This window comes from Archocentrus centrarchus, chromosome 5 (assembly GCF_007364275.1).
Source record: "Archocentrus centrarchus isolate MPI-CPG fArcCen1 chromosome 5, fArcCen1, whole genome shotgun sequence".
Taxonomy (NCBI): domain Eukaryota; kingdom Metazoa; phylum Chordata; class Actinopteri; order Cichliformes; family Cichlidae; genus Archocentrus; species Archocentrus centrarchus.
In genome coordinates, this window is record NC_044350.1 from 24,371,488 (window position 1) to 24,492,120 (window position 120,633).

Sequence of the window (120,633 nt, forward strand, 5' to 3'; positions counted from 1 at the left end):
TAATAACTCACGTCAACCATGATAATCAACAACACAGTTAATCTGAGTTATTATATTCTCACAAAAGCACACTTGAGAATGTTTGCATGCTAACTTGTGTAACAGCAGGGGACGCTACAGAGTAAAACACGCAGGACTGCACTGAATGGTTTATGGAGCAAGAAGCAATAAACTAAACCCTCACGTATCCCAACCATCCAAATCAACAGACAGTGCTCAATTCAACAGACAGTGCTCAATTCAATTCAGTGCAATTTTATTTATATAGCACCAAGTCACAACAAACAGTCACCTCAAGATGCTTTGTATTGTAAGTAAAGACCCTACAATACAGAGAAAACCCAACAGTCAAAACAACCCCCTATGAGCAAGCACTTGGCGACAGTGGGAAGGAAAAAGTCCCTTTTAACAGGAAGAAACCTCTGGTAGAACCAGGCTCAGGGAGGGGCAGTTATCTGCCATGACTGGTTGGGACTGAGGGAAGAGAGACAGGACAAAAGACATGCTGTGGAAGAGAGCCAGAGATTAATAATAATTAATGATTAAATACAGAGTGAAGTATAAATAGAGTAAATAAGGTGAATCAAAAGAAACAGTGCATTATGGGAACCCCCTAGCAGCCTAGACCTATAGCAGCATAACTAAGGGATGGTTCAGGGTCACCAGCCCCAACTATGAGCTAGATCAAAAAGGAAAGTTTTAAGCCTAATCTTAAAAATAGAGAGGGTGTCTGTCTCCCGAATCCAAGCTGGAAGCTGGTTCCACAGAAGAGGGGCCTGAAAGCTCAGGTTGAGCGGTTTGGAGGCAAAGTTAGAGAGGCAAGGCTGAGATAGTTTGGACATGTGCAGAGGACGGATAGTAGATATACTGGACAAAGGATGTTGAAGATGGAGCTGCCAGGCAGGTGCAAAAGAGGAAGACCACAGAGAATGTACATGGATGTAGTGAAGAAGGACACCCAGAGGGTTGGTGTGACAGAAAATGATGCAAAGGACCCCTAAAGGGAGCAGCCGACAGAGGAGAAGCTCAAAAGGCAAAACAGACACTGCAGGTCGCGCATTTTTGTCCTTGAAGATGTTTCTCTCATTGATAGATAGAAACTCCCAGATATTTAACACCCTCCGAACAACTCCTCTAGGGGTTAAATACTCTCCATCAGTTATTTCAGAACTGAAGAAGCCTCCAGGATAAGAGGTGAAACTGCTTCATGAACTAAAAAGAAGTCCAGTTGCCTTCTTTTCAACTACTCAAGACATTGTGTATTTTAAGTACAACTAGAGGTCTTGGTGATTACAAACGTTTTTCCTTTCACAGTTATTTTGGCTGATGTTCCTGCCAGGATATGTTTTTCTACTCTCGTCCTGGTTTCTGCTTCTCCACAGTTTCATTATAGGTAAATAAAGAGATGTTTTGAGATCCGTGGTTTAGTTTTTGTCCTGACAGGCTGTGTAAGTTTTCACAAGTGGGTGTCTTTCTAAATTATATCCAGTCACTTCACACTTCCACAAGTGAAATCCAGTCAAATTCTAGACCAATCTAAAGGATAATGACAGCAAAGAAGATGCACATGACCACAAAAGGGTCTCGGCACAGTAAATTGGATAGTGCATTAGAAATTTACATATAAATTTTTTTTTTCTTTATCAGCTTTGTAGTTCAACATTACTTTATACCTTGCTGGGCAAAACTGTAAATCTACAGAACAGTGACAAGTGAAATTGTCGTGTCCGGCTCTGTTTTTAATATAAATGGACACATGCATAAGTAATATCGAAACCTTGAGTTACTACCTTGAACTGTTTTTCTTTCAACTGGGATGGGATCATTAATGAGGGTCAGGATCAGCGCTCACCCCCAACTCACGTTCTCGCGGTATTACCTTCAAGGTTTATTGACAAGGTAATTAGCCAGATGGGACCCCAGTAGTAGCAGGGCTGAAAGGTATCACGGTTTCAAGGCTTTCCCGTGTGAAAAGCTACTGCTCTTTCCTACTTTTACAAACCGATCTACCAGTGGACACTAAACAACAACAAGCCTGCAAAAAGGTAGGATATTGTATTATGAATGCATAGTCTGGTGCATAGCCTGATTGATTCCTCCGATGCTGGTAATATCCCTCCTGTCCAGTTTGAATGATATTGCGTGCAAATGTCACATTGGCATCGATCTAGACTGCAGCTGGTTAGCGATGCAAATTTTGTCTTAATTACTGGACAATGAGTCATTAAGCCTAAAACATTTAAATCGGTAAATGTAATCGGGGAATATTTGCTGCGATGTTAGTTTAACGTAGAATCACCGGGTGGCGCTGCGTGTCAGTCATTTAACCAAGCTGCTCTACAGCGTATTACCAGTTTAGCAGGCACATTGGCAAGTCTTTATTTCAGCCTAATGAAATCGATAAACATTGATTTGGAGTGTGGGAGTCCACAGAGAGGGTGGTGTAGGGTTTCTCCTGTAAAGGGTCCTAAGAAGTCGACGGCCACGGTCCATCCATTTCATATTCCGGCTCTGAAACCCGGTGTTTTTGCTCAAGGGGGAGGTAAGGGGTATTTTTTTTTTTTGTCCTGGGGTGACTGAGCTGAAAGATCTTTTAAGAATTTTAGACAGAAAAAAAAAAAAAACATACAAAAAAAAACCCGGCATAGACGATTAAACACTCAAATGGTTTCTGAACAGCTAAATGGACAAACTTGTAATAGGAACTTTAGTACTCACAATTGCAAATATAATGTATTTAACAAACATAACATGGCAGTAAAAAAAAAAAATGTACACCTTTCTGTCAATGCTACATAAGTCGATTAATTTTATACAGGTGTTAGGACCAGTGTTGGGGTCCAAAAAAGTAATGTATTGCATATTACTCATTACTTGTTAGAGAAAGTGATTTTTTTTTTTTACACTACTCGTTACATTACATTTGCATTATTCCACATGAAGCGCTTTGTCACTTAATTACCAGTTAACAATATAAACCTTAGGCTGCACAGGACACACATACAGTGTTTCTTTTAGTTTTTACGGATGAACACAAAACCAAAAACAAAATGCAAAGTTGAAAATCAGCCAAAATCAGACTTCAAAGCAATTGCCACAATTCTACTTTAGAAACATGAACGTGTAAAAAATGGAGGCCAACTCTGACTGCTCATCACTGCCTTTGTTACCTGTTGAAGTTCAGGGTCTGGCTGCTGGGCTGGGGTCTGCACACACTCAGCTACGACATCACTCTGGGTTCTTGGCCAACTTTGTTTCAGCATGCTGACTGTGCAGATGTTTGCAAAGAACCAAAGTTGTGTTAGCAGTATAATGCACTTTACCATTGCACTCTTGTCCTTTTATGCAGTGAAAATGAAAGTAATGCCCATATCTCTACTTCTCAAAAATTATTGACTGCATCACCACTTTCCTCCTCCCAGCACACAAACTGAAATCAGCCAATTGGAGCATAAGGTTCCAGGAAGAAAAAAGTATATTTGACACCCCCCCCCCCCCCCTTTTTTTTTATCTGCCTGTTATGCTGAAGAATCTTTGTAACACAAGTGATGACGTTATTGTAACTGTAATGTAACTACTGAATTTAGTATAGTAATGGAAAGCATTACCGGGTTACTGAAAAATGTAATGTGATTACAAATACATGTTATTTTTGAATGCATTACATGCAACACTGGTTAGAACTCCCGGTAAAATCTACAGGCATGTCCGTGCACTCCATATAATTGTAAAAAACAGGATGACAGTTCCTCATTTATTCCTCCCTTATACACTGTTTGCAGATGACATATTTTCCATTCCCTGTCACCACCTCTTTTTAATGGCCCAACTTCAGTACCCATGAACTGCACATCATCCAGCTGACTGAAAATATCTGGCCCTCATCATGATATTTGATATTACTCGTGTTCAGAAATTCAAATTCTCAACTTCCTCTTATTCTTCCCAGCAAAAACAACATCCACAAGGGTGCTTTAATGAAAATATCGCAATTGTGGTCCTACATGTGATTCTACCACTTTAATTTTTTATTTATTTATTTATTTTACCTGTGTGGGTGTGATAAATGATGCCCTTTAATTGGGGAATTACAGTTCATACAGTTCAAACAAGGAAAATTTCCCAGAGGGAAATTGTCCTCAGAACTGCAAATCCTTCTTATCTGCAACAGCTGACTATAAGGCAAACTCTTCTTTAAGGGGTGTGAATGATAACTTTTATAATGTAAAAATTTGTTCCTAAAGCAGGCTGATGGGAAGAAAAACAAAAATGTGATTTGCAGTTCTGAGGAGGAGTTGGAGAAACAAGCTGATGCTTTGTGTTCTCGTTTTCATCTTACTCAAAGGAGACATTCAGCTGTTTTAGCTTCTACTGAAAAAATTTGTTTTCCAATAAGTTTTTTCAGTTTAGATGAAAAGCAAATGTTTACAGTTGTTTCTTTCTAACCTGTGAAGATTTAAGCATTGTCTTGTTTCTATTCGTGCTGCCAGGTTTACTGAGTATAATTGGTGCATTATTACTTTTAGACTTTGGAGCTCCTAAACAGTAGTACCATGGAACGGACACCACTGATAAAAATAGCCTAACTGGTACGCCATTCTACAAAATGGATTTTGTCTGCCAGTTTTGCAGTGTAGCATTACCCCCATCTTAGTTTCATGGACCTCTTTTCTTCAGCTGAATTAATGATTCTTAATACAGCTAATAAATGAATCAGTCAAATGGGTAATTAGCATACCCTGTGAACCTATGTTTGGAAACAATACTTATACCTCTTTCTGTATTGAATTGTATTGAATTAATTAGGCAAATGTAAGACTGTTTTATCTTTAACAAGTTACAAGCACTGAACAAAGCTAGAGGTGAACTTAATTCAAGATGTATTACTGTTATCATGTTGACCCACGACGATGAAGATTGTAGCTATGTACATACACACACAAACAAGTAACTAACAAAAAATTAAACCTAAATGTGACAAAGCATTAATTGCACACTTCAAAAATAAAAAAAAAAACCAAACAAATAAAATAAACAGAAGGAAAAGAATTATACAAATAAGTGTCTTATTAGTCTTTTTTTCAGTTTGGTCACATTTCACAAAACAGCCAGCATGAGGTAGAATTGGTGAACTAGGATCTCTCAATCATTGAGTCAGTTGCTTTCACAAAGTGTTTTTGTTCAGTCTAATGCAATTCTCAACTTCTGAACTATAAGGAAACGAAAAGAAACAATAAAAACAAAGTTTTTATTATTTTCGTTGTGCAAATGTACAAGTACATTGTGCAATGACAATAAAGGTTTGTTTCATCCATTTCATTTCATCATTTCATTTCATTTTCATTTTCATTTCAAAGTGACAAACTGATTTGAAAATAAAATAAAAACAAAAATTAAAGTAAAAGCTAAAAAAAAATGCAAAACTATAAGAACTCTGATGTAAAATACAAAGAAAATGTGCAACACAATCATAACAAAACAATGGCCCTAGGAATGAAGATTAATAGCTTGAAGAAAAGCTGATTAACAGTACAACATTACAGTACAAAAAGTGTGTGTCTTGAGCCCCCCCCCCCCTTTATTTTTTTTGCTTGGAAAACGGGTAATAAGTACCACAGTTTACTGAAACATGCAACAGTCACAGACAAGCAGGATATAAGTCAAAACAGAGTTTGTCCAATTCTGATGGGATTGAAAGTCAATATTTGGTGTGACCACTTTTATTCTTCAACACAGTCTGAACCCTCTTAGACAGGCTTTCTTTTAATTCAATTCAATTCAATTCAATTTTATTTATATAGCGCCAAATCACAACAAACTGTCGCCTCAAGGCGCTTTGTATTGTGGGTAAAGACCCTACAATAATACAGAGAAAACCCAACAGTCAAAACGACCCCCTATGAGCAAGCACTTGGCGACAGTGGAAAGGAAAAACTCCCTTTTAACAGGAAGAAACCTCCAGCAGAACCAGGCTCAGGGAGGGGCAGTCATCTGCCGCGACCGGTTGGGCTGAGGGGAGAGAAAGACATGCTGTGGAAGAGAGCCAGAGATTAATATCAATTAATGATTAAATGCAGAGTGGAGTATAAACAAAGTAAATAAGGTGAATGAGAAACAGTGCATTATGTGAACCCCCCAGCAGACTAGGCCTATAGCAGCATAACTAAGGGATGGTTCAGGGTCACCTGATCCAGCCCTAACTATAAGCTTTATCATAAAGGAAAGTTTTAAGCCTAATCTTAAAAATAGAGAGGGTGTCTGTCTCCCGAATCCAAGCTGGAAGCTGGTTCCACAGAAGAGGCGCCTGAAAGCTGAAGGCTCTGCCTCCCATTCTACTCTTAAGTATCCTAGGAACCACAAGTAAGCCAGCAGTCTGAGAGCGAAGTGCTCTGTTGGGGTGATATGGTACTATGAGGTCTTTGAGATAAGATGGTGCCTGATTATTCAAGACCTTGTATGTGAGGAGAAGAATTTTCAATTCTATTCTAGATTTAACAGGGAGCCAATGAAGAGAAGCCAATACGGGAGAAAACTGCTCTCTCTTTCTAGTCCCTGTCAGTACTCTAGCTGCAACATTTTGGATCAGCTGAAGGCTTTTCAGGAAGCTTTTAGGACAGCTTGATAATAATGAATTACAATAATCCAGCCTAGAAGTAATAAATGCATGAATGAGCTTTTCAGCATCACTCTGAGAAAGGATGTTTCTAATTTTAGAAATATTGCGCAAATGCAAAAAAGCGGTCCTACATATTTGTTTAATATGTGCATTGAAGGACATATCCTGGTCAAAAATGACTCCAAGATTTCTCACAGTGTTACTGGAGGCCAAAGTAATGCCATCCAGAGTAAGTATCTGGTTAGACACCATGTTTCTAAGATTTGTGGGGCCGAGAACAAGAATTTCAGTTTTATCTGAATTTAGAAGCAGGAAATTAGAGGTCATCCAGGCCTTAATATCTTTAAGACATTCCTGCAGTTTAACTAATTGATGTGTGTCATCTGGCTTCATTGATAGGTAAAGCTGAGTATCATCTGCATAACAATGAAAATTGATGCAGTGCTTTCTAATAATACTGCCTAAGGGAAGCATGTATAATGTAAATAAAATTGGTCCTAGCACAGAACCCTGTGGAACTCCATAATTAACCTTAGTGTGTGAAGAAGACTCCCCATTTACATGAGCAAATTGGAGTCTATGAGATAAATATGATTCAAACCACTGCAGTGCAGTACCTTTAATACCTATAGCAAGCTCTAATCTCTGTAATAAAATGTTATGGTCAACAGTATCAAAAGCTGCACTGAGGTCCAACAGGACAAGAACAGAGATGAGTCCACTGTCAGAGGCTCTAAGAAGATCATTTGTAACCTTCACTAATGCTGTTTCTGTACTGTGATGAATTCTGAAACCTGACTGAAACTCTTCAAATAAACTGTTCCTCTGCAGATGATCAGTTAGCTGTTTTACAACTACTCTTTCAAGAATCTTTGAGAGAAAAGGAAGGTTGGAGATTGGCCTATAATTAGCTAAGACAGCTGGGTCAAGTGATGGCTTTTTAAGTAGAGGTTTAATTACAGCCACCTAGAAGGTCTGTGGTACATAGCCAACTAATAAAGACTGATTGATCATTTTTAAGATTGAAGCATCAATAATTGGAAAGACTTCTTTGAACAGTCTAGTAGGAATGGGATCTAACAAACATGTTGCTGGTTTGGAGGAAGTAACTATTGAAGTTAACTCTGAAAGATCAACTGGAGATCAACTGGAGCAAAAGAGTCAAAACAAATACCAGCAGTACTGAAAGCAGCCGAACATGAAGAATAATCTTTGAGATGGTTATGAATAATTTTTTCTCTAATGTCTAAAATTTTATTTGTAAAGAAATCCATGAAGTCACTACTAGTTAATTTGAAAGGAATACTCGGCTCTACAGAGCTCTGACTCTTTGTCAGCCTGGCTACAGTGCTGAAAAGAAACCTGGGGTTTTTCTTATTTTCTTCAATTAATGATGAATAGTAAGATGTCCTAGCTTTACGGAGGGCTTTTTTATAGAGCAACAAACTCTTTTTCCAGGCTAAATGAGCATCTTCTAATTTAGTGAGACGCCATTCCCTCTCAAGCTTTCGGGTTATCTGCTTTAAGCTGTGCGTTTGTGAATTATACCACGGAGTCAGGCACTTCTGATTTGAAGCTTTCCTTTTCAGAGGAGCCACAGTATCCAAAGTTATACGCAGTGAGGATGTAAAACTATTGACGAGATAATCGACCTCACTGGGAGCAGAGTTTAGGTAGCTGCTCTGCACTGTGTTGGCACATGGCACTGAAGAGCATAACAATGAAGGAATTAGATCTTTAAACTTAGTTACAGCACTTTCAGAAAGACTTCTACTGTAATAAAACTTATTCCCCACTGCTGTGTAATCCATTAAAGTAAATGTAAATGTTACTAAGAAATGATCAGACAGGAGGGGGCTTTCAGGGAATACTGTTAGGTCTTCAGTTTCTATGCCATATGTTAGGACAAGATCCAGAGTATGATTAAAGTGGTGGGTGGGCTCCTTTACATTTTGAGAGAAGCCAATTGAATCTAACAATAGATTAAATGCAGTGTTGAGGCTGTCATTCTCAGCATCTGCATGGATGTTAAAATCACCCACTATAATTATTTTATCTGAACTGAGCACTAAATCAGATAAAAAGTCTGAGAAATCAGACAGAAACTCTGCGTAAGGACCAGGTGGATGATAGATAATAACAAATAAAACATGTTTTTGATTTTCCCAATTAGGATGGACAAGACTAAGAGTCAGGCTTTCAAAAGAATGAAAACTTTGTCTGGGTCTTTGATTAATTAATAAGCTGGAATTGAAGATTGCAGCTAATCCTCCTCCTCGACCTGTGCTTCGAGCATTCTGACAGTTACTGTGACTCGGGGGTGTTGATTCATTTAAACTAACATATTCATCCTGCTGTAACCAGGTTTCTGTAAGGCAGAATAAATCAATACGTTGATCAATTATTAAATCATTTACTAATAGGGACTTGGAAGAGAGAGACCTAATGTTTAACAATCCACATTTAATTGTTTTATTTTTTGGTGCAGTTGATGAAGCTGTATTATTTATTGTTTTTGAATTTTTATGCTTAAATAGCTTTTTGCTGATTTTAGCTTTGGTGTTTGGTGGTCTGGGAGCAGGCACCGACTCTATGGGGATGGGGTGTGGGGGGGATGGCAGGAGGAGAGAAGCGGCAGAGAGGCATGTAAGACTGCAACTCTGCTTCCTGGTCTCAACCCTGGGTAGTCAGTTTTTAGGAGGGTTAATAAATTTGGCCAGATTTCTAGAAATGAGAGCTGCTCCATCCAAAGTGGGATGGATGCCGTCTCTCCTAACAAGACCAGGTTTTCCCCAGAAACTTTGCCAATTATCTATGAAGCCCACGTCATTTTTTGGACACCACTCAGACAGCCAGCGATTCAAGGAGAACATGCGGCTAAACATGTCGCTCCTGGTCTGATTGGGGAGGGGCCCAGAGAAAACTACAGAGTCCGACATCGTTTTTGCAAAGTTACACACCGAGTCAATATTAATTTTAGTGACCTCCGATTGGCGTAACCGGGTGTCATTACTGCCGACGTGAATAACGATCTTACCAAATCTACGATTAGCCTTAGCCAGCAGTTTCAAATTTCCATGAATGTCGCCTGCTCTGGCCCCTGGAAGACATTTGACTATGGTCGCCGGTGTCTCTAGCTTCACGTTTCTCAAAACAGAGTCACCAATAACCAGAGTTTGTTCCTCGGCGGGTGTGTCGCCGAGTGGAGAAAAACGGGTAGAGACGTGAACAGGTTGGTGGTGTACCCGGGGCTTCTGCTTAGGACTACGCTTCCTCCTCACCGTCACCCAGCTGGCCTGTTTTCCCTGCTGCTCGGGATCTGCTGGGGGGGAGCTAACGGCGGCTAAGCTACCATGGTCCGCACCCGCTACAGGGGCCTGGCTAGATGTAGGATTTTCCAGGGTGCGGAGCCGAGTCTCCAGTTCAGAAAGCCTGGCCTCCAGAGCTACAAACAGACTACATTTATTACAAGTACCGTTACTGCTAAAGGAGGCCGAGGAGTAACTAAACATGTGACACCCAGAGCAGGAAAGTGCAGGAGAGACAGGAGAAGAAGCCATGCTGGTAGTGAGTCGGCTAAGGGCTAAGCTACTAGCTGAGCTAAGCTAGCGAATTTCTAAAAACAAATAAAGTGAGTAATGTGAATACAGGTGATTCAGCAAAGAGTATGCTATTTAAAGTAGGTGAAGATTACACTAAAATATGTTATTATCCAGATAAATCGAGTTATACAGATATAACAGCTAACAGACAGCAAAACACTGTGCTCCGAAACAGGAACAGGAAGTGATACAATACCGCAGTGAGAGCCAACACCAAGTGACAGCGCCACCTATGGTCTCAATGGTCTTAATGTCTTTAGGTAGTCTTCAGGAATAGTTCTCCAGGGCTTGTGCAGGACATTCAAAGTTCTTTGGCGGTTGGCTGTTTTGTTCTCTTCTCTGTGAAGATGATCCCACACTGTTTCAAAAATTTTGAGGTCCAGGCTCCGGGGAGGCCAATCCCTGACCAATAGTGTTTTTCCATTCAGCTTTTTACTGTGTGTTCAGGATCCTTGTCGTGTTGATAAATGAAGCTACTGCCAATCACACATTTTCCAGATAGTATTGTACAGTAGACCAAAATCTAAGGGTACTTCTGTGTTCATATTTCCATCAATTTTGAAAAAGATCCCCAACACCACTGGCTGAATTGCAGCCCCAAACCATGACAGAGCCTCCAACGTGTTTTGCAGATGGCTGTAGACACTTATTTTCATTCCTGTTCTTGTGTAATTTGGCGTACTCCAGCCATTTCTCCTTATTTTTCTTCCTTAACCCTTTATTGGGTGAGGAACCATATTTGGTAACTTAAATAGAAATAAAGATTGGCCTCCCCATGACTCACATAAGTAATGGTGTAACAGGCCCCGTTACAGAGGGCGTGAAGACAGATTACACTCGTGTAAAACAGGAGAAATAATGAGCAGAAGAAACGTGACAACATATTTGTGTGGGTCACAATGACATGGAGCATTTCAAACTTGAGTGTTCTTCCAGAGTTCTTCCAGAAATTGGATTTTTTGCCCCTACCTACCCTCACACTTGTGGTCATAACATCGAAACTAATAATGGTAAGTTGATGAAACCCATGCATTATATAGTTCAACAGTTGTGCTAAATGTTGATATAGGTGTTGTTTGTGTTGGGTTTTGAGAAATTAGTAAAATTTGTGGCATAAAAATCACTATACAGTGATCCAGTGAGAAATGTAATTCATTTATAGACATTTTCAGGCTAGAAATATATTGATTTTGTTTGTTTTATGACTTTATACCAGTTTTTTATTATACTTAAATTGCGTATATTGATGTTTATTTTTACTGTGACTCTTATTACTGCTAAAATTAATTTAGTAATTAAATATTTGGAATTTATTTAGCTTTGACTGAATTAAGTATAATAAAGTAATTATAAGTGCTATTTTTTACTTGTTATATATATATATATATATATATATATATATATATATATATATATATATATATATATATATATACAATTTCTAAGTCAATATATTTTGTTTTCAGTAGATCTACACTTCACTGTTACTGTTGGCCTTCAAAGCTGACTGGGTATTGACTCAAAAATGTACTTGCTTTTCTTTTGCAGCTGTCTACTCTTTTATGGAAGCCAGCCCATCAAGTACCATGCCATAGAATAGCACAACCTGTATTAGGGCATATACACATGTTCAGTTCAGTGAATTGACTTAAATCTTTGAAGAAAAGTGTAAATGTTTAGCCACATTATCATATCACATCAGTATTACATGTCACTTCCAGCAGCTTCACCAAGTACTGTAAAGCAGTTGTCTGTCACTAAACAGGTCTTCACTTTGATATGTGTGTCGTATTTATGAAAACTGCCAGTGTGAATCAAGAAAAATGTTCATGAATAAATGTTCTTTTAAATTTGTATGTATTTTTCCTATAGTTTTTATATATATAAACTTTTTGGGAAAATGTATACCCTAAACGGACGATGAGCCAAATATGGTAACAAAAATTAAAAATTTTGGAAAAAGTCCCACAAGTAAAATCTGTAATATCCTCCAGTAACACTCTAGGGTTGAAATTTTGAATTTCCATGCATTTCAGTTAGTGTCCTATAAGGCTTAAGAATTGCTTCTTGACAGCCACCCTTCCACTCAGACCATTACTGATGAGGCTTCAGTGAACAATAGTTGGATCGACTGAAGGGCCAGATGCATCTCTCAGGTCAGACCTTTCCTGGATTTTTCGGATTTCTTAAGGACATAATTCTCAGATAGTAATCATCTGCTGTAAGTAGTATTTTTTTTTTAGGGCTGTCATGTCTTCGTTTGTCTCCACTTGTCCAGTTTCCTCAAATTTTGCACACCATACCAAGATATGCCAAGTTTTCTGGCATATCACACAACTCTTTGGAATCACCATTGTTGGGCAAATATACCATAAACCTGTCAAACTATGTTATCTTTAACATTTCTCATACACAACAAACTGTGTCTTTGTGACAGGCTGCTAGTAACTAAGTGCCTAAAGATACAATTTAAACTTGGTTCTTTGATAGGTTATCTGTTATGTGTGGATAAAACAGTGTTCCTCACTTGACATAGGTACCTCTCAATGCTTGAATGATTTGTAATAAGTGGCTTAGCAAACAAACAAAAAAATTTCCTTTTAAAATGGTCAGGTACAAGAACTGGACTGTAAATGAATGAAAAAGCGACCAATGTCCAAAGATAAACTTTTGTTGAAGACCACTTTAATAATCACAAGAAAGCCTGGCTCCTTTGGAAGCTAACTATAAAGAAATGAGGGGCAGCACAAGACTTTTGCACAGTGCTGTACTTGTATCAAAATTAATTTTTGAATAAAACTTTTGCAAGAAAGCCTTTGTTCCATCATGTTACATGTGTAGAGTTTTTTTTTTTTTTTAAGAAGTTATTTAAAATAGATTTTCAGGTGTGTTAAAATCTCTTAAACATTGTGAGAAGAAAAAAATACTATTTTTGGACCATTCACTACTCATGTCCACACTGAGGCCATAAATTTGAGGTGGATATGGGTTTTTTTGTTTGTTTGTTTGTTTTTCAGTTATGAACAATGTGAAAATCACAGGGAATCTCTGACAGAAAATTAAAAACAAAAAGGGGGGAAATTGAGTTTCTGTGTCTTGATTTCTGCCTGGGACACAGCAGCCTAAAAACTAAATGAGTCATGGTCACAAGAAAACTGAAATAAACAAGCCTCACCATCATTTTTTTCTTAGCCAACCTCCTTACATTGCTGACCACCCTGCTTTCCCGTTCCCTATTGGCTTGTCTCAAACCATGAGATCCAGTTGTGGGTGGTGACCCAGAAAACGTCACACTGCCTGTGATCTTCGCTGCTGCTTCCAGCTTTACATGCAGCAATGATGGTAAATGAACCTGTGCTGGCTTTCCTTAAAAGGAAGCGCAAAGCCGCATTCAATCAAAGGTCAATTATTTGCTATACAGCAAGTGGGCGTCACATCCCCCTGTGCTGTAACACCGCAGTGGATGATGTGATCAGCAGAAAATGTGATGTTTTGGCTGGGGTTGTTAAAAAATCGAACAGAAGAAGAGAAAGGGGTCTTCTGTGGGTGTTTTAATTGACATTTCTACAAAGTACATTTTTAATACTGTTATTTAAGCACACACATTTTAAACTAAACATTTCCTTACTGACTAAAGTAGTGGATTAAGGCTAATCCAAACAACTCAATATTGGTTATATTAAAGATTAAAATCACAATATTAAATGCATTAATTGTATGAACTCACATTCACATGTTTATGTTTCACATTGTGCACTTGAGAAAATGTATATCTGTTTAATATTGCTATTTAATATTTATGCATTATTGTCCAGCACCCTGAAAGACAAAGTTCATTAACATAAGCTTCATATAATGAGGTACACTCTGACTCCCCTGCAGCCAAAAACAAGAAGAAGAAAAAAAACCCCTTAAAAATAAACCAGCATAAAATCATCAACATAATTATTAACAGTCCCCCTGTAACAGCTGGTGAGCTGCTAAACTCCCAGGGGTATTTGGGAAGTGTAGTTAATCCAATGATAATCTTGAGCATGGTTTACACATATTATCACTTTAATTGCTACGTGTGCTGTGCAATTATACCATCACCAATTACATGGCTATAGTTTACTTGCCTGTCTAAGCAGTTAGTTCCCTGTAATAGATGTGCTTTATCAACACATGCAAGTAGAGCCAGCAAAACGTATACTAATGGAGTTTTCATTCACATAATGAAATAATTATATGCTCAGAAATAGAGAGATAACGCTGATCCATCATGTATATTAGCAACGTAAGTCAGGGTAAAACCGGAGATTCTAAGATAAGAAGAGACTGAGGATTGAAAGTGATGATGGTTAATGAACGTGTGTGTGTGTGTGTGTGTGTGTGTGTGTGTGTGTGTGTGTGTGTGTGTGTGTGTGTGTGTGTGTGTGTGTGTGTGTGTGTGTGTGTACACGTATGTCCAACCATTAGAATGCAGAGTGTGTTCTCCGGTGTGAGTCACCCTCGCTCCCTCTTCCCTCCCGTCCACCCACCCACCCACCTCACACCATCACCACCAGCAGCATCTAACTGCAGTCACCGCCCAAAATTACGCCTCTGACTTCACAGTGGCCAACTGAGGATTCTGTTTCTACGGCAACATGCTCCAGATTCCTCCCCCTCTCATCTCTAGCACCCCTCCTTCCAATCTTCTAACCCCCCTACCCTACCCCACCCCACCCTTCCCAGCACAGACCACGTGACTTTCAGGAAGGCTTCTCCAACCTCCCCTTTATTGTTATTAACCCTCTCCTGACTGGGCCAGTGCCAGAGGCTCTCAGCAGCAGGCTGGCTGGCTGGCTGGCTGCCTCCTTGCTTCTCAGTGGTTTCAAAGGGAAATCTGACATATCTCTAATCTCCCTGGAAGATCAAAGCATTGCTTGAGCTAAATGTTGGATTAGCATATTTTAGAACCTAACTGAATGAGTCACTGTGTTTCCATAGTTGTGCAAGACACCTCCTAAACCTATGTACAATAGTGGTCTCTGAGTTTAAAGAAGCTGTACTGTATATTTATATGAATGTGTCAATCCTTCTACACTGCAGACTATCTGACCATCATCAAACAGCAAGTTAGCACCTAACTAGCAAATATAGTGAAGCATGAAGCTGTTAAAAAGCCAAGAATTTCACACAAAGTTGGTGGAGACCAAAAGAGAGGGAATATTAGACTGAGATGATTCAGGTGGCCACGTGACTGCAGCAGGAATGTCAGTATTGCTGGATGTGTTCGCTGTATAAACTTAATGACTAGGGGTGTTGCGATCAGTGTTGTAGCAAGTTACTGTAATAACATTATGCTGTTCTGTCACACAGTAATCTAAAGCAATCTAATTTAGTAGTATTAATCAAACTTGTGTTACTTAAATTCTTCAGATATCTGCACGACCTGCAGATAGAAAGTCAAACGTTTTTACTGCACACTTGCTACAATCAGCTGACTTCAGTTTGTGTAGAGGGAGGGGAAGAATGATAAAGCAATCTGCAACTTTTGAGGAGTGTAAGTCAGAATGTTACTTTCATTTTTATTTGCACAAAGTGTTCCCAGGCCGCAAGCAACTACCCACTGCTGCTAACATGACATTGATGCTGCTTTCCATTTGAAGTGGGATGTCAGAAATACTGAGTTCTGAGTCACAATTTACTGTTTTTAACTTTCAACTTAAAATGAAATCTGATGACTTTTCCTAAAGTGACTGAGAGCTAGCTGAGATTAAAAGAAGGTTTGGAGAGTCATAAGATTATGAAGGCACCTGAGCTGCCATTTTAGTAATTGTAGGAAATGCGTGCAAGTCCCACACATGCATGGTTTCCTTGCTTTCCTTGCTTATTGCAAACTACTTGTTGACACAAAGTAGTTTGCAATAAGCAATTTTTTTATTGTTTAAGTGTTAATAAATGTCGCAGTATTAATATTAATAATTATAAATGGTAGTTTATATATTTTATAATATAACAGTGAGGACAGTTATTTAATGGTTGTAAAGCTTCTTCCAAATTGGAAGGGATTCCCTCCTCAGGCATTGGACCTTAAATCTGATCGCTTAGGCTCCAGTTGCCTATGTAACCCTCTAATGTATTTACTACCAAGTCATGTGTCAATCATTGGCGTCCTGCAGTGTCATTGGTAGTCGCTTCAATAGCTTGCCTGGAAAAGTTGGTCACACCCGCTTCACAAATACTTATTTTGCTCGTAGTCATTGAATGTCATGCCATTTACTTTCTACATCACTGCCAATCACTTCCAGTCTGGATGTAGAATGATGGTTATACGTGGTTATACAATAAATCCCAACAGTTCCAAAATGTTTTTGCAATTTTCACTTCCAATAAAAGATACAGTAAAAATCACCTAAGTTGGATTCAAATGGCCCATGGAATTTCATCCGACTTGTAAATAATCCGTCTTATGTGTAAGTCAGGTAAAATCTGATTCTTTGGGGTCTAATCGAATTTCGCTGCAATGGCTTTCTGCTTCATACATGGAATTGCTTCCGCAAATTTTATAATCTCATGTTTTTGCTCCTAAGTGCGAGCTTGTAGCTTACGCTTGACTCCTGTGCTTGCCATGATTGTCTCCGGTGAAATTAACTGATTTGCTCAGGGCAGCCAATCCAGACATCGCGTGACTGTATAGACACTCAAGCGATACCCGGGTGTTGTTAGTGTATGTAGTTGTACATGAACGAGCCAATGCATGGAGTTTGCGTAGATAGTAGATATTGGAATTGGGCATGGCGGCAGCTGAGGAGGGCTTTAGCGCTAAACTGATCTGACTTTTGTGATCACACTTAATTGGAAATGAATTACAATGAGCTCAGATTTTTCATCCGAGGTAGGCGAAAATCTGACTTGTATGATCCGATTTAGGTGATGATTTCCTAATTAACATTAGGAAAAAGTGGGACCTGCAGAAGCCATCTGATTAGAGCAAAAATCTGAAAAATTTGTGTGACTGCGACTTAGGCGATGTCTGCTGTTTATAAATAATTATAGCGGTTATGTTTTCATGTCTTAGGTAAAACAGGATATGATATTGTGTGACAGAAGATGACTGAAGATGTTTTTTCTCCAAGAAATAAGTGTTGTAAAACATTTGTTTAAAAAAAAAAACTCTCAAACATCAGTTAAGGTGTGATCATTCATTTGTTAATGTCATAAGGTTTTTAGACATTATAAATAGATCTGTAGTTCAAAGATTGGTATAGACAGTTATGAAAGCTGGCCCTGACCATGCTGTGAAGGCATGAAATATGAACAGTATGTAAGCATTTAGATATGTCAGATGTGTCAAACTAAGTCAAAACTGTGTGAAAAAGGATCCCTCCCAGGTGGTCACAATCAACACATTAATTAATGGTGCTCTTTGTTTCCTAGATGTGTAAATAAGTAACTGCTTGCTTGTCATATATTAGTTTACAATGTTTTTGTCCTCCCTCTGAAGATGTTGTACAGCAATGTGGGTGAGTTCAACTTATAAAAGGCATCAAACAAGCATTGTTTGTAGAGTTTTGAAATGGAAAGAAGAGCCATGGCATCCGGCAGTGATCTCACCTGAATATTGCCTCATTGGCACAACTGTCTCCTCAGCATCCCATTAGGAGACACGTTGGGTTGCGTAGGTGTGTGTTTGTGTGCGCACGTCCGAGCACGCGCATGTGTGAATGGATGGACTTCATGAATGAAAACTGTTTTTCCTGAGCTGCAGACAGGAGGTGAGATCATCTTGTTGAAATGGAGACTCCCCCCACCCACTTGCAACACCCTCCCTTACCCCACCCATCAATACTTGTTGGTGCCAATCTTAATGAATCCCATCGGCAGATAATATGGATGAAGCAAATTGTACTGACAACCTGATTAATGACAGTGTTGTTTAATATCAAGCTCCCCCAACAAGCAGGAAGACACTGCTGTGCACATTGGCACAGGTGGATGTACGAACAAAAATACAGACTCACGCCTTTCTTCTTTCATTAGAAAGCTCCAAAAATGTCTGCTCGTCTGCTGTTGGCTTCCAGTCAACATGATGATGAAGCAAAGTGTGAATATCAACTTTGCTTCGTATGCTCAACTAAGGAATAGATTTGAATGAGCTTTAATGATTGGCCACCTATTCAGCTGTGTGTAAGTGAACATGACAATGACTAACACAAGGACCTCTCGATGAGGATCCATAAATAGCCTCTCAAATAAACCAGAAGCCACCCTCCCCCCTCATTCTCTAGTCTACATCCAACCACACACACACATGCGCGCACACACACACACACTCGCATACCCTTCCACCTTCTTCCTAACCAGACTTGGACAATCTGTGTCCACTTGGCACCAGGCCTCAAACAACATACTGTATATTCAGTGACAGAGACATGTATGCGCACATGCACACACATGACATTCCTCTTGACATTCTTCACTGCAGGACTCTGTTAATTCCCTCCTACAGATTATGATACATGTTGCCAAACAATGCTGCATTTTTACATCAGCTTTTTGGATGGATGCCACAGTGCATTTGTTGTGCAATCAGGCTTTGCAAGTTTGATTTTCATGTTTATATATATATATGGATTAAAAGACTACATTTTGAGGATAACATTTGACAGGTGACCTAAATTCAAAATCTATTGTGTAATAATTTTAAAAGTAAATGGGATCCCCATTGAGTGTCTTTCTTAAAAGCTTTCACTGTGTCGAATGAAGGCTTGTATCTAAAAGAAGTGATACCCCGCAGCATTAATTCTGTTCTTGTTTCTGATGGCGTTACCACAACAGAAGCAGAAGCTGCGATGCTGGACATCAGAGGCAGCAGTGTTGATCCTTAGAGGCCTGAACATCACTGACGAGGGGCCTTCCTGCAACTACAAGCTCCAATGAATAAATCATGAAGAAAGTTTTAAGGAAAAGATTGAAATAGAAAAAAAAAGAGCATGTGCTTCTCTATTCAGACCGCCTTAAGACACAGTAAGAAGAGGAATTGTAGATGGGAATAGCATAAAATAGCAAGACTGATTAAAGCTGCTGACTTTTTTTTCCCCCTTTGGAAGCGCACAGTTTCTTCTTCATGTGATATTAAAACCAAAATGAAACATTCATAAACCACTTTTTGGCAAGGGTGTTTTGAATGTTCATTTGGGAGAGTAAGCTATGAGGTAATGCATCAAATTTTAAAATTAGGCATTAATGATTTTACTGTCAAAATAATGCAATTAAATATTAAAAGTACTGCAAAGGATAATTTAGTCTCAGACAGTGTCTGACTGTGATGTTTATTAAATTGTTAATAGACCCAGTATTAGTTTGCTATTGCTTTTGGTCCCCTTTCATGGACAGAATTACAAAAGAACTCTTGTTTTCAGTCTGTTTCTTTATTACAAAGTGTATTGCAAGCTTTAAAAACAAAAAAAAAGGGAAGATTTCTCATTTTCAATTGGCAAGACTTCAGGTAGGCACAGACTGAGAATGACTCAAAGATGAATAAATGAAAACAGAAGCAATCAGCTCAGATTCCATGAGGGGCATCAAACTGAGCCAACACAGTGATCTTTTTTCATCATGATTTCATAAAGCATTCATTTCCAGGAGGAGAAAGTGGAGAATACTCATGTTTGTGTGTGTTTCTCAGGTTTGCCATGGGTTGTCTATGCAGTAGTTAGGATTCCCCCTACTGTAGCAAGCAACACGATGAGGTCATCATAATGGATTTAAGCCCAGGATGGGCTTAATCTGGGAGATAAGAGCTGGATTTGGATTTAGCACTCAAAAGGGTCAAGTAGCTACCACCATTTACACTCTCAGTAAAGACAAAGCTCAGACATGGCATCCCCAGCTGTTTCGCTGTCCTTTGTGCCAGCCAAATAGTTTGACTCTAGTTTGAGTTCCTCCACTATTTACACTAATTTCTTTCTTATTCTTATTCTAGGAACAGTTTGGCAGCAAAACATAGACAAACACATATGGACTCAAAGTCTTCATCAGGGTCTCTCCTTTCTGTGTGCTTAATAGGCTATTTTTGTTTAAAATGCATTTGTTGCATCCTGGATCTTGTTTGTATGACTATTGGGGGTGTTGAAGAAGCATATTCAATTTCAGTTCAATTCAATTTAACTTTTATTTATATAGCACCAAGCAAACAAACTGTCACTTCAAGGTGCTTTATATTGCTTTATTTTAGGTAAAGACCAAACAACGATTACATGTGTGACCTGTACTCTGCAACAAAATTAATTTAAGGTAAAGAGTTAAGGCAAAGACAGGGATCTGATAATGTTGGGGTTCCTCAAACACAAAACTCAGTTTTGTGTTTAAAAAAAAAAAAAAAAGACTTGTTTAAATTAGATATTTTATTTCATTCAGGTTAATTAAAGTCTCTCAGGGAAACAAATGACGCAGGGGGACAGTCCCATTTAGGTTCTACATGTGCTGCCCCTCTCTTCCTGTCTCACAGAAATGGGTCAGTAGAGATTGGAGACGATAATAATAATAAAAAGCCTGCCGTCCTTCCTTCATGTCCCTTCTGTGGCAGACGGAGTCCACAGATTATGCACCAATTACTCTGCACTGTGCAGAGGGCGTTAATAGGTTTTGAGCGGATTTACATGGTGCTGTCCAGTCAAATACTGCATGCTTTGGGAATGACATCATTTTGGTCACCTCACACACCGGCTGACCCTCCTCCCTGCTCTAAAGAGTAGCCTCACTCAAGCCCGTGTACCTGCGGTTGTCCCGTGTCTCACCGGACTCCACTCGTCACTCCCGATTTGTCCTCTGATAGGAGGACCTCGGCGCTGCCTCCCTCCCACCCAGCCTCGCTCCTCTCTCCTCTTCGGTCGTGTTTACTACAGCCCTATAAATTCCTGAGGGTGCGCATATCGCATCCTCAGAGGGGAATGGAAAAGGAGGAGGTGTAGAGTCAAGAAAACAAACCAGTCAAGGAAGAATATAGCCACATCTTCATTTTCTGTTCATTTAGAATTAACGCAGGAGAAAACCAGACCTCCGCAGAGCCATCCGATAGGAAACCGCACTGGAGGTAGAGAAGGGTAATCGCGGATGCTCAATACACGGACAGAAAAGACGAAAAAAAAAATCTAAAGAGGAATAAGCTTTTGCAGTCATCAGTGATGGACTCCGGCTATCGGCGCTGAGGTAGGAATTGTCAAATTAGCTTCTTTCGATCGAGGTGATGGGCAGGTGGGCGCGAGAAAGCAGGTGGTCTTTGCGTAAAATAACAAATCATATCCTTATTTTGTTTTGTTTTTTTTTTAATGTCAAGTGCCGTCGTGTGTTTGACTGTAACTTCAGCGCTGTCAGTAATGGTCCACCGATGGTCGTAGGTGCCAGGAGAGGCAATGAAACGCCTCCACACATCCACAATGCACTGGCCTGTAACAGAGCATAGCCTGCTCCTGCAGCTCCAGCAGCTGATACCTCCAAACGGAGCAGGACTATTAGGAGGCAGGATCAGTCGGACGTGACTGATGTGTACACCAGATGTGTCTTAGTGGTTGGCTTTCTCCTAGTGCAGAAAATTATAATGAGGATGATTTTTCCAGACTTAAGGGTTTGTGGTTAGTTTCTTGGATAATGAAATCTCCGGGCTGTCTGTCTTGTTTCGGAGTGTCTGGTTAATGTAAGGATAGGGAATGGATAGATACAGCTAGTGTAAGTTGGCTAATAGCTCACACATTACTTTTAGTGGGAGCTGTCACAGTAGCCTAATGGTAATTCACTCAATTTTCTTCAAATTGACCTTCAAGTTGACAGACGAAAATGTATGAAGTGCATCTCATAATGACTGAATGATCTGGAAACTGATGAAATCTGAGCTTGGGATTCAAACAAAAGTGGGCTATACTGTTCAGCAGCAGCAGCCACAATATTTTCTCTGGTGTCAGTGTGGTTTTTAATGTATTTATTGTCTCATCTACTCCAAAATTGTGTATTCTATATTGCTGACATTGTATTTGCTGTTTCTTGCATATTGTGCTTCTATGGGGTCTTTATAAAGAACTTGAACAACAATATGATAATGCTGGTGCTGTGAAGAATTTTAACGTGCATTCTTATTTTGCTGAACATGTAAATCCTTTTCGCTGCTTGCCTGTCAGAGGAGTGGCTCACTTCAAGAGGCTCTGACAAGAAATAATGTATTTTCATTCTCCACTGAGCGCGCATACGCTGCTGTCCTTGGAGAAATGTAAAGCTTTGAAGAAGCCTTCAGAATGCTCTCATTATTCTGTAATCTTATGCGTTTTAATATCACTCAATGTAGGATGTAAATAAACAGCTGTGGCACCATTGGGCCCATAGAGCACCAGTTTGTTAATCCTGCCAAACTAAAAGCAATGCTGTGCATGTAATCCGTAACATGTATTCTGTAACAGTGTGATGCCTAACAATGTCAATTTACTCTAAGAAAGGGGGGGGTTGGCCTCTTTGTTTTCTGTGCAGTCCACTGAAAATTTTCTCAGCTTTTGCCTCATATCCTGAACCCTGTTTCCCATTTTAGTATTTTATATCTACAGATATCATCATTAGTTTGATAGCAGTCCCCTGACTACATGCTACCTGAGTGATGTCCCGCCTTCACCTACACCTACCAGATTATGAAACTGATTGCAACTCGCGTTTGTGAGAAATGCAGAAAAAAGGATTTTTATATTATATATTTATCTTTTATTCTGATGATCAACTCCGTCTTTTTCTTTTGGTGTCTAGTATCTGTGGAGGAGAACAAAAACTTTGAAATGCAGTTTGGTGACATTGATGAGAGGCTCAGAGCCTTGCCTGCTTTCACTAACTCTTTAGAGCTACACTGGACACACTTGTGTACATGACAACTTACTGTTTTCCTTAAAATGGAGCTAAAGATGACTACACTCACCTGCAGAATCAACAATTAGCAACACCATTCAGAAAGAGTTATTTTAACCTTGATTTCATTCAGAATATTTGATTAAAAACCACTTTTATTTTCCTCTCTGTATGGTCTCTTCAAGACTCCCAGTTCTTCAGTCATTCTGATGACCACAGTCACTCATGGCCCTCATTCATGAACCTCGTGCCCCATCACCCTCTCTTTCCGGCTTCAACACTCCGCTCTCCGATCCTCCTTCCTTTCGCCGCCTCGATGCTGAAACACCCTGCACCCCAGAAATGGACCTGACCCCAACCCAGTGTGTCCTTCGTAACGTCCTCTCCATAGACACCGGAGGAGCTGTGGAGCCGGGAGGCGGAGGAGGAGAGGGACAAACTGCCGGACACAACCAGACACCCTGCGAGGAACAACAGGAGCACTTTGCCAACAGTGTCCTGAAACTCCATGAGCATGATGGCAGTCCTGGAAGGACGGAGGGAGAGGGACAGGATACGGACAGCAGTGCGGTCAGGAGCCAGGCGGATGATGCCAGGTTACAGTGCCAGTCTACAGGAGGGGGAGGAGGGTTTCTGGAGGGTTTGTTTGGGTGTCTGCGGCCTGTCTGGACAATGATTGGAAAAGCCTACTCCACAGAGCACAAGCATGACCTGGACGGTAAGTCGAACCATCAGATTTGTTTCAGTGTAAATGAATGAACACACAAATACATCTATACACTCACTTTTAGTTTTCAAATAAAAAAGCAACCCCTAGCGCCCAATTAAATTTAATGTGGAGCTTTGATATGCTAATTAAATGATCTTATCTCCCAGTTTAATTACATTAAACAGACAGTAGGTAAATGACTCCCGCAAAGGCCATGTTGTAAACAAACCCTTTCCTGACATGAACGAGCTGCAGCTAGGGAAGGAGACTCTATCAAAGCTGCAGAGGGCTTATTTTCCCCTGATACCCCCCCCAATCTTTTTTTCCTGCTCATGCCCACCTCCCACTACCACCCATCCCCAGTGAAACTAGCTCCCTGTGACGCTGTGTTGTTTATGTCTGCAGCCACTACAATAGCGCAGGGCTCCCCTGAGACTCCTCTGCCAAATCTGCCTCATGAATTATGTAAAGCCATGCTCTGACCCTGTGCCTCTCATCTCTATTAACACAAACCTGACACACGTGTACACACATATAAGGATGAACGTTTGCACACATAAACACATCCACAAATAGAAACATTTCACATCTACTGCTGACATAAACACAAGGTGCCAAAAACAAAACTTGATAAAATAAATAGAACATCAGATACCAGGCAGGAAGGTGGCAGTTTTACACTTCTCCTTGTCTTTATTGCCTCCTGATATTTTATCATCCATTTGACATCCACATCTCCCCTCTCCTCCCCTCCTTTTTCCATCCCTCATTGTCTCCCTTCCTCTCCTTTTCATCCCGTGCTGTTATCACTCCCAGCCCATCTGCACCTCGCTGCTCCCCTCCTCTGCGCCATCACAGGGAGTCTCACACACACACTGATGAGAGCAAAACGGATATTATTAAAGTGAAATAAATGGAGGCTATGCAACTGAATACCTGGCCACCATATAACAACACCAATTTTTTAAGTATTGACTGGAAGGAACAATATATATTTGTCAAAAGCTGAAAAATATCTGCTCCTTTATTGATTCTAAAGGACTGAACATATCTGGTAATGTGCTACAGTTCCTCATATTTTTTTTTCTTTTTTTTCAAATCAAACAAAGCAGACATGTGGAGATTGTGGCATATCAGATGTGGCTTCATGTCTTTATTGTGGAAAATTTGAGGGGCTCATTAGAGACTGAGCCCACAATCAATCACTGGAGAGCATTAATCATTTATTTCATCCTTATTAATATGATAAATGTGTCTGAATCTTCTTTCCCCGGGTTAAAAACAGCAGCAGAGTAGGCTGTATATCTTCTCTCTATTAACAGTCTGTCTTCAGCCACATGGACCCCTGCTGACCGGTGGGGAATCCCCCTCCCCTCTTTTCTCTTTACACACACGAGTACTGTCCCACCACCTCTCTGTTCGCCACACATCCGCTTTAAGACTCTCAAATTCCCTCCCTCTTCCAGCCCCCTCCTGAGCGTTGGACCCCTGTTTTGCGTCAGCCCCACAATGGCACTAAGCAGGATTTAGGAGGCTGAGGGAGAATTAACCGCAGGAGATTAGAGCTCTATGTCTGTCTGCCTGCACACTCCAGTCTTAGGTTAAGGTGAGGTTCAACAGCAGAACAAGATATCAACTGGGGATTCCTTTTTGAGGTTTTACTCTAACAGGTTTAGCCTTGCTAGCAGGTTTAGGTTTATATTCAGTCTTTTTGATATTTTGTGCTGTTTTGTGTTTGCGAGCTGTACTATGCCTTTAATGCCTTAATGAGGCATTAAAGGCATTAAAAGTACTCCCACCAATATGGTGATGTTGATAGACAGAAAGTTTGGGGATCCCCAGTGTCATGAGGATTTATCTCAGTTCAGTAGTTTCTCAGTTCAGTAGTTGCTGATATTTTAAAGTAACTTGAACAAATAGCACAAGGGGCCTAATCTGCTGCTTACCAAAAGTCTTGTAGCCTGGTAGCTAGCAGGTGTCTGTTTTTTTTTTGTTTGTGTGTTTGTTTTGTGATGATGAAAAATCAGCCTGAAACAACACTTTTCATATATCATTTGCAACATAATTTCATCATTTAACATGACAAAATGATCTGTAGTCAGTAGAGGTTAATGAAACCATTCTTTTGTTTTCCATCCATCTTTTTTTTTTCCTGCCTTCAGAGGAGTGGGAAGTTCCGTTCGAGGAGATATCGGACCTACAGTGGGTGGGCAGCGGAGCCCAGGGCGCCGTCTTCCTCGGTAAACTGCACGGGCAGGAAGTGGCTGTGAAGAAAGTGCGTAACATAAAAGAAACAGACATCAAGCACCTGCGGAAGCTCAAACATCCAAACATCATCACCTTCAAGTAAGCAGAAATGATCACTTGGCTTATTAGATAATGGTAATACAGAGGCTATCAGTAATGTTGATAGCATTGTTTGAATAATTTTCAGTTGGAAGGACTTTCTTTAAGGGAACGTTTTATGTGTGTAATTAAGAAAGGCAATCTTGATTGAACATTCGGGCATTTTGGTTTTAATTTTGATACAAATTTGTGAACTCATCTGGTTGTAACATTTTTGAACTTTCACATTTTGTACTTTCTCAGAGGTATCTGTACCCAGGCTCCATGTTATTGTATCATCATGGAGTACTGCGCCCAGGGACAGCTGTACGAGGTGCTGAGAGCGGGCAGGAAGATCACTCCATCCCTGCTCATGGACTGGGCCATGGGTATCGCTGGGGGCATGAACTATCTTCACCTCCACAAAATCATCCACAGAGACCTCAAGTCACCCAAGTGAGTTTTATACTTCCTTTGTTTCATTTATTTCTCTGTAGTTTTGTGATTCAAAAGGAAATGACAGGTGTCAGAGTAAACGGGTCAGTAAAAAGTTACATTTAAAGTTAAATCCAGTGCAGGGTCTTTCTCCTTTACAGTCATTATAAATAACCCACAAACCAGATTCATCCTGTGATGCTTACCGTGTAGCCCAAACCACAGTGTCACAACCGCTGCTTCAGATAATTACAATTAGCAGCTATGATTGTTGCACAAATTAATAATTGTGAAAGACCCTAAGTGCCACACCATTGGTCAGGGCTTGACAAAACATCAAGTCTTAATGTGTTTTATCACTGACTGATCCAGTAAACTGTTTTTCATGCAGATAAATTTAAACTCGATGAATATGATGTGTCTTTCCAGCATGCTGATCACCTATGATGATGCAGTGAAGATCTCTGATTTTGGCACGTCTAAGGAGCTCAATGACAAGAGCACTAAGATGTCCTTTGCTGGCACTGTAGCCTGGATGGCACCTGAGGTCATACGCAATGAACCTGTCTCAGAGAAGGTGGATATTTGGTAGGTGGCATAACCCCTTTGAACTGTCCCTTTGCAGTGTTGAAATTTTACCATAAGATCTTTTTCTTATCTGTCACCAGATCAACACAGAATCTCATTAGTTGCAGCGTACTGTGGCACAGAGTGAGCCTAGCCAATCTATTCGGCATGCAGAATATCTTATTACATGAAACTCTATAGGGTCTCTGCCATTTCTGATGGGTTGTCCTATGTTAAGCACTGATTTTTTTTTTTTTTCCCTCCACGTTCTCTGCCTCTCTCTTTCTCCTATACTATATTCCTCCATCAGTCTTCCTCTGTGTCCTGAAAGGAACGCTGGCTAATTTAATAATTGATTTGCCAGATGCTGCAGTGCTCAGGAGAGGCTGGAATAACCTTCCGAGCCTATGGATGGTTTGGCCCAGAGCCAGCAGTGCATTAGCAGAGAAGTGAAAATAGGATTAAAAAGCTTTTGATGTAGAAGCAAAGCGAAACATGGGTGTGTACTGCACAGTTTTGTTTAAATTTATGTAAATCACTTGGTAGTACTCCTTATCACAAAAAAGAGTGTCGGTGGAGAAGAGGCCGTTGTTAAGCATTGTCATGTGTTGTACATATTCAATTTAGTAATGACATAAACACACTGAAGGTGGTACCATGATACAAATTAACAAGAAACAAATAAAGCTTTTTAACTCAGTTCATTTCATTGTATGTAGCAACAAAATTAAATTCTTAATTTCCAAATCAGCAACTGTATAATATGTTGTTAGTCATAAATGTGTGAACAAAGATAAGCAAATATGCAATAATTAAAAAGAACTTTTAACGCAACCCTAGGTTTGATTAAATTAATAGAATTCAGACTGATTTTTTTTTCTACAGAGCTTTCAAATTCTTGGTGATTTTAAGTGATGCGTTTTCTATGACCTTTAGGGAAATTAAGACATTTTTTAACCCTGTGTTTAGAAGAATTTTGCACAGGCAGTTCAAGGAATTCAAAAGCCAACAGGAGGAATTTTTTTTAAATACAAAAAAATTTTTTTTTGTTTGTTTGTTTTCATCCAATAACAAACAGATGTATTTACTGAATGTTTTTAAAATTGCTCACAAGGTGTGCAACCCCAGACTCTTTATTTTATTTTATTTTTTTAATGGAAATTGGCAGAACAGATGTGGAGTGTTGTTAAATTACTTAACCAATAAAATGGAATAGTTTTAATCTTTCTTCAAAAATTATTTCTAAGCCAAGGGGAGAAAACATGTAGTGCTTTAGAATCTTTGGAGTCTTGAACATAGATATGGAAGGACTAATTTTGAAACACATCATCATACACCCATGTAGTCTTACAAGGGATGCTATTGGCACCTTGGATATTGTACATGGTCTCTATCGCAACCCAGAGAATCACCACCAACAGATTTTTCTTAGTTACCTTCCCCATGGACCTGCTCTCTTCTTCTAATAGCAAACTGAAACAGTGAACTGTGGTGGAACAAAATTAGCATGTTCTCTATTGTTGTGATAAATATATATTTATTAGGCATGTAACATAAATTGACATAACACCCACAATATTAGTAAAACATAAAATCACTAGCAGCTGGAAACATAATTATTATGCCTCTACCAGTTTTATTATTTGAATCATTAACAAGATTAAAAAATTCCCCACTCGGAGTTTGGAGCTGGGAGCTTGAGGGTCCTGCGCAGTATCTTAGCTGTTCCCAGGACTGCGCTATTCTGGACAGAGATCCCCGATGTTTTTTGATTGAGCCACGTCCCTGCTCATCTTGGCTGCTATGATGCCTGACAGGAGTTTCCATGTTGTGCTCAGGCAGGTTATTGGCCAGTAGTTGGATGGGACCGGTCCCTTCTGGCGATCCTTGGGGATCAGGACTGTCCAGCCTTTGGTCAGCCATTCCGGGTGTATCTTAGTCTTTAGCAGCTGGTTCATTTACGCTGCCAGGTCCCCATGGAGTGCAGTCAACTTCTTAAGCCAGTAGGTGTGAATCATGTCAGGGCCTGGTGCTGTCCAATTCTTCATACGTGAGACACTTTCCTGGATCTTTCTGCTCTGGCATTCATCATACCAGTTGGTACCCAATCTTGGCGTGTGGGAATGATGATTACACCCCCACCCCCATATTTAAGTTCCTTTTAAATATAAATCAGCAAAGCTTCCCACAAGTCACTGGGATTAAAAACCTTTTACATAAAGTATCCATCAGTTAATGCTGCTGGGATATCTAAAAAAAAAAATTTCTTTTTTACAGAAAGTTCAAAGTGTGACATTTCTGTCCTGCTACCTTTCATCTGCCAACTTCACATCTTTATCCATGTGTCTGAAAGAAAATGTGCCACATGTCTCTGCAGGTCATTTGGTGTGGTGCTGTGGGAGATGTTGACAGGAGAGGTGCCCTACAAAGATGTGGACTCCTCCGCCATCATCTGGGGAGTGGGCAACAACAGTCTGCAGCTGCCTGTGCCAGACAGCTGTCCAGAGAGCTTCAAACTGCTCCTGAGGCAATGCTGGTGAGCAGACGTGAATGGAGGAGAAATCAGAGGGATGAAAATGAATGAAATGTTTTTAGAAAAAATATTTTTTAAGAAGGTGGAAAGAGCAAATGTTATACAAGGAAGGGGAAAGAAAAATCTAAAAATGAGAGCTAATACGAGCATTTATTTAAACTGTTTATAGGAACTGCAAGCCCAGAAACAGACCTTCATTTCGACAGATTCTCCTGCATCTGGACATTGCCTCAGCAGATATATTATCTACCCCACAAGAAACTTACTTTAAGTCTCAGGTAAGTGTCCTTTGTCCTTTTACACAAACCCGCTTTTAGACAAGTGTTCCATTTTGATTAACTTCAGACAACAAGCTGCAAAAAAACTTCTAAAAAAAAAAAAATTCTAACCGTAATAGAAAATACTCACATGATTTGTCTAACTTAGTTTTAAGATTCATTTTAGCTTCAACAGAACAAGGACTGTGGATTTGCTTCCCATCGCTTGCATTTTTTTTTAATAGTCAGTATTTACATGTGTATTGTTATAAGATAGACCTAAGGAAATATGAACGAGACCACAGAAATGAGACTTTTTGTTTTCCATTATTTGTCAGAGCCAGTTTACACAATACATACCCAGTATAATTCAGACATTGTATAACAGTTAATATAATTGTGAAAACCATCAAGTTTTCCTTTTCAAACAAATAAATATTAAGCATATGAGCTCTGTATGTCTGTTAGAAATTACCAACAGCATCCAGAATCACTGATACTCATTTTTCTGTGAAGCCACTGCAATTTGTTTCCATTGTGCTGCGTAACTACAGACAGGGCAGAGTGTGCAGCTGCACCCAGTCCCTTGGCCTCTTGGGAAAACTAATAATACCTGTCCTCTCATTCACAACATATTATTGTGAGTTCCTTGATCGTTGAATCAGGACTCACATGTAACAAGGAACAAAGAGAAAATGTTTTTTTGCTGCCTCCATCATATGAAAGTGTAATGCAGTAGGTCTACCTCTGACTGCATGGGGGATGGAAACACATGACAAATATGTTAGACCACTGCAAACCTAACTGGATAAAGGATGGGAGAAACAGAAATGCATAATTGTGTGGAAGATATGTTGTTGCTTTGCTGTGCAGATCCATTTATAACTCAAGCATGTATAATTATGAGACACACTTGTGCACACATACTCAGACAAATAAGATTTTATTTCCTCTTTTATAGTAATCCACTGCTTCTCCCTCTGGTTATATTTCATGGTGCAAAACGTAAACCTCTTTCATTCTCAGCACTTATCCTTGAGCCTTTATTTCTCCCTGTCCCCCTTCCCCCCCTGCAGCCCTCCCCAGTTTCTCTCCTCTCTGCCCCATAATGGATTTTTCTTGTGACGTTAGAAAGAAGTATTTGCTGCTGGAGTGTATTGATTGGTTTAATGGTAGAGAGCAGAGAGAAAAGAGAGAGGAAAAAGAGGGGACTGGAGACAGAAGAGTGTGCAGAGAGTCCATTAGCTTAATAAGAAGAGCATCCTTCATGCACAGACATACACACACATACACATGCATGTACACACACACACTCATAAATCTGACTTTCCTTGTCCCTTGATATGACAGGTATCAGATAACAGCTGTCATGCTGCAGTGTGTACAAAAAAAATGCACGCACTGCAGTTTTGTTTTTTTTGGGTACCGCTTCATGTCATGTCAATTCATGTTCAGTTTTGCTGCATAAGTACTGATTATCATCTGGCAGCCTAATGGGTTTTGTCTCAGTGAAACCTACATTAGTCACTGTGCAAATTGTGAGCTTTTTTTTTTTTTTGTAGATCAAGGTGCAATGAAGTTTATTCGTAGCACTGGAATCATTTGTCATTAAACTAATTTTAATGACTCATAAACTCAAGTCATACAGAATTAGTGGACAAAATTAATAGACAACTCAGTGGAAACAGGAACTGTTTCATTTTCCAAGTGTACAAATCTAATAAACACAAGGTTTTTAAAAAAAAGACAACAGCAAAAAAAAAATCTTAAAATTTGTGTGTAATGAAGCGAGTATCTGTTTGGTCTCCATAAACAACTACAGAGGGAAAACTATCAGATCAGTGTCCCCACTAATCAGATTTTTTTTTTTTATTTGCATTATCTTCTAGTGTAGGCTACTAATTTCTGATTTATATAGTTGACTTTACTACAAAAGGTGGCTCTGACTTTTTTGAATTACTGCACATGCATGTAGATTGCATAATTAATAGTAATTGCAACATTTTATCTGTTTGATGATGTTTTTATATCCAACATTAATAAACATTTCATTTGCATTCATACTTGTTCTGAGGGTTATTTGATGTTTTATGTGACCCACCAGGCGGAGTGGAGAGATGAGGTGAGACATCACTTTGAGAAGATTAAGTCTGAGGGCACCTGTCTTCATAGACTGGATGAGGAGCTGATCAAACGACGCAGGGAAGAACTGAGGTAAGATGTACAGAAAACAGACTACAGCACCAAAGACCATGAATTATTCAGCTTTAATGCAAAAAAAAGTATCAGTATTAATTTATGTTTGGCAGTATAGCTCTGCCCTGTGACCTCTCCGCCATTGCGTATAAACACGTGGAAAGCTGGAGGCAGGCAGAGCAGTAGCAACAGAACAGAGCAAACTTTACTGACAACAGATATGCCTTTAAGTCAGAAACAGCATGAAAAGGAAGAGCAGGGATGGAGGGGGGTTGTAAAGTAAAGTAGCTTGCAGAAGTGTAAAAACTGTGGGGAAGCTTAAATAACACACCTTACATGAGATTTGGCAATTGAATGTGGACATGAACTAATGCTATTGCAGATTTATGTGACCATTCATCCTGTATTTAAGGTAAATGGAAGTTGTACAATCACTGCAAAAATGCTGAAAGCAAAACACTTTCAGTACTAAACATCTTCAATGTTCAAAAATAAAAATGTTCATTAATGGAAAATAGAAGGCAAATACAAAATGTGTAGTGCAGATAATATACTTTAATTGATTTCATAATCAGTAATTGATGTCATTGTGGTAGGTGTAGTAAATAAATATCAGTGTTTGCATATTTATAACCTTCTCCCTACTTTCTTCTCCTTGCAGACATGCACTGGACATCCGAGAGCACTATGAAAGGAAACTGGAGAGAGCCAATAATCTCTACATGGAGCTCAATGCTATCATGCTGCAGCTGGAGATCAAAGAGAAGGAGCTGCTCAAGTAAGAAGACAAACTGCATTGGTCTTGGATTTTTTTTTTTTCTTCAAAGTAATATGAGCTGGTTTTAAATAAATGAGACCGAGGGCATTATATTGCTATCAAGTGAAAATTAACCCAACTGTAAAACTAAGAAATTGATGACTTCAGTTATTCAAATTCCCTAAAAGCTTTTTATCCATCAATATCAGTAAATTAATGAAATAAAAGAGCATGGAAAAGTTCATCTGAAATGTGAAGTAAATGGCCATTATATGTAGTCATACAAGGCCACCGCATGTAACAGACGGCTCTCTTATGTTCAATATCCACTAACATCCATTATGGGTATTGACTTTTGTGTTTAAACATTAGGAGGGAGCAGTCACTGGACAAGAAGTACCCAGGCTGCTTCAAGCACCACAGTTCCAGACAGTCAGCCTCCTCCAATTCCATGGAGAAACTCATGAAGAAACGCAATGTACCTCAGAAACTGCCCTCACACAGCAAGAGGTGAGACAGCAAAGATGTCTTATTCTGCAGTTTATATAGATAAGAATGTATCAGAAAGTATCCCTCTGTCCTTGTCCTTTCCAGGCCAGACTTACTAAAGTCAGAGGTCATCCTCCCTAAACTGGACTCATCCATGACCCAGGTCACAATCCCCAACAAGGGCTCCACCTCCCCAGGCCGCTCACGCCGAGGAAAACCCCGCTACAGAAAGGCTGGTAAAGGCAGCAGTGGAGACTTGGCTCAGCTGAAAGCCACTCTGTCCTCATCTTTAGCAATGATCAATGCAACCTCATCTGTTCCCAGCAAGCACCGTCTAGACCCCAGTGCAGCCCTCAGGGGCTTACAGCATGACCTTCTCATCAAAAAGATGTCCTCCTCCAGCCCTGATCTTATTTCTACCACTCTGGAGGTTGAGGGACGAAGAAAAGGGCAGGTGAGATCAGGACTGGACAGAGTGGGTAGTCAGAGCGCCTCAGCTGGGCTGGAAGAGAGTAGAAGGACTGATGGGCCAGAGGAGGGGCCTGACGTGGGGGTGGGGGCTGATGACTTAGCAGAAACGCCTCCACGCAGCGATACACCGAGCGAAGATGCAGCATCTATTCCTTTTTCCAGCAGCCCCGACTCCCCTTGTGGCAGAGGAGCAGCTGCGGGCAGGGCATCTGCACTCGGGAACACTCGTGTCACCCATGAAGGTGAGGAGAAGGAGGAAGGGACAGTGATTACACGCTCACCCAGAAGTCAACGCCTTACACCTTCAGCACTGCTCTACAGGGCAGCAGTTACACGCAGTCAGGTGAGATTTTAATGGCATGTTATAATGTGCCCCAACTTCACAAAATCATTTTGACTTTTGCATAAAGGGAAGCAAATAGAAGGGTTTCTTAATATACCATTCAAAATTGTAATTATAGAGGTTTTGCCCCATTGAGCTGTAATGTCTCCCTTTACTTGCCTCCATATGTGCTTACCAGACACTTTGTTTGGTACACCTTGTTAATACCAGGTTGGGCCTCCTTTTGGGTCCTGTGCACTGAATATTTATCAGTCGAGGTTGTTGCGCGTTCAAATGTCTGTTTTGTGTGTCTTGGTTAAAAAGCTTAGGCCATTAAGTTGAGTGATGGCAGGATGGAACCTTTCTTATCAGACATCTTGGCTCAATTAAGTCTAATTAGTGCACATTGAAAAATACTTAGAGATACCTAGAGATCATTTTCTCCACAGAGACGTGGTGTGTCATCAGAGGAAGAGGAAGGAGAAGTGGACAGTGAAGTGGAGCTGCCCAGGAGACGGTATTTACTGCATTTGCGCATCCTTAAACTGTTTATATGTTGATTAAACAAACACTAAAGCAGAGTTAAAAATTTTAAAGCCTTCGAAAGTCACTTTGCTTGGTTAGACCTGCAGATTGTTTGGGTGTGTTTAAGCTCGTCCGCTCTGTCATCTCATTAATTCCCCCAGCATAGCTGCCCAGGTTCACCCTGAGCAGAGGGTTAATCAGGCACATTCAGGCATAACTGAAAACACCTGTCCTGTGTCCCAATTTGTTATTACTAGCAACACAAGAAATCAGCATACCCTTGAAGTTTAAACAGGGAACATAATACACACTTTGACTGTGACTTTTTTATTGTCTTTATGGAATTTAATCACAGCTATTGATTTGACACAAACCTTGATATAACCTTAACCATACATTCATTTTCATAACACTGCTTTATGTGTATGTGTCATCCTTCAGCTATATTCTTTATCTTTGAGGTACTTGAAAATTTTCATGAATATGTATATTTTTATATTGTATACCCATTCAGGAGACATGTGAGCATCACCAAATGCCAGTCCCTGTCGACCTTTAGCTCAGAGAACTTGTCCGTTTCGGATGGTGAGGAGGGGAACACCACTGACCATTCCCACAGCGGCACACCTGACGTGGTGAGCACCAACACCGACGAACGTTTGGACGACAAGAGCGATGACCTGCTGTCTCAGGGCTCAGAGATTCCTGCTGACCCATCTGACCCCACCCAACTGGGCTCCGATGGGCTGTCTGAAAAGGAAGCGATTCTGCAACAAGTCAAGACGCAGCTTGCTTCAAATGACCCTAATTACGAGGTAGGGAAGAAAGAGTAGATGAGTAGAAATGTAGCATAGAGAAATGCACATATTGCTGACAAACGGACGATACCCTTCAAGAATCTGTTCATTTTCTAACTCCTTCCGATTCCTGCTTTTTCTCCAAACCAGGGCCTGTATGATGACTCAGACTGTGACAGTGCAGAACTGGACCATTCATGCACTGCAGACCCCAGTCAACCTCCAACCAACTGGTGAAAACCTGACACCTCAACCCATTCAACCACCTGCAGACCTGACCTCTCAGTACCTCTTTCACTCTCACAGACCTTAGAAACTCTGAGTTGTTATCAGGGACATTACAGGGAGGCAGGAAATTGAACCCTGTGTTCTCAATAACCAGATATCCTGGTTTGGGAAAAAAAAAAGTCCCATTTCATTTAGAGATAAATGCATCACAGGGATGTGAAAGTGAATTCGGGCGCTATCCGAGCTGACAGAGCGGCAGCACCCTTTGTTCTCTCCAGATCAGTTTGGCAAAAACACATCAAATGACACCTCAGCAACAAAAGCCTCAGTCAAAGAGGCCGTCAGCTCAACTGTCTACTGTCATACTTCATGTCCGTTTTCTAATTTTATCTTATAATTTCACATTGTGTCATATGAAAAAAATGATCATGAAATTGTATAATGGTTTAAGTGTCAAGTTTACTGGGGACAGCCAGTGTTGTTCATTGCACTTATATAATGAAATCTGATTTTTTTTTTCCTTAAAACCTTATGCACTATTTATTAGAAAGAAAACAATGTTTACATCTTTTTGTGTTGTTTACATTTTTATTTATGATCATGTCATGGATTGTGTCATGGATTTTCTACTTCTGTTTTAGTGTACATGTATGATGTAAAATGATGTAAAAGGAACAAATTTTTAAGATGTGAGATTGTATAATTTAAGGTGCTGATGTTTCCAGTTAGGTGGAACTATTTTATTTGAATTTCTCTCTAAAGCTCTTAGTAGTAGAATGTACTGTAGCTGCTGTTCTTGTCTGAGCATCAAAACAGGAAGAGGTGGAACAAACGTGAACAAAGAAAAAGCAATATGTCTGCTCTGGTATCAAGGCCATGTTCATTTAGGGCAGATGAGCTTTTTTTTTTTTTTTAAAAAAACAAAAAAAACTTAGTATTGCAGTGTTTACTGTATTAAAATGCAATGCCATTTTTAAATTCCTCTTGAAATCTTTTTGGGCTGTTTTATAGCATTAAAAAAGCATGCTAGTTAAAAGGTATGGACAGCCTATTGAAGTCAAGACATAACTGTGGCTCAAATCGAAGTGAAATATCAATCTTTAGAGAAACAAATGCAACATGAGGTGTGTAGAAATTTAAGGACTGAAGGCACATGAATGACAGGGACATGAACCACCAAAACAGATCCCATAGTATGGTAGTGTAGGACAAAAAAAATTATTTGAAATTCTATCATTTTAGAAGCTGAAAATCATTTATTCAAACACCTTTTTGTGTCTAGTATTAATAAATTAAACCAGAGAACAATTAACTTGTTTATGTCTGGCAAAAATATTAAACCACAAGGTAATTTACCTTTCTAAATCTGAATATCTTTGACCCAGGCGCTGTTTTTAACGCCTACTCAATTTAGCCACTTACGCTACATAATTAATCATGGTCACTTAAGAGTTCATCATTGTCCTCTCTAGCTGAAAACTTGGCCAGCTGATGGTCATTTTTCACTCTAAGGGCTGCATCATACCAAACAGTAGGATACCTAAAACCCTGGCTTGTGCCCCTTGACAAATGTCCTTAATGTGCACGTGCCTCAATCTGACCATATAACAGCACATTACACCTTATTCCATAAACCCACTTATCAGGTCACACTCTATAAGCTAGAAAAAGGCAGCTTATTTTGTTCATCTTTAAAAAAAAAAAATAAAAAAAAAATCAGGTGTTACCTTTTGCAGTTTATATTTGTAGACAGATTTTACAGATTGTGCCCCCAAGGTTTAAAGCTAGAAATCCTACTGCAGGATAAAATGTTGCCAAAAAGCAAAACTACTGCCCTCTACTGTCTCAATCATGGAGGTACTCGTGTTTCCCATGATGCTCAGTGAAAGCAACCCTGTCCCTGAGTTTAAATGTCAGCTTTTTATACTGTATTATTGTAAGTACAATAACTGTATCATATTTAAATATTAAATGCTGTTAAAATAAATTCAAACTTGTAAACTGAGCTTGTGGTTTCACTGTGCTTTAGATGGTGAAAAAACTCAAGAGGATTTGTGGTTTAAGCATTTCACATCTTTATTTCTGTATTTTTTTTTTAAACAATGTGGCACCCAGGTCTACAGTCTCAAAGAGAGAGAGAGAAAAAAAAAAGAAACGTGCACAAAAGTTTTTTCCTTTCCTGCAAATAAAAAATAAATTCTTGACTTGAGCAGAGCAAAGAGCAGGAAACTAGTGTTAACTCACAACCCTCTCTACTTCCAGAGCATCAATGATTTCAGTTCTTAGCCTCATTACAATTAACAAATCAGAGTCCAGGAGTTTATCCCCCTCCCCCTTACTTTGGTAGTTAAAAAAAAATATTTCTTCCATTTAAAACAAATATTTCAACTTTTGTTTAGTATATATATCAGTCTTTACAAAAAAAAATTAAAATAAAAAAAAAAAAAAAAAATAGCGAGGACAACCCTCTGCTTCCAAACCCTTGATCCGAACCCAGATCCCAAAAACCTCCCATCCCAGCAAAAATATCAACACATGATCTCAGGACCAGGAGCGGGAAAGTATAGGAATGACATGTAAAGGGAAGAAAAGTGACATGCGTAGTCATACACATTTTAAATTATCTGGATAAATTCATCTGAGTGTTAGAACATTTACCAAATAACCAAATATAATCAGTGACAGTGCATGTACAGCTACGTGTTCTCATCAATGGCACAAGTGTAATCCATGTTACAAGCACTTCAATTGAAAAGGTGACAAACGTGGGGAAGGGGGGGGGGGGTGCTATGTATATTTAAAGCAAGTAAGTACAGGTATTAAATGGACAGACTGACAGGTGGAACTCAGAGAGGGAGGGGGGCTATATAAACACAATAAAACAGTCACTCTATTCTTATTTTTGATACTTTTTTATTTTTCCTTTTTTGTCTTTTCCTTTTTAAAGAAAAAAAAAAGCTGACTGTACAGAACTAAATCTATGTCTATTCAGAGTTTTTCAACTCTATTCCTCTGTGATGGCAACGAAAGAAATGGAAAGAGAGCGAGAAATTCATCAAGAAAAGAAAAATGCCTAAACAACAAATCATTAAAACCTCCAACTCGACTCAAAAAGGGAATTTAAAACCTAATTGTTTTTGCTTTGTCTGACTAAAACCAAAACAAAGAAAATAAATAATGAACTCGGCGAATCAAATCAGTGGTGGTTGACATGATTTTTTTTTTTAAATGAGGAAGAGGCTGTGTAATATATAAACTCTTAACTTGGATAGTTGCATTGACTGCTTTATCATAGCCGATGATATAAAAGTGAGATTTAGTGCAGATGCAGTGTCTTATCAGTTGGCTGTCAGTCCTGTGGCCTCAGAGGAAAGCCTGGAGAAACAGACAGAGACACCCAGAGAGTAGGGAGGGAGAGAGTAAGGCATGCAATCAGACAGACAAGATAAACAACAATATCATTATGTACATTTATATATTACTATAATAAATCATCTGGATTCATTTACCAGGAAAATTATAGAAAAAGAAATTTAGATGTCCAGTTTGAACACCTGTCGCCAATGAGATTTTCTCTTAACCAACAGCTGATCAAAACTTATTGGTTTGGAAATTAAGCAGTCAAGAATCGATCAAGAGTTAGGTGAGATGATTCACTTTTGGTACCACTTGATACCACCTTTGTAGGTAAATGAAGCTCAGCACAGCATGAGCAAGCAGCAAGCCTGACTCTACAAAGAAGGGCTACAAATAGCAATTTGTTTCATTTCCTTGGTAACAGACAACAGTGAAGTATATAAAGTACAATATCCCAAAACCCAATGTGATATATCCTGATGTCTAAACCTGTGTAAACACATAACTGCATATGAATATGTAGAATTAGTACTGGATGCTTTTTAGTTTCTGCTTATTATCCAAGTTTTATTGGCCAATTCAAGTCTGCATAGGCTTTGGGTAAACGCATGTAAACACTGCATATGGAGAGAAAAAGGACTGCATTTCCCCAAATGCAATCTCAATTGGCAAATCACTGGCTACAGTGTGACAATTATTTTTATTTATTTATTTTTTTAATATATCTGCATTTGTAAACAATTACAGGCACACAGAACTGGAAGTGCTGAACCGGATATCTTATCTGCCATCTGGATATTGTGGCTAGACCGGAAGCCCTGAACAATTTGTGGCTGCCCCTGAACACCAAGTCTGCAGACTAGCCAGTGAGATCTAAGATTGCCTAATGTCTTATTTTTCTAACAAAATCCCAAAGCTACCCTGTTTACAGTTTGGTTTGAGCCTTCTTTCTGCTGCTCCCTTTCAAGGTTTCCACAGTGGATCATCTGCTTCCATCTCCAAACCACACATCATAGCAGGTCTCACTACCATCTTGTAAATTTCCCCTTTCACTCTTGCTGCCATCATTCTGTCACAAATCACCCATGACACTCATCTTCACCTACTTCACCCTGCTTGCACCCTCTTCTTCACCTCTCTTGTTCACTGTCCATTGGTTTGGATAGTTGACCACAAGTATTTAAACTCATCCACCTTCACTACCTCTACTCCTTACACCTCTCCCCCTCTCATTCACACGCACGCATTTCCTCTTCTCTCCAGAGCACAACTCCACTTCTCCAGGCTCTCTTACACCTGCTCCATACTCTCCCAATATATCGTAATGTCATTTGCAAATGTGACAGTTATGAAACTTGAGTACAAGTACAAAACTAACATCATCTTTCAGAGAATGTTCTTTCTTAAAATAAACTAATGAACCAACTATAACAGCTCAAGTCCAAACATTATCTTTAGAGTCAGGCTTGCCGTGTCTACCCATTTTTATGGTAAGATAGTCTAAGGAACTCAGGGCTCATACAACATAATATGAGAGTGCTAGAAATCTTCTCATCCAACTCTTTGCAAGCAGGTGAATACATATTCCCTAAAAGACCAAATTATTCCTTTCATGATTTGCTAAATAAGCTGCTTTACGCTAAAGCAGACGGGTGCTTTTGTATTTGTACCAACATGACAAAAGGATGATTTGGTGGCTTTGATACCTGAGGGCACTTTGAATTTAAGTAATTTCTTACATAAGCAAATAATAATAATAATAATAATAATAATAATAATAATAATAAAAGTCATCATGATGCACTCCATTACAACAGCTAACAATAATCACTTAAAATTCACTACAAGAAAACTATTCTCATAAATACAATGTGACATCTTAAAGAGAGCCGCTACCTGAGCAGAGCTTACACAAAGAGAAATGCTTCAATAAATCAGTGAAATAATTCCCTGTCCATGCTAAATTCAAAATTGTTTAAAAATATAATGCACTCAACATGTCATTTCTTTAGCAGACAAGTGAAGTCAAGCTACAGATTATCTATCTTATAAATATGGCGTCAACCATCTTTCTGGCTTTGTAACAATGGGCTGTTCAGTAGTAAGCGTGGCATGGCACAGCCAGATACAAAAGCAAGTGCAGGTACCGACAATAGCGATCATTGTCAGTACTTCAGTAGTAGATGACTTATGTTTCCTCGGTTAGTAAGGGGAGAGCCTTCGCCTTTTAGACTTGGAGCCCAGGTCTGAGGCAATTTTGGGCTCAGTGGGAATTGGGTGTGCAGGGTTACTGGCCCCGCTGACAACATGGAGGGCCAGGAGAGGGAGGGGCTTGAGACTGAGGAGACTTGACACACAGGCAGGAGAGCTGGGGAGCAGGGAATCGGTGGAGGAGGTAGAGGAGGAGGAAGAAGAGGAGGGAGGAGGAGGCGGCCCTGGAGCCAACAAGGACAGAGGGATGGAGGCTGTGGGGGGCACCACACAGGAGGAAGAGGAGGAGGAGGAAGAAGAGAAGGAGGAGGTAGCAGCAGAGGAGGTGGTGGTGGTGGTAGTAGTAGTAGTGGTGGTAGTAGTAGTAGTAGAGGTGGAGGGAGGGCACAGGCTGGTCTGTTCAGGGTTCAAGGAGGAGGAGGGAGGAGGTTTAGAGGACTCTACACTGTAGAAAGAGAGACAAGGAGAGAGGGACAACACAGTCGGGATGGGTCACAGGGCAGGCTGGTGAGCAATGGGTGGGGGTGGGGGGATAGGGGCAGGAGGAGGGATGGGGTAGGGTGTAGGGGGAAAATCACTCAGGGATGTGACCAAAACACAAGACAAAAAGCATCAGTTAAAAATCAACAAGGAAAAAAAAACCCAAAAATCACACCTCTAGCGGTGGGTCAGTGTGGGAGTAAAGGACAGGGAGGAAAAAAAAAAGAAAAAGCAAATCAACACAAATGCAGACTAACAGAGAGCTAGCAAACACCAAAGTGATGATTAGCAGGAGTTAAAGAAAATCCAGTAATCATTACAATCAATCATCTGCACACAAATCCAAACAGTAAGAACTGATGCGGTGAGCAGTCAAGTTATCTGCGTGACATCAAGTAAATAAAGCTTTTCACTTCCTGAATTTTGCTTTGTGAAATGAAACATGAAAAAAGATTAAATTTAAAAAGAAAATCTTTCAGACCAGCTCAAGTGATTTGAATGTGTTTACTTTTTACCCACTACAACTTGGAGTAAACTCTCCCAGTGCAGACAAATAATTTGACTTAAAGTGAAACTAAATCTAAACGTGACACACTAAAGCCCATGAGTGTATTAACAACCTGTTTGGAGTTAAAGTACTTTTCTATATTATCTCACCTGGCATTGATGAGGTACTCTGCCAGACTAATGCTGGCAGGCGAGCCTGTGATGGTAACCTGGCGGTCAGTCGATCCATCCACTGGATTTGCAATCTTGATCTGGGCACCTGACATTTGCCTGATCTCATTGATCTTGGCTCCCTGGCGACCAATGATGCACCCAATAAGCTAGAAGGGCAGAAAAGTTAAGAGATAAGAGATGCATGACTAATGGAAAATTTGTGTTTCACCTGATTTAGCCTCTATGACTGTCTTCTAAGAAGTTACTTCTATGTATGAAAAATGTGTGTGAACATAGAAAGCAAGTAATTGTAAGCAGTGTTCAAGGTCATGAGATACTGTGCGCGTCATTGTTATCAGGCAGGTGCCTACATGGCGCGAGAAGAAAACTCCCCACAGCCGGAATAGACAAAGATCGTATCCACACGGGCATGTACTTCTAAACCAGGGCCATCTAACTCTCTGAAACAGCATGATTAATGAGAAGAAACAACTCCACAGACATAGCACTGTGCCCCACTAATTTTGTGGAATTATAATCTGTAATAAATTCAGTCACTAAGGACAGCCCATAATTCAATAAGCTTTAAAATCACCTTCAGCAGCAATAGCTTGAGACAATTGATTTCTGTATGGCTTTATCGGTCTCACATCATTGTGGAGGAATTTTGGCCCACTCTGTATAATGTTGCTTCAGTTGTTTGTGGGCACTGACTTATGCACAGCTATCTTAAGTTCCTGCTAAAGCATTTCATTTGGGTTGAGGTCTGAACTTTGACTGGGCCATTGCAACATCTTGATTCTTTTCTTTTTCTAGCCTTTCTGTTTCAGATTTGCTGCCATGCTTGGGAGCATTGTCCTGTTAGCTGTCGGACAGATTGCCTCACATTTGACTCTAGAATCCTTTAGTATACAGACAAGTTTGTGATCAACTCAGTGACTGCAAAAAGGAAAACCCAAATCACCTCTCCACCGTGCTTGACACTTGATATGCGGAGTTTGCTGTGTTTGGTTTTCACCAAACATGGCACTGTGTGTTATGGCCAGATAATTCCACTTTGGCCTTGTCTGGCAAACAGATATTGATCCAGAAGTCTTGTGATCTGTTCAGATGCAAATTTGCCAACATAAGCCATGCTTCCTTGTCCTTTTTGTTCAGAAGAGGTTTTCTCCTGGTAACCCTCCCAAACAAGCCATACTTTGTCTTTATCTGATTGTACTGTCATAAACTCTAATGTTTAACATGCTAACTGGGGCCTGTAGGGTCTCTTGGGCTTTTTGCAGTTTCTCTGAGCATTGCACATTCTGGCTCTGGAGTGAATTTGCTGGGACATAAAGCCCTAGGAAGGTTGTGGTATTGTGTTGACATATACCTGAATGCTACAGACCAGCAAACTGCCAAAATGTCTGCTTTTATAAAAGGTGTTTCCACTTGCCCATGATCAATTATTCAAGTACATTTGATTATCAGCACCTGGCTGCCACTCACCCTCTTAACTTTTTAATATGGAATCTGTCTTCAGCAACACAACATATTTCAAATATCCCGCTGTTTGTGGACTTCTGGCAACAATTTCCAATAGGACAAACGGTCGCATAATTACAGTAATTCAAAGTATGTTTGATCAGATGTCTCAGCAGTGATACACTCGGTGTTTAAGGATTCATTCTCATAGAAGCAGTAAGGGTATTTTTCACAGAACTGCATAGTCTCCTGTGAAAATGTTTTTTTCATATGACTGTAATTTTTAAGATCCTTTCTATCCAAAAGTTTGCATTTACAGCATTCAGTAGTGACACATTGGCAGGATGGGTCAAAAAGTGGACATGCAGATTTCTGATCCACTACAAGTGGGTATCATATGCACGATCTCCTGCACAAACTACTCAGGAAACTCCACCGCATAAAAATGAGCTTGAAGTGGGCCATTTACTGCTGGCTGCTACATTTGAAAAATAACTGTGAAAATGACTGCAACCAGACTTTTACAGTTTTCAGAGCCAACCGATGCTACTTCAACTGACAAATCACATGGAGTTTATCCTGTGTTATTACTACTGGTGTTTGAGATAAAACTGAGTTCTTGAAGGACTTACATCATTTGGAATGGTCATCTCATGGGAACTGGTTTGAGCAGAAGCATCCATCCCTGACAAAGAAAATGAGAAAGTGCCTTAAACAAGCATGAAAGCCAATTATTACTGTATCAGAAGAGAAAGTACTTAAGATAAATAAGGTATGAAGATCAGCAGAAAAGTTGGGATGATTTTTTTTTAAGCCGCATATGAATTTGCAGTGAACTGATTGATTGGCTAATAATATAACGTTATTGACACAATGCACTCACACTGACTTTATTTCAACCGATCCCAAGACCGCAGTCATTTGTTTCAGCACAAAATGAGTTATCTACCATTTCTGTCTGTATTCAAAAAACACAAACACATACACAGGGGTTTCCATATTTCAGCTACTTTTCTACAGACATGTGAGAAATGCCCTTAGCAGACTGAGCGTGTCATCACAACCAACAACAGCTGTCATTACATCTAGTTCAGCAGTACATGCTGTGTGGATGTGGTTGGTTGGTTTGTTTTTCTTCTTTTTTTGTTTATGATTTCCCTTCTGGATTTTTGTGTTTGGTCTGTAAACCTGGGAATTTTTGAGCCTGAGCAGTTAAAATGTTGCATTCAAAGCCCATGGGCTTTGCTCTGCTGCATACCAGTGAATCCCTGGTTGCTTGGTGCAATGGGAAACGGGCTCTGCTGCATAGCCAGCTGGTGAAGCTTGGTGAGCTGTGGAGAGATAGCAGCAGAGGAAGACTGTGAGAGTGAGAGAGGAGGCAGGGAGAGAAATGAAGGAAATGGAAAACACAGGAAGAGGGGGAAAAACAGAACAAGAATCACAATCAGTACAGACAGCTACATGAAGATTACAAAAAGATTTCACACAAATAACTCAATTTTGTGATGTGAGGACCTCTTATCCTTTCATAAAGCTACTACATAGCGCACGGTGTCTGATCATGTGTTTCATGGCTTGTCTATGTAGGGTACCGCATGGGTATTCCTCCAAAGAGCAGGCTGCATCTCTTGGTAAAGCTTTCTCGCAGTCTTCGGGGTCAGGGCAAAGTCACAATACACAAAAGAGGAAGTTCCCAATATGCAGGTGATCTCCTAACCAACAACAGTACACACCTAAATATCAACTGACACAATCTCATCTTAGCATGACTCTGTACCAGCATCATCACCATAGCTGTACAGGAACTTCTAAAGAGATTATGTGCTTATGTGCCAGAGTTGCAGTGACCACTGACTAACTCATTATATCATTAAATAATAACCAAATATAATCAAACTGTATAAATGTTACAAGTCTATATTTTGTCTCTGGCGAATACCTCCCTCTGCTGATGCCAATAGTCAGTGGCAGGTATGACTAATTATATACGGTCTATCACATCCAATGTTCCTGATGGAACTCATTAAAAAAAAAAAAAAAAAAAAGGAGAGAAAGATTAATTGAATCTAGTGACAAGTGGTCATTATACAAAGTAATTATGAAAGGGAAAAAGAGTGAACAGTATGTTTATCCAGGACAGGTTAATGAAGTAGGCATGTGAAACAAGACAGCACAAAAGGGGGGAAAAAAAAACAGAAAAGAGTGAGCAGCAGGAACAGATTACAATTCATGGAACAGTGGAGAGTCTGGACAAACAAACAAATGTCTGTCTAATGAACAACTGATTACCAGTGAATGTACGAACCGCATACAAAAACACTAGCAGTGCTGCTCTATAAATGGTTATTTAAATCTCTGATAATAGTACATCAAATGCAAGGTAAAGTTTAAAAAAAAAAAAAGGGGGGGGGGGCAGATTCAGGTACAATTACAGGCTATAAAAAGTGGCAGGGGCAGGTGGGCAGCTTAACATTTTGGAATTATGGGTGGGGATTATGTAAAAATGTCTACTCCACTTACATCTGGCTGTGGAATTGCGTGCTGTCCTTGTACGGCATATGCCTGAAACAAATGAAAACAAAGCTTTCATAGGCCTCATATCTGATTTTGTAGGGCAGCTCATTTCTCTAGCAACACTCTTGGTAAACAAATCTCTCTCAAAGCACATCAAAGCCTCATTTGGGGCCTGTACTATGAAGCAAGTCCAACATAACTTTTCATCATCTAGTGTCACCAAACCCAATCTGGGAACTTGTCAGCTAGTCTGTTGTGGGAAAGGGACAATTATTTGGACCTTCTGGTAAATGCAGTCCCCCTTTTTCAGTCCACACAGACTGTTCCTGCTCAAGCGTTACTCACTGTGAAACAATTAATGCATATTCATTTGCAGATATCCATTTAGAGGTTGAACAGCATCTTAACAAATGCAATCACACTTAAGAGGATTGGAATGTTAATGAGCTTATCAGTATCACTTCCCAATCATAAAGTCACAGGTAGAGCTAACTACTTACAACTAGGTATCCTTTAACGACATGCAAGCTTAGATGTGTTACCTATTATGGAGTGTCAGCAGGTTTTGGGAACAATTATAGAATAAATATTAAAAAAAAAAGGTTTTGTGAATCTCTTAACAGGTTGATAAGCAGCCTAGAAGGTTTTAGTGTTTGTTTTAGGATTTTATAATTTAGAAAGACCTAAGGATTAAAGACATGGCTAAGAAATTACTTGCTGCCGGTCAGGGAAAGCTGAAGTGTTAGATCATCTCTAAAAAACCCCAGACCCTATTACTGCCTGTGTACACTCTATAAATTGCAACCATTAACCAAATGATATAATTTTTATCTGCACCACAGCGGTTTAGGTATGAGTTTAGGCATAAGTTACCATGGTCATTTATCCTCAATAAGTAGTGAACCATCTTTTTTAAAAAGACTGTAAACATAGGGTTAAACCTTGAGTTACTTTACTAGCATTCCACCCTATGAGATAATATTAAAATGTATGTCTTGTCCAAAGTCTCCACATTTCTGGGAAAAAAGAAATCCCCACAGACATTACAGGAGAATTAAGGAAGGAGAGATTCTGTTTTAACAAAAGAATTACAAGGTGTTTAGTAAAAGAGCTTGTCGTGTTAGACCAAAGAATTCTGGTTCAGACCACCATTAGTACAAAATAAGCCACATCACTTCTGAAACCTAATGCTCAAAATAATGAAAACCCCTTGAGAATTATACAAATCCAAGGTCCCAAAACAAAGTGCCTGTGGGTTAGATCTTTTATTCCAGGCCTGATGACTTTACTCACTTCAAAAAAATTTACACAGACACTCCTTTCTAAAGCTAAATACCTTCCAGTGCTACTCTTTTACCTGCTTTTCATTATATTTCCCCTTTCATCTTATTCTGAGTTAACTATCCTTTCATCACAAATCAGGTTTTCCAAGTATGTAACAAAAATCTATCAAAAATACCTCACAGTGACAAAAAACTCTGGCATATACCGTTTCTCTCTAAAGTATCATATGTACCTGTCCGCCTGCAAAGATGACGGGTGATCCTGAAGGCTTGGGTCTGTACGGGATAGTGACCCCCTTAGGGGGAGACTGTACAAGAGACAAAATGTGTGTCAATACATCAATACCCATTTTATCATGTTTTAAATTCTGTTCATATAATCTAGAATACAGCTTAAACATTTGTGCAGTCCTATTATTTTCAGAAATACAGTATCATCAACTCAAAGCATAACAATCTCTTATCCAACCCTAATAAGCAACAGCTGAAAGCCAAGAGATCATATATCTAAAATGATTAAGATCAGGACAACAGCCACTTCATCTGCTTCACTGCTTTCAGTGTCTACTTACCTCAAGCATGACCACACAGATCTGCTTGACACACTCAATTATTGACTGGGGAGTGCCAGCAATGGTGATGGCACGCTCTGTGGAGTTGGGGAGCATGTCTCCAGCCACTTGTACCTGAGCACCGGTTGACTGGAACGCACAGATGGAAGGAAGTGAGATGGGAAGGCAATTGTTCCCTTATAGCTTAGAGTGAAATGAAGACAGTTGGCTAAAGCTAAAGATAATATAGTGCTTATAGTGCACACCTCTCGAATTTCCTTGATCTTGCAGCCACCTTTCCCAATGAGTGAGCCACACTGGCTGGCAGGCACCACAATGCGTAGGGTGACTGGGGGCTTGCTGGTAGCTGTGCTGTTTGTCATTGAGCTACTTATATCCTGACAAAAAAAAAACAAAAAAACACTTGGGTTAATTCAGGTTCTGACTGATTTTGCCATGGCTTGCCTTTGAAGTCAGAATAAACTGGAACCTACCTCTTCCAACTTTTCAATGATCATGGAGAAAGCTTTAAATATGGCAGTAGTTGGACCTGCCAGTGTAATGATCCTCTCAGGACAATTACCCTCAGAGATGTTGATGCGAGCTCCACTCTACAAAGAGTAAAGAACAGAATGAGTGATCTGGAGTCTTGTAATCTATTAACAGTGATTAACATTACATACTATTGTTTGATACTATATGCAGCAAATAGTTAGGAATAAAAGTTCTCACCTCTTCTCTCATCTTCTTCACAGATTCACCTTTCTATCAGATAAATCACACCAAAGACAAGTTTAGCATCACTTGAAACAGACAAATCAGAACATTAAATGTATTAAAATACCAGCTTACCTTTCCTATAATGCTTCCAACTTCCTAAACAAGAAAGGAGACAACATTTCATAAGTTTGATTTTTTTATTTCATTTTATTTTTTAAACATGTCATCTTTACTACCACTGAGCTGCATTCATTTATGCTTTCAAGACATGGTATTCCTGATCTGCTACTGATCAAAAGGAAGCTATAAAGTTCATTACAACTGGTTCGTCTGATTGGACCAGGGAAAATGTTCTAAAGACATTGTGAGCATCCACATGTAAGTTTACAGTCTGTCTCCAACACAGACTCAAGATGGTGCTGTTGACCAATGAGACCCAGGAGACAAGCAAGCACAAAGTGTCTGCTGGGTGCTAACCCATCTCTAGCTCTTTGACCTGTTGTAAGGTGCTACAGGTTAAGAGGCTGATATGATTATGAGAAACAGTTTTGCAGACCATTGTCTACATGTTGTAGGTGTTTTCTGTCACCAGGTGGCAGTGTTGAAAATATGTGGAGCGCCCAGTCTTTGAGCAACTCTTGTTTGTGCTGTTGTTTTTTCAGCCTGCAACAGGGACCCAAGTAACAATACAACACATTCAACCTACGCACAGGATCATCACCACCGTGCTACGTGCTGCTTGTTTTTCTATGACTGCACGCTAGCATGTCTGCATTGGCATATCCATAATCCTTCACTCTGACAAATACCAAGCGTAAACGGACATGAACGTGGTACCATGAATTCCACTTTAGCCAAGAATCTATTTGTCTTGCCTGTTAACATTACATACCATACATAACAAATACAGGCTACTGTGGGACCTAAGAGGTGCCACAAGTGTGTGGCTTTCATACTGTCAGAAAGCCAGATGGATTAGCGAAATTGGTAATGAAATTTTCTGCTTCCTGGTTGCAAATTTTACCACATCTGACCAGTGATGCCATGAATAAATGCGTGGAAACACACTTTAACATGAGATTCAGACAGTTTTTAATGTACAAACTCAAGCAGTCATTTGTGAAAACATATCACTTAACTTTGATATACAGGATTGCAACATTAAGGCAATGTCGCTTTTCATCGCATGAATATCTCTGTCCTCTGTGTATCCCAGAGGGGACATGATTACCATAAATAAAATGTCATAGTAGTGAACGCAGAAACAAGCAGTCGATGGGTGACCTCACCTTGCCATGCATGAGCAGTCTAATGGTAAGGGTGACATTAAGCCCGCCTTCAATCACACCGGAGTCCATGACTGCAACTGTAAATCAGCCGTCAGTACAAAACTGAGGTCTTTGGTCACAGAGATGGATCTGAGGAATACAGACACACACACACACTACATTATACAAGAAAGATGATGTGGAAAGACTCAACTTTGAATACATAAATGGGAGAAATACCATTTATAATACTGTTCCAAGATATGGTGAATAAGAACACCAAATATTTCTCTATTGCATTTTACATTCAAACATCGACTAACTTCTATACTCACTATACTCTTGCTGCACACATAGCGTGTTCAAAGGCCGCTTGATCCAATTTGCCCAGTTCACTAAGCAATTATCTTGCTAATTATACAAAAATCAAAACAGTATGTTGAGATTTTACAAACCCCTTGACTCAATGTATAAGGCCGAGTAATACATTTGCAAACATATTGTGTTTATATACGATTAAAAAAATAATTCCACTTCCAGTGAATATAGAGGATTAAAAGTCCGTGATAAATTTGGGAAATAGCTTATGCTAACGTTTAATGTTCATGAATACTGATGCGTACTATGATGAAGCAGACAAATATGGCCAAGGGCTTTCACTGGCTTCCACCAGTTAGATGTTTTTACTTCGAACTATGTGAATGCGGCTTACGTGACTCCAAACAGGAGCTGAAATTATCTCGATGTTAACTAAAAAAAAAAAACAACAAAAAAAAAAACACACACAAAAAAAAAAAAATAGGGCTTGTATGCTAACGCTGCCGTTATCATTAGCTATGCATCAAGTTTATCAACAAACGTGCGGACTCTCTCGTCACCAGTCGGACCCAGAATTCCTAAAACACGCACATACATACCTTTCACGTAAAAGGAAGACATTTAGTATCATGGTTTGGCCATGTTGTTTAGTTTAAAGTAAGACAATTTAACTATTAAAGCTAGTTGTAAACCTGTTAGCCACTTAGCATTCTGGTCGAGCTTAAAAAAATGAATGGAGCATGCGTGCGCTACTTAGCAATGCTAGCTAGTTAGCTTAATTCGTCAACGTTACGAACAGCTGGCCAGTTATCGATGGTCTTCACAGCGAGGTAGCTGAGGCCAATTTTAATCAAGAGCAGGTGATAAAGACGAGAAAGCAGTTCCGTAAAAGCGACATTAAAATACCCCCCGGCTAGGTAAGTTACTGGGATCAGTCAGTACGGAGATTGCGTGCTCATCATCACGCGGCCTGTTAGCATGCTGAGCGAGCTGCGGCTAACTGCTGGGCGCGATTTCTTTCCGTTACTTCTGATCACAACAACAAATGTAAAAAGAGCAAACAACGAAATTAAACTCACCTGACTCTTGCACTGATAAGTGATCGGGGGGAGGGTTGGGGTTGTAAGGGTAGAAGGGGAGAGGTTCGGGAGGGTAGAAACCCGGGGGAGAGTTTAGAAAGGACTCGGGGAAGAGGGAAGTGATGTGAGATCGAGCTCCACTCCTTTACACAAAGACAACAAAATTATGACCTCTGAACTTTCCCCTTTCACCAATCACAAACCCTCCACCTCTCCGCGAGCCTGACCCAAAAATTCCCCTAAAGCACGCTCCAACAAAATGTGAATTTGTTACAATATGGCAGGTTATATGAAAGGACATCTTTTAAAACGATAAGAGTTACACAATACAAATATTGTTAGATTAGTTTGGAAAAGGGAGGTCCTGTTCATAAAAAAATAAATAAACGGATGATCTATGTGTTTTATTTGTTTACATAAATTACCAAAAAACGTTTTAAGATTTGTTTCGGATTTGCCGTAGATTCTAATACATTAATATTTAAAAGCTGGTTAAAATACTTTAAGGAGTCGCTAGGAGGCGTGATGTTTCCTCATTTTCGCTTCTACTTCTTTCAGCTGCTCCCTTTAGGGGTCGCCACAGCAGAACATCTGCCTCCATCTCACTGTCTCTAGCATCTTCCTCTGTCACACCAACCCTCTGCATGTCCTCCTTCATTACATCCATGAATCTTTTCTGTTGTCTTCCTCTTTCCCTTCTGCCTGGCAGCTCCATATTCGACAACCTCTGTCCAATATCCGCTCTCTTTTCTCTGTACATGTCTAAATCATTTCAGCCTTACCTCTCTAACTTTGTCTCCAAACTGCTGAGCCTGAGCTGTCCCTCTGATATACTCATTGCTAATCCTTACCCTCCTGGTCACTCTCAATGAAAATCTTAGCATCTTCAGCTCAACCTTCTGTCTTCTTATTAGTGTCATCTCCCAACCATACATCACAGCAGGTCTCAGTACCATTTTGTCAACCTTCCCTTTCCTTCTTGCTGATATCCTTCTATCACAAATCACCCCTGGTGCTTTTATACACCCACTCCACCCTGCCTGCACTCTTTTTCACTTCTCATGTGCACTGTCCGTTGCTTTAAATGGTTAACCCCAGGTATTTAAACTCTTCTACCTTTCCTACTTCTGATTCTAGCATCTTCATTGCTACACCTGTCTCCTTAGTGAGTGTGATGTTTATTACACCTTCTTTCTTTTTAAAATGTGTTCTTTTTTTTGACTGACAAGCATATTGCAGACCTTTTCATTTAGCTCAGTTTATTGATATGATTTATTAAACATCACAATGACCAAAAAGAATGAACACAAAATTAAAACAATTATAAATAGTATATCTTTTTTTAATTAGCAGTATGTTCTATCCTCTTTAACTAAATAGCATTAAGAAAATCATCTGCACAGTGCTGCAGTCTCTTTTTCAGTTTTTTATATATCTTTGTATTACAGTGTACATCTTTTTAAACAATAGAGAATAGTAACCATAGAGAAACTGCAACATTTCACCTAAAAACCACAAACTAAAGTAAAAGTGAAATTCAACATAAGGTGGGTTAAAATTGTAGTAACAGTGACAAAAATAGCTGATGCACGCATTTCTAGTGTCATATATCTATACTGACCATGTGAGATTCAACAATATACTGTGATTTAATCAAAATCTGCAAAAAGTTATAAGAATTAATTTCACTCATTGACAGTTAATAGTTGCACTGTGCAGTTGTTAAGCAGATTTTCAGTCAGCGCTAGGTTTCAAAGCAGGTGCCTTAGTCTGAGTCGCTGCTGCTGCTGCTGCTGCTGCTGCTGGAGGACTGTGAAGACAAAGAGAGGAGATTACATATCTATTAATAGTTAAACAGTTAGATTATAGTTTAAAACACTAACATAAATTTGATTTAATTCAGTTTTATTTATATAGCGCCAAATCACAGCAAACAGTCGCTTCAAGGCTCTTTATATTGTAAGATAAAGACCTTACAATAATTACAGAGAAAACCCAACAGTCAAAACGACCCCCTATGAGCAAGCAGGAAAAATTCTTTTAACAGGAAGAAATCTCCAGCAGAACTGGGCTGAGAGAGGGGCAGCCACCTGCTGCAACTGGTGTTTAGGCTTAATCTATATTCTATTTTATAAATGCAGAATTTGTATTATATTTTTATTGGTTAAATGAATGACTGATAACATCCCATTATTCAGAAAGTAGTGGGGGGTCATATGAATCATAATACAGACAATTTAGTTTTCATTTCAGTTCAGTTCAGGTTTATTTGTACAACACCAAATCATAACAGTCACCTCAACGCACTTTATACTGTAAGGTATTCTGGAGAAAACCCCAACAATCGGGCGAATCTATGAGCAAGCACTTAGCAACAGTAGGAAGGAAAAACTCCCCTTTAACTGGAAGAAACCTCCAGCAGAACCAGGCTCAGGGAGGAGCAGCCATCAGCTGAGAACCAAGTCAAGTGGAAATGTTATTCTATTGTAGTATGAAGTAGGTGGCTCTTATATCCGTTGATGCTCCATTACATTATTTTATTTAACAGATACCTATCCAAGAAAAAGCTACTTTTGGTTGCTTCCTTATTGAAATTTATGCCACATGCCCAGCCTGGCATTAAAATCTGAAGGGAGGAGACACAAAGCACATCTCTAAAAGAAAAAATAAAATCATTCAAAACAAACAGATCCAATACCTCATGTCTTGCTGAAGTTACACCAAGGATGGGAATTAAGAAATAACTTTGGACCCAGTGAGTTTGTCCATTGTGCTGATACTCAGCGCAATACCTCACAATGTCTTTGTAACTACAGATATCAGTTTATATATTATTCAGTTTACATAATATGTCATATCAGTTAATTAGCTCTCTGATTATCCCCCCTCTTTTTTTTTACTTTAAGTTTGTTAACCTTCATTCACTTTATCATCATTTTCCACCACAAGAAGTCACCAAGTAGTGACTCTGGAACACAGATGACCCATCTACTTAAATCATCTTCAACAGTCAACGTGGAAACAACATGCAGTTTTGAAAGACATCTTTCAAAACTGCTCACTCTTTTTACTTAAAACCAACCATTTAAACTGGAAAATGAAAATAAAGTCTTACATTCTAACTTTGAACCCAATCTCACCTTGCCATGTTTGTGGTGCTTGTGTGCCTTCTTCATCTTCTTATGCATTTTTTTGTGGGCTTTGTGTCCAACTAGCCCCATTCCCATTCCTGCAATTCCTCCAGCTAAGGCTCCAGTCATGGGATTTACCCCTCCATGATGATGATGATGACCTTTGTGTTTTGGTGAATGTGGATATGGACCTGGGTAAACACCTGCAGGAGGGACAACAGGATATCCACCTGGAGCCATAGGATAAGGATGAAGTCCAGGAGCTGCTGGAGGCATCATCCCTGGTGCTACATTTGGTCCCATGGCTGGATACATAGGAGCTGGGAATTGGTTAGCAGGATATGCTGGATTTGGAGGCTGGGGGAAGGTTCCTGGAGGAGCGGCAGCAGGATAAGAAGGATTGTAGCCAGGAGGAAAACAAGGGTTTGATGGGTCAACAGGAGGAGGAGGAGGACCTGGTACAGATAAAAGCACAAATACATCTTATACATTGTATGCTTCAAATACCTAAACTATTAAGCAGGTATAGACACATCATAAAATCCATCCATTCTCTTCCACTTATCCTTAAATGTTTGATTTCCTACCTTGATTTGGCCACATGGTTTATATTTTTTGACCTGATATAAAAACCCTAGAGAAACAGGGACAAAGGGAATACAGTTTAAATTTTGAATGAAATGATAGTTAAAACAGCAGTTATTATGATACTGTAAATATACCATGCAGTATATCGCACTTGATTCAACCCAAATTAAACAAGCAACAACAGTTACAATTTACTCAATGTCTTCTTGTCAATGTCTTTTATTTATTTTTCCACATCAAACCAAAGAAATTCATTTTACAAAGACACAACAAAGGGAAAAGCAGCTGATGGTGCTTTTTTCAGTTTTCTAACAGTTGGCATGAAAGGATGTTGACAGAGACACCAGAGCCAGAGGCAGCTACGCACGTGATCACCTCTGTGTAGGGTTTCTCCTTTCACAATTTTTTTGTTAACACAAAGTAACCCGTTTAATGCGAACACCTAACTAAAACTAATCCATGGTAAATCCCTACAATAAATCCTCATTTTGATATCCTTCTACTCTGCTCGTTTTTAAGTGATTACTATTGTAGTTGCTTACAAAAACATCATCAAATACAATAACCTTATCACAAAACATATAACAAATGCTTAAATGTGTAAAACCAGAAGTGTCACATGGTTACGTTTATAGCCGACGACCTGACATAACATGAAGTATAAACTGTGGTCTTATTGCTTAACAGCTTGTAAATTCGCAACACTCTCTCCAGCTATCGCTACATAACAAGTTCAACAGACACAAAGTAACTCATTATTGTGACTTTAAGCTGTTTGTCCCAAACACGCAACTTATAATGACTGCATACTAATATACAGGGTTCATAGGCTTACCGTACACACTTGGCTCGACTGCAGTGAAATTGGAACAGCTTCGTAATGCTCTTCCGCATCCAGCTGCCCGGAAGCCTTGAAGAAATGCACCAGGAAGCCCCGCCCTTTGATGAATGCTACACCGTTTATTTACGCAACAGCGAGAATCCATCATGCCCAGGACCGTGGCTCTGGACAACGAGTGAACTGTTTAATGGGAGGAGTCGGGAGATCACACACACACACACACACACACACACGATGACTTGATATGATACTATGATTCATAACCCATTCTAAGTGCTGATCCTAAGTGGATCAGCACTTAGAAAGTTAGTCAAAAATACACAGATTTTTTTCAATAACAACAATTAACAACAGAAATGATGGCTGCAAAAATTTACATGCCTTAGTTTCAGTTTCCTGGAATGGGCTTTTCCCCCCAAAGAATAAAAGCTTGTCATCAACACAGGCTTTTATTCAAATAGTTCTACCACGAGCCAAAATACATTCATAAAAGTTTTTTTTTTATTATTATTATTTATTTCTTTACTATACTCACTGTGACATTTAAACATATGACTAAAAACATGACTATTGTGCATGCACGCTAACTAGATTGTCTCAATTGAATAACTGAATAAACTGATCATTTCAAAATGTGCTTGTATAAGAAAACCACTGACAGAAGTTCCCAGTATATGGGGGATCTCTTTTAAATGTACAAGGCTCTCCAATGTTACACTGGCTCCTGGCTCAGGTTCCTAATATAAAATCACCTGCAGATGGAGACATTTGAGTATGATTGTAAATGTAACATTTAAAATTGTTACCATGTTGTACACAAATAAAGCTTTCAATACTACTACTACTAATAATAATAATAATGCTTTATAGAGGCAAAGAAATATGAATTTTACTAGTCCAACTGAACATTTCATGTGTTGTTGTAAATTAACATGAATCAAGAGATCCCCAAACACCATCCATCCATCCATCTATTTATCTAGTTTAGAGTCCTGGGTCCTAAATAATATCCCAGCAGTCATAGCAGACAGTAAGAGGCAGGTACACACTGAACAAATCATATCAATAACATAAAATTATCATTAATTTATTATTAAACACTTCAGTTTCCAGTCAAATTTTGTGTAACAACTTAAAACTGTTTAGTTGAACTTATGGTTAATAGCTGTTTTTAGGTTGAATTCTGTTTTAGAATACAACAACCTCAGTGGTATTGCAGTTTTGATCCCAAATATTCTGTGGTGGTTACATCTGACTTTGTTTTCAGCTTTTTATCAGAGTATAATCCTATTTCTTCCTATTTTATCATTATTATTATTTGCTTCCTAAACTTGATTCCTTGTCAGAGTTTAACCATTTGATCTCTCAAAAAATAAACATTTCCTTTCTCAAATGTGCATATTCAACAAATTGCAGGTCAGTGAACCAGCTGTTCCATTAACACCATCACCTGGTTTTCGCTCAGTGCCCAGGAAGTGGACACTCCCAACATGCTTCAGCAGTGGTATCTCATGAGCATCCTTCCATCCCTCATCATTTTGAAAATCAAATATTAGCAATGAGAAAAAAAAAATCCAAGTTGAATTTTGGAGAAATAAAGGTCTCACCTTAGTGTTGGCAAAGTCTTGTTTATTTTCCATACACAATAATATGTACCTCTCATATTTTCAACCAACTTTGACCCCACCTGCAGTGGCCACCCCACAGTTCAAGAACTGTCCCTGTCTGAACCATATCACAAGCTGCAACATAAAAATCTGTAACAGCAGCCAATTAAAAAGAACCTGCAGACTCACCAGAATGCACTGAATATTACAAAATATCCATCAAAATCACCATTAGTCAAAGTGATACTAATAGATGAAGTGCAAAAGTATATGGGCAGGCTTTTATCAACCATAGACCAGTGCAGAGGTCCTGGTCCATGGCTGACCATTAATGATCAGAAACACACACACACAGCAAAGGGTCACAGAGCTGCACTGCCCCATCCCCTCCTGCATTTCCAGTGTATTTGTTGTTATGTGGCATCACCTCCGATAGACACATCACTGCACTGTATGCACACTGGGAAACAAATGCTACCGTTGATGATACAATACCACTTACAATATCATTATATTTATTGGATACATGAACACAGGCGTTGAACACTTAGATGTGATCAACAGCCACATGTTGAGGCAGCTGACACACTTTGACTGCCTCTAGTTTACAAAACTGAGCACATGCATCACAAGAAAAGTAGCCTGCCTCGCAAAAGAAAAGACTATTGCATAAGACAATAAAAACAAACTTCAGCTTTAATTTATGCTTCTAGAAAGTCGTGTTTAGTTGCATTCAAATCTGTCACTTGACTAGTTTGTATGTTTTTATTTTCTTTTTTTTTTTTTTCAAGTGTACCACACAAACAGACTCTTTGACCCACATTTGTTGGGATCTGGTCACCCTCATTTTAAATCAATTCAATTTGAGTTTAAAATGGACCGCAGGTAATGCCGTGTATCTGCGCTGCCCAAGAGAACAAAACATGCGCACCTAATTTACAATTTACAATTGCGTTAAGTGAGGGCGTGCGTGCAGGTGTGTGGGGTCCTAGCTAAACTTCACAGACTTTTAGGCTGCTAGTCCACAGTCCAGTTTAGCCATAAATAAAAGCATAAAGGGATGAAGAGGCCAGGAGAGACCAATACATTTGGTTACCTGGTTGTTAAGATAAACGTGTACTACACGGTTATAATTTTTTGAGGCTAATTTTGGTGATTTATCTTTCTTCAGGTGACGGTTTGTAAGAATGAATTCGCTCACAAAGGATGGAGCTGATATTTTTTTGGACGACTCCGAAAATGATGTGACATTTTATGGCTTTTCCGACACTGAACTCAATGATGAGGTACGAGTTTTGTTTGGTTTCAGACATTCAAAGCCTCACATCTCCATAGTTGGGTGATCAGATCCCCATTTAATGTGGGGCAAAGAGGTTGTTTATGTGGGACACATTAGACTGAGAGGTAGGTTAAATTTTTATATATATATATATATATATATATATATATATATATATATATATATATATATATATATTATAGGCTATCAAACCTAAAGGATAAGCACAAACACTATAAGTTAAAGGTTTGGCATTGATCATGTTTTTGGATACATATGCTGTACTTTACTTTGATGGCAGTTTTCATCACTTCTTATAAGCATAATTAAAAGCGAACTTCCTTTTTATGGTGTAATATGACAGTCTTTGTACATCTCTGTATAATTGTGATGAATGTTAAAGCCATTAACTGTAATTTACTCGGTTTTGTCCATAATTGGCATTTACGTAGCTTGTTTCGTGATAAATTGCTGCCAAATCAAAAAATTTTACTCCGCATGAATTTATTTTAAATGTAGCACACAGACTATTTCTGTTGAGATTTGACTTTGTTGTTGTAGCCAAAAGAGCAATTATTCCTTTTTGATATCCAGCAGAATTCAAATCTTGAAGATGAAGCCCAGCCTAACATTTTCCCCAAGGAGGCGAAAACTACATCCAAACCATCTGCTGTTTCTACAGCTCAGCCATTCAGGCTGAGAGTAGCTGTGCGCACAGCTCCCTCTACCCAGCAGTCTACTGATGATGAGGAGGAGAGGAGGACAAACAACAAAGGGGTGAAGAGACCAGGACAGGCCAATAGGGCAAAGAAGGAGAGAAATGTGAAATTTGAGGGTGAGATGACAGCAGTGGCTCGGCCTGCTTCATCTGAGGAATATGACTCTGGTTCAGTAGAAGATGCATCCAGTTCTTTTCTGGCCAGGAGAGAGCAGAACATCAAGGCCAACAAAGCGATGGTAAATCAGACCCATGACCACGTGCTGAGTTTAAAAAGTGAAAAACTTATGTAAAAACGAATTTTAGAAAACTGTGGTTTCAGTGACTAGTGCTGAGAAGTTAAATCTTCAGGAAACTGTGACGTGTGAATAATGCAATAATACTTTCAAGTGTTGACAAATGTGTCCTCCTACAGTGACTCCTGGTGCTCATCTAGCCCGTCTTTAATATTGTGTAATATTCTTAACAGTTGGCTCAGCTGATGGCAGATCTGCAGAAAATACCAGGAGGTGCAGGGCTGCTGAAAAGACAAGCAGGCAAACAGAAGGCAAAAGATAGAAGCTCTGTGAGTATGATTAAAAATGAGGAAATCTTCAGCTAACAGCACATCTTATTCAGCTGATCTCTGAATATTTCTATTTCTCCTACAGCGTCCACTGCGATCTGCTCCGTCTGGAGGGGAACCCAGGAGGAACCCAGAGCGGGCCTCACGTAGGCTGACCAGATCTATGGTGGGAACTGAGAATCCTTCAGCCACTGAGGAGGCAGAAGTGGAGCTCAGCTTGGAGGAGGAGCTGCTGGAGGTCAGTCCTGTCATTTATCAGCATCCAGTCTACAAGGACTAGGAGCATATTGTGCAAGATACTACAGTAATTCTACATAGTTTACCTGAACTTTATTAGTTTATCTTTAGAGTTCAGCCAAGAAAATCCAATTAAATTAATGTTAAAATTATTCAGAACACTGTGAATGCCTTCCCTGAGAAACACAAACATTTAGAGAACCAGAGTGGTAATGATAATTGCAGTCGGTGAAAACCATCAGTGTTGTACTTTGCTGTGTCCTAATGTGTTTCTTGTTAATATCCATGTAAAACTTGAAGCTAAGAGGAGTAATAATTGAATCATCTGATTCAGGTACGCCGAGCTCCACGGCATTATGGCACCCCACGAGGTAATCGGAGTAAACCTCACGTTATTCGTCTGGTAGAAGAAATCACAGAAGAAGAGCTTGAGCTGGTGGCAGACAGTATGACTGATAAAGTGTACAACAGTGTCACAGTGAGTTCACAGCCCTATTCACACACAGTTGTTAACAGGTGATCAGTATAATGACATCATAAGAACTCTTGTTGTTTTAATTCTGCACACATTGTGATCAGATTGTAGCACTTGGTTATTTCTGAATCCCTTTTATGTGAGGTGAGGGTTGCGACCTACACCTTTTGTTTGATGCAGTTAAGTGGGATGCATGGTAGCATGTTTGTGTAGATATTTGGCTACACTCCCCTCCTTTGTAGTGTTGGCAGTGTGTTTTGGGTCATTATCTTTCTGCATGATGAAGGATCTCCCAGTCAGTTTGGTTGCATCTTTCTTTAAATTAACAGACAAAATGTTTCTGTAGACCTCTGAGTTTATTGTACTGCTGTTATCATGCATGACGTCATCGGTAAAGATTAATGAGCCCATCCCAGAAGAAGCCATGCAATTCCAAGCCATGGCATTATTTGCACTTTCACAGATGAGCTCATATGTTTGTGATCCTTTTTCTCCAAACTTCAGCCTTGATAAAAGTTAATCTTTGTCTCATCAGTCCATAAAACTTTATCCCAGAATTTCTGAGGCTTGTCTATGTACTTTCATTTTATTTATATAGCCCCAAATCACAACAGTCGCCTCAAGGGACATTATACTGTAAAGTGAAAACCCAACAGTCAAAACGACCCCCTATGAGCAAGCGCTTGGCGACAGTGGGAAGGAAAAACTCCCTTTTAACAGGAAAAAACCTCCAGCAGAACCAGGCTCAGGGAGGGGCAGTCATCTACCACGACTGGTTGGGCTGAGGGGAGAGAGACAGGACAAAAGACATGCTGTGGAAGAGAGCCAGAGATTAATATCTGATTAAATGCAGAGTGGTTTAAAAAGCCTAGGTCTATAGCAGCATAGCAAAGGGATGGTTCAGGGTCACCTGATCCAGCCCTAACTATAAGCTGGATCAAAAAGGAAAGTTTTAAGCTTAATCTTAAAAATAGAGAGGGTGTCTGTCTCTTGAATCCAAATTGGGAGCTGGTTCCACAGAAGAGGGGCCTGAAAGCTGAAGGCTTTGTCTCCTGTTATACTCTTAAGTATCCTAGGAACCACAAGTAAGCCAGCAGTCTGAGAGGGAAGTGCTCAATTGGGGTGATATGGGACTATGAGGTCTTTGAGATAAGATGGGGCCTGATTATTACAGGACACTTCCAAGACTTGCAGGATCTGTTGCGAACATCTTTGTGCCAGGTACCACAGCACACCTTCAGGGGTCTAGTGGAGTCCATACCTTGATGGGTCAGGGCTGTTTTGGTAGCACAAACACCAACACAATAATAGGCATGTGGTCATAATGTTATGCTGATTGGTGTATGTAGAGCCTATGAGGAAGCCTACGCAAGTGGCTGTTGTCTTTGTCAGCGTTTACACCTGTGAGGGCGACATGTAGTTTCATTTCTAGGGAGGTGCATGGCAGATGCATAGGTTACGCAGAAGGGTTTGCAGTTACAACTTGCCTACAGTGTAGATTTAACAGAAGCATGAGGTGGAGTTAGATGCTTTTGCTCGGCTATTATCCTATTATGAAGCAGAAAACCCTTCAGAACAGATAACGCTGATATCTACCATCCTGATCTCCAGGTGGGATTTTAAGTTTGTCGAGCCAGCTAACGTAAAGAAAGTTGTAAAACTACATTTTACATGTAGTTTTATGATGCATCTATATTTTCAGGGCTCTACGTGTCATCAGTGCCGTCAGAAAACTGTTGACACGAAGACGTGCTGTCGCAGTGAGGGCTGCCGTGGGATTCAGGGTCAGTTCTGCGGGCCGTGCCTGAGGAACCGATATGGAGAGGACGTCAGGAAAGCGCTGCTTGATCCGGTCAGACTGTTGATACACCAACACTCAACTGTGCAGATGCAAAAAATGTTCATCTTTTACACACATTCAATTAAAATCAAAACTTAGAGAGATTTTGGGAGAGGAGATACAGACACACAAGCAGGGCTGCAACTATTGATTATATTAGTAATCAAGTATTTTATTGATTATTCCATCAATTAATTGAGTAATGAAATAAGAAATACTTTTGTCTTATTAACAGTTCATCTGCATATTTTAACTTCTGTAGCTTTACTGCAGCTTTTTCGCCGTGTGAAACAAACAGCAGTGGATGGAGCAGCTACAAAGTTCTTTCTTCACATTGATGCTAGGTGGTTTGATGAAGGACCTCACCTGTGTCCCAGTAGAAGTTTAATGGTGGTTACAGGAAAAAGCGCTGCCCTCAGTACCAAGCAGGGGTTTCTGTCGTTACTGAATGATCACTAGTGCTAATAGTGGTGTCCGCTAGCAAACTGTGGTGATAGCAATCCATTCTGGTAGCTAACTAGTGGGGCATTAGGGACATCATTACTGAAATGCTCTCACACACACTACTGAAAACCAAGAAGATTTTTGTGTGAACAGGAAGGTGTTGAGGCAGTGTGTGAGAGTGCATTTTCAGTGATAATGTCCCTAACAACCCTTCATAGCTAACAGCTGAAATTGTCAGCCAGCGAGCACAAAACACAAACGCACACGGATGTAGAGAGCAGTGGAGGTGTGGAACGTGTCCATGATGATCCCACTCTGTGTTAAAGGTCATTTAATCCATCGCAGCAACCAAGAGCTTTAATGCTGCTAGTGTGGCTGAAATGCTCCGTTTACCTGGCGACACCTGAGCGCTGCAGAGTTTAAATGAAGTGTTTGTAGAAACAAATTTGTCAAGGATTTTTTTTATCATCGAATTTGAACTACTCGAGGAATCGTTGCAGCCCTAGACACAAGTTAATGTACAAGAAAAGTTGCATTAATTATTGGAAAATTGGTAGAAACCTTTAGAAACTGACCACCAATCACACCCATAGGTTCAGGTTTTGAACCCACTGGTTTTCTCTTCAGGAGTGGAAATGTCCCCCCTGTCGAGGGATTTGCAACTGCAGCTTCTGTCGTCAGCGTGAGGGTCGCTGCCCAACTGGTATCCTGTTCCCACTGGCTCAATATCATGGTTTTTTCTGATGTCCACTCGTACCTGACCAGGTGACTTTCCAAGACTTTATTTTATATATAAAGTTTTTGTTTTTTTTCTCCCTCACCCAGATAAATGACAGAAAACGAATGTGTTCTTTTGTAATGTTAACAAGGATTTAAAATCTCTTATTTACATTGGAGACATCAGCACATTTGGGGACTTGTAAGGGTCCGGGATGATACTTAATGGTTTTAAAGCCAGGTAGCATATACAATTCAGTCCAGGAGTTGGGTTAAGTACCATCAAAGGCCTGTTCCTCTGTTGCTAATCCAACTTAACAAGTGACCTAAATCTTCTCTTTACAGCCTCCGTAACAAACTCAAGACCGAGGTGGAAGATGTAGAGATGTGATTTCAACACTAGAGGGAACCATTGTTCAAAGCTTTTATTATTCAAGGTTTTATTTTCTCTATAAATAAAGTTTGGCATTTAAAATTTTTTTGTCACAAGAAACTGTAAACTATCCCTGATTTTAAACAGACTTTTGACCAATTGTGTAGTGCGTCTGTGTGTGTCAGATTGAAGCACAGTTTTGCGAAAGAATGAGACAAAGTATATTTATTTTAATCCAGCTGTTGGCATTTGCAGTAGTTGTAAACAACAATTATAAAATCTCTTGCTTAAAATTAGCCAAAAAAAAAAAAAATAAGAGCACTTGTTGCCCAATTAACTGAATCTGGAGTTGCAAATAACAATTTTTTCCAAAGTAGAACTTTGAAGCCAACAAACATTTCAACAATGATGGAAGCACAACTTTTCAGAACAAAACCTGGTACACTTATTTGGACAACAAAGGAAAGCAAATTCAGGGTTTGCCTCAAGCTGGATCTTTTCCAGTTATAACTTTAGCATGTGCATAATAGTAAAAATATTAGAAAATTTATGGACCAAAGACTTAAAAAAAAAAAGTTTATAAATGAGTATGAACCTTTGGTTTTGAGGCTTACATATTTATGCTGTCTGGACATTATTACAAAATACACACTCTGAACAGATATGAATTAAACCCAATGAAAGAAACTGATTTGAATGCAAGGCAAGGTCTTGGAAGAAGAGTACCACAGGAAAAAGTACAGGGAAGATCTGGACTGTATAGAATACCTTATTCTATGACAGACAGGCTTACACATTTAATCTACACACATATATAATGTAGGAGTAACATTAAACTTGATTGTGCATGAGAGGTTTAGAAATCTGAAAGGCAATCATGTAAGATGATCCTGCTTGTACTAAGAATTTCTGTAGGATTACATGACCAAATACATATTTACATAAAAAAAAATGCTTTGTGATGACAGAAAGCATTGATGGCTTAAATGTGTTGGGGTTACTCTGTGCTCTAACTCAATCCTTACACTGATTAGTGCTTCTGGCTCTGATGTGTACATGCCATGGTCCACCCCATATAATTTTAATATATTATTCCTATGACAATTAGATTGCAGTTTATGAACACATCCAGTTCTCTCAAGTACTGCAATCTGAGATTTGAATATTTTCCACTAAAGATTGCTTTTATATTTTTAATTTGGTGGGAATGGATTTGCATTTTGACTCATGTGCCAGTTAGCCTGAGGTGCATGTCTGATACACAGCCCAGTCTGACAGGGCAGGAAGTGTCTGTGAGAGGAGGGACAAATGGCAAAGCACACAGCTCCAGAAAATAAAGGGAATAAGGGGGATCTCTTCGCTAAAGAAGAAATACATTTAAGGAGAGCAAATTATAAGCTACAAATTCAACATGAAGTGTGGTGACACGTGTTTATTGCAGTCCCACTATCAAGACTGTTTCTTCATGTGGAACAAATGTTAGTGTAATGCCATTTTCATTTAAAAGAAATAAAATGGTGATTTTTTTTTTTTTTTTCCCTAGTCTAACATTTTAATCCAACTGAACCTTAAATGCCCAAGGTCTCAAATACAAGATGGAAATCACATTTCTCCCTCAGTCCTCAAATTCATAGTGTCTGTTGCGTTGCATCTGTCACCACCTCTCCTGCCTGAAGCTTTTTAAAAGCTTGTGCATCTGCAGTAAGGTGCCCTTTTTAAACCCCAAATGTCCAAATACAGTATCCACCAAGGCCACTTTACTCCACCATTTTAGTAGCTATTGCCATTGATTTGGTGAAGGTCCACCTGCATCATGTTGATACCACTGCTGGCTAATCGAGCTAAGCTCTCTGCAGATAAGGTTTCCATGGTGACAATGGTGTGCTGCTCATTTGCTGAAACTGCTCCGGTGCCAGCTTCTGTTCCTGCTGCAGGGGAAGCAGCATCAGCTGAGACTGTGGGTGGTGGTGTTGCTGGTAACAGACTGTGTTTTCTTGTTCATATGGGTCTTGATATGCTTTGAGAGGTGGTCGCTGCGCATGAAGCGTTTGGGACATTCTGTGCACACAAACTTTTTCTCACCTAAAAAAAAAAAAAAGAGGGAAAGAAAAAGTGACACAGCTGCACCTATACTATAGCAGACTTTTGGCTACACAAAGCAACATTTATTTTTGATCGATTTGTGTCACAATTTGTGTGAGCCATACAGCCCTGTAACTACTGGCAGGTGAGGGGCACTCAGCTCACTACAATAAAATAAATGGAAGTCAAAACAAAGCATATACAGATATTGTAAAGTTATACCTCATTTAATGTGGCAAACGTGCTTCTATCTGAACTGAATTCATCAGCTGTCTTAAGTAGTTTATTTATACCTGTGTGTGTTTCTCTCTATGGCGCTGAAAGCTCATCTGAACGGGTAAATCGTTTGCCGCAGAAAGACCAATTGCAGACAAGGGACGCTCTCCTGTGTGCCAGCGAAGGTGGGCCCTCAGGTGGGATGTCTTGCCGTAGATCTTCCCACATCCAGAGATGTGGCAAATGTGTTGCTTCTTTTTAGTTGGATCACTGTTGTAATAACCACAAGTCAAAAGTTTGAGAAAAAAAGATTAAATGATATTCACTTTTTTTTTTTTTCAGTTCTGAACAGCAGTTTTATAATGGCAACAATGAGCTACAATTTGCAGATTGTTACTGAAATGTAAGATCGTTTAAAAAAAAAAAAAAGTGTAATTTAATAAATGTATATAGACTGGAACATAACATTCAGCCAAGTAGCCAGCCACAACAAGGTTCAACAACATACCGTCCTTCTCCATCCTTGCAAAACGGGCAGGTACAGGCTTCTCTACGGTTACGTCGACCTTGAGGCGGTGGGCTTATTTCCTCTTCATCCATAGCTGTATTTTCATCCAAACTTTCTCCACCTGTCTGTAAGGCCTGCTCTCCTGTAGAGATGGAAGATACTCAAATCTGATATAATATACGAAACTTATCATTCACATAAATTTAAGCCACTTTATTTTCCATCACTTCAAGTTTTTCTGTAATCCTTCATGAAGGAAAATTCATTCCTTATGGAGTTCACAATCCATTATTAAAAAGTCTGGTGTGGTGTTTCATTAACAGCAGCTACACCAAAAGCTTAAACCTTTATTTTAGCTTGGTCTGTTTGACACTTGGTTGAAAAGAATAGCGCTCTTTCATCACAGTTATCTGCAGGCATTAACAACAAAAACAAAAACAACAAAAGCTACATTTATAAGCTACATTTAAGTAATAATGACAGTTTGAGTCCTCTGGCCATTAACCATTATGCTTAAAAAAATGTTAGTTTAATGTCAGAGCTGACACTGAGGTGTAGAAGAATCAGCATTTCAGTAAAACTAGTTTGAACAAAGCCTGCTGCAAATGTAACTGGGAGGCACGTGATTTCATAACACTGTTAACAGACTCAGTGATTCCTTACAAATGGAGGAATGTGATAACATCTAGTCCAGTGAACATGTAGACATACTGGTAGGAGCTGCCCATGGTGAACTTAAAAAAAAAGGGAGGAGTGTAGTTACACCCTTGCTATAACAGAAGTTGTGGCTAACCCACAATTGCATGTAATGGGACCAGTATGTAGAGGGTAAGCAGGGGCACCAGGAAAACAAAAGCTTTAGCAGGAACACAACATGTGAAGTGGACTAACGAGGTCAGAAAAACACTGAACCAGCTAACACTGGTTCAACCAGCATTGTGCACTGCGGAAGCAGTAAGAGAGTCAAGCCAAAGATACAAGATAAAGCAGAAAGGAAAACAGAAAGTAAAGCTAATCTTCTAGACTACCAATTGTTTACTAAACTCCATGCCAGCAAATTACATACTTTAAAATTATTGTGTACAATAGAATCTTTAGCTGCTAATTATCTAGCTAGTATAAACTAGAATTCAAACTTAAAAATAAAAATAAAATGGGGGTTTGTTATTTGTCTTTGCCAAAGAAAAGTAGGGTGCGGAAAAAGGCCGAAAACACCCCCCAACACCCACCAACCCCCCCTCCCCAACTAAAAAAAACAAAAAAAAAAAAAAACAAAAAAAAAAAAAAAAAAAAAAAAAACAAAAAAAAAAAAAAAAAAAAAAAATAAAAAAACCCCCCCCCCCCCCCCCCCCCCCCCCCCCCCACCCCCCCCCCCCCCCCCCCCCCCCAAATTTAATACAAATTAAAGTCAGTAACAGGTCAAAATGTCTTAAAACACCAACTGCTGATTTAATAACCCATATGTTAATATAGTTGAAATATGTATACATTTTTAAGACTGAATATTAACTATTCATGAAAGTCAGACTGACCTGCTGTGCTGGCAATAGTGATGGAACCCCTGGCAGCTGGTGCATCTGTAGCCCAGACCCCCCAAGGCTGTTAAGATTTATGGTCTGGATTCCTGGGATCTGCACTGTGTTGACAGGTACTCCAGCTGCAGCTGCTCCCTGAGTCTGGCCAAGCTGGGGAAGAGACTGCACAGGTGCCAGTGTGATCTGGGCTCCCGTCGGACTCTGGATCTGAATGGTCTGCCAGGTCACCTGGCCATTGGGGTTTACAGTGCGCAGCAGAATGGCCCCTGTGTTTGGCATGATTTGAAGATTTTGAAGCCCCTCCTGGCTGAGCGTTGGAGTAAACACTTGACCGCTTGTGGCTGCAACAGTACCAGCCTGAATGGTTTGGAGAGGTGCTCCACCTTGGATAACTTGCTGAGGCTGGATAAGAATTTGCTGCGGCTGCTGCCTGTCTCTGTTGTCTGGCTGTATTGGAACACCCAGAGAAGAGGCTGTGTTCTGCTGAAATGTCGCTGTCACAGCTCCACTGCTGTTCTGCTTTTGGGTAACTCCATAAGAAGAGGTGGTCTGCGTAGTTACAGTGGAAGCACTTGTCATGTAACCTGCCTCGCTGTTGGAAGACACTGGCTGATGGGACTGCTGCTGCTGTATGAGCTGGTTTCCTCCTGCTTCTCCACCATTTGTATCCCCCCCTGGAGCACCAGTAGTGACAGGTAACAAAGTGAGGTTTCCATTAAGTGAGACAGGCATATTTGCCAGGAACTGGGGCTGGTTTTGTAACAGACTATTGCCTAAACTTATATTTTGTATGGGGATGGCTCCCTGAAGGAGACTGGGCATGGTTATGATGTTTCCTCCCGCTCCAGCTCTGTTGCTTGCAGCTATGATCTGTTGGCCATTAGGAGAAGACACTATCTGAAACTGTTGCCCTGGTCCTGCTGCAGCAGGCACAGCAGACTCCTGCTGAGCATGTGTGAAATGCAGCGTCTGACCATCTACTGTCTGAAACTGGGGAATAACCTGGTACTGGATATTGGGCATCACACCTGATATAGTGGTAAGCACCTGCTGACCCTGCACTGATGGTGCCTGAGCAACTACAAACGGCTGTTGTTGCTGCTGCTGACCCTGAGTGCTTGCAGCAACTGCTGCTGGTGACAGCACCTGCCTGCTCTTGTTGATGTCTCCTCCTGTCATCACTCCTGAGGAATCCGTGGTGACTGTGTTGGAGCCTGAGGATGCTTGAATACAGAGTGGATTTACCTGCCAGCTGTTGGCACTGGAGGTAAAAACACCCTGGTTTAGGTCCAGCTGTTGCTGCTGATTCTGTTGCTCCACGGGGGAATCGTTCTCTCCCGGGGTGTCAATGCGACTGCATGTGGCTGCCAACAAGGCAAGTGGAGATGGCTGCTGTGAGTCCTAGAAAAAGAAGTGAAGAGAAAATAATATTTAGAAAGTAGAAAAATATGAAATGCAGTGTAAAGCTACCAAAAAAAAAAAAGTAATGGCTGTCAAAATATCAGGATGCTGGAAAGTAAAGCTGTATACTTGCACGTGATTAAAAGCATTTACAGCAACAAATAACAGTAATAACACCATAAGTTTAACAAAGTTATTTAGGTGAAGGAGACAGTGCAGGCAGGGTGGAGTAGCTGGGGTGATTTATGACAGAAGGATAGCAGCAAGAGTGAAAGGGATGGTTTACAAGATGGTAGAGAGACCTGCTATGATGTGTGGTTTGGAGACAATGGCACTGACAAAAGACAGGAGGCAGGACTGGAGGTGGCAGAGGTGAAGATGTTCAGCTGCATACACACTGGAAAGGATTTGCTTGCTGCACACTGCTTTGGAGCAAACACCTGGTCACGGACATTCCAGACTCTGGTTGCCTAGGTAACCTTCTAATGCATTTACCATCAAGTCTTATGCCAATCTATAGTATTTTTCCATTCTCCCTGTTAGTTGCTTCATTTCGTTATCTCGGTCTCGCCCACTTCCGGTCACTTGCTGTTATTTCACTTGTAGTCACCTGAAGTCCTGGAATGTCATTCATTTTCTGTGGACTCTAATCATGTTACTGTGGATTGCTTGCAGTGTAGATGCAGCTTTCAGGTTGTCATTGGGACCAGTAGACCAGTAGAAATGAATAGAAATTATATATCAGAGGGACAGCTTAGGTTAAGCATTTTAGAGAGGCAAGGCTGAGATGGCTTGGACATGTGCAGAGGAGGGGTAGTGGATATACTGGACAAAGGATGTAGAAGATGGAGCTGCCAGGCAGGAGGAAAAGCAGAAGACCACAGAGAAGATTCATCTATGTAGTTAAAGGAGAATATGCAGAGTTGGTGTGACAGAAGAGGATGTTAGGGATAGGGTAAGAGAAGTAGCTGATGCTCTGTGGCATTCCCTAAAGAAGAAGAACAAGTAGTAGTGTAACCTGGATTGGAAAGTCCAATAACGCATTCAAATACAAACATTTGTCTAGTACTTTGAATGGAAAAAAATTGCAAATTATGGGGTGTTTAGAATTCAATATGAAAAAGTGACTTCCTTCCCTGCCCGCAAATAAAACAAAAACCAAACTGAAGCAGTTACAGTAAAATGTTAATTAAAAAAAAAAAAAAAAAGTTTAAAATGTCTCTTAAAGAGTTTTTTTTTTTTTTAAACACCAAAAACATGATTAAAAAAATACAAATAATGTGATATATTAATGAAAAAATGTATTTCCTTTCTAAATGTCAATATTGTAAAAAATGTATGCTTAAAAAAATTAAACCCACTTTTTTAGCCTCTTTCCAGGGAATTGGGGAGTGGGCTTTAAAGGGAGGTAGGGGGGGTATGGGAGGGATCACATTTTTGTGGCGTTACGGCGGGCTTGGCTTCCCCTCCCCCCAAACCCACCCATCTCCCTCCCACACTTTTACTTTGCCCTATAAACGGACTCACTCGGCTAGCCACCCCCTCCAAGGCCAGCCAAATGGGCCGAGCGAAATACACACTAAGTGCCGGGGTTTAACGGGAACACCCCGTGTGGGCGACTTTTACCTGCCCATTCCCCACCCCGGTAACATGTGCTCTGGGGAGAAAATCAACAACCCGTACAGATCCCGACACAAACGAGCCACAGAAGCGATCAAACAGATGGGAAGTGCACATGAGTTCAGTCTGGCAGTGGACCTGTCCCGTAACCTACTTGTGAATTTGTGTTTCGCTTTTGACTGAAGCCTCCGCCGCTCTCCACAGCGGCCATTTCACCGTGCTGCTGATCTGCGGAAGAAGAGTTTTTGTTAAGCTCACATCTCCTTAAAGCACTTAAAAAAAAAGACAAACATCACACCATGAAACTTACTACTGCGTGTATTTAAAACAGGATGAAACATACAGTACAGCACATGCCACAAATAAATAATAAAAAGGGTGATTTCCGTGGCTGCTGTGAAGCAATTCAGACAAGAAGTGCAAGAAAAGTGCTTACTGGGCCGGCTACATGCTAAGCTAACATGAACTCACAGGTAAAGTATGAGCTGAAGTGACCGAAGCGGTTTCAGCCACCCTTGTAAATACGACTACCCAGCGGGCTCACATCAGTTAAATAGAGTTCGATTAAGAAGTAAGCAGACAGTGTCAATTAAGAGCAAATATAAAGTTACTGCTGACCAGTTGGCTAATTGTTGTTCGCTGTATACCAACAATTAGCGGGTCTGCAACGTTTAGTTGGTCACTTTTTTTTTTTTTAAACAACTCGGCATTTAATTAACGACACACGCCACATTTACAACACGAAACACATTTAAAACAACGTACTGCGACTCTACTCCTTACTGTTGAGTTAACACTTCGTCCACAACGTGCCAGGGAGTTTTAAAAAGTTCACTTACTGCTCATAATTTGAAGACGGGAGGAGTTTCGCTGCTCTTTTTTCTGCTTGACAACTTTTCACAACTTCACACTAACTTGACGCCCCCCCTTCTTTGAAGGAGAAAGGCGGGTGCGTTAGATTTATAAACCTGGCAACCTACCAACTTCGTGGAGGACAGACGGTATCTGTGTTTAACGGGGTTATCAGAGGAGGTAATAACCGGGATGTCGTCTAATGAACTTAGCACCTCTATACAACTTATATTGTTTCCAGTTGCATTTAATTTCCTCCTATCACGACCAAATTTCAGTTACATTTTAAGTATAATATTCTTAATTAGGATGTAATAAACTAATATTAAACATACAAGAATACGAGTGACAAAATCTGCCAGTCGGAATAGCTAAACGCTGGCCGTTTTGTTAGGCTACAAATTGAACTTATTTCCTGGTAACCGCACTATCGCACCGTCCCAATACTAAAAAGAAACGCACCCTTCTAAGCGCCTCTTTTGAGCAATTGCTCCTTCTCTCCAATGGAAAAGGGCGTTTCAGCCAACGGGTATCAGCTAGCCAATGTAATTGGACTAAAGGCGGAGAACTGGGCAGAACCAAGCAGGGTAGGTTGTACCCCTGAGTATGATTGACGTTTGGTTATCTTTTTCCGCTTAAAAGACGCCATGAGTAAACAGTTCCACAAAATACTGGCGATCCCCTTTGTTCGGTCAGACATATGGGACTTGCTGTCCATGTGAGATGTTAAGTGTCATTTCTCGATTTGAACACGGAGGTGGGGCAGGAGGAAGGCCGCCTGGGTATTTAAGTCTTGCCTCCGTGGCCACTGGCCACTCCCTGGTGGCGCCCGGTGGGTCGGGAAACGGCAAGGAGGCGGGAGGAGTCAGCCAGGGTGGCGGTGAAGATCCCCCATCACACGCACACACTGGCTGTAAACCGCGCGGGGAGGAGAAAATGGCTCGCATGTGGGAGGGCTTGTATTATTAGGATTCGTGAGGGGGCTGTCAATACGGCAGCACATGTGCCCGTGTAAACAGGAGAGAGGGTGGAGACCATCCCCAAGCCAGGCCTGCAGCCACTCCAACACTGATGCTTCTTCAGTTAGTCACAGATATGAATATTTATCCCACACACACACTAATGCATACACGGCAGCACCAGCATCCCACCACACTCTAATCTAATGGAGGCATTCAGATCAGTGCTTTCATTATATATTACCAGTCTCTAATACATCAAAGAAAGTAATCTCATCAGATTGTGTTTAATCTTAGCCTGGAAAGTCACCTAACTACAACTCTCCCCCAAAATACAATACCAAACACTCTCCTGTAGGGCTAGTAAAACAGCAGCCTACTTGCAAAGTTTTTCTATTATTGTGTGTTCTATTTTTATAAATGTAGACCCACACTAATTTTCTCCTGTGTCTCAATGGCACGTTGGGATTCCTAATGCAAGTTTATCATGTTAAAATGCTGCACTGTAGAAAAATAAAGGTGGCAGTTTCCAGCCCTTTACTGTAAAATTTACAGTGACCTTTCTGTATTTTTTACAGTCATTTATTGTATTTTCATAGGATAACTGAAATGTATTATAAAAAGTATTTTTGGGTCCATATTGTATATAGTACATATATAGTGATGGTGGAAGTTACAGCATTTCCATTACATTAATACATTAGTTTCCATAGTAAATTATTTTGTGAAACTGACACATTTTGTAGGAAAAATACTGGTTATACATTATATTGAAAATATATTTAAAACATATCTTTTACATTTGCATTTTCACCTATAGGTGATTATCAGGGGAAAAAAGAAAAAAATGTTTTTGTTTTTTTTGACTATGTAGCTGAAAGAATTTGCCTGAAGAACATGGCTCATTTTCTAGCATCTTGGATTCATTTTTTGTCTCACAATAGCCTAAACCAGCAGTGGGAAATTAATTTTACCAAGGGGCCACACAACAAAGGGGCCACATGAGAAACTGTGACCATACGCTCTTCTGGACAAGCCTGCAAGCACTGTGAGAATCATTTTCTTTGATTTATCCAGTGCTTTTCATCACACTCCAGCCTACACTTCTGGGGAACAAGCTGGAAAACACTGGAGTTGACCACTACCTAGCATCCTGGATCCTGGACTACTTCAATAACTGTCCACACTATGTGAGGTTGCATGGCTGTGTGTTTGAAACAGTTGTCTGCAGCACAGGGGACCCACAAGGAACGGTCCTAGCCCTGTTCCTCTTCACCATATACACCGGTGACTTCTCCTACCATTCACCCATTTGTCATCTGCAAGAGTTTTCTGATGATTCTGCGATCGTCAGTCTCATACATGACGGGGATGACAAAGAATACATACAGCTAATATGAGGATTCTCAGACTGATGCCAAAGGAACCACCACCAGATCGATGCAGGAAAAACCAAAGAGCTGGTGGTGCATTTTTGTAGGCACAAGCACACTCCCCACACACCTGTGAATATCCCGGGAATGAACATTGATAGGGTTGCATCTTATAAGTACCTGGGTGTTCACCTGAACAATAACTGGAGTGGTCAGACAACACCACTGCATTTTACAAGAAAGGCCAGAGCAGACTCTACCTGCTCAGGAGACTGAGGTCCTTTGGGGTGCAGGAGGCACTCCTGAAAATGTTTTTTTCAGGACCGAAAAACGTCCCAGCTGCGCAGGAAGTGCTTTTTGCCTGCGGGGTTTTTAATGAAGCACAGCAGAGTTTTTGGTTCATGAGAACAACTACACACCCCAAATGAAAACGATTAAAGAAGAAGATGATGCTAGCGATGAGGCACTGTACGCAAAAATAATGTTTTTTTTTGTTTTTTTTATTCAAATATCACAGGTGAGTTGCAAACAGGACGCAATATTTGCCTGTTTTGCGATTGACGTTCAACTCGCTTGTGCCGCGTCGTCAGCCTTTACCTCTGACATTTCCACAGACCTGTCTGTTTTTGTTTCTGCAGGATGTGCGGCAGCTGCGTCCCACGCTGATAAAACTTTTGTATTTCACATGAGATGCAAAGGCACTTCCTCCACAGACGTCTCAAACCGCTTCACCGCCAAGACCCGCGCACATTCAGTCTGCCTTCTAACTGAATCTTTTCGAAAGGAAATCACCAGAAAGGCGTTTTCGTCAATCGTCGTTGATAAACGGGAACTTGTTGGATGCAGTTTGACAGTTTTCTAAAGACTGCAGATGAAGTATATCGCATTTAAGTACAGGAAACGAGACAAAGAGCGCCTTTTATGCAGAACTGAAACCTGCGCCGATGAAGGTAAAGCTGCTTTTCGCACACCAGCATTCAGCTCTAAAGGCAACCTGTACACGCTCTTACTAGCCTCTATCATTATTATTGTGGATAATATTTATAGCACCCTGCATTTGATCTGGCTTAAATATTAAACTTATAATATATTAATATTAAACTTATAACTTATCATAGCTTTTAATTAATAATGAGTGGTTTTTAGCTTGAAAGGATTTGGATCTCTGTCACTTATACTGAAGGCAACTACAGACTTTAATATTGCAGTAAAAACTACCTTTTTACTGCAATATTAAATATAATCCATGCATGAAGGTCTAAGAAACACTACTATTGATAAGGAAGCACCTGTTAATATTCATATGCAGAAATAGTTCAGCTTTAATAACAAGGGGTACTCACTGAAAACCCTGAATATAACAGACTTTAGACTAAAAAATGTTTTCATCCTTCTAGCAAACATTAAAGCCTAAAACTGTGTTGTTGCATTAATGTTTCAGCTCTGGCTCTTTCCTTGCATCTCTGGCAGCTTCGACTGAGGCATATGCCCTGGCTGTCTGTGAACTGAGGAGATGGAGAGCTCGCCTTCCACAGTGAGGCGGCGAGCCTGGATCAACAGCAGCCGACAGTGGGTCACTTTGGAGGAACCTGAAGGACCACTTGGCACGCTTCCATCTGCCTCTATAGCGGACGATGATGTGTTTTCTGACGGTAAGATCAGACTCTGGAATGTGGGAGGGATTGGGCTGCAGTATCTATCAAGCTGAACTTGAAGATATCTAAGTAGCTGGATATTCGGTGTCCTATTTATCAGGGACAAAATAAATAGTGGAAATAACCTAACTGAATGGTAAGACATTAAAAAAAATATTTGTTGTAACAAATAGCAAAAATGCAGTAATACATAATGGAATATGCATATTAAAAGGGTAACTGCCAGTAAATGAAAACAGGATGCATAAGTTTATTCAATGAGGATCACTCATAAACTTAAGTGTGATTTCCACAGGATACCTTACAGGAAAGATTGAGAACTGGCTTCTCGGTTGTGGGTAAGGGAACGTGTTTTACTACTTATTTTTGTTGTAATAAGGTATTCTGAACACTGAAGGACAAATTGTCAGTCACTGGAAACTTGTTAACAAGCAACAGCATGTAGCAAGTGGAAACCCTCTGAAGTCAGGTGTTCCAGGAAGACGATGTAGCAAGGCAGCCACAGTGTTGTTTGTCACCAAACCTACCTTTGATGATGAGTTTTTATTGTTCCACTGGAAACAAAAAAAATTAATTGAAACTTTCAAACCATGGAACCGATGCTTCGAGCTGACCTTTTGCTGATTTGGCAACTCTTGTTTGCAGAAGATCAACCGGTGTTAAGTGTCACAGAAGAAGCCTGTTATTGATTATGATTAATATATGTGGTTGGGGTACAAACACATAGACATTTTTAGTCTTGCAAATTTGTCATTAGACCCAAATAAAACCCCCAAAATAACTTTTGCTGTTTCACTGTTTATAATTTTTTTTTCTGGGAAGTAAAATTATATAACTAGAAGGAGATAATCATTTCCTTTTTTGCCCTCTCATCAGGAAGGAACACACAGACGGATTATTTAATGTTACATCAGTTATTAAAAAGGAAGTTGCACTTGTGGTGGTCAGTGAGTTGCTGCATAGTCTGTGCTTGCACCTAAATGACCTGTAACACGGGGAAAGAGTACAGCAAAAGAAACAGGGGGTTGGTTAAATGCTTCCTCATAACCTAAAATTAAAATGACTAGTTTGAAGGCATTGGCTTGCGCTCTTACATCTACAAGAGGAAGTTGACAGACTTCAACAGTATCTTGATTAAGGAGCAGCTTTCACAAGCTCTGGCGCTATCATACTCCAGATGAAGCTATCTATGCAAACCTAATCACTTATTTGATAAAATCATGAGACTGATTAAATCTCACTGTGTGTGTTTATGTATTAAATATTGAGATATGCCTTACAGGTCAGATGCGTGCTCGGAGAAAAGCGGTCAGCTGAGTTTTGGTGAGTAGGAACTGAAGCAAACCTCATCGTTAAAAATAGTGTTACATGTAGTATTATTTTTCATTTCCTGAATGAGGATTTCAGATCCTGATGTTATGCTAATAAATGTTTCTATTGTAGTTGGAACTAATTTGAATAATTTTTATTTAAATGAGTTCCTGAACTGTGAGCAGTATTTTATATTTATATATATATATCCTCATATTTCCTACATTTGAATCCAAAGTCTATATTATATTAAAAATGTAATTTTTATTTATTTATTTATATGAATTTCCCAAATGTGGGATAAATAAAAGTATTTCTCATCTCATTTCATTACTCATATCTTTGACTTTCTTCTTTCTTCAGAGTCTGTGCGCCAAGCCAGCAACTTTGCCGATGACCTGAGTCTTGGAGCGGATGGTAAGCATACGTTGTACATGTGCATGCATGCTCACACAAATACACACAAGTGCATACATAGTGCTTTTGTTTCCCCAAAGGAACTTTAGGAATCACATTGAGTTTTCCTGGGGTTATCTGGCTGTGTCAGCTCCATAGTTCAAAGTCTGTGTGATGTGCGGCTGAGCCAACTTCCTTTCCTAAATCAAATGGAGCATTTCTATTAGTGAGAATGCATCTAATGTACTAACTTCTGTTAGATAATGACCACAGCTGATTTTCCTGAAAATAGTTTTGCATTAATTTGCTGGAGACTCAGCCATAACTACTGCTTTTCTCACCTTTATCCAAAGCATAACTGAGCGTCTAACTTAACCTTAATGTTTACTCTTTACTTTAATGCCCCCCACAACCTGAGTAATACACACTTACACTTGTAAAGACTAATAATAAAACAGAAAATATTATTATAGGAAAATTAATTGTGCATCCTGATTTTTTTTTTAATTTGATCTCTGCTTATGCTCAAATTACTCACTATTAGTGTAATATCCCTCACATCATTACACCATGACCAGCAGACTGAACTGTTGATACAAGGCAGGATTGAGCCAAGCTTTTCATGAATGTCTCAGCAGAAATTGAAACTCATCAGATTCTTCTATTGTTGAGGTCCTGTTGTTAGCTGCCAGGAGTGGCATGTAGTGCAGTCTTCTGCCTCTGTAGCCCAACTGCTTCAAGGTTCAACGTGTCGTGTGTTCAGAGATGCTTATCTGTATATGTGCCTGTTTGACCTCTGACATCAATAAACAGAGAACTGCTGCTCACTGGATATCTTGTCTTTTTTCTGAGTGTGGGAAAATCGTAGCAGATCAGCAGTTTCTGAAAGAGAGCAGGCTGTGTGGCACAATTTTTTCAGTTCAGTTCAGTTCAGTTCAGTTCAATTCAATTCAATTCAATTCAATTCAATTCAATTCAATTCAATTCAATTCAATTCAATTCAATGCCTCAAGGAACTTAACCAACAACCAAAGTCACTTAAAGCAGGTTGCTTTGACTATGTCTACATGCCTAAATGTACTGAATTGCTTCCATGTGATTGGCTGATTAGAAACTTGCGTTAACAAGCATTTGAACAGGTGTAGCTAACAAAATTCCTTCTAATATTAAATGGGTAATTCACCCAAAATAACAGATACTAAAATAATTAAAACACCCAAAATAACAAAATTATCATCTAAATCTCTTACGAAAGTATTGCTTCTTTAAACATGCCTCAGGACAACGTGACACTTGTTGTAATTTTAATCAACATGGTTTCCTTGTTCCAGCTTCTGGGTTACATGGGGGAGAAGCTACATCTGAGCCTAGGTGAGTAGCAGCTGTAAGCATGTAGTTATAGCAGTAACAATCAAACAGGAAACAAGTATTTAGTAAAGAATTGGTAATGAAGGACAGATAGTATGGATGATCGTAATGAGAGCGGCTTTTTTGTTTAATTCCATTTCATAGACAAACACAAAGTTAAATCCAGGCAATCCTCTACACAGATATTTTTCTGTCTTCTTTAGTTGGAACAGATGAAGCCTGTTTATTGTGTGATTGTAGAATAAATCAACCATGTGACTTTCTCAATTTACAAAATCGGTGCTAAGGAAACTTAAATAAATAGTCCAATGTTGTTTATTTATTCATTTTGTTTCACTCTGTGGTGACGACGAAGCTTGGCACGGCAGCCGTCCTTTAAACAACACAACAGGCTCGCCAGGTCAGTGACCAGCTCTTCCATAAATCAGAATGAAGAGATCATGCATAAATAAAGGCTTTAGTATGCAGACTGTATGCACTCTAACATTTTACACATCTTGTGTATAGTACCCCTCGTCAAGGTCTGTGTTTGCCATCGCTGAACTTGGGCCACAGCATAGCTTCTAGCTGCCTCTCCTCCTCAACCTGGAAAAGTACATCAACGTGAGTCTTCAACACTTTTAAAGGATTTATTATTCTCTGAATTTTCAAGAATGCTTTTTACTTGGATGACATGATAGGCACCATTTCTAACATACTATTAACTATAGTGGTGGTGTCTTTCATGATGTTGTAAAACATTATCTGTACAACTGTGACATATATCCTTGAATACAACATTTTCTCTCCCTTTTTCTCACACTAGTGTATCGGAGGTCCTCGAGTTGCGTTCAGAGGATGCGGAGGAGACTTTGTACGAGCTGGGTTTCGGCTGTGAAGAGCCGCAGGTCACTGTGCGCATCCCGCCTCGCTTCTTTACCTTTCCCTCTCAGGCTCAGGGCATCAACTTCCGCCTCTTCCTGGACTCACAGATACGGCGGATAAGAGAGGAGGACCCCAGCCTCTCTCTTGCTAGTAAGACTATCTAGTTCTAGCTCTTCTGTAGATTATCTTTCTTTGACATGTGATCTGTATAAGATTATTTGGTGTGTGATAAGCTGAATTAGATCCATTCACATGAGATCTGTTTATTTTCACAGGTCGTTTCAGACAAGTTCAAGTGCTCACAGCAATGGCCAATGCTTTCTATTCCCTTTACTCCCACGTGTCTCGGACTCCTCTCCAGAAACTTTCCACACCAGAGTTTACCTTCTCTTCTCCTGTGGAGAGGATCGAACGGTTCAGAAGCAGCATTCGTAGTGAGCCACGATCTCCGGTGGAGAGGCTGAAGGACACTGTCAATAAGATGTGTCTCTACACGGGCACTCCCCGGGGGTCAGACTCCACTTCTCCACAGCCGTCTCCCAGGAAAAGATCCAGCCTCCCGGATGTTGTGGATATAGTGTGGAAAGTCAAGACTGGCGTTAACAAAAAGCTGGATTTAGAAGAATGTAACGGGAATAATTCAGCTATGGATGTTAGGCCGATCACAGATGATGCAAATGGGCAGGAAACTCAGCAGTCAACGGATACAGACATTCTCAAGAACAGAAATAAAACCTATCAAAAGCAGTTGGAGGATGATAATAAACAGGCAGATAATGTTGACCCTTATGAAAATAACGTCAAACTAACAGACCCTGACTGCATGACTCAGAGTGTAAGAACATCTGTAGCATCATCATTATCAGAAGAAACTGTGATAGAAACCCAATATGAGTCACTTCCGTGTCAGCCAGAGACAGGCTCATGTTTGACACAAAGTGACAAAAGAACAGCTGAGCTAAAACTTGCTGCCAAGGTTACATATGATTCAATCTGCCCCCAGATAGTTGAGAGCGTACACCGGGCACCGTTTTGCTGTCAAAGCACACGCAGTCTGGAAAGTTTGACTTATATCCTCTCTGAGAGCGAAAGCACAGGTAGATCCTATTCTGGATCACAGAAATCCAGTATGCAAACCTCCATGGCTAAGCCTAGTGGGGACTCGGGCAGAGACAATTTTGCCTCTTCAGGTGAAGCCACACAGGATGACTCGTCTAGATCACTTCCTGTTCTGGAACCCAGTGGTAGCTATAGTCATTATTGCATAACTGTGACTGGCTGGGAAGATGATGCTGTTTCTTCCTCTTCTTTAAAAACCCCAGATTACAATCATGCTCCACAAGTCTCCTATGCTGAGAAACATAAAAAGTCAGTTTCTGAGAGGCAAGGACAGTATCTGAATCCTCGGATGCATCAGACCCTGGGCAAATTCTCCAGTAACCTTCAGCAGGTTAATTCCTTTGAGATGGAAGAGGTACAGTGGTTTCACAACAGTACCGTGGCTTGATATGGTTTATAATCTCTGTATTATCATTTGAAATGAGTTTAACAATCAAACAATATTTGGTTGATTTTATCAAATGAAGGCAAATTTTCTAATTGACATGACAAACCGATTCAGTAAACACCCATCAAACCAGGCTCAAGTCATGATAAGTCACGAAAGAACATGATGAAGAGGGCAGAAATGGGTGTAATAAAAAATTATCAAAGAATTAATCAAAAAACAGTAGATTGTATTGTTTTTGGATAGCTATATCTAATAAGAACTGCCCATTCTCACAGTAGTAAGTTCTTTATAAATACTCCTTATAAGATATCTCATATTAAGATTTAGACGTGAAAGTGGGCCCATTCATTTTTCTAAACAACACAAAGTTTATGTGATTCATACAGTATTGTCCTTATTGTTTGGGAAAATACAATGAAAGGGGTGACATTTCTTAGTGTCATATTTTACATCTCATAAGATGTAAAACATGCATTCAGTGTTTTCCATTTCTTTTCAGTTCAGGCGCAGTCTGACATACAAATATTCCACATGTTCTTTCCTCCATGGATAATGTTTAGTATTGACTACGAGCCATTTATGATTCATAATACACTTAAATTTATTGTATTGAATCAAATCATGGCTTATATCAGGAATATGTCTTGTGCTCACATTTTTTTTTTTTTGCACTACAGGGTTTCTCTTTCTGAAGGGTTTTGATCATTGATTATTATTTGATCATTGATTATTATTTTTCATTTGTCATTATTTGTCAGTTCTTTCCTAATTATACAAAAGTTTAAGCAGGCATTCCTTTTGTCTTTTCAGGTGCATAGTGCAGGAGAAGAAGATTTTGGACAGTCAGAAACTTCGAGAACTACAACATCACCATTTTCAAAAAAACATCAATATAAAGGTACTATATGCTTACATTTTATTTGAGTGACTTGACATTTTTTTTTTTTTTTTTTTTTTGGTGAACACACTTTATGGGAATTTGACTTGTCACTGTTTTAAAATAGCTGTTGGCTGTTATCAGTGGCCATGAAACTGCTGACCAAAAAAAAAACTAAATAAGTGCACACATTTAAAATGTGTGAAGCTGAAGGCTGTTGCCATGTCACACTGCTCCAGCTACTCGTGAATAAACTTTGGGTGTGCACAAAGTGTCATGTTAAGCTTCTTCTCTTTTGTTTCTCAAAGTAATACTTTACTTTGAGCTTACTGCAGGTCTTGCATTAAGGTAAGTCATGGCACATGATGAATTGAGTATTTCAGACTACCCTAGGCATAAAAATATACACTCTCCAGCCACATTATTAGTTATACATTGCTAGTGCTGGGTTGGACCCCCTTTTGCCTTCAGAACTGCCTTATTTCTTTATGACATAGATTGAGCAAGGTCCTGGAAACATTCCTCAGAGATTTTGGTCCATATTGACGTGACAGCATTGCGCACATCCATAATGTAAATCTCCCATTCCACACATCCCAAAGGTGAGCTACTGGATTGAGATCTGGTGACTGTGGAGGCCATTTGAGCACAGTGAACTCATTGCCATGTTCAAGAAACCAGTTTGAGATGCTTTGTGTTATCCTGCTGGAAACAGCCATCAAAAGATGGCTACCCTGTGATCATAAAAGGATGGATATGGTCAGCAACAATGATCAGATAGGCTGTGGTGTTTCAGTTGGTATTAAGGGGTCCAAAGTGTGCAAAGAAAATATCCCCCACACCATTACACCACCACCAGCAACCAGATGGATCCATGCCTTCATGTTGATTATACCATATTCTGACCCTACCATCTGAATGTTGGCATAAAGCAGTGTTTTTTATTGTCCAATTTTGAGCCCATGTGAATTGTAGCCTGAGTTTCTTGTTCTTAACTGACAGGAGTGGCACCCGGTGTGCTCTTTTGCTGCTGTAGCGCATCGGCTTCAATGTCCGATGTTTTGCGCATTCAGAGATGCTCTTCTGCATACCTAAACTGTAACTAGTGGTTATTTGAGTTACTGTTGCCTTCCTTTCAGTTCAAAGCAGTCTGGCCATTCTTCACTGACCTCAAACATCAACAAGACATTTTCACTCAGAGAATCGCTGCTCACAGGATATTTTCTCTTTTTTGGGCCTTTCTCTGTAAACCCTAGAAATACACAGAACAGCCTTTATGACAGAAACAACCGTGGCACATTCTCAGTCACTTAAATCACCTTTCTTCCCCATTCTGATGCTCAGTTTGAACTTCAACAGGTCATCTCGACCATATTTACATCCCTAAAGGTATTGAATTGTAGCCAGGTGACTAACTGATTAGATCACTGTGATAATGAGCAACTGTACCAAATAATGTGGCCAACGAGTGTATATGTGAGCATGAAAATGAATTTCGCGTCACACGAGGGCTTGACAGATGTATACGCAAGTAGTTGTGCAGGTGTGCCTTTCTGTGCCTATTTGGGTCAGTCTGCAGCTGCATTGTGCTGCACTTCCCAGTATACAGAAAACATATCTGACTGTGTTTGTGCCCTTGTATAGGTGAAGTGGTCCGGGGTGACAGTATGCAGTCCGACAGCAGCGGCTACGCGGACGAAGAAGTCAGCCCCTCATCAGACAGACACAGCAGATGACAGAAAGCTCATATAAACATTTACAGCAGTATTTGTCATCAGTGGATGTGAGTTTGTTAAATGCTGGAAAATTCATTCAGCTCAGAGCTTTATGTCAAAAAATATCAGCGTACTGTAAGACTTGGTCATGTCAAGGTTTTATAGGGGTTTTTTTCCACTGAGAAAATTTTTGAGCAAAGCATGTTTCTCTCTTGTTCTCATATTTAACAAAGAGTATGTATTGTATTGTAAATAAGTAAATTCAACAGTGTACTGTATTTTTATTTAAATGGCTATGGTCAAAATGTAGGTGAAAGAATGTATTACAATTGAAACCAAAGACCATGGAGCTAACATTTTATTTACGTTTTATTTTTGTGCCACAGTAGAGGAGTCTCACAAGTTTAATGTCAGTATCGACATCAGTTTCATGGTGCTGTGTTTATATCAAGAACCTTGAACTCGATGCCAGTATGAATAAAAATACACAAATGTGGTCATCCTTCACTGTGCAAAACATTTTTTCTTCAGTAGTGCAAACTTTACACTGTTTTCAATAATTAGGTGACTTCGAGGTATTTTACCAACTAATATGCAGCAAGTTAGGCAAGTTGAAGGGACACAGCAGGCAGTTACAGAATATACTTTGGAAAACAAGCATCAGCTTTTAACTGGAATCTTTTCAGTGATATTGGCAGAAAAACATAGGAAAATTCAGGGGAAGAATTAATGGTAATATTGAAAGTCTAAATAACTTTGTCTGGTCTGTAAATGAAAGGTTTTAATGAGCTTAATGTTAACAAGTATTTATTAAAGCATTCACTGGATTACCATTTTCTGCCAACACATAAATGTATCTTTATTTCAACAGATATGAATTTGCAAATTTCCTAATGTAGACATCACAATCTAAAAGAGAAGAAATAAATCCATCAAACTGTGATACATTGTCAAACCTCACGAGGGCAATTCATAAGTTTCCAAAATATTACACCCAATTTTTAACCTCATAATCTTAAAAAGGCTAAACAGTCAGACCACAGCATTGCAGAGACGAGCAACTTTAATTTCTTGGTTTTACATTTAAGTGCCCATAATATTGCAAATATGTTTGCTTTTTGTGCATTTAAAATGTTAGGAAAGTTACAAAGGTTAGCCTCCATGCCAAAAGTATCATTCTGAAACATATTCTCTGTAGTCCAGGCTCTTTTTTTTTTTTTGCATCCTGATTTATCTATGTCACTACATAACACACTAGTGTAATGCCAGCATAGAGGCTAGTTTGGCACATCCTTAAAGAATGAGAAGCTGCCTCTACCGAATACAGATGCAGCCAGCTGCCTTGTTGTAGAGTATTTAACCCCTCCCAGCATATGAAGAATTGATATGCTTTTATTTTGATGGCAATGGGAGACACAACAATTTAAAAATTCCTATATGTTTAATGTTAGCATGGTTCACAGCAAATGTGGCTAATGCTAAGAACTGTTTGATTCTCTTCTACTTTTTGAAAACGTACTTAATTTTTCCTAAACGTTGGGAAATTCTTGTGTCGGAAATTCATTTTCTCACATTCCAGATAAAACCGTTCTCATTTACATATTTTTTCTGATTCTGTTGGCAGACAACATGATTGAATACTGAAATTTTTCAAATCACTAATCTTATAACAGCAACACCCCCCCCCCCCCCCCCCCCGCAAAAAACAAACAAACATAAAACCCATTATAAAGACGCTGGGATTTTGGCTATATTAACCTCTGAAATTATCGCTCAGAGATAAGCATGTCGCCCTAATGTGGCTAAATCTAAAGATTTTGTGGCTTTGAGTTCAATTGACCAATCAGAAGAGAATACGTTTCAATGGGGTGCGGGTGGCTGGGTGGGCTAAATACATCCTAAAGTGTATTGTTCCAGACTGAGGGTGAAAAAATGTGCTGCAGCAAACTAACGTGTTTACTGAACATTAAATCATATAAGCCTACTTTAGACCCCACCAAACAGCATAAACATGTAAATGAGCATAATACGGGTACTTTTTCATATTAAAACCAATATTTTTTCCAACACTCAAACAAGCTTATGTGGGAAATGGTCAGTCTTTAAGATAATTGTCCTCTGATAATAACTCAGCAGAGTCCCTTTTTCTTCATTTTCCATCATTAAAGCTGGGTTCTTTTTACATCCGTGCATAAAAATGGGGATTTAACAGAGCAACAATAAACGGTTGATTCCATACCCAATTTTCGTCAAATCCCTTTCATGCTTTTCTCATTTTCACTGCATCAATTTTATCTTGAGTTATTTGCAACACTGGGCTTACTGCAGTAGCACCATTTATAATTTCATATGAAAACAAAGAGGACGATATAAAGACAGAAAGTAAAAAAAAAAAAAAGGAATTTTTTTGGACAACTGCATCTTCACTGGCAATAATCAATGGAATTTAAAAAAAAAGAAAAGAAGAAAAATCCAGGAATTAATCTTGGGGCATAAAGAGTCTTCATTTACAAATTTGAGGTAATTCATGTTATTTGAGCTCATCACAAAAGTGCCTCCGTCATCCAAAGTAGAAATTTATGATGGCATCATGTAGTGGTGAGTTCGAGTCTGTGAGCACTAAACTGACAGGCTTGTCATTTCCCTCCTGCCATGATTTTGAGGTACTGCAGTGCATTGTGGGCTGCGTTGGCTCGAGCACCATCTATGTTTGAGGCAAAGCCGTGACACACGGTGATTGGCTGCGTGGAGAGCTCCACTAGACACTGACACAGGCCACTGAGACTACGCTCCTCTGAGAACAGAAAGAACAATAAAATTAATTAACAAAATAAAAAACAAACAAAAAAACAAAACAGCAAAGCAATATTGACATCTTTTTGTGACAGTTACATTTTTACTATAAAATAGATATTTCCAACATTATTAAAAGTGCAGTCATAAAATATACACAGACGATGTGTGTAATTATCTCTTCCAACAAACTATAAACTTATAATTAATACATTAAAAATACCAGGAATGGGTTTGTGGAAGCTGCCATGTTCCCCCCACCATATTTGAATACAGTGGCTGAGAAGGACATTTCCCTTTTTGACTAATCACGTTACATATGCGGCAAGAGAGCAGCCAAAGGCAGACCCTTACGAAAATCCACTATGGTAACCATGTGGTAAAACCATGGTTACTGCATAAAAACCATAAAAACCACAGTTAACCATAGTGGATTTTTGTAAGGGGAGGAGAAGGTGTTTGTGTGCTGTGGAGGGATATTTCAATTTGTGCCTGCACCTTCAGACTCAAGATATGAAACACACTGTTGCCAACTCCTCAGTAAGGAAAGTAGCTATTGGCTGTCCTAAAAGTCGCTAGAACTCTATATGATGTCATCATCTCATTTGCATAATTGGTTATTTGCATGTAGTCCCAATGAGGTGCCGTTTACACGAGACCGTTTTCATTTTGAAACGGTGTCGTTTTGATGCGTTTCGGCCTTGCGTTTACACGACAACGGTGTCGTTTTGATGCGTTTCGGCCTTCTGTTTACACGACAACAGAGTGAAAACGATGTGTTTCAGAAACGGGGTCCAGAGTGGAGCGTTTCAGAAACGCACCGGCTTGCGTTTTCGTGTAAACACTTGAAACCGGGGTGATTTGAAAACGCTCGACTCGCACATGCGCACTATGGTTGCGACGGCCAGTTTTTCGCGCACGCGCAAACTGATAAACAGTACTCGCGGATTCACGAGTGCTTCTTATGCTTTTCCTGTGTTTTTACCGTTTTGTAATTCAGCGTTGTGTGCAGCAGCGATCCAACCTCATCATCGGTCCACACAAAACCTCTCACATTGGCCGTTTTGTAAGTAATGAACAATTTGCCGCACTACCTACTGTGTCACTCCACGCATGCGCGTTTTGCGTAAACAAACTTTGCAAAGAGAAAACCAATGCCAACTTGTGGCCTGGCATGGGAACTACATCGTTTTCATCGTTTCACATGTCCTCGTGTAAACGCGGATCGTTTCTGAAACGCCATCGTGTAAACGAAAGGCTGAAACGCATCAAAACGACACCGTTTCCAGTGAAAACGGCTTCGTGTAAACGGCACCTGAGGCTGTAGGGGAGAGGGATAACATCTTTGGAGAGACAAAAGTGAAGAAAAAACACCCTAAATATGTTTAGAACTACCAGGGCTGGGGAATATGGACCAAAATAATATTCAGTTCAATTCAATTCAATTTTATTTATATAGCGCCAAATCACAACAAACTGTCGCCTCAAGGCGCTTTGTATTGTGGGTAAAGACCCTACAATAATACAGAGAAAACCCAACAGTCAAAACGACCCCCTATGAGCAGCACTTGGCGACAGTGGAAAGGAAAAACTCCCTTTTAACAGGAAGAAACCTCCAGCAGAACCAGGCTCAGGGAGGGGCAGCCATCTGCCGCGACCGGTTGGGCTGAGGGGAGAGAAAGACATGCTGTGGAAGAGAGCCAGAGATTAATATCAATTAATGATTAAATGCAGAGTGGAGTATAAACAAAGTAAATAAGGTGAATGAGAAGAAACAGTGCATCATGGGAACCCCCCAGCAGACTAGGCCTATAGCAGCATAACTAAGGGATGGTTCAGGGTCACCTGATCCAGCCCTAACTATAAGCTTTATCATAAAGGAAAGTTTTAAGCCTAATCTTAAAAATAGATATCTCAATATTTTTTACCTGAATGGCAATATGCAAAATATATCTTGATATTTTTTCTTCCCAAAAGGTATAAACAAAAAGGCACTTCAGAGTCAAAGCTACATGTCCCAAATATCACACAGGCACTTTTATTAACATTCAGCTGCAGATGTACATGAGAAATTGCTCAAAAATAAACCACAGGCATATTTAAATAATAATGCTCCTCAAATAAATTAATGCGTTTTTCCTTCATAAGAAAAGACTCACAGCTGTGCAATTAAAATGTAAAGAGCAAAGATACAGAGCAAAAATAGCAAACGGCTGACTGATTCTCTAAAAAGTCAGTCTGCAGTGAAGTAGACTTCACCAAAGTGCTTCCTCCTGTGTAAGATAACAAAACATTAAACAGACTGAATGAACAAACTTCCATTCTTCAGTCAGCAGGATTCTAGCTAGCTCAGTAAATCCATAGACATATGCGTATCACAGCAACAGGCCCACCCGTTTAATGCAGCGTCTATCCACTGGCTGCATCACGAGGACACGAGCAGAGCCACTTCTGCTGTTAAGGTCACGTGACTTAAGGTACAAACCAACAGCCAGGTACGGACGCAGTACGAAGGCTGTATGTACACAAAACACAACGACAGCGGAGGATTTCAGTTTTCCAAAACTCTCCAAAAGTTGCCGACGTCACTGGGAAAAGTCGCTAAATTTGTCGCTTTTTGGAAAAAAGTCGCTAGGGGGATCTGAAAAGCCGCTAAATCTAGCGACAAAGTCGCTAAGTTCACAACACTGATGAAACACCATACCTATCTTTTATCGTCAGAGAAGGAGTCCCCTTCACCAAAGAAACTAAAACACGAGGAAAGAGACGCCACCAAGTTAGGACTCTAACACATGAAAACGCACCTAAACATACTTATGTATTCCCAATATGTTGCTATAATTTATTGTCAGCAGATTAGACATGCAACCCTCCCATCTCTGGACAGCTGACAGGAGCTGGCTAGACAACAACGGCTGGTTATAAACTAATGTTATGCCAGCTATTGTTATGCTCAAGTGTCCTTAAAAAAAAATAACAAAAAAAAAAAATCACACTTTCCCTTTGACAAACAATTTGCTTATATTTTCATGTTGTATGAGAGTTCATTCACTAAGCGTGAGAGTCCAACGAACTCTACTTCAAGAATAGTCTCACTAATACCAGGTAACAGAAGCTAACAGCGGCATAAACAGGAGTCTTTCTGACAGAAAAGTTCAGCATATCCTCAACAACTCACCTCTGTATCGCTGTCATTAGTCAGAAGTGAGCTTCTCTGACTCACTGACCCCTATTGGACTCCTTTCATAAAATGTTAGAGCCTCTTCCAGAGTAAATAGACATGGACACCCAGCATACTGACAGCTGAGGTAAACTGTGGACTGACAGCCTTCCACAGATAGGGGGAAAAAAAACTCCGGGGCAGATCTGGATCTGGTCCAGACAGTAGCAGAAACATGTCGGCCAGCCGGGGCCATTATGGGGTACAGCCTATTGAATGTTTTTGATCTCTCTTGGCTGACTAAAATATGTTTCTTCTACAGCAGCCACCATGGCTAGGATTATGCACTTGAATTGGAAGGGGTAAGAAAGCAGAACACAGCTGACTGCAATCTACTGACATCTAGCGGTAAGAATTTTACACACTGTAACTTTAATGCTTTTGTAATAATAGCCTAGTATAGCCAGTAAATGATGCCATGCCTCACCATCCACATACACTAAAAGAGCAATATAGTGTATTTCAATGCCATTTCCGTAAAAGGTATCTCCAGTATTGTCACTTGCCACAACTATTTTTGATATTCTACTTCACCCACACAGTAACTATACCTTATATATAGCCTTGTTCTTTTAAAGCCTAAGCAGTCATTACTCTAATTACACATAAGATTATTATCCTACATATCTCTTATGAACCATATTATACTGTACATCCAATTTTATGTATTGTTATTACATAAAGGCATAACAGTAACATGAACGTTCAGATAAAACTCTTGTTGTTCTTGTACTCGGCCCCACAAATCTTAGAAACGTGGTGTCAAACCAGATACTTACTCTGGATGGCATTACTTTGGCCTCCAGTAACACTGTGAGAAATCTTGGAGTCATTTTTGACCAGGATATGTCCTTTAACACACATATTAATCAAATATGTAGGACTGCTTTTTTGCCTTTGCACAATGTTTCTAAAATTAGAAACATCCTGTCTCAGAGTGATGCTGAAAAGCTAATTCATGCATTTATTACTTCTAGGCTGGATTATTGCAATTCATTATTATCAGGCTGTCCTAAAAGCTCCCTGAAAAGTTTTCAACTGATCCAAAATGCTGCAGCTAGAGTACTGACAGGGACTAGAAAGAGAGAGCAGATTTCTCCCATATTGGCTTCTCTTCATTGGCTCCCTGTTAAATCTAGAAGAGAATTTAAAATCCTTCTCCTCAACTACAAGGTCTTGAATAATCAGGCCACAACTTATCTTAAAGACCTCATAGTCCCATATCACCCCAATAGAGCACTTCGCTGTCAGACTGCTGGCTTACTTGTGGTTCCTAGGATACTTAAGAGTAGAATGGGAGGCAGAGCCTCCAGCTTTCAGGCCCCTCTTCTGTGGAACCAGCTTCCAGCTTGGATTCAGGAGACAGACACCCTCTCTATTTTTAAGATTAGGTTTAAAACTTTCCTTTATGATAAAGCTTATAGTTAGGGCTGGATCAGGTGACCCTGAGCCATCCCTTAGTTATGCTGCAATAGGCCTAGGCTGCTGGGGGGGTTCCCATGATGCAATAAGTGTTTCTTCTTATTCGCCTCTTTTTACTCTTTTGCTCTGGCTCTCTTCCACAGCTTGTCTTTTGTCCTGTCTCTACCTTCATCTCCAACCGGTCTTGGCAGATAACTGCCCCTCCCTGAGCCTGGTTCTGCTGGAGGTTTCTTCCTGTTAAAAGGGGGTTTTTCCTTCCCACTGTTGCCAAATGCTTGCTCATAGGGGGTCGTTTTGATTGTTGGGTTTTCTGTGTAATTATTGTAGGGTCTTTACCTTACAATATAAAGTGCCTTGAGGTGACTGTTTGTTGAGATTTGGTGCTATATAAATAAAACTGAATTGAATTAGGCAGCATGGTGGTGTGGTGGTTAGCACTGCTGCCTCACAGCTAGAAGGTCTGGGTTTGAATCCACTTTGGCCCAGGCCTTTCTGTGTGGAGTTTGCATGTTCTCCCCATGTCTGCGCGGGTTTCCTCCGGGTACTCTGATTTCCTCCCACAGTCCAAAGACATGCAGTTACTAGGGTTAGGTTAATTGGTGATTCTAAATTGCCCATAGGTGTGAATGTGAGTGTCACTGTGTCTGGCGACATGTACAGGGTGTACCCTACCTCTTGCCCTATGACAGCTGGAATAGAATATTGATAATTAGCTTGCTGTACTGCCAATTATGAGATAAATGAACACTTTTGTTATGATTTCATAAGTCATATTCTTTGTAGAAGGTAAAATAATGACCACAACAAATTCTGATACTACCAAAACAGAAAAACATGTGCTAATTACACAGCTAAATACAGCAGAGATAACAAACAAATATCAGTAATTTGACTCATAAATGTAAAACTGTCACTTTAAATTCTGGTCTATCTGCGAAAAGCTGTCCACATCCAAAATGGTTCCACACAAAACCAAGATAACAAGCAGCTGCATGCTACTTCCTCAATATCTGGTGACAGTAATAACCACAACACAGCTTGCTGTTTGTTTCTTGGCATGACATCAAAATCTACCCGTTATGCTCTGCAAGTAGTCTGTGCAGATGGTGTAAACCAGATGTAAAAGCAGTAAGTGGCTTAAGCAGCCTAACAAGGATTATCTTAAGCAGCATAGTGTAAGATTGACTGAATTTTTATATTTAACAGATACTAACTAAAATGCAGCTCTCCTTGTATGTAGACATATTGGCAGTGTTGTTGATGCCTCCACCTTTCTCTTTACCCTCTGAATACTTCTTTTAGCAAAAATGCAGTGTACTGCATTACTTTCACAGAAGTGAAAGTAAAATCAGGAGAGAACTCTGAGATAGGGCTGGACGATATGGACCAAAAATAATATCTCAATATTTTTTAGCTGAATGGCGATATACGATATATATCTCAATATTTTTTCTTCCCAAAAGGTATTTTGGGAAGAATACCTTCTTCCCAAAAGGTATTCTTTTGTTTGGGCCTTCAGAGTCAAAGCTACATGTCCCAAATGTCACACAGGCACTTTTATTAACTTTCAGCTGCAGATGTACATGAGAAATTGCTCAAAAATAAACTATTGGCATATTTAAATAATAATGCTCCTCAAATAAATGAATGCTTTTTTCCTCCATAACAAAAGACTCACAGCTGTGCTATTAAAATGCAAACAGAAAAGATAAAGAGCAAAAACAGCAAAAGGCTGACTTATTCTTTAAAAAGCCAGTCTCTGCAGCGAAGTAGACTTCACCAAAGTGCTTCCTCCTGTGTGTACTTCTGTACATCTAGTACTCTGTGCAAATAACACAACATGTAAACAGACTGAACGAACAAAATTCCATTCTTCAGTCAGCAGGATTCTAGCCAGCTCAGTAAATCCATAGACATATGCGCTAACGTATCACAGCAACAGGCCGCTCAATGTGGCTGCAGCCTCGAAAAAGACCCACTTCCGCTATTAAGGTCACGTGACCTATGGTACAAACCAACAGCCAGGTACTCCCGGGGGTCCGAGCGATGCCAATGCGTACGAACGGACGCAGTATGAAGGCTGTATGTACACAAAACGCGGTGACAGCGGAGGATTTCAGGTTTCCAGAACTCTAAAAGTTGCTGAAGTCACCGGAAAAAGTCGCTAAATTTGTCGCTAGTCACTTTTTGGAGAAAAAAAGTCACTGGGGGGGTCTGAAAAGCCGCTAAATCTAGTGACAAAGTTGCTAAGTTGGCAACACTGCCATGCTGTCGCTTCCTGCATGATTTACAGGTAAAGCGGTGAGGGAGAGAGGCAGGGCAGTGTGACGTTGTGCAGAGACAAACTGGAAGAAGAGAAAGGTGAACTGGAAAAAAAAAAAAAGAAAACAAAAGAAAAGACAGGTGAACCGGATTATCTACAAGTATGATTGTAACGCGACATAGACTATATCGATATAAACAATATTGTCTCATCTTATATTGTGTATGAAAATATATCGATATTTCTTAAAAACTCGATATATTGCCCAGCCCTACTCTGAGACGGGGTTCTGGTGCCGGTGCCAGTATTTGAACTGTTCAGCGGTTTTTCCACTGCAAACGTTCCTGGTGCTCGACCAAAAAATGGGTTCAACTCGGGCCCTGCAAGCTAGCTGGTCTTGAACCAAGAATGTGTGACGAAAGCGGCAGAAGGGCGTGACTCTGCCGTCTCAACATAAAGGTTTCTACCATATTACATGTGTATTACACGAGAAAAGCGAAGTGATTTTCACGACTGTGAATTAGGTTGGGCCCTAAGGCTGAACTTGCAAAGTGCGTACTTGTCGTTTTGCTCGTAATCGTTGTCTATGTTTACCTCTGTGCTGCCCACAGATGCTGCAGTAGTTTGGTTTGGGCTGTAAAATGTGTTTGCAGAACAAGAAAGGGGAGCGCAGGCCCGCTCTTAAGTGTTTCGCCGGTTCATTGAAACTGACACCAGCACTGGCACGAGCACCGGCACCTCAGCGGTGGAAAAGTAGCCTGAGAGGTAGGGTCTGTGAACTCACCTAGATCCAAGTAGCTGACATCAAAGCGCTGCTCCAGAGACAGTTCACTTAGCAAAGAGCAGAAGTTGGAGTCAGAGGGCATACCCAGAGGGTGGCTGCGGAGCTGGAGGATCTTCTCACCAGCAGAGTTACGCAGAGAATCCCATGTGCAGCTGAAGCCTTTGCTTTTGCCCGACTCAGCTCTGCTGCCCATGTTCTGTGCATAGAGGAAGGTTTTGCAGAAATTAATGGACAATATCGTTCTGTGCCAGCAATATTCAAGAGACAAAAAGGTGATGACAGAGTAAAAACTGAAAAATTGGAAATGATTTTGAATATTTTGTTACCACCTGGAATTGAACTGCACTCTGAAAGTTGTGCACTCCTAATTCCTCTAATGATGCTGAATAATCCCCCAGGATCTTAATCAGCATTGTTAGTCAGTGTAATGGAGTTTGATTCTCACCATAGTAAATGTATCATCTTCTGCATCAGCATCATTACTGGTCCTCATATCTACAGGGACATCGTGTATACGTGATAGCATCTTAGCTGCTGCGTTTCTCTTGGCTAGCTTCTTAGATGTACCGCTTCCTGGTGAGGAACAGGAGATTGCATAAGCAGTCACAGGATGCGCTTATCTTTTAACTTGTTATACATGCATTAAGAGCGTAAGTCAAGGAACTTAGTTGATACATATGAAAGGCATAACAATAGATCTGTTCTATATAAATAAAATTTCATTAGTGAGTAAATTAGGAAAAGGTATAGCATGGTTAATAAATGTTCAGCTTTAGCCTTTACTATATGCAACCATCCTGCAAACACGCACACTAAGAGATTGAAACAAAGCAACATACCAATTTCTACAAATCTCTCCACTCTGCAGGTCATGGTGAACTCTTTGCGATGTGCTGGACCAGACTCTTGGGTGACTGTATACTCTGGCAAACGCCATCCTTTCTGCACCACCAGTTCCTTGCAGAACAAAACAGAAAAGAAACCAAAAGTTGTCACATCTATAAACTACAGAAATAATGACAGCAAAATTAAACCTAGGTCGTTATCTCTGTTTATTTACCTGCAGAGCCCCTACAGGGTTACATTCAGACTGCTGTGAACTTCCTGTGGTCTTCATCTCTGACTGGGAACTAAACAGAAGTTGAGAAGAAAAGAAAAGAAAAGAAAAGGAAATAATGAAACCACATACACCTCTAACTGACATCTGTTAAGTGTTGAAATATTCCACTTATCAGTCAAGTCCATCTGCTTATTAGAAGCAGAGTAAACTTTCGAATAGAGTAGCAAAGGTATATGCTGGATGAACACAGGGTTCTAACCAGAAAAAACTTTCAGGCCAGCGTGTGGTGTGTGTGTGTGTTTTTTTTTTTTTTTTTTGGGGGGGGGGGCTAATTAGCATTAGCAAGCTAATGCTAAACCCTAAGGTGCCAGCTTGGTAACTGAGTGACGGTAAACAGTTGGATAATAGTATATAATATTCTGTAATAATGGTTGGTCCTATGGGTCATTGAAGGCACCTGAATCTGATTGGACCATGTGACTTGATGCTGAGTGAATCCCTCTAGTGTGAGTTAGCTGCTCTAAAATGAGATGCACGGAGTGCGTGCCTACTTGCTAATTGCGATGATAGAACAGTTCTGATAATGAACCCGTGGAATTCTCAGCCCAGCGCCAGACAACCTCAACCACTGGCTAGAATCCTGGAATATACATTTTTAATTCATTTTAACTGTAAAGGGGTTGATTAAAAAAAGAAAAAAAATGAAACAGGACACAAACCCATCTGCATCAGTAGACACATCAACCCCAATAAACCCGTCCACTCCAATACCGACTCCGGCAGGACCTCCAAGGCCTCCCTTCAGCATCTTCAGAGCAGCCTCAGCTGCTTTGTGCTTGGCTGCCTTCTTGCTGGGCCCTTGGCCGGTGCAGCTGATCTCTCCAACGGAGACGCGGAATGTGAAGTTGGGCTGGTGGGCCTGTCCCTCGGCCTTCAGCAGGTCATACACTGGGGTCTTGCCTATCCGCGTTCCATACTCCTGCAGCAGACTGATGGGCGTCTTTCCGGGATTCACAGCCAGCATTTGCTCAATACTACAAAAGAGAAAAACCTTGCATGAGAAAGACTGTCCAGAAACTGTTAACTTATTTATGAAGGAGCCTTAATTAAAAAGTGCACCCAAATTATAAGTGGTTTTGAAATCCACCTCAAATAATTCTACCACTGCTGTCATAGAAGCTGAAGGACACAACCAACACCCAATGTCTCTTTGAAGTTTTCCAAAATGCCATTTACCTACTTTCCTTCCTGATGTTTCCTCACTGCACTGTAGGGTACACAGACATGCAATAATGTATATAAGATTTTAATAATTCACTAATACTCCATATTTTGTGCACAGACCTTCAATAATGTATATAGCTTTAAGAACCTTTGTACACTTCATATTTTTACACATAAAAATAATTGTATATTGGGTTAATATATAGTGAGCAATTCATATCTATACTCTGACGCTTCATATAAGATAGCAGCTCATATTATAGTTCTCCATTTTATTTTTGAGTCATTCTAGTCATTCTAGTTGCACACCATGGGTCAGGGGGAAATAAAATTTTGATATATATTTGTATGTTCTGTACATACTGCAGTACATATTGTATGTGTACTGTACACTGTCCATAATAATGTGCATACCGGAAAAACTGACTGTAGAGCACAACAGCCACCCCTGATCTAATGATTCGTTGATAGTCACTCCCTGTGGAAAAGGGCTAGCTTACATAGGGTTTCGGTGTCAGTGCAGCTGCTTCATTATTGCTGAGTCTGAACACAGTGTGTAAATAGTAAAACGGGATGCATGTGACGAAAGTCTGCAGAAGCATTAGTGCCATCATTCTGGCGTCACTGTTTCGAAATGTGCAGCTGTCAGGAAAAAATGCTAGCAGCTAGGTTCCCATGTTTTGAAACGCTACTGAAAGACAAACCCTTTTTTTTTTTTTTTTTTTTTTTTTTAGGAGCGTGCTGGACTGACCCGGTGCTATGCTAGCTTAGCTTTACCTGGAGCACCCGGAGTTTCTCTTCCAGCTGTCCGATGCTGTCTCGTCGTTCATTCCCTATTTCACACAGACAGAACCGATCGGTTTCGGATGGCAAATCCCCCCCACCAAAACAAACACTTGCTTTCATTAGACGCTGTTTATACTTTCCTCTGACAAATGATGAGGCGACGGCAAAACGAAGCCCCCCAGTCACTGCCGCCCCGACAGACTACAACAGCAGAGTCCTCTGGCGCAAGGATATGACGTCAGCAGCTCCCTGCGAAACCCTTCTTTGGCACGTTTTACACCGAGATTTCGTGAAACATCTCTTTATATGGATGGCATAGACAGAACTACGCAAAAGGCGTCAATCCAGGTATTTATTTACGCACATTCAGAGAATTCACGGACGATTCTTCATCTTCTTCTTCCGGCGGCTCCCTTTTGAGGCTGTCACAGCGGATCATCTGCGTCCATCTCACTCTATCCCTAGCATCCTCCTCCGTCACAACAACCCTCTGCATATCCTCCTTTACTAGATCCACGAACATCCTCTGAAGTCTTCCTCTTTTCCTCCTGCCTGTCCAATCCTCTGTCCCTCCTCTGCACATGTCCAAAGCATCTCAGCTTTGCCTCTCTAACTTTGTATCCAAACTGCTCAACATGAGCTGTCCCTCTGATGTACTCATTTCCACTTTTGTCCATCCTGGTCGCTTCCAGTAAAAATCTTATCATCTTCAACTCTGCCACCTCCAATTCTGGATGGTCGACCCCAGGCATTTAAACTCCTCTACATTTGCTACCTTTACACCTTGCATCATCACTTTTCTCCCCTCCCTCTCCTTTACACACACGCATTCAGTCTTACTTCTCCTAACTTTCATTCCTCTTCTCCCCAGAGCATACCTCCAGCTCTCCAAGGTCTCTTCCACCTGCTCTCTACTCTCACAGATCACAATGTCGTCTGGAAACGCCATAGTCCACGGTGACTCCTGCCTGACGAAATAGTCACATTAAGCAGACTTTTGCAGTGATGTAAAAAAAAAAAAAAATAGATTATTATACTAGCAGACACCTACATCAACCAACCAATTACAATAAAATGTAGTTAATTAAACAATAGAAGAACGTGTGTCCAGAAAGTGATCTGTTTCACAGTAGCCAGTCTTTCAGCTGAAGTCTTAAAACTGCAGCAGGCATCTGAAGATTTAAAAAAATAAAAAAAGTAATAATAACAGATGGATAAGAAAATAGAGAAGTCCCTACATCATGTTAGTTGTTTGACTTACATTTGTTGTTTAACGTATTTAGCATGTAAAAAAAGAACACTTTATTTCATGCAGCCATTTTTACAGTTTTATATTTTTACATGAATTAGCTAAACTGTTTATATGTTAATTAAGTGCTATAGATTTTGATTGATAACATTTATTGTGTTCTATCTCCTTAACAAACGATTTGGTATTCCTAAATGTAACCAGAAGAGGGCGATAGTTAGTCACCGATTTCCCCCCGCTGACACGCTTCCTCGCCGTGTCTCTCTAGGATGAACAGCACCTGTCATCTCCACTACAGACCAACGTGGCAACACGGGAATTTCCTGTAGTTTAGTGGACTGACCACCCTAAGGCTAAAAGTAAGGTTTTGAAACCATGCATGCTGCAGGGTGTTTATTCTAAAAGCTTTCAGAGATAAATCTCTCCAATGGAAAAAAGGTAAGACTTCCTACAGGACCTTTCAAAAGTTGCTTATAATTGGAAACATTTTCAGCACTACAATTAGTCACAACCAGGTAAGTAAAATTTATTAAAAAAAAAAAAAAAAAACACCATAAAAGTAGTTTACCCAAGGAGAATGTTTTTAAATAATATCACAGCCAGGCGCCTCTTTTAATTTAGGTCCAGTTTCTCTGCTTAGTTTGGGTTGATGTGCCTTCATAAATACCCAAATGAACCATGCAGACCCATAAAACCATCTGAACCCACAATGTCAGTTTCCAAATAATATAGCGGCACATTCATAAAATATTCTATTTTATTTGCATTTTCCACCTTTCCGTGAATTTTCTTTAACTCTGGGGCTTAAGAATTAATCCCATGATGGTCTGCTTGCAAACCCCTTCTGGCCACTGGCAACTGGAGCTCTGAAAGCTTCATCCACTGGCATCAGTGTGTCAATGTGGATAAGCCTGTTTTGCCAAACGCAACACAAAGTGAACTGGCCATGACAATGAGTAAAGCTGCCTTCCATTTGAACTCCTAAACCTACAATCCAAGCAGCATGATTTATCACTGACCTGAGTATCTGTGACCGGAGTACACCCCTCCTACTCATTACTCATACTTTCAGCATTAATTTGTCTTGTTCTCTGGGACTTTATTTATCAGATGAAGGCTCCAATTTATTGACCTATAATGTGATAATGTAAGCGTTTTTTATTGAGCTTGTGGTTAAATTACTGAGTGAATGAGATCAGAGATGAATGCCATCTCTTAGCAGTTACAGTATACTTCATCCAAATTGTATGCACACATAGACACGCATCCACAAACACACTTTCCTTTTCCTTGTCTTGGCCTGGTGCATTAGTATGTGTGGTTCTTTGCTTGCCAAAATCATCAGTAGATATCTTCAAGCCCCAAGCTGCTCTTTTTCCCTCCTTCCACAATATGATGTGTTTCCTTTTTTGTGTGTGTTTTGATCCTTCTCTTGCGGCCAGGCTGCGCTGTGGTGAGGCGCGGGTTCGAGTGGCGCTCCTGTGTTATTTTTGGCAGCAGCAGTGGTTGGTGGCTGTTGAGGAGAGAGGAGACAGAAGGGGGATAGCATGAAGACCAAAACCAAGGCTGTTTAAGGGATTTCTGTCTGAAGGAATAGCTTTGTAATGATCACGGACTCATTATGGATGTGCGTGTGTGCTTCCATTGACTCACACACACAGAAAAAAGCTGGCATGCACGTTTGTTCATTTAACACTTCTCAAACACCTCATATACATGTTCTCATTCGCAGACCACACACTCAGAGTTGCTAAATTGCCTGACTTGTGAATGTTTTTCCTCTTTCTTTTTCAGTGAATCCACACCATCCAGAAGCTGGCGTTTAAGTATATCAGCAAAGTAACATATTCCGCTTTGGTTAATTTTCTATGTTTCTGTCACATTGGAAGTATTTTTTTTTGTTGTGAATGTTCTCTGTTTCACTGAGGGAGTCAGTGAAACAGTGAGACATGCTCAGGCAACACGCAGTGTCAGACATTCACGCTCCTCCCTCTGCGCTTCTGAAAACACCATTTGAAAAAGATTTTCTCTGACTCCGCTCTTGGCCTCAGATCAAGAGAACGTTATTACTCTACTTTATTTATTTATATATTGTGGTGGTAATGTGTGTGAATGTATGCGCGCTTGTACGTATGTGTGAGTGATATGTAATTGCGTATGTATGTGTGTTAACCCACAAAGATATTTCAATTTCTTCAGAATATTAAATAAACATGCAGCAGCAGCAGCAGCAGCTTCAGTGAAGCGCTGCCTGCCAGTGGGTTTTGGGTTGGATGGGTGGCGGTGGTGGTGGTGGTGAAGGGGGAGAAGGGGTTTGTGGCCGTGGCTCTGGGGGGGTGAGGCAGCTCATGGTCAGGGCCCCCGCCGGACACACTGGCGCCTCGCGCTGGAGGACTTCTGAACCACCACACTCCTCCACCAAACCCTGCCAACCCTGGCTCCCAGCTCCCACTTCCAACCCAAATCATTCAGTTCTCTTTTTGCATTTCGACTCTCTCTGTCTCTGTCTCTCTCTCCTCCCTTCTTCCTCCCTGACTGTTTTTTCCTTCTTCAGTTTCCTCATTCTCTTGATTTACATCCAGATTCATTTGCTATTTGGCTCCGTTCTTTTTCTCACTTACTGCTGTACTTTTAGTGGCGGTTCTCTCTGGCTGTGTTTTTTTTCTACCTTTTCTGCACTGTCTCTCTTAAATCCCTTCACTTTAAATGTTCCAAGGAAGTATTTAGTGGCTTGAACTTAAAAAAAAGTAAACAAGAATGGTTTGGGCTCCATGTCAGTCAGAATACCATCACGATAGTAAGCATTTTCAAAAGGAAAGAACACTTTAATGGCGCTCTAGATATTTGTAACAGTATTAGGTTATAATGGGCCATCAATTTTCTGAGTGGTTTTCTAACCATCTCCAAAAGATATAGGACTGCTTGTCTCGTGAAAGAAAGAAACTTTCCATTGTGGTAAAAATGGAGTAAACTGTGCTTTACTGTACATGTTCTCACGATAGATTCAGTTAAATCCGTGATCTCGATGTGAAGATCATCTTTTGTCATGATTATAATGGGGCGTGCGTGAATATTGAAAGACAAAACACCCAAAGCGTGCTCTTTATTCAAGCCTCATGCGCAAATGTGTTTTTTTTTTCCCCCAAAGAATCATAATTGCACCTACTGCTGCTCATAATTGAATTGTGGATGTCAAACATCCTAAATTGAGTAGATATGTCTTTACGTGTCACACATGCAGTTTTCTTAACCTAATTTTCCCCTGGAAGCAATTTGTCATCCGGAGGCCATTAAATGGGAAGCATATTATCTTTTTAAAGGGGCACAGAGTCACCCACAACCCTCCCACAGTTCCTATAAACAAAATGGCCTCATTTAGTGGTGCATTTGGTGCGTTGGGCAGTAAGGGAGCACTTCTTTTTAAACTTTAAAGGCAGTTCACAGACTAGAAAAAACTTTAGCATCATAAGGTTAGAGCTGGAACTATGAGAAGTACTACAAGTTTGATGGTGTAAGGCACATGGTTTATACTTGCTTCATATAATCAATGAAGGCCGAACCTCAGTCGCCAGGGTAATAGTGAATTGTAGTAAAGTAATGCAGTAAGACACAAGGTTGGAACTGAGTGGAATTTACTACACAAATAAAACAAAACCTCAAAGCTGCTTAATCACTGAGGCAGATCTTTTGTACTGTTTTAACACAGTGCAGTTTCCTCTCCTGACATGTAAAGAACTGCTAAAGATGATAAGACAAGTCAGCATAAAGTACATCTGCAAGATAGCTTGACCTTTTTACCTCTTGTCCTCTGCTACCCTCTGTTATCTGTAACCTTTTCGTCCTTTACTTTTGTTTCATTTAGCTTGACCTCCTCTGCTCTTCGGGGTCATGCTATGGTTCACTCAGGTCAGTTTACCATTCCACTTTGCCACTAAAGTCTTATCTTGTTTTTACTTGCGGCCTGGCTGTTGAGCCTCTGGGCATGCTGACATTCTTCCCATTTCACCCCAGTCTTTGCCACAGAGACCCAGGCACACCTGCAGACACCTGTGCTTTTGTCCTGCCTCATGCCTCTCACAAACCCCCACCTGCACACACCGGCAGGGAGAGGTAGGGACTTGTGCCTGTGGCTATGTCAGAGCACAGTCCATTGTTTTACTTGACTAATCAGTTAGGACCGGATAATAGCAGGAAAGGAGGTTAATTAACATTTTGTTCAACACATCATGATGAGAGCTTTTATTCTAATGAGCTGGAATCGGACACTCTCCCAGGAGTAATTCATTAACCATGAATTTGTGTAACTCATCAAGTCTATGGGCTTAACAAAACACTGGGCGAGGAAATGTTCGAAAATTGCTTTTTTGTTTTTGTTCGATCAGAAATGAGTTGTGTGATGGCTTAAGCAGGTGTGTCTAGGCTCCTCTGGAATAACCTTTTTAGTCTTATTAAGTCTGCTTTTGATTTTGTAAATGGAGTAAATGGGCACTAGTGGGCAAACCATATGGAACAGATTGCCCAGCTTCTGCTTTTTTGCCTCTATGTGTCATTGCATGTATATTTTCTTTTTACGTCGTTATTGGAAGAAACACTTAATGTTTCCTGGCTTTCTAAATAAAAGAAGTAAAAATAAAGTTAAGGATACAGTATACCACCACCACTGCAGAAAATACCAGTAGCAGAGGAGGTTTTTAAAAGCCACTGACCGTTCCTAACCCCCCCACCCTCACTCACTGGCCTGACACACCCTACCCATACCTCATTCTCCATGTTTGCCTTTTATGTTGTGGACTCGACCGTGTGCCCACTTCAGACCACCATAAACATGTCGGTCCCTGATGACAGAGTCGGCCCCGGGACGTTTTATATAAATTGACCTCAACTACAGCTCATTAGAAGCCCTAAATTGGAACCATGCAGCCCGGGAAGTGTAAATGTTGCAATAGTAGAGTCAGTAGATTCAGGGGGGTTCAAGGAGTGCAAGTCTCCTCTTCGCTTCTGTCATGAAAATCTTTACTTTTATAAAGCCAAAGTTTTGTTTCCGTTGTATTTTTCTTTGATTCACTTGGTTTAAGTAATGAAATTTTTAAAGAGAGTTTAGCAGGATATGATCATATCTCTAAATTTATCATATGTGCTTGTCTGTGTTGTTATTATGTACCATCATTTTTTGGCAATATGGTGAAATATTACAAAGATGAGCTTGAATATATATATTTGTCTTGTTTGGTACTGCTACTGAGTTATATGAGGCCTCATTTGGTCTATCCTGAGGCTATCTGGCTTTTAAAGCATAGTGGGAAATCCACCCTCCTAAAGTATTTTTATTAGTCTGCAAAAGCATGAGTAACCTGACAAAAAAGTGATGAGAAAGACAAACAAGTGCCACTTGTTGTAATTTTAACTCTTCCTCAAACCCAAGAAAATACTGTGTAAAGTGGCAGAGAATAAGAGACACACTTTAAAAGATGCTTGATGACCAGCTCAACTTCTTCTCAGCATTTGGATGTCCACATCGTGTCTTTCGTCCTGCATCCTGCCTTAATTGGGCTCCTTTGTTTGACCGCCTCCCTGGATAAACAATACAACCACAGCTCCCCTGTCCTAATCCCCTCTTCTCCTCTCTCCTGACTCTACTGGAGCATCGCTCTCAGTAATTACCCCTCTCAAGCTGGAGAGTGGAGTAATTGTCTTGAGTGTAACTACAGTGGATCTCTGAAAGGGGGTCATTGTGTGGAGTTAAGACTTCAATTCAGTGAACAGCTTTGTTTGTGCTGCAAAAGATAATGAAAGTATTTGGTTAGCCAGGCTGGGGTGGAAATATAGTAAGATATGAAAAGAACGACGTTAAGTGAGGCGAGAGAAGGGGATGAAGTGCGATAAAATGATAAAGTGAAGTCTCAAGGAACGACTGCTTCTTATTATTTGCGTCTTCAAGTTAAACCTTCCTCTCTGAAGGGTTTTGTATCGGAATAACACAAGCAAAGGAAAAAAAAAACTCTTAAAATTTTTTTTTACTCTTAAAAGCACCAAAATTGTCATGATTCCACACCATAAATCTTACAACATGTATACCTTTATGAGGTTTCATGCTTTATCGGTATTTACAGTATCTTTTACACTCATTTCACAACAAGTCAGCAAACACTGGGGCTTCAATTCTGCCATAAAGACAAAAAAACTAAGCTTTAACTGTATGTTCTTTTTTTTTTTTTTGCTTTTTTTTAAACTGAAGCAACCTAGACAAAATTTCTTGTGGAAAGTTATACAAAACATAGAAAATGCATAAAAAAATAACACACCTATATACATATCTATATACTGTTGTCAATATATAGTATGCACAAACAAGGAAGAAAGCCCTTATTACTCATTATCTTGCCAGGTGTGGAAGACTTCACAATTAAAAGATTATATAAGAATTAGTTTACACGCACATTTAACTTCAAGGTTTATAAATAAAACTTTTAAAAACAACCACCAAACATTTCCTTATAGCTAATAAATAAGAAAAAAAAAAGTCTTAATTTAATGTATTTCATTTTCTTTTTGGCCGGCTTCAACCATCTTGCATTCATTTTTTTCCCAGGTATTTCCTGCAGGTGCAAGATAATCTTTCATGTGTATAATTTAAGACATAAATTAGATTATTAAAGTAAATATGAAATTAAATTAGGCACGGTAAGAAGCAAACAGCAAACAAAGGTGAAATGCATTACCTTTTACAACAGAATGTCTTTGGCAACAAGAAGCTGTAAGTTGCACTGTCCATTGATTGTTTCAAGAATAATGAATAAGTATCAAAGTACAGCTGTAAATCATATTTTTCTCTAGGCATGCAATGCTTCATTGACTCCATCATCCTGACCATAAGTCTCATTTTAAAACTACTTTCCTTTTGCGGCGTCAGAGCTCTTTTCCCTCTGCTTTTGCAGATTAAATTTCCCCAGTGGTTTGTCTCATTTAAAAGGCAGAAAATGTGTGTAGGCTACAAAATTTGTGCATGAGCATGTTTACTTGTATGCGTTTCCGAGCAGACGTACTTTTGCCATGCGTGCATGCATTATGTATGCTTGCACATTTGCTCATAGTTATTTCTGTGCACATGTGCATATTGTGTTCATTTACGTCTTGGTTGTTCATATTTGTGCGTGTGTGTCTGCATACATTTGTGAATCGCTGTATGTTTGCAGGCTTGCTCATATTTGCTTGTGTGTGTATGGACGTGTGTGTGTGTGTGGTCCAGAGAAAATGAAGTGATTTCTACCTTTAATCAGTCCTTTATCATATCAAGTCTTTTCAAACATTGTCTGGCATCCTTTGTATGTCTTGAAACAAAATACAGTTTTGTATTTGCAAGGTGATTTTTTTTTTTTCCTATAAAAAAAATCTATAATTTCAAGACTTAAGTCAGATCTCCAACAATCCACTGCTGTTCTCGACTCCATTAGTGGTGCCAGTCTTCTCATCTCCATTGGTGATTTGGTCAGCGACAGGATTGGTTGGTACAGCGCTGGAGTTGAGCTCTGTGGTCTCTTCACTCCGAGAATCTGTGTCTCCCTCCACAGCTACAGCTTTTCCCTGCATTGCAGAATCTGCATGGGTCTTCTGATGCTTTGAGAGGTGGTCGCTGCGTGTGAAACGCTTGTTGCACAGTAGACAGGTGAACTTCTTCTCCCGTGTGTGGGTGCGCACATGCCTCTCCAGTTCATCAGAGCGGGTGAAACGCTTCCCGCAGAACAACCAGTTGCAAACAAAGGGCCGTTCTCCGGTGTGCCAGCGCAGGTGGGCTTTTAGGTGGGAGGCCTTGCCGTAGACTTTCCCACAGCCTGGGATGTGGCAGCTGTGGACTGGTTTCTTCCTCAGGGATGCAGCAGAGGCTCCCAGCCTCTCCAGCTCCTGGCAGTTGGGGCAGTCACATGAAGACCTGGTGGGTGTAGCCCCTCCACTGTAGCCCCCTGATCCCCTAGCAGGCTTTAGGCCCATGGGATTCTCAATTAGCCCTGCACTTGGCACAGGTTTGGGCTTGTACATGTCCTGGGGTAACATGTGCTGGGAAGGTTGGAGGAGATGTGAGGAGGAGCCCAGTCCCACTGAAGGGTAAGGGGCTGGATTAAGTGGTGTAAAATCGGTGCTGTAACTGGGCAGCTGTGGGCTAAGGGATGCCTGTGGTGCTACAGGCTGCAGAGAGGCCTGCAGACCTCCATCCCCTTGGGGCTGGGTTGCTGACAGCCAGTTGGAGTTAGGATGGACATCCCACCAGGAAGATGTAGCATTAGCTGGAGCAGCAGTTATGCCAGGATGAATACCAGCTTTATACCAGGAGCCGTAGGGATGTGTCATATCCAGCGAAGTATACACACTGGTGAGACAGTCGGCTGTAGCATGGGCCTTGGACACTAAAAGAGATGGGTCCTGTGAGACTGAAGTCTGGAAGGAGTGGGAAAAAGGGTTATACTCTGTAGTGTAGCCTCCGGCTGAAGGAGGGGGACTTCCAGTGGGTGTAAGCAGCCCGCCACCTCCTCCTCCAGCTGACGTGAAGGAGCCAGTGTAGGAGTCTGCCAGGCCACTGCTGTCTGTGGTCCGCCCGTTCTTAGCTGTCTGAAGGTCAGAGGTCATGTTGTAGGGCTTCTTTACTGGAGAGGTGCTGCCAGGCTTACCGGGTGTAGCTGAATCCCTGACAGGGCTGGTGCTGCCAAACTTGTTACAGGTAGCTGTTAACATAGCCAGAGGACTGGAGCCATAGCGTGCGTCTTCCTGGGGAGGAGGAGACACGGGAGAAAATGAGACTGTCTGCAGGAAATGGCTGCTTGCTGTTGCTGCTTCTGTCAGTGTCAACTCTAATAAAAAACTTATGTCTGACTGCCACCGCTGGCTTTTCCTGCTCTCTGTTTTCTAAGTGGTTACGGCAATTTTAAGCAGTGGATGTTTGTGTTTGCAAAGTTTCTGCTCTGCTCAGCAAAGGAGGAATTCCCTCACTTTTTGTTTTGCTTAAGCCACTTTCAACCAGCTATTCTTAATTTTACATTTATGTTTGCTTAAAGAAAATACACCTGATTTTACAGTACAGACAGTACAGTTCTCAACATATAGACATATTAATTATGTACTTGCCTAGTGGTCACCATGGCATTTAAGATTATTCAGACAAGCCTTACTATGTCGCAGCAATCTTGCAATTGTTCTTGTTTGTGATGTTATTTCATTCAGAATGGTTCATGATCCCATCTAGGAAGCAAAACATTTGCCACTTTTGAATTGAACTGCTTATATTTGACTCACAAGAATTGAATTGAATTTATTTTAGGTTCCCACGTGGCAGGTAATTAACACTATAGCGCAACATTTCTGAGATATTATGTCTGTCATTCTGCTGTATGCACAGTATGAATGTGGATAAAAGTAATAAAATATTACTATTATATTCCCATATTTCTGCTGAGATATCATGTAAGTCTGTCATTCTTTCATTTTGAATACAAGAGTGAGAGTCCTAAATGTTGTCAACTTTGTCAACCCAGCTGTGCAAGTTAGCTTGTAACTTTTAATATTCATGATTAAAAATCTTCTCAAATATTCTGCTAACTTTTAGATATAAACCCAAGTATTTGCATGTTGGTTCACTCCCAATTCAGAAGTGATTAGTGGTTATCGCTTTCTCTCATAACAAGCTCTGGTTCAGTCCTGTAGATTTTTTCTTCTGTTTTCTGATTAATAATTCGTGACACCCTTTAATATGACTTAGCCTGCTACTCCCACAGCACCTTCTGTCTTCATGTCTTGCACCCCTGACAGTTCTCAGATGAGTAACCATGTCTTAAGGAAACGCCAGACTTAAGGAAACGCAAATAAAGGCTCAGTGTGAATAAAAATGTCACTTTGAATAAAAATGGCACTTTCAGCAGCTCAGCCTCAAACCTTTAAATCTCTTTTATCACTCTCAATTTTTATTTAATTTAAAAAAAACATTTTTTTTTGCTGTTTTCTCAAGTATGTATGATAACCAATCAGACTCCAAACGCCTTTAAACTAAACCACTTAAAGTCTCTTCCTTAATAACTGCACGACTTTCTTACAAATAGCTGCAGTTTCGTTGTATTCACATCATCAAAAGTTTGTATTAAGAAGAAGGAGAAAAATTAAAACTACTTACAATTACATTCCCTACCTCCAGAATAGATGCGGCCATCCCTGAGAAACAAAATCCTTAGGAAGCTGAGGGGAGTGGGAGCAGCGCAGCTCAGAGTCCCGGGACAGTTTGGAAGAAGTTGGGCACTAACGCGGGGAAGTGTTTTGAGGCACTCGGGGCCCGCCCCCTAATTACAGGCTATGGGCGCTTTGAAGACTCGCTAAGAAGCAATAAAAACCCAGAACCGGAGGAAAATGGACGGAGATTGGTGGCTAAAAAGAGGACATCCCACCTCCCCAAACGAGAGTGTCGAATCATTTTTCAATATAAATGCATGAATGGGTTAGTCATCAATCACCGTGTGGACATTATTTCAATTTCACTGGCATTATTTTTTCCACTGGGATTAGTCCAGTGGAGTCTGAAGGAAAGGACTACATTTAATATCACCTCAGAGAATTATCTGGATGGATTTCTCTATGAATATAGAAACGCTAAAGCATTCCCTCATTTATATTTATGTTAGAGACGCGGTCAGAAAACTGAAAACGTAAAAACTGACTAAAGCTGTTCTCTTTTCTATTTTCCTCTGAGCGAGGAGAAATAACAAAAGAACATGTAGCCTCGGTCAGTGCCATATAAATTAAAAAAAAGAAAGAAAGAAAAAAAAAAAAAGGGGGAAAAAGAGAGTTGACCGAGTCTGTGGTTTCTATCAGAGATTTTATTATTCTGGTTTCAACCCTCTCTCTGTTTCCAATATTCTTAAACGCAGTTAACTGCCTTTTCAGACATTAACTGTGATGGTTAAAGAGGCTAAACTACGGAGGCATGCGAAGAAGAAAATGATTCAGTCATTAAATAAAATAAAGAAAAGATTATCACATCAAATAAAATGAATTAAAACGGCTTATTGGGGGACAAAAAAAAAAAACTTTCCTGAAGGAGGAAGTTTGTTAAAAAGAGGAAGAAATGAAAGAGAAAGACTAAGAAAAAGTTTGAAAATGCAAAAATATGTATATAATGTCCTGCCTATACAAGGTTGCAAAGTATTTCAAATGTTATCTTGATGTTAGTTGAGGGAAAATGTTGGTTAAAAATAAAAAGGCTACTGGATACATTTTGTTTGCCAACTTGAAACAAGTTTATTCCCAAACTCCTTTTAAGCTGCATTTAAGCTGATGGCAGCAGTCACAATGCATGTTAAACTCCATACAGATTCATGAAACATAAACTATTAACTGCTGCTGGTTCATGAATTACATTTTCTTCACATACAAAATTATTATATTTAACAGGACAGTAAAACAAACCAACCAAAGTTTAACTCTTCAGCTGACTCTTTTTCATTGCATAAATGTACATATAGATATATTCATACATATTATAGTAAAAATAAGCAAGTATATGTAAGTTACATTAAGCAATGTTGAACATAAATTAAAATTTGTATATTTGTGGCATATTACATTAATATAACAGTGAATGAAGGGCTTTTTGTGTCCACAGAAAATTATTATAAAAACAGTATGGAAGACTTAACAACTAGAGGATTTAAAAAGTGCTGACTCTGTGGGTAAATAAGCCTAAATGAAGGTTAAAGTAATGATATTCACAGTGTTTGCAGTATACTGAATTGTTTAATGAATAAAGAATAAATGCATATGTCAGCTGCAGTTTGATTTTTTTTGTTTATTTTAGTAAGCCTTCTTTATGTGAAAGGCCATGTCCGTTTGACGAATTTCATTAACCGGTTGAAAAAGTCAAAAACTCAACTTTCAGTCTCGAGTAAGACAGAATCTGAGGGCCTTTTTGTGGGCGTCTCATTTTCTGAAGGAGAGCACAGAAGATTAAAATTGTTGTCAAAAATAAACATATAATTTCTGTCCTTATTTTCTCCTCAATTACAGGGCATGGTCAGAGCTGGGCTTGTCGTTCTGGAGAGTCTGGCCCTCACATGAACACAGCGGCTATATTTGGCAGTCTGCTCTCCAACTGACCTTCATCGCTTTATTTTCTTATTCCAGAGTGAGTGGAAGAACAAAGGCCACAACATGCAATAGTTCACACTGTCACACACTCCTACAATACTGTGTTTGCAGTCATATAAACTTACAAACCCCACCTTGAACTGGGGATGAAATGTCAATATCTATCTATCTATCTATCTATCTATCTATCTATCTATCTATCTATCTATCTATCTATCTATCTATCTATCTATCTATCTATCTATCTATCTATCTATCTATCTATCTATCTATCTATCTATCTATCTATCTATCTATCTATCTATCTATCTATCTATCTATCCTCAGATGTGCTCTACGTGGCAGTCTTTTGACACTTTTGAAGGCATTTCCTTCCCCTCTCATTTGACACATGGTCTCTTACTGGTGTAAGTCTTTAAGTGAAGTGTTCATTTACTTCTCACTGTTCATTAATGCTTTATGTCTTACATTTAAGTGAAATGAGAGGGGAAGTAAAAAAGCTCTTATACTGCTGTAAAGTGGTCTGCAACGGGCTGTTTTCCTCATTTTTTATGAGACTTGTAGTAATCTGAAACTTTGGTGTGTTCCCATTTACAGTTCTCTTCAAAAGACAACAAGTGAGATCTATAATTAGAGAATGCGTTAAGCTCTTAACAGGCTCTTCAAAAAGCTTTCTCTGCCCTGTTTGCTATTTTCTACCTTGTGTGGTTTAGATTTTTGAGTATAGACACTGCAAGCTCAATGAACCTTTGGGTGTTGGGTGGGCATGGTTTTGTTCCCCAGGGATGATTATAAGTTTCATTATGTTACTGTACATGTGACAACTATCACGTGTTTTTTTTTTGTATCATGGCTAGCTCATTAGCCCCTGTCTCTTTGAATGACACAAATGGCAAAATAATTTTTAGTCTGTTCTGTTTTTCTGCCTAACCATCGCCACGTTTAATCAGCTTCATTCCACTTCTCCGTGCTTTCTAGTTTATTCTAGTTTGTAACATTATCTCATAATCCAAGCCAAAGTGTTCTATAAATTCATCAGCGTGTCTGATAGTTAGTGAGAGTTTTAAATGGGTAGCTTTAAACTTAAACTTGACTCATCGGACTATAGTCCGATGAGTCAAGTTTCATTGCTGTGCCAATAGTGGTCCCATGCACATTAAAATAAACTGATTCCTTTACTACTCCACCTTTACTACTTCCACTTTATGTCTGTAATAGAGAGTTGTTTGAAACCTGGCTACACCTGACACTATATTACCAAATTTTTATACAAGCATGGTATGACTACCTCACCGAATTCTTGACTTCTTGAGTGCCTCAGTTGCATTCTAATTTTTCATAAGCATCAAGCACAGACACACTTCTAACCCAAAGCCTTTACACCATCTCCTTCTTTGATTTGATAGTTGCCGGCAGTATATACTTAATTTTTGTTATTTGCCATTAAGTTACGAAGACACTCAAGGAAAGTGCATCTTCCACCAAGGCCAAACCCTAACTGGCATTTTTAAAGAAAATGATCTGGATCTGCACCAAAATTGTAATGGGATCTTACTTTGCTCATTTTCCTCTTCTCCACCAAGTTTTATTGGTATATTTCTTTTTGCCTAATCTTGTTACAAGACTGAAAGAATGCAGTGAAACTGCATCCAACATAGACCGCCTCTGTCGTGCTCATCAGTGGTCAGTTTTTCCGTGTACGCTGTTACACACTGGCAAAGAATCTCCTGGTTGTTCAGTTCAAAGGTGGTTTGGAATGATGGCGGTGATGGTCCAGCGTTTTGTGTGTTGTTGTTTGTTTGTGTTTGTTTTGTTTTTCTTAGTGGAGATGGTGTCATACTCCTTTCCATAACATAAATGACCCTAGTTATTACTAGTTAAATGAAAGAGGTGGCGAATCATGATGATTTTAGACAATATTTAAGAAGGTGTTTTGTTCTCATTCTGTTCCTTAATTTGGGCATTTAAGACTATTTTCTATTAATGCTATTACTACAATTTGATGAAAAGGTTTTATTTGGGTCTCATGTTTGTAATGCATATGTCAAAAAATTTTTAAATGAAAGAATTGAAAAATTTGCGCTCAGTACAGATATCAAAATTCAGTTCTTCCAGCGGCATACTTGCTCCTGTTCTCTTGGATTGTCTTATAATTAAAAAAAAATAATTCTTGAGAAAGTATACATTACAGCAATTAAAATGATACACAGTGGAAGAGATTAATGCAGATGGGTCAGAATTTAGGCAACTCTGGAGCAGCTTATTTTAAATATCCATTACAGAACAAGTAAAAAGAAATCAAAAGAGACTTTTCCTGATTTTTCTACTATAACTTAAAGTGATGCTTTCATGTCCAGCAAACAGTAAATTTTATATTTATAATCTAGTAGAATGATTCTAAAGAAAATGTTTAGACTTTTAATTTTTGTACTTGGTACTTCATATCTGGTATCATATTCTTTTAGCTACTAGGAGAATGCAGTATTACTTGTTTGCATGTCAGAAGAAGTAAGTTCATCCAGCAGGAATCTTTCCTGATGTTGTAGTAAAGGGTTTGCCAGAGTTTTTCATGGTGTATAACACAGTTCAGTTCAGTTCAATTTTATTTATATAGTGCCAAATCACCACAACAGTCGCCTCAAGGCAGAAGCACAAGACTGCATAAAACAAAGCAGCAGGACTTTTTAGATGTTAGGTAACGTCTACACATACTAGATTTTTTTTTAATGCATCTTTCTTCTTGGGGTGACTAACTTTCTGTTTTCTACATTGGTTTTAAATTGGCCTCTTGGTATCATTAGACCATTACAGCAACCAAGTAAGTGTATATAATGGTGGATCAATGGAATATTTCGCCATAATGCGTTTCCCTTGAAAATTCCCTTTTGGGCTGCAACCCTCAGAAAATTAACAATGTTAATAATACTGCGACAGAGGGGGAAAATTGAAATGATTAGATGTGTTTTACTTTGCTGCTGATGGAAATGTGGTGAGAGGGAATCAGGGTCAGGGATAGACTTGCCTTGCAGCATGACTCCGTGCTATTTTTCCAGGCTGTGTGGTCAAAGATTCAGAGAGCTTGTCAACGGAAAATGGGAAAGCGAGAGAAGTGGGGGAGAAGAGAGAAAGAGGGAGATGTATAGACAGCAAGACTGGGAGGAAGAGAGACAGGCTAGTGAATTATACAACAGAGCGGTGAATTTCATGTTCATTTGTACTGCTGTTGATGCTGCTGATTATGGCATCCGATGTTAGTCACTTATGCCTTCGTTGAGTCGGACATGAAAAGCAACAACATGCTTTTAATAAAATGACCCGCCAGGCTGGAGTGGTCTGTCTTTACTTTGGGGCACGTTGGTGGTTTTGAGTAATTTAACCACCAACAGGCTACATTTCAACCAGTGGACAGAACATATTCAGACACCAGACATGGTGGTAGTCACATACAGCAGGACGGACAATGTACCAGTAATCCTGTCTCTATATGAAAAAAAAAAAAGCAAAATGTTTTCCTCTGCTCATTTCCTTGAATATTATTCCTAAACGGCATAATTTCAGTCTGACATCTCCACCTCCAGCAAAGTTTGTTCCCATATCACTATTATGCTTCAGTAACCACACATGTCAGAAATAGTCCCACACGGGGAGACATTAAATGTTTTCCTCTATGAATAACTTTTACTGTTTGCAGAATGGCACACTCATTATCCCACTTTGGAATCACGAATGTTGTGCAACATGTTGAATATGCTGTTTGCTGTTCAGAGTATTACATGCTAGTATCAGCTCTAGAAAATACAAAAGTTCATCTATTCCCAAACAAATCCCAGTCCACCGCCTTCTTGCTGTATACAAGCCGACATCTGGCCTGTAATCTCCCTGTCTGTCGAGGAGACCTGTGGCCACCTAATGACCCCAACAGGCGTCATGCATGCAATTGCCTAAGATGGTGCAATGACAGCAATGACAGTCTCTTTCAATATCTCTTTATACATACTTTGTGAAATGAGAGGGACTTTTAAGATTCTGTGCTTTTGACTGGACAATACAGGTTCACTAGTAAGCAATATACGTATATGCAGTGTGGCAGCATTATAGTATATGTTTGATTACTTTACTGTAAGTCCGGTTCCCACTTGGATTTTTATTAAACAGATAAAAAAAAAAAAAAGCAACCCCAAAACAAAACCAAAAAACAAGTAGAGCAAAACAAACAACTCACAGTGTTTGCTTCCCTGATGGAACACCACTTGGCTGGGTTGTCTTGTGCAGAACAATGTAGTCTTGAAGCCAAGTGAGGACTCAGTCACAGAAACGAAAAACTTCTGTTCGCTTGATTTGACTTTAACACAAAGGAGAAAAAAAGTGAGTTAAACAAGCTCGGCCCCACTGCTACAATTTTTAATTGCTTAACTTGGTATTAACAAAAAAAACCCCAACTAAGTTTTGAAAAAGAATATTGTGTACTTTTGTGCATTTTTTTGCAGTTTGCTCTTGAATCAACACACATCTTTAACTTTTACTAAAGCTCTGGCTTAGATTCTTGCCAAACAATTTAAAAAAATATGTCTGAGTACTACATTTAAAACCAGTGTAGATTTCATTTGAGACTGAACTAGATTATTCATCATAGTGAGCAAAATAAGACGCACGAGAGAACACCACCACATCAATAATAATTTTAGTTAATTAAGGGACGTGTGGTTGAACCCAGGGGGGGTCAGAAATAACTCTTGGTTATCTGTTTCATTACTGTGATCTTCCTAAGAGATTTTTGCTATCACATGTTAACATTTAGAGTTTTTTTTTTTTTTTAAATAATACCTTCATGTCAGAAGTTACAGATTTACACCCACCAGGGCAGCAGACCACCTTATCCTCTCCTATACCGCTGGTTTATACATATTTAGTGCCCCCAGACCCTGACAGCAGCTGGTGCTGAGGTTTGGGTGGGAGCTCATTACTTCTTGGTGGAGCCCTGCCAAAAAGAAGGAAGGGATTTTTAAAGGGAGTAAATTGAGGTTTTCTTTTTTGGGTTTCTTTATTTTGTACGGGCAAATCCAACTCCATGCGTCGTATGATCTGTTCCATGTGTCTTGTGTGTGCCACCAGCAGGCAACCCTGGTCTTCTAACACTGGAAATAACTTCCGTTCTCCTTCGTTTAATGAACTACCCTCCTGGTTGTACTTGATGCAGTAAAAGAGCCAAATTTTTCCTCTATGTTTGGTAAAACCTGTTCACTTTTGGTGTTTATTTTTCTTTCGAATTTTAATAACAAACTTTGACATTTTTCTCAACTTATAAACCCCCTTAATTTTCCTAGAAATAGTTTGTTGCTAAATATGTCTACTGGCAGCTCTGCGTAAACAATTTGGATAAAGGTTAAATACTTAACGACTGGCTAATGTGATATGATGATAGGTACTTTTACGGGTTTTCCTTAAGAATCTTACCAAATACAAACTTGCACCGTCAATTAAATGTTAGACATATAGCACCAAAACACATTGTGAGCACTTGTAGTATAACTATGATTGTTTCTGTCTGTATAGCATTTTCTTTCTCCCTTGTGAGATCCACTTCAGCTCTGTGGTCTGCCACTCACAAGACAAAGCCTCCATCTCTCTTGTTCCTTTACTCCTAACAGAGGATTGTTCAAAGCTTTACATTTGATGTCTTAGTGCCATAACGATGTGGTTTGGAGGACTGGAATTATCATTTGTGTATGAGAGACATATTGCGCTGCAGGAGAGGGATAATATCTTCAAGTGGTTCAAAAGAGAGCATTTGTCTGTATGGGTGACCAAGAGTATCAGATATCCCCAACTTTTGAGTGATTGTGTGAAACAGAAGTGAAGTGTTCCTGACTTGTGTTTTTTTTTTTTTTTCTGGAGGAGACTGATGTGGGGACTTCCTGATGGTACTTATCAATAAGGGAGATTGGGATGAAGATAAGCAAAGGGGTTGAAAGGCGTTTTGGGATTTGAGACCATCAAAAGTATTGCTTGATATACTAAAGGCCTGCAGTTTAATGTGGAGTGAGCTAAAACCTAAAAAAAGCTGTAAGTAATCAGACAAATGGTGAGAGGAGCGGGCAGGGCGTACAATACAGAAATAGAATGACATAGGTAGGTAAAATAAGCAGGTCGCACCTAAAGGGGACTTACTTACTTATAACCTAAAACCCCTGAAATCAAAACAAAAAGGCCAAGCCGCACCATATGTGTGCAAGAGGAAGCTCTAGTCTCTCCTTTAGACCACCCAATGCTTCACCCACACACTCTCCTGAAAAACACTGAGACTGTGCAGGACTGTATAAACTAAACTTAACATATTTCACAACATCTTGGAACTAAGTTTAATATTTTCAGTTCATCTATTTTCTATGATTGGAAGAAACACCAAACCACACAAGTAAAACAGACGGATTAAGATATTGGCATTATTTCTCTTGAATGAAAAGTGCCCTGTTAGTGAATAAATGCACTGGCAAAACTTTAATCAAGAAGTTGATGGGAATTTTTTTCAATTTCATCTAGAAAATAAACAATATCGCGCTCTGACTGAGTGCAAGTGCAGAAATTCTCCCAAAGCCCATGGAGCTTTGACTGAAAATAAAGAAGAAACCTTCCTTCCCCCCACTTGCCTGAAGCCACAGCATGTGGTCTACTCTGTTGCTGCTCTAAAAATGGCAGGCAGGCGGCCTCGGGAGAAGCCCAGAACAGCCTCCACCGTAATGGCCGTGTGGGTGTGGCCCCTCGTAGATGGCTTTTGAGGGGGCCCCTCCCGGACGCCCGCACCCCTTGCCAGCGCCCAAGGGCTCCAGGCTGCCTGACCAGAGACACCGCGATGCGGCCCACGTTGAACCCAGGCCGAGCTGGGCTAGAGTGGGCTGGGCTAGGCCAGGGCCAGGACAGCTGCTTTAAGACAGGTTCTTGCACTCCTGCCCTCTGCTGGGGTCAGAGAGAAACAATGTGACCAAAAGTATGTGAGTCCATCACAGACTTGGAGGCCAAAGTAAAATTTTAGGGAACACAGATAAACATCTCCAGCGCCGGGATGCATTTCACTAAAAAAGCTACATACCTTTTATTTCTTTATTTATTTTTTAAGTGTTTTGTTTATATTTATAATTTTGTTTTCATTTAGCGATTCATCTACTTATCCAAATGTTTGTTGCTGTAGCACAGAAAAATCAACTCCTTTCTTAAAATGAAAACAACTTACAAGGTACAAGTCTCATATGAATGAAAGATAAAATGTTTTTTAAAACTTCATAATTTTTTTCCCAAAGATTGAACCATCTTTTCACAAATAACTGTAGCAAAGTAGTGGTGTCATCTTTTCACATTCATGCCCTCTGTATGTCTTCACAATTTGCTGTATTTTAATTTTCTTTATCATTGTGATTATTCTTAGTTTTTATTAATTTGATTGTACAGTGCTTTGTGACATTAAGTCTGTGAAAAGGGTTTTATTAAAAAAATGCACTTACTTAGTTACGTAGCCCCTTAACTGGCAAGGGCCCGGTGACGGGCCGTTTGTAGTCCCTTTTATATGGCAGGCTAGACCCTCCCATTTTTATTGACACGTCATTCGGCCAATCATGTAACTGGCTGCACCAAATCACCTGACAAAGCTACGTGACGCCCTCTGAGTATTATTGGCTCTGGGAAACCCATTTCTTAACATGATTGGCCGAATGAGGTGTCAGTCAAAATGGGCGGGTCTAGCCTGCCATATAAATGCACTTCATTCGGCCCGCGGACCAGACGCAGCCGATTAATAGGCTATGAAATGGGTTGTTCAGAGCCAATAATAACCAGAGGGTGTTATGTAGTTGTTTCAGGTGATTTTATTTGCTGCCAGTTAAGGGGTTAAACACTACTTTTCAGGGAAGTATTGAACTTTTTGTCAGACCATCTTTGCCTGCCACCAATAGCCATGAGTTACTAAATATTAAACTACCCAGACTTATATAAATAAGCTCAAACATGGTCAGTGTCAACAGTACAAAGAGGTTTACACATGAATGCATTGGCTATACTAATTTAGTATATTTAATAATGAAAAAAATAAGTATTAGCATTACAGTTGAATCATGATTTACCTGTGAACCATTTTGTAATGAACAGGGGCTTCACATTAAATATGATCTGCTTTGACTGCTGAATATATAGAAAGTAAAAACAAAGAGGGTACCAAGCTCTCATGCAAAACACAGACAGATTATGCAGTCAATAGTAGGTCCTTGGCATTGGCTGACGCCAAAAAATGAGAGAAAGAAATGAGCTGGTACGCTATGTGCTACCATTTCCACTGTTTTAATGTGGTGAAGAAAAGGCTTTAATCCTTAAAAGGATCTTTGGCAGGTCAAACAAACATTACAATTCCACATATGCATCCTGGCCTGTCATTGAAAGAAACACACAGCAACAAACTGATGAATACCTCCATCAGCTTTTGCATTTAAAGCCCTGTAATAGGATACAGAAGAGAAAAGAAAAAAATTGAACTGCTAAATTAAACTTTGAGATGTCACGCAGAGTTGCTAGCCTTAGTAAGCTATTGTATGGTTCAGCAGAACTAATGAAATCCTCTCAACTGCTGATCAGGTTACCCCCTGCCAGATGATACAACTAGAATCCATGGCATATCAATACACAGGTTAACCTTTTGCATGTAAAACTGCAAATCTGACAGTAATGCGGCCCGAACAGTGATACTGAGTGATAGGGTGAAGCCAGCCAGTCACCCTCTGGTTTGAATCAGTGGAATGGGATCGAAGGGGCTCACTCTCAGTAGGTTGGCTTTTATTGCTTCTCCCCTTTGGTTTTAAACAGATCTGCCTGTTTGTGGAAGTGTGGCTGGCGGTCGGCTCCTCAGCTGGCAAGGCAGCGGCGTTTAATTGCTCTTTGTTGTGGCGGGTTGGGGGAGAAGGAGGCTCTGTGGTTGTCACTGCACAATGGCGCTTAAGCCTGCCAGCACACTCACACATACACAGGCACGCACATTGAGGCACACATGGACACACGCACATGCACCTACACATTTACACAACATGCTGCACATACTTT

At 40.0% G+C, this 120,633-nt stretch overlaps 7 protein-coding genes and 1 pseudogene across 13 annotated transcripts; 3 read left to right on the top strand and 5 right to left on the bottom strand.

Moving 5' to 3' along the window:
- Positions 1–1,933: 1,933 nt before the first annotated feature.
- On the top strand, positions 1,934–37,676 carry LOC115780395 (mitogen-activated protein kinase kinase kinase 12). Of its 2 annotated transcripts, none has more exons than XM_030729563.1 (14): positions 1,934–2,045; positions 23,250–23,782; positions 25,936–26,119; positions 26,363–26,554; positions 26,963–27,121; positions 29,478–29,636; positions 29,803–29,911; positions 31,995–32,104; positions 32,748–32,864; positions 33,216–33,353; positions 33,438–34,146; positions 34,575–34,642; positions 35,165–35,465; positions 35,598–37,676. In XM_030729563.1, exons 2-14 carry the CDS (start codon positions 23,290–23,292, stop codon positions 35,682–35,684), a joined length of 2,826 nt encoding a protein of 941 aa, XP_030585423.1. In that variant the 5' UTR covers positions 1,934–2,045; positions 23,250–23,289; the 3' UTR covers positions 35,685–37,676. The 2 variants fall into 2 exon arrangements, with proteins under 2 accessions (XP_030585423.1, XP_030585422.1); XM_030729562.1 differs by lacking the exon at positions 1,934–2,045 and adding an exon at positions 20,955–21,396.
- Positions 37,677–37,730: 54 nt separating this feature from the next.
- LOC115779828 (poly(rC)-binding protein 2) lies at positions 37,731–51,739 on the bottom strand. Of its 3 annotated transcripts, none has more exons than XM_030728680.1 (13): positions 51,581–51,739; positions 50,205–50,333; positions 49,048–49,071; positions 48,928–48,960; positions 48,690–48,806; positions 48,462–48,593; positions 48,217–48,345; positions 47,878–47,952; positions 46,368–46,409; positions 45,106–45,178; positions 44,480–44,532; positions 42,381–42,550; positions 37,731–39,050 (listed from the first exon to the last, which is right to left on the bottom strand). In XM_030728680.1, exons 2-13 carry the CDS (start codon positions 50,271–50,273, stop codon positions 39,014–39,016), a joined length of 954 nt encoding a protein of 317 aa, XP_030584540.1. In that variant the 5' UTR covers positions 50,274–50,333; positions 51,581–51,739; the 3' UTR covers positions 37,731–39,013. The 3 variants fall into 3 exon arrangements, with proteins under 3 accessions (XP_030584540.1, XP_030584539.1, XP_030584541.1); XM_030728679.1 differs by having other exon boundaries at positions 45,106–45,205; XM_030728681.1 differs by lacking the exon at positions 46,368–46,409 and having other exon boundaries at positions 45,106–45,205.
- A 1,099-nt stretch (positions 51,740–52,838) lies between these two features.
- Positions 52,839–56,241, bottom strand: prr13 (proline rich 13). The gene is made up of 4 exons (XM_030729747.1): positions 56,135–56,241; positions 55,299–55,345; positions 54,721–55,166; positions 52,839–53,390 (listed from the first exon to the last, which is right to left on the bottom strand). Exons 2-4 carry the CDS (start codon positions 55,312–55,314, stop codon positions 53,346–53,348), a joined length of 507 nt encoding a protein of 168 aa, XP_030585607.1. The 5' UTR covers positions 55,315–55,345; positions 56,135–56,241; the 3' UTR covers positions 52,839–53,345.
- A 2,501-nt stretch (positions 56,242–58,742) lies between these two features.
- On the top strand, positions 58,743–64,534 carry LOC115780706 (cell division cycle-associated protein 7-like; annotated as a pseudogene).
- A 58-nt stretch (positions 64,535–64,592) lies between these two features.
- sp1 (sp1 transcription factor) lies at positions 64,593–72,683 on the bottom strand. The gene is given in 9 exon segments (XM_030730060.1): positions 64,593–66,355; positions 66,357–66,477; positions 66,771–66,851; positions 66,854–66,963; positions 67,202–67,343; positions 68,734–68,755; positions 68,758–70,137; positions 71,912–71,985; positions 72,597–72,683. Coding segments are annotated over 9 exon segments (2,127 nt in total). The 5' UTR covers positions 72,604–72,683; the 3' UTR covers positions 64,593–66,165.
- Positions 72,684–75,667: 2,984 nt separating this feature from the next.
- tespa1 (thymocyte expressed, positive selection associated 1) lies at positions 75,668–85,352 on the top strand. Of its 2 annotated transcripts, none has more exons than XM_030730159.1 (12): positions 75,668–75,891; positions 76,383–76,593; positions 76,892–76,934; positions 77,879–77,919; positions 78,271–78,324; positions 79,635–79,674; positions 80,027–80,071; positions 80,179–80,274; positions 80,477–80,685; positions 80,811–82,009; positions 82,856–82,943; positions 84,567–85,352. In XM_030730159.1, exons 2-12 carry the CDS (start codon positions 76,455–76,457, stop codon positions 84,656–84,658), a joined length of 2,046 nt encoding a protein of 681 aa, XP_030586019.1. In that variant the 5' UTR covers positions 75,668–75,891; positions 76,383–76,454; the 3' UTR covers positions 84,659–85,352. The 2 variants fall into 2 exon arrangements, with proteins under 2 accessions (XP_030586019.1, XP_030586018.1); XM_030730158.1 differs by having other exon boundaries at positions 76,412–76,593.
- Positions 85,353–86,337: 985 nt separating this feature from the next.
- Positions 86,338–98,400, bottom strand: tarbp2 (TAR (HIV) RNA binding protein 2). 2 transcript variants are annotated; one of them, XM_030730161.1, is made up of 8 exons: positions 98,181–98,400; positions 97,416–97,446; positions 96,899–97,213; positions 96,180–96,249; positions 95,959–96,076; positions 95,565–95,692; positions 95,120–95,315; positions 86,338–87,431 (listed from the first exon to the last, which is right to left on the bottom strand). In XM_030730161.1, the coding sequence occupies exons 3-8, from the start codon at positions 97,201–97,203 to the stop codon at positions 87,274–87,276; spliced, it is 975 nt and encodes a 324-aa protein (XP_030586021.1). In that variant the 5' UTR covers positions 97,204–97,213; positions 97,416–97,446; positions 98,181–98,400; the 3' UTR covers positions 86,338–87,273. The 2 variants fall into 2 exon arrangements, with proteins under 2 accessions (XP_030586021.1, XP_030586020.1); XM_030730160.1 differs by lacking the exon at positions 97,416–97,446.
- A 7,123-nt stretch (positions 98,401–105,523) lies between these two features.
- Positions 105,524–109,704, bottom strand: sp7 (Sp7 transcription factor). 2 transcript variants are annotated; one of them, XM_030730054.1, is made up of 2 exons: positions 109,592–109,704; positions 105,524–108,195 (listed from the first exon to the last, which is right to left on the bottom strand). In XM_030730054.1, exons 1-2 carry the CDS (start codon positions 109,625–109,627, stop codon positions 106,849–106,851), a joined length of 1,383 nt encoding a protein of 460 aa, XP_030585914.1. In that variant the 5' UTR covers positions 109,628–109,704; the 3' UTR covers positions 105,524–106,848. The 2 variants fall into 2 exon arrangements, with proteins under 2 accessions (XP_030585914.1, XP_030585915.1); XM_030730055.1 differs by having other exon boundaries at positions 109,607–109,690.
- Positions 109,705–120,633: the final 10,929 nt, after the last annotated feature.

Excerpts from the sequence above, each read along its gene's own strand:
- LOC115780395 (XM_030729563.1), top strand. The coding sequence starts at position 23,290 with ATGGCCCTCATTCATGAACCTCGTGCCCCATCACCCTCTCTTTCCGGC. Across the intron at positions 23,783-25,935 it reads GCACAAGCATGACCTGGACG|AGGAGTGGGAAGTTCCGTTC; the intron begins GTAAGTCGAACC and ends TCCTGCCTTCAG. Across the intron at positions 35,466-35,597 it reads CAAATGACCCTAATTACGAG|GGCCTGTATGATGACTCAGA; the intron begins GTAGGGAAGAAA and ends TCTCCAAACCAG.
- LOC115779828 (XM_030728679.1), bottom strand. The coding sequence starts at position 50,273 with ATGGACTCCGGTGTGATTGAAGGCGGGCTTAATGTCACCCTTACCATT. Across the intron at positions 47,953-48,216 it reads TCTGTGTGGTCATGCTTGAG|TCTCCCCCTAAGGGGGTCAC; the intron begins GTAAGTAGACAC and ends TCTCTTGTACAG. Across the intron at positions 39,051-42,380 it reads GAGTACCTCATCAATGCCAG|GCTTTCCTCTGAGGCCACAG; the intron begins GTGAGATAATAT and ends CTGTTTCTCCAG.
- prr13 (XM_030729747.1), bottom strand. Across the intron at positions 53,391-54,720 it reads AGCACCACAAACATGGCAAG|TCCTCCAGCAGCAGCAGCAG; the intron begins GTGAGATTGGGT and ends TTGTCTTCACAG.
- tespa1 (XM_030730159.1), top strand. The coding sequence starts at position 76,455 with ATGGAGAGCTCGCCTTCCACAGTGAGGCGGCGAGCCTGGATCAACAGC. Across the intron at positions 76,594-76,891 it reads CGATGATGTGTTTTCTGACG|GATACCTTACAGGAAAGATT; the intron begins GTAAGATCAGAC and ends TGATTTCCACAG. Across the intron at positions 82,010-82,855 it reads ATTCCTTTGAGATGGAAGAG|GTGCATAGTGCAGGAGAAGA; the intron begins GTACAGTGGTTT and ends TTGTCTTTTCAG.
- tarbp2 (XM_030730160.1), bottom strand. The coding sequence starts at position 98,233 with ATGAACGACGAGACAGCATCGGACAGCTGGAAGAGAAACTCCGGGTGC. Across the intron at positions 96,077-96,179 it reads ACCCTGTAGGGGCTCTGCAG|GAACTGGTGGTGCAGAAAGG; the intron begins GTAAATAAACAG and ends TTGTTCTGCAAG. Across the intron at positions 87,432-95,119 it reads TGTCAGCTACTTGGATCTAG|AGGAGCGTAGTCTCAGTGGC; the intron begins GTGAGTTCACAG and ends TTCTGTTCTCAG.
- sp7 (XM_030730054.1), bottom strand. The coding sequence starts at position 109,627 with ATGGCCGCATCTATTCTGGAGGTAGGGAATGTAATT. Across the intron at positions 108,196-109,591 it reads TGGAGGTAGGGAATGTAATT|GAAGACGCACGCTATGGCTC; the intron begins GTAAGTAGTTTT and ends CCTCCTCCCCAG.